General features: G+C 44.2%; 1 protein-coding gene across 1 annotated transcript; it reads right to left on the reverse strand.

The window, feature by feature from the left end:
• Window positions 1–21,007: 21,007 nt before the first annotated feature.
• On the reverse strand, window positions 21,008–84,866 carry SLC1A3 (solute carrier family 1 member 3). Its single transcript, XM_044294630.1, has 10 exons — window positions 84,765–84,866; window positions 82,784–83,059; window positions 74,274–74,411; window positions 32,903–33,107; window positions 31,941–31,983; window positions 30,600–30,892; window positions 28,315–28,548; window positions 27,020–27,214; window positions 25,719–25,853; window positions 21,008–24,715 (listed from the first exon to the last, which is right to left on the reverse strand). The coding sequence occupies exons 2-10, from the start codon at window positions 82,962–82,964 to the stop codon at window positions 24,511–24,513; spliced, it is 1,629 nt and encodes a 542-aa protein (XP_044150565.1). The 5' UTR covers window positions 82,965–83,059; window positions 84,765–84,866; the 3' UTR covers window positions 21,008–24,510.
• Window positions 84,867–144,179: the final 59,313 nt, after the last annotated feature.

A 144,179-nucleotide genomic window follows, 5' to 3' on the forward strand; every position in this document is an offset into this window, starting at 1 on the left:
CATCTACGGAAAAAGTGCACTGGATGTCACTGATATTTTGGGGATGCGCACACTTTACACAGGAGATGTGGCGCAGACAATTTAACTGTCCACAAAAGCCTATTACACAGTATTTAGCGCAGGATGCGCTAAAAATATACATTGCTGCTGTCACACACAATAGTCCTTAAAAGGACTTTTGGGTCACTGAAAAGTTTTTTGTATAAAAATCTTCCTATTACACTCCCTACACTGTCTGTCCGTTCCTATGCACAGCTCTCCCTAACACTAAGCAATTTAGCGCAGGTTGCGGTACAAACATATATTGCTGCTGTCACACACAATAGTCCTTACAAGGACTTTTGGGTCTCTGAAAAGTTTTTGTAGAAAATGTAAACTCAATTACACTCCCTACACTCTCTGTCCCTTACTATCCTCAGCTCTCCCTGACTTAGAATGAGCCGAACACGTGTCATCGATGACGCCTTCCGGCCAGCCTATCACTGTAATGCCAGTAGCCAAGATGGCTTCTGGCATTACAGTGATGGCAGTACTTTCCTGCATGTTTAGGAGCGTATAGGAGCGTTCCGTCCCATTGAAATGATTAGGGCGGTTAGGTGTAATTACACCTGCTCCCCACTGCAGATGCAACGGCAAGAAGGTAAACAGTGAAGAGGAGGCAGCGCTGGCACGGTACGCGCCTTCTCTTCAAACAGCCGCTCTGATATTCATGACCTATCCTGAGGATAGGTCATCAATAAATATAACTCGGACAACCCCTTTAAGGGCTCATGCACACAAACGTATATTCTTTCCGTGTCTGTTCAATTTTTTTTGCGGACCGTATACGGAACCATTTATTTCAATGGGTCCGCAAAAAAAACAGAAGTTACTCCATGTGCATTCCGTTTCCGTATGTTCAAATTTCCGTTCCGCAAAAAAAATAGAACATGTCCTATTATTGTCCGCATTACGGAATTAATGCAGATGTCATCCGTATTTTTTGCTGATCAGTTTTTTGCAGACAGCAAAATACATACAGTCGTGTGCATGAGGCCTAAGACAGATAGTGATACCTCAAAGTATTTATTAATTAACATTCCCCATATGTCTACTTTTATGTTTGCATCGTTTTGTGAATGTCATTTTATTTTTTTAAGATGTTAGACGGCTTAGATATTTAGAAGCAAATTTTCAAATTTTTTGTGAAATTTTCAAAATATACTTTTTTAAAGGACCAATTGAGTTTTGAAGGCTTATGTAGTAGAAGCCACCCATACACCCCACAAGTTATTCAAATCTGATTTTTACAAATGGTGTTTCACAAGAATGAAAGGAACATGGAGGCGAAATGTCAAAATGTCACTTTTTTTGCAGATTTTATATTTCAATCAATTTTTTCCTGTAAGGCATTAGGGTATTTATACCCTAATACTGCAGTTTGCAGAAACACCCATGGGGTCGTAACCTGCTGTATGGGTACACGGCAGGGCGCAGTAGAAAAGGAGCGCCATGTGGTTTTTGGAAGGCAGATTTTTCTGGAATGGACAACAGGAGAAAAAGCAGCACGAATTTTGTTAAAGGGAACCTGTCACCTCTACTATGCTACCCGCACTGAGCATTTCTAAATGTTCATTGTGTTACCCTAAACATATAAATTACACTTTTAATTTCATTTGCAGACAAATTCAATAGGTTTTATGCATTTTTGTACTTCCCGCCTTTTATGGAAATTAACATAAAAGAGTCATATCTTACATGTGTGACCAGAGAAGAGTCATATTTTCAAGCTCTGACTCATCTCAGGGTAATTTGCATATGTATCAAATCGGTTTTTTTTTACACAATAAAAGCACACAGAGCTATGGGGACTGGTTATTGCGGATGTGCTAGCGCCATCTAGCAACCCATGTCCTCAGCTCTATACACAAAATCCCGGTGACAGGTTCCCTTTAAGCATTTTCTCCTGAACACGGCAACACCTGAACACGGCAACACCTCATATATAGTCATAAATCGCTGTATGGGCACACGGCAGGGATCAGAAGAAAATGAGCACCAGGTTTTGGAGGTCATATTTTGGTTGGATGGTTTACGGGTGCCATGTTGCTATTGATCAGCTTCTGGAGACCAGTGCAGCCATTTTCTGACAACCATACATTTTATTTATCATTGGTTCTATTTTGGGATACATACAACTTTTTGATAGTTTTTTTTTTTTTTAGCTCTTTGGGAAGCAGGAAATAGAAAAGGCGGCAACTCTGCCATTGCTTTTATTGCAGTGAACATCGTGCGGGAAAAATGACATGCTACCTTTATGCTGCTGGTCAGCACAATTACAGAGATTCCAATGTTATTGTTTTTGTGTCACAATTTCTTAAGAGACATTTTTTTTTTACATTTTTCTGTCTGTTTGGGGTACATAGTACTTTTTGACCGCTTGCCATTATGTTTTTTGTAAGGCAAGGTGACAAAAAAATGGCTGTTTTGACATTGTTTAAAAAAAAAAAAAATCTCAGCCTTCACCTGAAGGGGTAGACCATTAGATATTTGTAAAGAGCAGGTCATTACGGACGCAGCAATACCTAATATGTCTTTTTTTTTTTTGGTTTGCAATCTGACAAAACAAAAGCATTTTTGAAAACAATATGGTTTTTTTGTGTTGTTATTTTCGGAGAGCGATATCTTTTTTTTTATTTTTGTGTCAATCGTCTTTCAATGGTTTTCAATTGTTTTCTGCCGGCTTTTTATTGTATATGGCTTTTTTTACTTGAAACTTTTATTTTTAAAAACACTTGTCATGGAAATTAGTAAAAGCAGGAAGTAATAATAATCCTTATATCAGGCCCCATGGTGTATACAGTATGTTCTTGGATCATAGGGTGCGAGTTTGCACTGAACAGTACAGAAGTATCACACTACTGATGATGTATCTACTACTGATGATGTATCTACTACTGATGCATCTATTACTGATGTGTCTACTACTGATGTGTCTACTACTGATGTATCTAGTACTGATGTATCTACTACTGATGATGTATCTAGTACTGATGTATCTAGTACTGATGTATCTACTACTGATTATGTATCTACTACTGATGATGTATCTACTACTAAGGTATCTAGTACTGATGTATCTACTACTGGTGTATCTACTACTGATGATGTATCTACTACTGATATATCTACTACTGATGATGTATCTACTACTGATTTATCTACTACTAAAGTATCTACTACTGAAGTATTTACTACCAAAGTACTTACTACTGATGTATCTACTACTAACAGGGGTACACCTAGCCTTTCTGCTGCCTGAGGCGAAAATGGAAACTGTTGATTCCCCCCCCTTCCAATTTCATAACCTAACCCCATTCCTCCAAGACATGGAAAATCTTACATACAGCCCTACAGAACATACAGGGTAATACAGCACCTCATACCTCTTACATCCAGTGACATCTCCAGAGTTTGAGAAACAGACATCTTAGTTTCCAATTTTTCCATCATCCTCCCCACCTTCTGAACACCCCATCCTGCCACCTCTAATACTGTGCCCGCTGTGCTCCCCAATACTGTACTGCAGAAACAGATAAACCCCTTGAAAATACTAGTACCAAACAGTGCCCCCTTTAATAATTATTGGCACACCGTGTCCTAAAAAATAATTGTGCCCAGCAAATAGTGTCCCTGAAACTTATAGTGCCGTAAACATAGTGTCCTCCAAATATAATTGTGCTAAGCTGCTACTGTGCCAGGGTGCCTCCCTATATAACAGTCCTCCAATAGTAACAATTGTCTGGCAGAATGCCCTGTGTGTTAACAGTGCACCCAATAGTAATAATGTCCCTCATTTTGTCCCCTGAAGTAATAATGCCCCCATAGTGCCCCCAGTATTAATAATTCCACCTATAATGTGTGCCAGTACAAAAATTCTCCCTTATAATGTGTGGCAGTACAAAAATACCTCCTTTTGTTTGCCAATACAAAAAAATGCTCTCTTATAAGGTGTGCCAGTACAAAAAAAAAACTTTTAGTGCCCCCTGTAGAACAAATGTCCCCATAGTGGCCACCTTAGAATGTGTGCCAGTACAAAAATACTCCTGTATAATGTGCGCTAAGTAAAAAAATGCCCCCTTATGTGCCAGTACAAGAAATGGTCCCTTATTATGTGTGTCAGTACAAAAAAGTACCCCCTTTTAGTCCCCATAGTGTCCCCACGTATATTGTGTGCCAGTAAAAAAATGCTCCTTTTTACAGCTGCAATCTCTCCATAGTGCTTTCTCCAATTATAAAACAATGCTCCCCACCCCACTGTGGCCCAACAGCATGCTGCCAAATAAAAATAATAAACTAGTACTCACCTCTAAATTCTGCTGTCAGCAATGCAGTGCAAGACACAGACCACTTTTAGTCTGTGCCCTGAGCTCTATGCAGCGCGATAATGATGACACCGGCCTCTGATAGACTACAGGAACTAGGAATACAGCTTAGTAGAGGAAATGGTGGGCCAGGAAGACATCACTCACATGTCCTGTCGCAGCATTCAACTGTATTGCTGTCCTGAGTACTGTGATGCAGTTGAATATGTAGAGATGAGCATTTCCACAATGAAAGCGCTCATTGTCCATGCTGCCCCCCTCTTGCCCCTACCCGATGCTGCCTGAAGCAATCGTTTCACCTCGCCTCATTGGTGGTGCGCCCCTGACTACTGATGTATCTACTACTGATGTATCTAGTACTGATGTGTCTACTACTGATGTGTCTACTACTGAAGTGTCTACTACTGAAGTGTCTACTACTGAAGTGTCTACTACTGATGTGTCTACTACTGATGTGTCTACTACTGATGTGTCTACCACTGATGTATCTACCGCTGATGTGTCTACTACTGATGTATCTACTACTGAAGTGTCTACTACTGAAGTGTCTGCTACTGAAGTGTCTGCTACTGATGTGTCTACTACTGATGTATCTACTACTGATGTATCTACTACTGATGTGTCTACTACTGATGTGTCTACTACTGATGTGTCTACTACTGATGTGTCTACTACTGATGTGTCTACTACTGATGTGTCTACTACTGAAGTGTAGACACTACTGATGTGTCTACTACTGATGTGTCTACTACTGATGTATCTACTACTGATGTGTCTACTACTGATGTATCTACTACTGAAGTGTCTGCTACTGAAGTGTCTGCTACTGAAGTGTCTGCTACTGATGTGTCTACTACTGATGTATCTACTACTGATGTGTCTACTACTGATGTGTCTACTACTGATGTGTCTACTACTGATGTGTCTACTACTGATGTGTCTACTACTGATGTGTCTACTACTGATGTGTCTACTACTGAAGTGTAGACACTACTGAAGTGTCTACTACTGATGTGTCTACTACTGATGTATCTACCACTGATGTATCTACCACTGATGTATCTTCTACTGATGTGTCTACTACTGATGTGTCTACTACTGAAGTATCTACTACTGATGTATCTACCACTGATGTATCTTCTACTGATGTGTCTACTACTGATGTGTCTACTACTGAAGTGTCTACTACTGATGTGTCTACTACTGATGTATCTACCACTGATGTATCTACCACTGATGTATCTTCTACTGATGTGTCTACTACTGATGTGTCTACTACTGAAGTGTAGACACTACTGAAGTGTCTACTACTGATGTGTCTACTACTGATGTATCTACCACTGATGTATCTACCACTGATGTATCTTCTACTGATGTGTCTACTACTGATGTGTCTACTACTGAAGTATCTACTACTGATGTATCTACCACTGATGTATCTTCTACTGATGTGTCTACTACTGATGTGTCTACTACTGATGTGTCTACTACTGAAGTGTCTACTACTGAAGTATCTACTACTGATGTATCTACCACTGATGTATCTTCTACTGATGTGTCTACTACTGATGTGTCTACTACTGAAGTATCTACTACTGATGTGTCTACTACTGACGTGTCTACTACTGACGTGTCTACTACTGACGTGTCTACTACTGATGTATCTACTACTGATGTATCTACTACTGAAGTGTCTACTACTGAAGTGTCTACTACTGATGTGTCTACTACTGATGTGTCTACTACTGATGTGTCTACTACTGAAGTATCTACTACTGATGTGTCTACTACTGACGTGTCTACTACTGACGTGTCTACTACTGATGTATCTACTACTGATGTATCTACTACTGAAGTGTCTACTACTGAAGTGTCTACTACTGATGTGTCTACTACTGATGTGTCTACTACTGAAGTGTCTACTACTGATGTATCTTCTACTGATGTGTCTACTACTGATGTGTCTACTACTGATGTGTCTACTACTGATGTGTCCACTACTGACGTGTCCACTACTGACGTGTCTACTACTGACGTGTCTACTACTGACGTGTCTACTACTGACGTGTCTACCACTGATATATCTACTACTGATGTATCTACTACTGATGTATCTACTACTGATGTATCTACTACTGATGTATCTACTACTGATGTATCTACTACTGAAGTATCTACTACTGATGTATACACTACTGATGTATCTACCACTGAAGTGTCTACCACTGATGTATCTACCACTGATGTATCTACCACTGATGTGTCTACTACTGATGTGTCTACTACTGATGTGTCTACTACTGATGTGTCTACTACTGATGTGTCTACTACTGATGTGTCTACTACTGATGTGTCTTCTACTGATGTGTCTACTCCTGATGTGTCTACTACTGATGTATCTACTACTGATGTGTCTACTACTGATGTGTCTACTACTGATGTATCTACTACTGATGTGTCTACTACTGATGTGTCTACTACTGATGTGTCTACCACTGAAGTGTCTACCACTGATGTATCTACCACTGATGTGTCTACCACTGATGTATCTACCACTGATGTGTCTACCACTGATGTGTCTACTACTGATGTGTCTACTACTGATGTGTCTACTACTGATGTGTCTACTACTGATGTGTCTACTACTGATGTGTCTTCTACTGATGTATCTACTACTGATGTGTCTACTACTGATGTATCTAATGTTGTATCCACTTATGACATATCTACTGATATATGTACTAATGATTCTACAACTGATGTACCCACTACGGATGTATCTAATGATGTATCTACTGATGTATGTTCTGATGTATTTAATAATGATGTATCTACTACTAATGACATATCTACTGATCTACTACTGATGTATCTACTGATGTAACTAATAATGATGTGTCTACTAATGTATCTACTACTGACGTATTGATTATTGATGTATCTACTAATAATGTTACATTATCTACTGATTACATATTTGCTGATGAATCTACATACTTTACCAACGTTTTAGCTGGTAAAATTGGTGCATTCAAGGCCGGCCCCAGGAATGCCCAATCCCGCCTGGAAACACCCACTTATGGGTGAGGTTTATATTTTTGGCCCAGAGCAGCCAGAATGTGCTGGGACTGTCTCTTTCCCACTTGGAATGACTCTGAAGCTTTTGCCCACTTTTGCTGACACTGTGAATGCTCCATAAATATGGAATTTTGCATGAACACCATATTTGTTAATGTATTTGCTCGGATAGATAAATCTTCTCCATGAATCTCCAAATCCCTGCTTCACTTCACACAGGACATAATAAAACTGTGCCTGTCTGCAGCCACCACAAGAGGGAGCTCAGGTTCTATGGATTTATATAGCAAGCCTATGCATTGAGCTCCCCCTAGTGGTATCTGCAGGAAAAGCTATGACTTGCAGCCACCATCAGGGAATGCTCAGTTCATATGGATTTATGCAGCAAGCCTATGCAGTGAGCTCCCTCTAGTGGTATCTGCAGGAAAAGCTATGACTTGCAGCCACTCTCAGGGAATGCTCAGTTCATATGGATTTATGCAGCAAATCTATGCAGTGAGCTCCCCCTAGTGGTATCTGCAGGAAAAGCTATGACTTGCAGCCACCATCAGGGAATGCTCAGTTCATATGGATTTATGCAGCAAGCCTATGCATTGAGCTCCCCCTGGTGGTATCTGCAGGAAAAGATATGACTTGCAACCACCATCAGGGAATGCTCAGTTCATATGGATTTATGCAGCAAGCCTATGCATTGAGCTCCCCCTGGTGGTATCTGCAGGAAAAGCTATGACTTGCAGCCACCATCAGGGAATGCTCAGTTCATATGGATTTATGCAGCAAGTCTATGCAGTGAGCTCCCCCTAGTGGTGTCTGGAGGAAAAGCTATGACCTAACATTAATAAGGTTAACTTTCCCAGCAAGCCAACAGTAGGAAATTCAAAGCCATAGCTGCCGGGGCTGCTATCAAATATAACTTTAGGTGTGTAAATAGCTATGCAATAATTGTGTATCTAGTGGGTTGGAGACTGCTGCTATATACTGTCAGTGGAATGTATAACACATATACATAGGCATGTATTCATTACAATTCAGGTAGGTAGGCTCAGACTGGCCCACAGTGGTACAGGGGAATCCCCCGGTGGGCCCCTGAGCAAGGTGGGCCCCTAGTCTCCCACCCCCTGCACAAGTGGCACATAACACATTAGATTTACTGCACTACATACATATAATCAATGTACAGCACCTCAACCAGCATATGTTAATATAAAAAAACTTGTTAGATTATTTTTTATATTTGAATGTATCCGTACGGTGGGCCCCCAAAATAAATTTTACTGTTGGGCCCTAAGTACCCCAGTCCGACACTGCAGGTAGGGATTGAAAAATACTTGATGAAGCATAAATGGAAGAGGAGGTAATATCCACGAATGGCCTCTAGAGGGCACTAGAGTTACATCGGAGGGTGTGGGAACACATGAGACATTCCTATTGTGGGAAAAAAGCCTCTTTTATGAAGTAGCTGGAAGCGAGGACAAAGTCCATGTAATGGTCTCAGCAGGTGGTCATTATATCACAATGTACCCGGGGACACTCATTCATGCAACACTCGGCAATGATATATAACTCCGAGATGTGCGAATCATTCCGTTTTCTATTCCTTAAAAGATTTTTCTGGGATTTTGACATTTTTTTTCTTTTTCATAGAAAAAGTCATAAAGCTGCACCTGCATGCCTCAATACAGACTGGAGACGGCTCCGTAAAACTGCTGCGGGCGAAAGTCATGTGTATCATGTGCAGTGTCGTGAGGACAGGGTGAAGTGATGACCTCATCGCATCCATCTAGACTTATGTATACATCCACATGGCTGAACTATTAGGTCCCCTGCACAAGGGTACGGGTTTACAAACAAAAATTCTGCACAAATTTCTGTGCATCAAATCTGCACCAAAGTCCCCATGTGTAGCTTGTGGTTTTGATGCCGTATTCCTGCAGATTTCATCCTCAGCATAGCAACGGGTGAAATTAGCGCAAAAAATTGGCACAAACAATGCTGCAGGTTTCGAAATCAGCACGGCATGTCAATTTCTGCAAGGAAAGAAAAAGCAAAAAGTGTACATTAGATTTGTCTAATCTCATTAACTTTTACATATCAATCAGCATGGAAATATGTGTGCAGATTTGTACCTATGACGCCGGCTGACCTGTTGCATGTGCGCTTGGCAGCTGAGGGCATCTGTGTTGGTCCCATGTTCATATGTGCCCGCATTGCTGAGAAAAATGGTGTGTTGATATATGCAAATGAGCCTCTAGGAGCAACGGGGGCGTTACCATTACACCTAGAGGCTCTGCTCTCTCTGCAACTGCTGCGCTTTCTGCACTATGATTGACAGGGCCAGGCAGTGTAAGAGTGATCATGCCTGGCCCTGTCAATTAAAGGGCACAGCAGTTGCAGAGAGAGCAGAGCCTCTAGGTGTAATGGTAACGCCCCCGTTGCTCCTAGAGGCTCATTTGCATACATTAAAACATAATTTTTCTCAGCAATGCGGACACATATGAACATGGGACCAACACAGGTGCCTTCAGCTGCCAAGAGCACATGTAACAATTCAGCCAATGTGATAGGTACAAAACTGCTGACAGATGCCCTTTTTTTTTTTTAACCTTTATTATTTTCTGAGTCAAGTATACAAAATTCCATAGCATACAATTTAAAAATAAAGAGTATTTATACACAGATTAATACACTTAACCCTATTTACCCAACCCCCCCCCTTCCTCACCCCTTATTTCACTGCTGCGGGGTCCGACTGTACCTTACTCACTACTTTGGTTTCAATTTCCAGTACTACCAATAACCGGGATTTTTGGATCGGAGAACCTATCCTGTCTAGCATCACTCCAATGTTCTTGCTATTCTTCTGTAGGCATCAATAGTATCCATCCGAGCTCTCCACTCGGAGAAGCTGGGGCTGTTTTTTGTGCCCCAGTATTTTACAATCAAGGCCTTCGCGACCATAAATCCCTCCAAGCAAACTAGTGTCTGATAGTGCGTTAAATCAGTTGGGGAAAGAAGACATAATATTGCCTACATAAAACTTTGGTTCAATTTGATCTTATATCTTCTATATAGTTCCTCGTAAATGCTGGTCCAAAAGCCACCTACTTCTGGACAATACCATAATAAGTGACCTAGATCAGCACTTTCTGCTGAGCACTTCCAACACATGTCCTTTTTTTCCTTATATATTTTGGCGATGAAGGCGGGGGAGCAATACAGTCTTGAACTGAATCAATCTGTACTTCTGGGAAATCTATACTTTTTTTTAATATTTTGATATACTATGTCCCAGTCCAAGATCCTACCATCGCCCAATTCAACCTCCCAGCCTCCCTCGCTTTTAAATGTTGTTATTTCCCCCAAACAGTCCCGAAGTCTGTGATATATTTGAGAAAGTGTAAGTTGTGTATCTTTAAATTTAAAACAATAATCCAAAAAGGAGTTCGCCCTAATAGTCAAAAGGCTGACAGATGCCATTAAATAGGCCATGTAACTGTTCTTTTAGTGGGGGCAAGAGGTTGGCTTTTTAATAAAGGAATAACTTGTTGCCGTATATTTATATTAATATTGCCTATTTTTTCCCATGGCCATTGGGCTGTGAGAACTCACCCGGGAAAGAGATGGCACCAGGTGCACTTTGGGAAGAAGGTGATCTGGTCTGATGAATGTGGATGGCCAGGTGCACGCATGAGTCGTTTACCTGGGGAAGAGATGGCACCCAGTCTATCATGGGAAGAATGTGGCCTGGTATGTTAAATCATGTTACATTCTGTAGATGGCTTGGGAAAGAGATGGCACCGGTACATAATGGGAAGAAAGCGGCCTAGTCTGTTGAATCATTTTACATCCTGTATATGGCCTGGGAAATAGATGACACCAGGAGCACTATGGGAAGAACGTGGCCTGGTCTGATGAATCAGGTTACATCCTGTAGATGGTCTGGCAAAGAGACGGCACCAGGTGCGCTATGGGAAGAAGGTGGCCTATTTTGATGAATTTAATTACATCATGTGGACTGCCAGATGCATGCATGAGTCACATACCTGGGGAAGAGATGGCACCAGGTGCACAATGCGAACGAGATGGCCTGGTCTGATGAATCATGTTACATCATTTGGACAGCCAGGTGCATGTGTGAGTCACATACCCTGGTAAGAGATGCCACCGGGTACATTATGGGAAGAAGGAGGCCTAGTCTGATGAATCATGTTACATCCTGTAGATGGCCTGGGAAAGAGATAGCACCAGGTGCACCATGGGAAGGAGGTGGCCTAGTCTGATGAATCAGGTTACATCCTGTAGATGGCTTGAGGAAGAAATAGAAGCAGGTGCCATATGTGAAGAAGGTGGCCTGGTCTGTTGAATCATGTTACATCCTGTAGATGGCCTGGGAAATAGAGGACACCAGGTGCACTATGGGAAGTACATGGCCTGGTCTGATGAATCATGTTACATCCTGTAGATGGTCTGGGGAAGAGAAAGAACCAGGTGCATCATGCAAAAAAGGTGGCCTGGTCTGATGAATAAGATTACATCATGTGGATGGCCAGATGCATGCATGTAAATTTCACTGGTATAACTGATATATGGTATACGTTCCACCTATCAAAATCAAATCACTGTCGTTTGGAACGCTACATTTCTGTTAAAACTGTTACTTTATTAATCAGAAAAACAAAAGGGAAGGGGGACTAACCTATATTAAAATTCTAGGACACCATCCATTCAGTATAGGGTCGATGTGAGGACCTATAAGCCGCATACACGGTAAATGCAGCTGCGGATGGGGTCACTAGAAATGCCGCAGGCTAGTGCTATACTGCAAGTGAAAGCAGAGGGCCATGGGGCCGTGCTAATTGATTCCACAGAAGTAAGCACTAAGGTGCGGTCAGTGTGCTCTGAATCACTACCAGCTCATGGATCCCTCGACTAAAGTTATGGATAGACTAATCCAGTGATAAACATCTGCCTGCAGAAGCCGATCTCAATTGAATCCATCCGTTCATGTGAAACGGATGTCTAAGAATCGGCCCTGCAGACACGAATCACTGGATCTAAGCTAAGCTGGGTGAAACAGGCAGATCTGGATTGCTGTTGCTCATCTAACTGCAGAGGGCTGAGAACCGCAGACCTCAACTGCAGTGTGAGCGCAAAGCAGATACAAATGAACATTGATTCATCCCCACACCACACTCAACGCGTTTCGCCATAAGGCTCGTCAGGAGCGTGTATCTGTGGTTCGCAGGATAAATATTCAAAGCTGCTGAGCCTCCATTACAGAGGCTGCAGCTGTAAGTACGAGGTGGCCGAACGCGGCCGCTCAGGTGCACAGAATATGAGGAGAGTCCTCCTCCCCTCAACTGAGCCCCGCCTGCAGAACGGCCAATGAGGACGCAGGAGGCACGGCATCGCCGCATCATCCATCCCGCCCCCATTGTGCCGCCCCCTCGATGAGACCGGCCCAGATGAATGTAATAACATTCTACATTAGAGTTAGAGTAAATATATACGGCGACTTACTACCCTGGCAACGTTTGTATAGCTCCGATCGGGACAGGGATCATGAAGTGGTATGAACTACATTGTATTTTATTTAATTTTATTTATTTTATTTAATTTAATTAATTGAGGACATCAATCGGTGGTGGTGGAGACAATACAGGAGGGTCAGGAAAGACCCAGCAGCATTTTTACTAGATGGCAATACTGTGATCAGGCTGATTTAAAGGGGCAGTGTATGATATGATGTGATACAAGTAATCCACAACCAATAATTACACTATCACACCCCTGGTATCTCCTAGCCCCCTCAATTGCCTAGGTGATCTAATGACATAGAGTCATTAGTAGTCCATGCCGCTGAGACACACGGATCGTGGGCAGTATGTCATCACCCCTAATGTTCCCCCGTTGCACCTCAGCTCCAGGGATCTAGAGAAAACACACAAAGGAATTATACTCATTTAGTCCCTGGGGCTGGAGCGCACATAGGCGGTAAATCCACTGTGTCTCTTTTTGCAATAACCGCCTATCAAAGTCGCCTCCTCTTGGCGATCTTCTGACCACCTCCACAGCCTGAAATTTGATGACATCCACATCACCGTTGTGCATGGTCGATATGTGTCTAGCAATCGGGGTATCCGCCCCTTTGCGGATGTCATTTAGATGTTCTGCTATTCTTCTACGGAATTCTCTTGTGGTTTTACCCACATATTGCTTTCCGCAAACACAAGTGGCCAAATATACCAGGCCTCTTGTTTTGCAATTGACAAATGATCTGATAGTAAATCTCTGTTCGGTGACGCTACAGATAAATGTAGCGCCAGTCTGGATTGCAGGGCAAGCCACGCAGCTGCCACAGCGGAAGGTCCCTTTGAGGCTGGTACTCAGCCATGTGGATGTAGTCGGGCCCTGAAAAAAGCTGTGCACCAGGCGATCTCTCAAACTACGTCCACGTCTGTACGTGATTAGAGGTACATCGCCTATCATATCCCCAATATCTGGGTCTGATTTAAGAATACCCCAGTAGGTCGTCAGCAAGTCACGCACTGTGTTGTGTGCTTCATCATATGTGGCTATGATGCGCAACTGGTCCATTCCAGCCGATCCCGACCTAGGGGTAAGGAGGGCATCCCGGTTTTGTGCCAGTGAATGCTGGTACGCTTTAGTTAGTACATGTTGTGGGTACCCCCTACTCCTAAATCTGGTTCGTAGATCACTGGATGCCGTTCTGAAATCCGACATACTGGAGCAGTTACGCCTTACCCGAAGGTATTGCCCTTTTGGAATTCCCCTCTTCAGGGGCAGGGGGTGGCAACTGTCCCAACTAAGGAGGCTGTTTGTTGCAGTCTCCTTGCGGAACAGCCGTGTGCCAATATTGCCCATCCTGTCCCTGAAGATGGTTAAATCCAGAAAGTTGATTTGAGATTCCTGGATCTCTGATGTAAAAAATAATCCCATAGTGTTTATGTTCAGGTCTGAAACAAACCGATTGAAGTCCTCAACACTCCCAGACCATAAAATCAATACATCATCGATGAAGCGTAACCACAAATTAATGTGGTCAGCCCATCTCTGATTATCCGCGAACACAACTTCACGTTCCCACCAGCCCAGGTAGAGATTGGCGAAGGTCGGGGCACAGGGGCTCCCCATCGCCACTCCCCTGAGCTGGTGGTACATGCGATGATCAAAGATAAAACAGTTGTGCTCAAGGATAAATTTCATTAGTTCAAGAATAAATTCGTTATAAATTAATTAAATTAAATAAAATAAATAAAATTAAATAAAATACAATGTAGTTCATACCACTTCATGATCCCTGTCCCGATCGGAGCTATACAAACGTTGCCAGGGTAGTAAGTCGCCGTATATATTTACTCTAACTTTAATGTAGAATGTTATTACATTCATCTGGGCCGGTCTCATCGAGGGGGCGGCACAATGGGGGCGGGATGGATGATGCGGCGATGCCGTGCCTCCTGCGTCCTCATTGGCCGTTCTGCAGGCGGGGCTCAGTTGAGGGGAGGAGGACTCTCCTCATATTCTGTGCACCTGAGCGGCCGCGTTCGGCCACCTCGTACTTACAGCTGCAGCCTCTGTAATGGAGGCTCAGCAGCTTTGAATATTTATCCTGCGAACCACAGATACACGCTCCTGACGAGCCTTATGGCGAAACGCGTTGAGTGTGGTGTGGGGATGAATCAATGTTCATTTGTATCTGCTTTGCGCTCACACTGCAGTTGAGGTCTGCGGTTCTCAGCCCTCTGCAGTTAGATGAGCAACAGCAATCCAGATCTGCCTGTTTCACCCAGCTTAGCTTAGATCCAGTGATTCGTGTCTGCAGGGCCGATTCTTAGACATCCGTTTCACATGAACGGATGGATTCAATTGAGATCGGCTTCTGCAGGCAGATGTTTATCACTGGATTAGTCTATCCATAACTTTAGTCGAGGGATCCATGAGCTGGTAGTGATTCAGAGCACACTGACCGCGCCTTAGTGCTTACTTCTGTGGAATCAATTAGCACGGCCCCATGGCCCTCTGCTTTCACTTGCAGTATAGCACTAGCCTGCGGCATTTCCAGATGCATGAATGAATCACATACTCGGGGAAGAAATGGCACTAGGTGCACTGTGGCAAGAAGGTGGCCTGGTCTGATGAATCATGTTACATCATGTGGATGGCCAGGTGCATGTGTGAGTCACATACCCAGGTATGAGATGGCACCAGGTACACTATGGGAAGAAGGCAGCCTAGTCTGTTGAATCATGTTACATCCTGTAGATGGCCTGGGGAAGAGATAGCACCAGGTGCACCATGGGACGAAGGCGGCCTGGTCTGATGAATCATGTTACATTCTGTAGATATCCTGAGGAAGAGATAGCACCAGGTGCACCATGGGACGAAGGCGGCCTGGTCCGATGAATCATGTTACATTCTGTAGATATCCTGAGGAAGAGATGGCACCAGGTGCACTATGGGAAGGGGAAGCATTATGCCATGTGCTGGCATTAGAGGTAGAGCTTAAGAGCTCATTTGCATCCCTTCCTTAACTAGGAAAGAGATGGCACCAGGCACACTATTAGAAGAAGATGATCTGGTCAGGTGCACTCTGGAAAGAAAGTGACTTGGTTTGATGAATCAAGTTACATCATGTGGACAGATGAGTGAATGTGCGTCTCTTACCTAGGAAAAGGGTGGTACAATCTCTCCTTGGGGAGAGAGCACCTTAATTGGTGTTAGTAGACTTATAGGCCACACATGCTCCTCTGGAATTCAGGGAAGAAAGGCATACATGTGGTGGCATTAGAGGTACAGCTTGTTAAGAGCTCATTTGCATCCCTTCCTTAACTAGGAAAGAGATGGCACCAGGCGCACTATTAGAATAAGGTGACCTGGTCTGATGAATCAGGTTACATCATGTGGCCAGCTAAGTGTGTATTGGTCAGGTCACTTAGCTGGTGAAGAGATGGCACCAGGTACACTATGGGAAGAAGGCAGCCTAGTCTGTTGAATCATGTTACATCCTGTAGATGGCCTGGGGAAGAGATAGCACCAGGTGCACCATGGGACGAAGGCGGCCTGGTCCGATGAATCATGTTACATTCTGTAGATATCCTGAGGAAGAGATGGCACCAGGTGCACTATGGGAAGGGGAAGCATTATGCCACCACATTATGCCATGTGCTGGCATTAGAGGTAGAGCTTAAGAGCTCATTTGCATCCCTTCCTTAAAGGGGTTGTCCAGGTTCAGAGCTGAACCCGGACATACCCTTATTTTCACCCCGGCAGCCCTCCTGAGCCTGGCATCGGAGCATCTCATGCTCCGATGCGCTCCCGTGCCCTGCGCTAGATCGCGCAGGGCACAGGCTCTTGTGTTTACAATAACACACTGCCGGGCGGTAACTTCCGCCCAGCAGTGTGTTCGGTGACGTCACCGGCTCTGAGGGGCGGGCTTTAGCTCTGCCCTAGCCGTTTTACTGGCTAGGGCAGAGCCAAATCCCGCCCATCAGTGCCGGTGACGTCACCGGGGTTCCTGTCAGCCCCATAGAGAGCCCCGGTACGTCACCGGAACTCAGAAAAATGCCTTTGCCCTGCGCGATTTAGCGCAGGGCAAAGGAGAGCATCGGAGCATGAACTGCTCCGATGCTCATGTCAGGGGGGCTGCCGGGGTGAAAATGGAGGGATGTCCAGGTTCAGCTCTGAACCTGGACAACCCCTTTAACTAGGAAAGAGATGGCACCAGGCACACTATTAGAAGAAGATGACCTGGTCTGATGAATCATACTATACACAAGGAATGGTTAGGCACAACCTGCATAAGAAATACATAAAGATGGTAGAGCACAGCCACACCAAATATACTGTCCATAAACAGCCAACAGAACAAGAAGTGTGCCTACAAATAGTGAGCACACCCGAAAACCTGCCCTAATTATAAATAAAAATAACTCGCAATAAGGAGATCAAACCAAAAACATATGTAACAAAAGGTAAAAAATACAAAACCCAAATATGGGCGGAAAGTGGTGTGGCATGCAAGAAGAGCCCCAACTAACTTGGCTTCCTTAGGGTGTGTGCCAATAAAGATATTGGGCCAGATTTATCATAGCCCAGTGGTGTGCGCCGGTCTATAACTAGGTGCGCAGCCAGATGCTGTGCCCAATTTATGACGAGACGTAGGCCTCATCATAAATTAGGCGCAGCATCCATCAGTCCATGCGCCTGCACTGGTATCTTTGCCAGCTCCTGGTCAGACTGATATCCACACCAGCTCCGGTGTCCTTTTACACCAGAAAACTGGAGTTAAAGATGATAAATATGGCTGGGGCGCTGGCCCTGCCCCCTTTTCCAAGCATAAATTTGACCCCTAAATCCCTTAAATATTTTGTATACTAGGGGGGATAGGTAGTAGGAGTGTGCTTATTAGGGCACCCCTTTAGGGCATTTCATGATTTATGCAATTTTAATCGTTTTAATGTTATGCTCTTCTTCGTATATGAAAATCATGTATTAAAATTCATATTTTTATAGACTTTCAGATGTGCTCGCGGGTTTATAGGTACACTTCATGTTCTGTTCGCTCTTTAGGTAAATCATGTTACATCCTGTGGATGGCCTGGGGAAGAGATTGCACCGGGTGCACTATGGGAAGAAGGTGTCCAGGTCTGATGAATCATTTCACATCATGTGAACGGAAGAATGTATGTGCGTCACTTACCTAGGAAAGAGATGGCACCAGGTGCACTCTGGAAAGAAAGTGACTTGGTTTGATGAATCAAGTTACATCATGTGGACAGATGAGTGAATGTGCGTCTCTTACCTAGGAAAAGGGTGGTACAATCTCTCCTTGGGGAGAGAGCACCTTAATTGGTGTTAGTAGACTTATAGGCCACACATGCTCCTCTGGAATTCAGGGAAGAAAGGCATACATGTGGTGGCATTAGAGGTACAGCTTGTTAAGAGCTCATTTGCATCCCTTCCTTAACTAGGAAAGAGATGGCACCAGGCGCACTATTAGAATAAGGTGACCTGGTCTGATGAATCAGGTTACATCATGTGGCCAGCTAAGTGTGTATTGGTCAGGTCACTTAGCTGGTGAAGAGATGGCACCAGGTACACTATGAAAAGACGACAAGCTGGTAGATGCTGTGTGGTGCTCAAATCAATGTTTGGCTGGAAAGCTTGGGTCCTGGCTTCATATTGACATGACATGTACCACCTACCTAAACACTATACAAATACCCCTCAGCCGTGTTCCCTTAAGGCATGTCAAGGCGGACATACACTTAGTACACAAGATAACACACCAACCAGGCTCTGGACGAGAGACAGGGGAAGGGTCACCTCCTAGCTTATCCCTGACCTCTTTCCCTGCACTGCTCAGCCCACAGCAGACCTTGAAGGTAGGTGTGCTAGTGTCCTCCAGCCTGGGCTGATAAAACCCTGAACTCCCTAAGATGGTGAAGTGGGGAGATAGGAGCAGTCTGCTCGCACAGAACCTGGATGTAATAGAAGACACAAACAACCGAACTATAAATGACACTTATCTCTGAGAGCAGGAACTGACAGCCAACCTTCCCTCCAAGCTTCCCAGACCAGAATGAACAGTATAATCTGCTCAGGGCACTGGGCAGTGTGCTATTTAAACTAAAGACCCCACCTAGTGCACCTGATGAGAGGCGGATCCAGCACGGCTCCAAAGCAACCACTAAACTCGTGCTGCTATCCTGGCTGACCTCTGCACATCGTCAGAGTGGGGCATGACATGGCAGTGGTGGATTTTAGCAGGATAATATCCCAGCCATGCTCAAAATGGAATATCAGTAATGAGGAACATGACAAAAAGATCACGGTGATGACTTGTCTCCACACTCCCCATATCTTAAATCGATCAGCATCTGTGGGATGTACCAGAAAAAACAAGTTCAATCCATGGGGGCCTCCCCAAGAAACGTATAGGATCTACTGCTAACATATTGGTGTCTGTACCACAGGATCAGAGGTCTTGTGGAGCCCAAGAGGGGCAGACCTGTTGTGGTAGTACAAGTGGAACCTACATATATTAGGCACACGGTTGATCAGAATATACAATAGGTTACCATTGTCCAAGCATGCTCTGATCATCACATGCTGATACAGTAGTTGTACTATAGAAGTCGTGTTTTCCATTACATTGACTCAGTCTGCAAGTGTACACTCAGATTTTCACTGGTAAATGCTTGCTGGGGGAGAGATACAAAAGTATGGGGCCCAACACTTTCCAGTCACCCCTATAAAGATGGTTATTGCCGTCAACAATATAGTCACGTTATTAGATGAAGAATCACCTCATCTAATTGAGTGAACTTGAAATTTAAAAGAATGTTTTTGCCATTTTCCCTTTTTTACATTTTTTATTACCTCTAGTCTCTGTTTTTACAAAAAACACATTTGTTTGGTATCACCTTTTAATACTTTCATACATGCAACAAAACTTTTCTTACTTCATTTCCCCATGCAACACATTTTATATATTTTTTCCCTCTCTCATTTAATGTTTTATCGAAGTTTTTAACATAACATTTTCTTTTCTCTGTCATTTGGTGCAAACAAGCACACATGCATTAGGAGGGAGCACGCAAAACATTTAGTGCTCGACATAACAATCCACGTAACAGCGTGGAAACTAACATTAAATCAATACAGAAACCACTGATTAAGAGAAGACACATAAAAGAGGACATAAGACAGTGGGAGGGGGAGGAGGGTAGGAAGGTGACAATGTCTAGATATGCGGAATTTAAAGTTGTATGTTCCGAAAAGTTTCAGAGGAATGGAACGCGTCCCATGGGTCTTTGAGTATCGTGAGGTATCCAAGGGCGTCACACTAATAAGGTCCTCCATTCTCTGGTATAGGGCAATCTCCTCAAACCACTCCTCCGGTGATGGGGGAGAAATGGATTTCCAAAGACGTGGTATTACTGTTTTTGCTGCCTAAACCCTATATTTTAAAAGGGAGTTTTTGTAGGCAGGGATATTCAGGTCAAGTATAAACAATAGAAGAGCTTCTGGGGAATTCTGGATGGAGATGCCCATTACTTCTCTGATAACCCTGTGTACAAGGTTCCAAAAGGACGTAGAATAGTACAATGCCACCAGATATGGATCATTGTGCTCTCCTCCTTGTGACATCTCCAGCAGCGATCTGACACTGTGGGGAACCATTTATGGAGCAATGCAGGTACTCTGTACCATCTGGATATAATTTTGTGACTCGTTTCTTGGGCTTTAGTAGACACATTTTATATTTTTATCTGTTTTCTAATTTATAAATTCATTTTCACTTCTAAGTCTCTCTCACACATTCTGGAATGCCTATTTGTATGTTGGCACTTTTTGTGTTGTTTATGTATTTTTTCAAATACAATTTCAATTCTCTATCAGGTTCTAAAATACAATTTTTTTTAGCTTTAGCATAATTTTTATTAAAATGTATGATAATGTCATCTTTCTAGATATATTAACAAATATTTTTTAGAAAATTGGAACCAAAAACAATGTGACAACAAATTATATTCTTTTATAATCTATTTTTTATTGAAAATATACCTACAAATTACAATTCTTCAATCCACACTGGGTACATGAAAACAGAACCAGTAAAGTACATGTGGAAAGAAATTTCTATCGTACCCGATTCATGAAAACCGTTAGTTATATGACAAAAAAACAAATTATTGTTTTAAACATTTTTAACAAATAAATGGCAAATTTCCACATTAGGACTTCACAAAATTCAAAAACAACATAGTTACTCTCTACAGTTAAGTTTTGTACATTTTTTTGCATCTAATATAAAAATCTCTAGTTACATTTTATAAAGATCTGTGTTTCTCTAGTCATATTAGCAAAATATAACATTTATAATGTACTGTATATCTCTGACTTGCATAATGCCTGTAGATATATATTTTTTTAAAGTACCCAGTTAAAAATTTCTAGCATACGAAGATAGTATATACTCTGCACTTTAAAAAAATGATCTCTTATTTCACACATTTTATATACACAGGTATTATATAACTTTCAAAGTACAGAGACTGAGATACATTTGGGTTCAATGTCTGGTGAGTATTTGTATCACATTCCAAAAATAAATGTTAAAAGGGATTTCTCCAAGATAATAAAAACATGGCAACTTTCTTCCAAAAACAGTGGCACCCAGTTCACAGGTTGTCTGCTGTAGTACAGCTCTGTATTATTCACTTCAAATGGAGCTGCAATATCCCACTTGTGTATATATATCATGTCTTGGATTTCAATAAGGGCTCATGCACCTGGCGATTATAGGGTCCATTTTCATTAATTCGTAAGACGGTGCCCATAAACTACCTTACACCCGAAATGTCTGATTTTACACATGGGTACACACAGAGTTTTCATGCCGAGAGGATTCATGCCGTTTTAAGAAGATATTCTTCCCTAGAAGCATTTCCATGTGCATAGACCATCTCATTAATTTTGTAACCCTGAGGCTACGTGTACTAGGGGCTCTTATAATAATACATTCATACCCACATGTGGGTATGGCAGGTCAAAATTGCACATGAAGGACACATGCTTTCTTCTAGATTCTATTTTTCCACTGTGTTGCAGTCTACGTGAAAAATAATATTGCAGTAAAACTGCAGTGGTCACTGAATAAGGACTTGTGAATTCTAAGGGTTCATAGACATAACTATACTCAAGGCAAAATTAAGGTTGGTGTAGGCCCCTTGGCAAAAATAAAAATTGTTGTGGGCCCCAATTCTACCTCCGGGACCCAGAGTATCTAAGCTCCCTATCTCAGCCACGTATAGGAAAGGGGGCTGTGCATGGCTTTTCACACTGAAGTCTATGGGAGTAATGGAGACAGGTAAGTAGGTCACTCTCTTAGACTTCAAAAATAAGTCACACTCGTGTGGGACCACTGGACCACCTATTTTTGCCTGGATAGGATCAGCAAATGACCATCAGTTAGGGAGGTGGTGGATGGACCTAGTTCTACATGGTTGTGGAGGCCCCAGGCCTTGTGCCCTCCCTAAAATATGGCCTTTGCTTTTTTATCAGATTGCTATTGACCCATACTGCATCTCTATCAGGATTCATGTATAATCCATGAGAAATGGTGGCAATTCCAATGTGTAGACAACCTTGGAGGTGTTCTCCCATATGGTGGCATATGTAGTCTAGAACCAGAGGACTCTGTGTGACCCCATATAGGGCACGTGGCATGACGTTGTTCGGTCCTCCTACTTCACCAACATCACACATCTAACCATAATAGTAAAAACTACCTTCAAAAACATTAATAGGAGGTCACATATGAATATGTTAAAAAAATATTTCTACATGGATCCAGTTGGCATATACACAATAAGAGTCAATTATCAATCAAGTCGGGGCCTAAGAGGTCGATGTGTGGATACTGTATGAAAACTCATCCTAATGGACTGGTGCAAAGTTTGAGTCTCATATATATGATTAGGATCCAACATGATCAGGTGAACACACACTACAATAATTTTGACTGAGAGCAGCATCAATATATCATCAAAATTAAAAAATATATATATATATAAAAATAGCAGTAGCCTTGGCTGTCAACAAGTGTTATTGTACTCTGTAAGGAAAAGACAGAGGAGTGTGAAGCCTTCAAGTAAATATAGTAGAAATTAATAAAATCCAGCCTCCAAGTAAATCTAGTAGAAATTAATAAAAAAATTCCAGCAATAATACAATAGTAACAAAATCTATTTTAATAATCGAGGACCCCCAAGTGTTAATCCGATACGGGGCATTTAGTTTAGCAAAAACCTACGGTATATCCCTTTTAAATGTGTACAATTCACAGTAATAGTAGCTCACATTTAAAGGGGTTGTCAACAATCCCTTTTGATTGGAAGAATCAGCTTATCACAGTGTGTTCTAATGCTCCAGGAATCCGGCAACAAGTGTTCAATTCCACAGCAGCACCACCACAGGGGAGGCGAAGCATTGCACATTACCTATTAAAATCAGTGGAGTTCTTCTGTCATGTAGGGACGTGCTGGGTCCTCCAAAGACAGAGACACTCTTTAGAGCCAGCTAATTGGTCAGGGTCCTAAATGGTAACATTTTCTCACAGTAACACTTAGAAGTTTGGTCCTCGAAATGTATTCTCATTGTTTACATTTAGAATAATTACTACAAGATACTTTTGACATCTGAGATACCCTGTCTAAGGGGCTATCAGTGTTAGCTCCCTCTTTAAAATCTAGGGGGTACTTTGTAATTAAAATTTAGGTAGCCCAAAACGTTAGGTCAATTAACCAGACTTAGGAAATAATTTTTTTGGAGAGAACAGGGGCCTATGTAAAGAAGATGTGACCCTATAGCAAAATGGGGCCACTTCCTGCCTTGACCACTACCATAAAATGGTATTAAGAGTGGGGTCAAGAGTGCTTGTCCTAGATGGTTAGGTTTGATCCAGTGTTCTACTCCTTGTTTGCTAATGTTGAAGAAAAAGAGCCCTTTTCAACTTCACTCCATCCATTTGGTAAAAGTTGGATGGGACCCACCTCCCCATTTTCTCCCATAGAAGTTGTATTGACAACGTCTATGGCATGCAATCATTAGAGAGTAAACTTGAATTTATTCCCAATAAGTCCCACCCCTGACATTCCCAAGAGAGGCAACAGTAACAGGCCCCTGCTTATCATGTGACATTTAAAATACTGGTGTCCCATTAAGAGGCAGGGCCCAGGTGTGATTGCTTCCACTGCCCCCCGTAGCTACACCTCTTGTTCCCAAATCATATAAAGACATTAAAAATACCATAATAAAATAAAACTCTTATACAAACATGGCAATATCATCACCTGGTTAGCACAAACTGGTCAAAGCCACATTGGCAAAATATTATTTAAAAAAAACGGGTATTGTGGCACCTGTGTTTGGTGGTTGTCTGGATACACCCAGAGTCACACTGGCACCAGACGATATGTTTGAAAGTTAAAACAAAATGGAATGGATGCATTTCCAGTCAGAAGACACTGGAGGTCACCTACATCTTAGTTTCACTGTCTAAGGGTTTCTCTGTTTCGTTTTCCTGGGAGACCAGCTGGTATGGTTTCTTCATTTCATTTTCCTCAATCACAGAGTTGCCCATTTCTGTATCAGCCTGCTTCAGCTCATGCCTGGACAGATGTTCCACTATTCCAGCACCAAGAGAGTCCCCAAGCACGTTTGTGGTGGTACGGAGTCGGTCCCTGTAATTATATATACAGGCTATTAGAGACAAGACTAGTATGTACTTTATATATACACAAGACAAAAGTAATTCTCTGTCTTTCAGCAACATATTTTTAGTTCCCACTTCGTCCATCCACTTGCAGACAAAGCTAATGAGTTCTGCTCCCCAACCACTTACTGAGAAAGCCCACGAGTCCTGCTTCCCCTGACCACTCATAGAGAAAGCCTGTGAGTCTTGCTTTCTCCACCCACTCAAAGAAATCCTGTGAGTCCTGCTTTCTTGACCCACTCAGAGAAAGCCTCATTGTCCTGCTTCCACCACCCACTCAGAGAAAGCCTGTGAGTCCTGCTTTCTCCACCCACTCAGAGAAAGCCTGTGAGTCCTGCTTCCACCACTCACTTATGCCCACATGTTAGTCCTACTTTCCCTGCTCTTCTGTTGCATATGTCATGTCACAAACACTACTATATAACTCTGGAAAGGGCTGGACAAGATCATCCTTGCTGGTGTTCTGAAAACTTGGGGTATTATTGCATGCTACAAATTATAGTAAGTTGTCTGGCCGCAGGTGAGGCAGAAAGTTGGTCACCAGACTGAAGCTCCTCAAGTTTCCACCATCGCATACGGCTGCCAGTCCCCAGAGTTGAAGCATGGTATGGAAGCCTATATCTACCGTTGCATAAGTTTTTTCTTAATGCATCTATAATATAAATTAAAATGAAGTAACTTTGCAAATAGTTTTGATTACTTAATATCCGACTACCATGGGGACATGTGTGTCTGTATAGGAGCTGTACAGAAAGTATACTACTTGCAAAATATTTGTCATTTTTGCTTGATATGCATGGTTGTAAAGGTGGTCTTGGGCTGTAGGATTAGTATGACTTCTTTTGGGGTGGTTTAGAGGAGGGCATGGTGGATAAGACCATAGATAAAAATATTCCATGGATATCCTTGAGGTTTGATACTAATCTCGTTGTCATCGTCCTTGATCCTGCGAATTAAACTTTGGTACTTACAGAAACCAATCAACTGCAATGATCAATGTGATGTCTTCTGTTGGCAATCCCACCGACGTCAGCACAATAACCATGGTGACAAGGCCGGCTTGTGGGATCCCAGCGGCTCCAATACTTGCAGCTGTGGCTGTGATGCTACAAATGGAGAAAAAATACATTACATACTGGGATCATTGCCACAAAATGATGGTAAATCACCTAAATCCAGAAAATACATTACTGGTCAAAATGCCATATAAGATGAGTGCTTCGATGTTGTGACAAAGTTAGGTATTTTGTAATTTATCTGTGTTTCCTCCATAATGTCCAGAACCCTACTATTTGTCTCACTTGTTACTTTGTTGATGTTTTTTTTTTTTTTTTTAATCGTTTAAATGACCCTGTCAGAGCTCCAATCTGAGGACAGCATATGTTTCGGAGGGGGGGGAGGGGTGATTTATTGATCCGAGTTAGTAATCTGATTTAGTGGTTTCATTTAAAAAGTTGTTTAGCTGCTACCAGGACTCTTAAAGAAAGCTCGAGAGTCCCGATTTTCACGTCCATCAGAGAAAGCCTATGAGTCCTGCTTCCTCCTGCCCACTTATAGACAAAGCCTACAAGTCCTGCTTCCTCTAGCCCAACTGAAGACAACATCTGTTAATCCTGTTCACCCATTTTAATCATAGAGAAGGTCTGTGAGTCCTACTTCACCCACCCAATTTAACATAAAAAAAGCATGCAAGTCATGCTTACTCCACCACTTATAGAGAAAGCCTATGAGTCCTGTTTCCCCCACTCACCCATTCAGAACGCCAGTTAGCCCTGCTTTCCCCCACTCTATTATAGATAAAGCCTGAAAAAGAATGAAAATACTGAATCAAATCCTAGATTCATCCCCTCCCCAACTATTCTATGCTGCCTACAGGTATAGACCTGACAGAGCCACTTAAAGGGGTTATCTGGGATTTACATATGGATGACCTATCCTCAGGATAGATCATCAGAATTAGATCGGTGGGGTCTAACTATCAGCACCTACCTTCAAAACAGGACTATTTTTTGCTCACACTACAATCAGCCTTTGTAGTCTAAAGAAGGAGTTGCTTGTACATTATAAACACCATCCTTGGGCCACCTCTTCTGCAATTTCCAGTGATTGTAGCCTAATGTTCAATAGGCATTACTCAAATAATGCATGACTATAGCCAAGGAGTTATTTCTTATTAGTTATTAAATTTGGCATGTTTGCAAGGAATACTGAGAGATTTCTGCTCTGAAGTGTGCAAAATCGTAAATGCCTCTCTAAAGCTGGCATGAATTACCTGATTGTAAGAATCTGTCCAAAATTAAGGTCATAATTGTTGACTTGAGCAATGAAAATAGCAGCTAGGGCCTCATAGAGGGCTGTGCCGTCCATATTGATTGTAGCTCCCACTGGTAGCACAAATCGGGTCACCCTCTTATCCACCTTATTGTTTTCTTCGAGACACCTAAATGTAACTGGTAAAGTTGCTGAGCTGGAAAAAATAAAAGGGAACATGTGAGTAGCATGGCATGAATTGTATTTATCAACTGCTGAGATTCCACAATTTGTGAACATATTGCATTTTTCGCTGTAATTTTGTGTAAATCACAAGAAAAGAATCGGATATGACTAAAATGAATGAGGAAACCAACAAAAGAAAATAGACATCTCTTTTAGATTGTTCCACTTCCGATCGGTCTTGAGTGTAGACCTTGCACAGTGGAAGGGTTCTTCTTCTACAAGCTGCTACCCAACCAGTGGCTTAGCATCCTAAAAGGTGCCCATTAGGTGGACTTAGGCTGAACCAGCCAATTTCAGAAGGACTGGCCGACCATCTTATAGGGTGTCTCAACTTTCTCTATTACTTCAGATGTTGGGGGAAAGAAGGATTGGGCATCTTCCCCATATTCCCCTCTTCCCACTGAGAACTCACATATGCTTAGCCGAGCCCATTGCACATGTGTATTGGGGCACTGGGATGAATAACTAATAGCCAAATGAGTGGATGGAATTTCATTTGGTCCACCAGAGGAAATTAATCTGGAGGCCTACCCTCTGGTAGACCTTAGCACCCCTGTTTCATAAAGGGCCCATTAATGTGTCAGAGCTTGGGCCCATCATAGGATCCTCAGGTACTTCTGGTCAGTCCAACCCTGGTCAGAAGTGTAACTTTAAGCTCTTGGGGCCCAATGAAAAATCTTCCACAGAGCCTACCACATGCCATAGTGGTGTCTTTTTTGTGGCAGAGGATCCTTTTGGTCCCTTCACCACCTGGGCCTGGATGTGCCTGCTACCTCTGCACCCCAAATAGCTACGTCCATGGAAGTAGGTCATGACACTACTATTGGGCCAAGTAGGGTGGATTTTACATAGAGTCTGAAACTGGCTTTGGGCCTTTGCCATTTGAGGTAGTATGTGACGGGTGCCAATGAGAGTGTGGGACCTTTATGGCTGACGTATGGCTTTGTGGGTAGTGTGTAACTTCTGGAGGTCTTATAGGGCCCTGCCTCCACCATATGCTTCCAGAGACACTGTACCTATTGGATATTAGGAGGACAGGAGTAGAAGTAGAAAGAAGGCTAGTACTTTTACCTCGATGAGGTGCCCAGAGCTGTGACTAAGGCTTGAATCAATCCTCCGATGAACACCCAAGGGTTTTTACGGGTGACAAGAAAGTAAAGGAGAGGAAGGACAATGATGGCGTGGATAAGCAAGCCTATAATAACAGTGATGGTGTACATGCCAAGCTGTCCTCCAACCACCCCCATATCTTCCATCTCAGCAATCTTCCCAGCAATCAAGAAGAGGATTCCCAATGGAGCATACCTAGGAACAAAGCGATCACAGATTATACACCAAGTTCACAATAAACCAACAGAACCTACAAAAAAGGCTGTAAGGCTTGACCAAGTCTAAGGGGTGAAACTTGTAGACCTTGTTGACCAATCACATTCATTGTTATGCAGCAGTGGGGTCCCAGGACATCAGCATGCAGTAAAACGACTAAATGATGTACTGTAAGAGGGCTGTACAAGGCCGGAGAGCCTTATAAATACTCATAAGCAGCCATTTTTTATTTAGTGTAAATTATATGCAGAAAATAACCCCAACATTTCTATACAGAAGAAAAAAAAACCCTCAAAAAACAGCATTCTGGGGACAAAATCTGAACTGGAATTTGGAATAATCCATATTTTAAGCCTCATACACACCAATCCTATAGAAGATCTATGTGCCTCCAATTTTACACAGAAGTAATCTATATAAAAATAGGGGGAATGCAATGTCATGTGCCAGACGAGGCCAGCAGGGGGCACATGCAAAAATGAGGCCCTTATACAATAGCCCATTATAGAGCACTCCTCACATACACTCACCTAAAGAATTACTAGGAACACCATACTAATACGATGTTGGACCCCCTTTTGCCTTCAGAACTGCCTTAATTCTACGTGGCATTGATTCAACAAGGTGCTGATAAGCATTCTTTAGAAATGTTGGCCCATATTGATAGGATAGCATCTTGCAGTTGGAGATTTGAGGGATGCACATCCAGGGCACGAAGCTCCCGTTCCACCACATCCCAAAGATGCTCTATTGGGTTGAGATCTGGTGACTGTGGGGGCCATTTTAGTACAGTGAACTCATTGTCATGTTCAAGAAACCAGTTTTAAATGATTTGAGATTTGTGACATGGTGCATTATCCTGCTGGAAGTAGCCATCAGAGAATGGGTACATGGTGGTCATGAAGGGATGGACATGGTCAGAAACAATGCTCAGGTAGCCAGTGGCATTTGAACGATGGCCAATTGGCACTAATTGGCCTAAAGTGTGCCCAGAAAACATCCCCCACACCATTACACCACCACCACCACCAGCCTGCACAGTGGTAACAAGGCATGATGGATACATGTTCTCATTCTGTGTACGCCAAATTCGGACTCTACCATTTGAATGTCTCAACAGAAATCGAGACTCATCAGACCAGGCAACATTTTTCCAGTCTTCAACAGTCCAATTTTGGTGAGCTCGTGCAAATTGTAGCCTCTTTTTCCTATTTGTAGTGGAGATGAGTGGTACCCGGTGGGGTCTTCTGCTGTTGTAGCCCATCCGCCTCAAGGTTGTGCGTGTTGTGGCTTCACAAATGCTTTGCGGCAGACCTCGGTTGTAACGAGTGGTTATTTCAGTCAACGTTGCTCTTCTATCAGCTTGAATCAGTCGGCCCATTCTCCTCTGACCTCTAGCATCAACAAGGCATTTTCGTCCACACGACTGCCGCATACTGGAGGTTTTTCCCTTTTCACACCATTCTTTGTAAACCCTAGAAATGGTTGTGTGTGAAAATCCCAGTAACTGAGCAGATTGTGAAATACTCAGACCGGCCCGTCTGGCACCAACAACCATGCCACGCTCAAAATTGCTTAAATCACCTTTCTTTCCCATTCTGACATTCAGTTTGGAGTTCAGGAGATTACCTTGACCAGGACCACAACCCTTCATCCATTGAAGCAACTGCCATGTGATTGGTTGACTAGATAATCGCATTAATGAGAACTATAACAGGTGTTCCTAATAATTCTTTAGGTGAGTGTATAATCTTAAATAATAAAAAAAATGATCTAATAGACAGCGAGAACTTGCTTTTAAGTTGCCAGTGGGTCCATTAGGGGACCTCTACCCCTGCAGTGTTACACTTTTGGTATGTCCACCCTAGTCCCATGACAAATAACAGAGGTATCTTGTAGAAGTATTGCTTCTAACAGAGGACATAGTTCCCCATGGAGGAGCCATATGGTGCCACATGAAGAAACTACACCATAGATATCCATGCTATCACCATCAGTCCTCATGTATCATCATACAAATCGATACTCACCACATAATTACGGTAACCAATCTCATAATTGCCTCATTGAGGCAGTCAAAGAAGTCCTTTAATGGTTTGCCTTGTTCTTTCATGTTTCCAATCACTAGACCAAAGCACATGGAGAACACCACAAGTCCCAGTGCATTCACTCCATTCACTGACCCCGGAACGGGCACTACCTCCTCTCGAAATGTGGCCAACGACGCCATGGCATCCGAGACGTTGTTCATGACTTCAGTCAAAACTGATTCATTTTTCGGTGCATAAATCTTGAACAGTTTCTTCTGGTAGTTTGTCTTGAACTGACCAACAAAAACATCAAAGTTTAGTAATACAAAAAAAATCTAAATCTAAAAATGTGTGTATCCTCTGAAACATAACTGCAGATTTTTTATTTTTGTTATTTTTTTATTGTTCCCTTGTCTCGAAAATGAAGCAATTGTGGATGAAGAAAAAGTATCTTTTTTTGGGTCTACAGATCCTATTCAGAACAGAATGTCTCCATGGTGACAGACTACCAAAAATCTTGGTGTAGTCTGATTGTGCAGCAACACTCCCATTCATAAACCCTACGTCCTGCTAACACATTGGGTGATACATGCAGAGGCATACAGAAGCCATGTCAGACCCATACATTAGCATGGTATATGTGCTCTTAGGCAACAACCACAGTTTCAAAAATGTTTTTCAACCATCTTCAGATATCTAAATACCAGATAAAACCCAAGCTACTTTAGGATAGAAACTATGAGATCAAGATGAGCTATCGACTATATTATGCACGATTGTTTTAATTATTTCTATGCTATATATTTTTACTATACATATACACACATATATATATATATATATATATATATATATATATCTCACACAATTGATTTTGAAGTATTCCTTTAAAGGACACACACCATATAGGATTATGTCTCGACATAAATGTGTATGGGTTATGCTATCTATTATGGGGGTATATCCCCCCTTCTTTCACTATTTGTTCATGCTTATCACTTTAACTTTTTCCTAAAGATAATTACCGTAACTACCATTTTGTATCTACAGATTTTATGGAGATCTGAATGCCTCCACGGTGACAGACTACAAAAAAATCTCTATGTAGTCTGACTGTGCAGCAACACCCCCTTCCATACCCACTGCATCTTTCTAACACATTTTTGGTAATTCAAGACGATGCATACAGAATATCAGACCCATACGTTGGCATGGTATATCTGCATCTAGGAGTCAACCAATATGGCCAACATTACAGTTCCAACAGGGCTTTTCACGCAACTTCCAACATCTAAATATCAGATAAACAGCCAAAAATACAGGTCATTAGAAATCTCCTACCTGTTTAAAGCAGGCTTCCACCATATTTGGAGGGAACATGTTTCTGTCAGAGAAGAAGACAACATAGCCAAATGTTACAAAATGCAAAAACCTACTTACCACAAGCAATGTCTAAAGCTTTCAAGTCATGTCTGAGGACCAGGAATTCTATTGAATTTTGCTTAGCAAATTATATCTTGCTTATTTTGTGTGCGTATTTTTAAAGAATTTGACTTTCTAAAAGGACTACAAAAAAAAGTATAAAAAAAGTGATAAAACCTGAAATACAGACATAAAAGTGTGTAAAAGGGAGCAAAAACTAAGATAAGGGGTGTACCAGCCACTGAGGCAGACCATATGAATGCTATGGGTGAGGGAGGCCCAACTCTGAACTGCTTCCCCTGTTCCCAACATACATTCCGGAAGCCACCAATAGGGAGACGTCAGTGCAAAGAAATTATTTACAGCTTCCATTGATATCAATGTTGACTGTATAAATTCGTATGCACTGAGCTCCCCCTTGTGGTGGCTACAGGCAGACAGTTTTATATTATATTGTGTGAAGGAAAGCAGGAGATTTATCATTAAAATATGGTGGTCAGAATGAGCATCTTATTTATAGAGCATCTGTTCCAATTTTTCTGCCATGCAAGTCAGATAAAGTTTGCCCATAATCTAGGGAGTCACGCTTGGTTTTCCACATTGCCTGAGAGTGGGGTAGGTGGGTCCATGCCGTGTTTGCCATGGGGCTGTAAGACATCTGTGGATGCTTCTGAGTAAGATATTATAATGAAATTCCTTTAATATGGTGTCCAATAATCCAGAAATCCAGCATTTCTTTTGGGGATTTTTTTTTTCCCCACACAGTTGTTTTCTATACATTTTTATGACTGTCCCATAATTCTGAATAATGTGAAGAATCCCACCAGTGCCGACTTTTGCTTTGGCAAGAAAATGGCAGATGCTTAAAAATATTAACGCACCTGATTAAATCCATAAAAGCATCGGCAGCTGTAACTTGTTCGATTTTTCCCTCTCGATGCATATTTTCTTTGGTGCCCTTTCCGGGGTGGATGATGACGACGATGATGATTCCAATGATTACAGCGATGATCGTTGTCGTCATGTAGTAGACGACGGCTCTTAATCCCATTTTCCCAGAAGCTTTACTGTCCAGGGCAGCCATACCTAAAAGTAGAAAATAAAAAAATAAAAAATGAATGACCTATTAGTAGTGTACAGGGTGCAACTGGGCCCTGAGCGGCCCCAAAGATCCTTCTGCCACATAAAATTACACCAGTGTTATAAATGCCACATTGGCAGGTGGGGACCCTGAAATAGAATCCAAGAATTTTTATTTCCTTTGATTTTTGTTATTTTTGCACATTTTTTAAAACAACAAGGGAATGAGATGCTGGTCGATATTCCAGATTTTTCTATCCAATACAGAAGAATAATTGTGTTGTTTCCTCCCCCACAAGGTTTCTATGACATTTTGGCCAAATCTCTATGCCCTTCCCTTATTTCCAACAATGTAGGTCCTCTGGGGAGGGAGTTTTGGGCAGGCCCTCCCTCCCATTAGCAACAAGCCCCTCCCTCCAAGGGCAGCGGCCTTTATAGCAAAGGCCTTCCATCCAGCTTTTCACCCAGCTGGATGAACTGCTCCACCTAGTATAATAACATTTTACCTAGCAGTTCTCATATTACATATATGAACCAGGAAGCTAAGGATGAACAGTGTTCTAGGACCTTTCCAGATTGATGCAGTGGGGAGATAAAAAAAAGATCTATATGAGCCTTCACTAGCTATCTTACTGGACTGCAAGAGCACATATCAAGGTAGGCTGCCTGTCAACCAAGATTGAAGGTTTGCAATTTTGTGTTTTACAGATTTAATGCATACAGAATTTTCGTTGCATTTTGCCACATTTTGCCTGCATTTGTCCACAGTCTCTAAAGTGCAAATGTGTGCAGGACATTTATTACTGCTGAAGGACCTCTGATCACATGACCAAATGTCCGCAGGTCCTCAAGTTGAGCTGCAACACTGCACAGAGACAGCATAAGCTGCTATGTAAGTATCTGGGATCTGGTCTGGGGGTCTATATTTTTTTAGGTAATCTAGAGGGCTTGGATTTAAAAGTGTCTGGCTACGTTTCTGTATTTAAAGGGCATCTGTCAGCAGATTTGTACCTATGACACTGGCTGACCTGTTGCCTGTTCGCTTGGCAGCTAAAGGCATTTGTGTTGGTCCTATGTTCATATGTGTCTGAATTGCTGAGAAAAATGATATTTTAATATATGCAAATGAGCCTCTAGGAGCAACGGGAGCATTGCCATTGCACCTAGAGGCTCTGCTTACTGCAAATGCAGCCCCATCTGAACTTTAAATTGACAGGACCAGGCAGTGAATTCTGTGTCGTGGCAGGCCCTGTCAATTGATGGTCTTTTTATTGTGGGGTCAGAAATGGGTTTTGTATATATGCATACTTTATATTCACGGGTTTGGCACGAGGGATGTATTTTTCCTGGGGTCTGTATTCATTCAGGGTTCTGTATTTTGGGGTCTAAACTGAGGTATGAATTTATTCTGAGATATATTTATTTAGGTCTCATCTGGGTATCATATTTTAAGGGGGTCTGGTCTGGGGCATGTAGGCAATTTTTGGGGCCCGAATGTATTCTGAGGTCTACATTTATAAAATTGAGGTCTGGTATGAGGTCTGCATTTATAATCGAGGTCTTATCTTAGGGTCTGCATTTATAATCGAGGTCTGCATTTATAAATCAAGGTCTGATCTGAGGTCTGCATTTATAATCGAGGTCTGGTCTGAGGTCTGCATTTATAATCTAGGTCTGGTCTAAAGTCTGCATTTATAATCTAGGTCTGGTCTGAGGTCTACATTTATAAATCAAGGTCTGGTCTGAGGTCTGCAATTAAAATCATGGTCTGATCTGAGGTCTGCAATTAAAATCATGGTCTGATCTGAGGTCTACATTTATGATTGAGGTCTGATCTGAGGTTGGCATTTATATTGAGGTCTGGTCTGAGGTCTGCATTTATATCAAGATCTGGTCTGAGGTTTGTATACCAGGTTTTCGTCTGAGGTCTGTAGTGATATTGAGGTCTGGTCTGTGGTGTGTATTTATATTAGTGTCTAGTCTCAGGTCTGTAGCAGACCATGCAGCTGCTATGTGGACCTAGGAGGACAACCAATTGTTGGTCCCATCCCCTTTTTTTACTAGGTGCGACAATCTGTGCAGGACTCCCTTCTCCAGGGGAACTGCAAAAAAAGTGAGAACTGATCCAGTAGAAATGGAGGGGAAACTAAACACTAGGCCATTTTGTTTCTGCCGACAAATGGGGCCCCTTCATGCAATTTACTAACTAGACTAAACTAAACATACCAACTTTTTGGGATATTTTCGTTGATACACTGAAACGCTGGGTAATATGGTTGTTTGCCTTCAATTTACCATATGGGCGGCGAACACTCAAGGGCTGAGAACTCTTAGGCGAGGTCGTCCAAATAGAAAAACATTCTGTTCAGTATCTATTCATCCGGCTTTTGTTCTGGGCTGATGTAGAGTAAAGCTGGATTTTTTCCCTACCCCGCAGCCCCCAGAAAGGGCTTGTTATGTCTTTATCTCAGCACAGTGTGACCATTTCACACTCGCTTAAGGAGAAAGGGGCCAGGAGCCGAATAGAAAGAGAAGGGATTGAGGGAGATTTTTCTTGTTTGCAAGTTCTGTTTGTCCCTTCACGTCATCCCTTTCACCATTTGAGTGTGTGTGAGGCAAAAAAAAAATAAAAAAAAAGTTGCCCGGGCTTCATTTGGAGTTGCTGTGGCAACAAGAGAGGCATCCTTGTTTGTGGTGCCCATTGGCACTGCAAGTTTCCCAGGGCCTGACACAGACGAGAGGGGGTGGGAAGGTGGGGGCCACCGTGCATGGCGATGAATACAATATTAGGGATGTGGGAGAGAGAGAGAGATTTGCAGGGGATTAAAGGAGAACATACATCTACTCACAACAATGGAGGCTTTTGCTCGCTGCCTGTGAAAGAGTGAACGACGGATACAAAGGTCCATGACACATGACGGATACAGAACTAACTTTATTGCACCTCCATCAAGTATCCGTGTCAGGTGTCCATTCAGCGCTGACCGCGATTAGTACCACATAGAACACTGGGCTTCTGTGACAGTCGCAGGCACTACACAACTGCGAGTTGTCCGCCACAATATACAGCACCACATTTATACAGTACGACGTGCAGGGACGTATTGATGGGCAGGTTTAAAGGGAGGTTCTGGTTTTACGCATATAAAACATGATTATTAAGCACTAAAAATATAAGGCAACTTTATAATGTAGTTCGTTTTTCAAACCTTTTCAGTGAATAAGAAGACCCTTGTTTCCAATCACAGGCAGTAATCCGGTGCATAGCCGGTCCTGCTCTCAGCTGAAGAGTGGATACAGTTGTGTCCAGTCTAGACAATGCTCTGTGAGCTAAACAGCCCGGACTCCAGACTGATACATTGTAACAAACTAGCAGAGTTGTATCCAGTCTAGACAATGCTCTGTGAGCTAAACAGCCCGGACTCCAGACCGATACATTGTAACAAACTAGCACAGTTGTATCCAGTCTAGACAATGCTCTGCGAGCTACACACATCAGCAGAAGCTGCACAAACCTCTCTGCTAGTTTGTTACAATGTATCAGTCTGGAGTCCAGGCTGTTTAGCTCACAGAGAATTGTCTAGACTGGATACAACTGGGCTAGTTTGTTACAATGTATCAGTCTGGAGTCCGGGCTATTTAGCTCACAGAGCATTGTCTACAATTGTGTCCACTTCTCAGCTCAGAGCAGGACCAGTTAAAGGGAACCTGTCATGTGGATATTTGATTATAATCTAACTAATTATATACAATCATTAACTACTAAAAAGTGCCTTAGATGTATTCACTTACTGGTGTGGCAGATGGTTACCTCATAATATACACACAAAGATGCCGCATGCAAATGAGCCGATTTGAGTCCAGCGTGATGTCAGCGAGTCCAGCGTATATTTAATTCAGAGCTATAGCCACTCCCCTGCCCACCTGCTGCTGATTCATATGGAAACAAACTGTCACTCAGCAGCAGGTGGGCGGGGAGAGTCAGGAGCTCATGAATATTCATGACTCATCATTATCAGCTGGAGCTTTTCTTCAATACAAGATGTTGGCAGATTGACTGGGTCAATTAAAGAAAGTGACCCAGCATTTTGCGAAAAGAATCAGTCACTTATTTATGTTGCCCTTAGTTAGGACACCATAAAACTGGTGACAGGTTCCCTTTAAGGACAGGATTACTGCCTCTGAATGGAAGCAATAGTGTGTTCTCATCCACTGGCAGCCAACAAAGATTTCCAGGACATCCTATGGCAGCACAACTTTCGTCACTGTACTGCCTATGGACATACATTTTCATTTTTGTAAATGATAGTAAGCTGAGATCTTGAAAGTTGGATGAACTGAAACAAAATGTAAATTTGCTGCTTCTACAGTAAAAGCAGTGCTGCAGTACCGTTCATGGCCACTACCCGGCGTATGGAACACAAGAGCAGCTGGCGGGTGTGCCGGACTGCCACCGATCTTATACTGAAGACCTATCCTAAAGATAGAAATAAAAACTTTAATAATAATATTAATAATAATAATAATAACTGTATATTTATTGACTTATTATTGAATTCAGGAGGAGCTGTTACAAAATTCACATCTGTTCATCAATCATATGACAGATACCAATGTCAACCAATGCCTTATAATGGGGTCTGTTGGGGTCTCCTTTAGCTTATAAAGGGGTCTGTTGAGTCCTGCAAAGGAGTATATCATTTTGACCGGAAAAAAACCCTGCTATTTATTTTCATCGAAGGTGGCGCAATGTGTGACGGAGCCTCATACGCAGATGTAAACAGAGCGTACGTCCTCGGTAAGCTCTCCTATTGGCAGCTGTTATTTATTAGCCATATTATTCTTGTGCATATTATCTCCAGTATTCGGTCTTGCTAGTATAGGTAGTGTGAATGCACAGAAGTCCCTAGAGCATTTAAAATGTCCTGATGATAGATTTTACATTCTTTACACATCTGTGCTATGGGGTTCCTTGCCATCAGGTAGTTATCGGTTCAGCGTTGGTTGAAAAATGTCTTATTTTCCACTCTTCTTATTTATTTTCCAACCCTATATTCTATAAAAACTTTGGTTTCCCATGCGTGTCCGAGTATTTAATACGGATGACCTAACCTATCGGCCCAAGGCCGATGAGCACCACAGCCTCTTCTAAGCCATGTAACATCATGTTCATCCTTCACATAGCCTAGGTCAGCGTTTCCCAACCAGTGTGCCTCCAGCTGTTGCAAAACTACAACTCCCAGCATGCCCGCACAACCAAAGACTGTCCGGGCATGCTGGGAGTTGTAGTTTTGCAACAGCTGGAGGCACACTGGTTGGGAAACACTGGCCTAGGTACAGCCCTGTCCATTCAAGAGAATGGGGCTAAGCTGCAATACAATGTACGGCGCGGTGCTTGGTATGCTGTTAGGAGGCCGCAGTACCTATCCTGAGGATATGTCATGAGTATTAGACACTAAAAAAATTTTTTTTTGAAAGAATTGTCAAAACTTTTTGTTTCTGTTCTTCCAGCTCTCCAATAGCTTATGTTTTCTCCTCTCTGCATCTCGTGGGGTCTTTCCTGCGCTCTTGGTTGCATAAATGCCAGTTTTTGATGCTTCCAGCGAGAGCTCCCGTCTGCAATGCATGCAATGTCGGTGATGATGCCCATACACTGCAGGAGAATGGAATACAGGATGCTGGGACCGGATCGGCACATCGCAGGAAGGTCCAGAATCCAGCATGAAGGAAGAGGGCACTTTGGAAAGGTAAACATTTTTTCTACAGGTCTTCCTTTCACAGGTCTAATAAAACAAACTATTAACCCATTGGGCACAGAGAACCGCTTAATCTCCTCCATGCTGCTTCCGGTTTCTTGTAGCCGATGTCAGGCTATTGCAATCCTAACACCTCTGCCTCTCCCTGCAGCGGGATAGAGAGTTTGCACCCTGCATGTGACTTGCTGCATGCTGCGCAGTCTACAGCCTCTCCTGTGCTTTACACCAGAATCTCTAGCTCTTCAGAAACCTCATCATTTGGAATCAATTGCATCTTCTAAAAGTTATTATTTGGCCCAACCCCCCCATGTGATGGAATTGTGGGAAAAATAGTGGACCAAATGGTGGAATCTCCATGTTCTATGGCTTGTATTTAGACTTCTAAAAATTTTTTGGGAGGGCTTGGGTTCCCGATTAGCAACGCGCAAAGAGGCAAACGGGTGATGCTGATTTTTATGCTCCTGTGAAGAGTCACTCCACCAGCTTCTCTGCTCTTCTGTGTACTTCATGGAAAGGTGGCCACTGATCTCCAGATAATGTGGGCATACCTACCAATAATTTGGGTAAATTTGGGCCATTTAAGCCCCAACCTGAGAATGTCAAAACCCACCAGAGATGCCTACTTATGGACAGGCTTATATAAGCCCCACCCATTTTGGCCGGGACAGCCCATGCAAATTCAGGACTGTTGGCAGCTGCGGTAGTGGAGCAGTATGACAGATACCGACTCCCCTGATACGTTCACCTTCATTCATAGACATTTTATCTTTACTTCACTTTAACAATATTTTGGCTGCTGAAAATTCCATTCACCCCCTCACCCCTTCAAGACGTCAGCAAGAACGTAAGATAAGGACTATCTCCTCCCGAGACAAAAATAAGTTTGGGATTAGTCACGTAAAATAAATCAGCCACTCCCATCATCCTCTATTTTCATGCCCTTGTGATCAACCTAAACACTTTGAGTCAATTCTACTAGGAGCACGCATATACATTATATAACTTGGTCATCATTGCGTACATCATGCCCTCGGTACTGAGGAAGAGATGTCCTGGAAAGTAAATACCATGGGCAAATCTGGCGAATTATATCTGAAGAAACCTCCATGATGGTCTAGGGAGGAGCAGAAGAGAATGGGGCTGAGCTGCAATACTGCTGAAGTTGCGGTTAGATGCTCATTTCTCCTGCAGCGGCCACTAGAGGAAAAAAGTGGTATTACATGTATGAATGTCTACATCCATCAGCCATAACGTTAACCACTGACAGTTGAGGTGATGGAAGTAGGAAAAAGACTAAAGAACTGAGTAACTGTAACAAGGGCCAAAGTGTCCACCGCCGAAAGTGCCTACAATAGGCGTGTGAGCATCAGAACTGGACCATGGAGCTATGGAGGAAGGCAGCCAGTTCTGATGAAACACGTTACATCATGTGGAAGGACGGGTGCATGTGTGTCACTATCCTGGAGAAGAGATGGCACCAGGTGCACTATGGAAAGAAGGTGGCCTGGTCTGATGAATCAGGTTACATCTTGTGGATAGTTGGGTGCATGTGTGTCACTATCCTGGATAAGAGATGGCACCAGGTGCACTATGGAAAGAAGGTGGCCTGGTCTGATGAATCAGGTTACATCTTGTGGATAGTTGGGTGCATGTGTGTCACTATCCTGGATAAGAGATGGCACCAGGTGCTCTATAAGAAGAAGGCGGCCTGGTCTGATGAATCAGGTTACATCATGTGGACAACCCGGTGGTTGGGTGTCACCTACCTAGAGAAGAGATGGCACCAGGTGCTCTATAAGAAGAAGGCAGCCTGGTCTGATGAATCACGTTACAGCATGTAGACGGATGGGTTTGTGGTATTGTCCTAATGAGAATAAAAGTGTTGATACTTTTACAGAAGCCATAGGGTAGGGCGGACGTTTTTAACGCGGGTGCCCCATTGTAAAAAGGTAAGGAATTAAATGCCTTAGATGTCACCTGCCCCCAAGTGACGTGTCCATACTCCCCCCTGCCAGCCTCCTCTTCTCCCTCCTTCTCCCATGTCTTGCACTTCTGTCTCCGCTTTGTTATGTTTCTGTAAATCCGTGCTTTCCCTGCAAACATCTCTATTTCTTTTACAAATGTTAGCTTTTAAAAAGCCAAGCAGGCATTTGTAATTTCTCTTGACATGTGGACAGTAAGCCAAACACTATGCATGAAGGCGTCGTCATCCCAGTTCTGCAGAATGTGGTTGTTTGAAATTAGGATCAGAATAAACAGCGTCGCTCATAGGCTCAGTCCGGTACTGCAGCTCAGCACTACTGGGCACCATATTGTGTGGGGGGATACATAATGGGGTGCCATATTGTGGTGGAGGTACAAAAGGGCATATAGAGGGCACAATAATGTGTTGGGGCACATAAGGGGGCATTATTCTGTATTGGGGTACATAGTAGGGCATTATTCTGTATTTTAGTACATAAGTGGGAATTATTCTGTATTGGGGTACATAAGTGGGCATTATTCTGTATTGGGGTACATAGTAGGGCATTATTCTGTATTGGGGTACACAAGTGGGCATTATTCTGTATTGGGGTACACAAGTGGGCATTATTCTGTATTGGGGTACACAAGTGGGCATTATTCTGTATTGGGGTACACAAGTGGGCATTATTCTGTATTGGGGTACACAAGTGGGCATTATTCTGTATTGGGGCACACAAGGGGGCATTATTCTGTATTGGGGCATACAAGGGGGCATTATTCTGTATTTTGGCACACAAGGGGGCATTATTATGTGTTGGGCACACAAGGGGGCACCATATTGTGTTGAGGATACATAAGGGGCACATAAGGCTGGTATTAGATCAGCAGATGTGGCAGACGATTGTTGCGAAGGAAGCGTTCGTCAGAGGAGGATACCGCTGCTATTACATGCAGCGATCTCCCCCGCAGTATGGGGAAGAGCGATCGCTAATGCCATCATTTTTCCCCATACAGAATCATTATTTGCTGGCAGCACAGCGTCATTAGACGGCACAATCTGCCGCCGGCAAACACTTATTGTTAAGCATGCTTAAAAAATATTGATTGCCCAATGAACAAGCGAGTTTTCTCGTTGACTGGGTAATCAGCGGCACGTTTAGGGCTGTATTACACAGCCAGTTCCTATGAACGCTCATTAGCGATGATTTGCTAGACATCTACAAGGTCTAATATAGGCCATATTGTATTGGAGGTACAAAAGAGGCATATAATGGGCACAATATTGTGTTGGGGCACATAAGGGGGCATTATTCTGTGTTGGGGGCACAAGAGCCATTATTAAGTGTTGGGGACATGAGGGGGACCATATTGTATTGGGGGGGTCACATAAGGCGGCATTATTCTGTATTGTTGCAGACAAGTGGCATTATTATGTGTTGGCGACACATAAGGGGGCACTATATTATATTGGAGGTACATGATAGGTCATTAATCTGTATTGTGGCACACAAGGGGCATTATTATGTGTTGGAGACATGAGGGGGCACCATACTGTGTTGGGGGGGGGGGGGACACATAAGGAGGCATTATTCTGTATTGGGGGCAGACATTATACTGTGTTGAGAGTATATAAGGGGGGGAGTCATACTATATTATACTTTGTGAAGGGCACATAAACAGGGGCACCCAGACATCTGCTTAGGGCCCTAGAAATGCCAAATCTGACTTTGCATGCACATTAGATAGTCAGTCAATCTTCCCACAGTCTCTATGTTCAGATGGTTTCCATGAGACATGAATGATATTGGTCTGACCAAAGAGAAGATAATGGTCCATAGAAATGGTCCTTGTTACTTATTTTACCAATCACTGTCCATTCACCGCACACATATTTTCATGCAAATGACCGCCGACGGACAATTTGTCACAATTTCTTCTGTTTTTTTTTGGGCCGGTGGTCAACCGGTCAGATGTTCCTGAAGTCAGAAGATAACCAAAGGCAAGAGAGACACCGATTGTCTCCTGTGCCTCTGGAGGTTCAAACATGTATTTCAATGAAAAAAAAATGTAACACTGTAGAAATTAATTACAAATACATTTTATACAAGTTTCTTTTATCCACATCATTATTTTTCCACATAACCAAGCTCTAGACGTGAATGCAGGTACGCCAAGAGTGCGGCACCCGAAATAGCCATGGCCAGAAATAACTAATTGTGCTTTGTCAACTGTTTGTGTTCAGTGATCCAAAACTAACACGTGGCAGAGGACCCGAATGGCAATGTTCCGAAAATTCACGTAATGTCAGGTCGCAAGTGGAGGGGGGTGGGGTGGGGGGTGTTTATATCTCATGCGCTTGCTGGAACTATATTTACATAATTGTAATTTTATCTACGTTACTAGGGGCAGGGGGTAAGAGCCGACCAGGGCTGCAGCCACAGAAGGGGCAGAGGCAGCGCTCGCCCCCAGCATCCTCCACCAAATAAGACTCCAGCATAAGAAAAGAAGCATCATTCAGTCTTATATTTTTCCATTTTTGTTTTTTTACTCCCCTTCTTGCAAGTGCCACAACTTTTTTTTTTATTATTTTACTTTTGCGGGGCAAGTTGCACTTTTTAATGACACCATATAATATTCCCCAAAAAAAATTAAAAATCTAAATGGGGTCGAATTAATAAAAAAATTTAAATGAAACACAATTGCTCCATAGTTTTCAGAGTTGCGTTTTTACAGCATTCACCGTTCAGTAAATGACATGTTAATTTCCTTCCCTGGCTCAGTACGATTACAGTGATAGCAAATTTTTATGGTTTTTATTGTATTTTAAATCTTAAAATAAAAAAAATAAAAATGTCCTCTTTGTATCAACATGTTCAGATCACCAAAACTTTTTATATTTACGTCTACGGAGCTGATCTGTAATTTTGGGGCACAAATGACTATTTGATTACGGTTTATTCAATATCTTTGGGAAGGCAAAATAACCCAAAAAACTGCAATTTGGACCTTTTTTTCTGTTATACCGTTCACTGTATGGGATAAATTATTTTATACTTTTTTTTTAATAATTTGGACCTTTTCCTTCTGGAGATAATAATGATCTTTATTTTTTATTGCTTTTTTTAATTGTAAAATGGGGTGAATTTTTTATTTATTTATTTTTTCAAATTGAAATTTACCTTATATATACACAGTACAGACCAAAAGTTTGGACACACCTCATTCAAAGAGTTTTCTTTATTTTCATGACTATGAAAATTGTAGATTCACACTGAAGGCATCAAAACTATGAATTAGCACATGTGGAATTATATACATAACAAAAAAGTGTGAAACAACTGAAAATATGTCATATTCTAGGTTCTTCAAAGTAGCCACCTTTTGCTTTGATTACTGCTTTGCACACTCTTGGCATTCTCTTGATGAGCTTCAAGAGGTAGTCACCTGAAATGGTTTTCACTTCACAGGTGTGCCCTGTCAGGTTTAATAAGTGGGATTTCTTGCCTTATAAATGGGGTTGGGACCATCAGTTGCTTTGAGGAGAAGTCAGGTGGATACACAGCTGATAGTCCTACTGAATAGACTGTTAGAATTTGTATTATATGACATGTATTATAGAACCTAGAATATGACATATTTTCAGTTGTTTCACACTTTTTTGTTATGTATATAATTCCACATGTTTTAATTCATAGTTTTGATGCCTTCAGTGTGAATCTACAATTTTCATAGTCATGAAAATAAAGAAAAAACTCTTTGAATGAGAAGGTGTGTCCAAACTTTTGGTCTGTACTGTACATATATACATTTTTAAGCCCCCCTAGGGTGTTTAAATATGAGATTAATAGATCGCTTAGGCCCCTTTCACACAAGCGAGTATTCTGCGCGGGCGCAAATGTGTGATGCGAACGCATTGCGCCCGCACGGAATCCGGACCCATTTATTTTCAAAGGGGCTGTGTACATGTGTCTTTACGCATCACTTCTGCGTTGCGTGAAAAATCGCAGCATGTTCTATATTCTGAGATTTTTACGCAACGCTGGCAAGCAAGTGCGGAGGAGATGCGTTTTTCATGGATGGTTGCTAAGAGATGTTGTTGGTATACATTAAGTTTTTTTATCACGCGCATGAAAAATGCATCAAAACGCATTGCACCCGCGCAATAAAAACTGAACGCGATCGCAGGTAAAACTGAATGACTGTCTGCGAAATCGCGTATTTTTCACTGAACGCATTCGGACCTAATCTGGACACGCTCGTCTGCAAGGGGCCTTATACCAGTGACGTCAGTGGCCTAGGCCAGGGTAATCAGCAAGAAGGCTGCAGTGCTCAAAGGAGTGCAGTGGCCTTCTCAAACAGCTGATCAGTATAAAAAAAAAGTTACAAAATCCCTTTAATAGTAACTTAAAGGGATTTTTCCCATGACAAGAATCTTACACACTAGATAGGCAATAAATATCTGATCAGTTGGGGGTTCAATCTGATCAGTTAGGAGATAGTACAACTTCTCTATGACAGAGACGGCTAACCTCTGGCACTCCAGCTGTGGAGTTCTGAGAACAGCCAAGCAAATGTACTGCAAAAGTGCCAGAGGTTAGCCATCATAGTCCTATGACATCAACTTCCATTGCCATAGCAGTCAAATGTTTCCGAGATCTCATCGCCGGGGGCCCATTTGGTTACCGGGAACAGCCCACTCCCGGTAAATGACTGCTCAGATGCTGTTGTCACAGCTGACCAAAGCTTCTGAGTGGTCAAAAGTCCATGATTGGAGTTGTCTCCTATCATGGACTTTACCAGTAGGTGTCTGTCGGCTATGGTGCCCACTCAGCTCCTGAGCAGGCTCCATCTTTAAAGACCTGACATCCCCCATATAAGTCTGACAGATGCCAGGACGAGGTTGTCATTGTGTTGTCATTGCTAGCTCTTGGGGTAGTAAATTAAGCGCCAGGAGACACTTCAGACGTGTTCATATGTTTCAGTAACCCAACAGAGGCCTAAAGAGTGTCCTTTTGGCCTGTGTTGGGCTAGTATATGTATACTATCGGGCTGGTACTTTGCTTTCATTATTGAAATATGAACGGGTGGGTGGTGTTTAAAGGTTTATTCCAGTTGTTTGAAGGTATTCTGTGGATAAGAGATAACCATTAGATCGGTGCAGGTCCTACCGATGGGACCCCCAGTGATCACGAGACTTTAGATTGTGTGGAGTCACCCGAAATGAACAGAGCGGCTGGTTGGGCATGCATACAGTTGTCCACTCATTTCTATGGGAGTTCTGGAGAGAGCAGTGCTTGGCTATCATTCATTTCAGGTACGAGGTCCCCGATCTCGCGATCGGTGGAGGTCCCACCGATCTAATAGTTATTGCCTATACTGTGGCTAGGGGATAATTTAAGAAAAACTTAATCAGCATTGGATTTAAGTCCCATGGGCCTACCCCTTTAGGACCTTCCAAAGACATACTGATAGGGAATTTAGATTGTGAGCCCCATTGGGGACAGAGTGATGATAATGTCTGTAAAGCGCTGCAGAATAGGTCAGCTCTATATAAAAGTGAGCAAAATAAATAAATATATAAATTAAGGGACCATTTTTTACATTACTGTCAGAGCTTGTATCACCAGAGGATCCTCTGGTACTCTGGCGGGCCTGTCCAACCCCTTAAGCAATAGTCAAAAACAAGAAAATTAACTTATTCAGCAGACGATGACCACAAATGGAGCTGAGGTACGGGGTATAACTATGAGGGTTTTACAGGTAATAATCACCTCTAGGGCCCAACACTTTGGGGCCCGTAGTCAACCAAACCACATGAAAAAGCACACAATAGAGGAAATTTACTGCATCAGTAAAGGTTTTGAGAATTATGTCAAACATTTTTTGGGGGGGGTTTAAAAAAGGTTCTAACAGTGGAGAAAAGTGTGAGCCAAGAGAGGACGTAAGGAAAAGTGTCTGACATGTTTTGCAAGTTACACAAAATGTATAATTCCGTGGATACAATTTTGATACATTTTGGGCAACGGATACCATTGCATTTTACAACATTGATAAATTTAACCTAATGAGAAGTAAATATCTAACTATTCAAATATATTTTATCATTTCTTTCTAAAACATGCCCTTACTAGATTCCAGGAAACAACCTGTTTTTCACACTCAAGAACGAAGAGCCTGGAGTCATGTTTGTCTTCACTTAGAAAATAAAGCAAAACATTGAGATGTGCTTCTCACAATATCTAGAATCCCCTGGAACCTCCCTCTGTGTCTTTCTCCTCCGCAAGCCTCCGCTTGTCACAGTATTCACCTAGTCCCCTGGTCACTCCCTGGGCGCTCTCCTCTTCTGCGGCCTTCTAATGGTCACTCCTTGGGTGTCTTCTCCTGGAGGCTTCCCCTTGTCCCTCTAGAGGCATCCTTTCCTACAGCATTCCTCTGGTCACTCCCCAGCTTTCCTCCTCTGAAGCCTTACCCTTATCCCTCTCTAGATGTTCTTCTCCTCTGCAACCTTTCCCTCATTCCTATGTTCCTTGTCCTCCTTCTTTATGACCTTCCCCTGTCTCTCCTTGAATGTAATCTCCTAGAGACTACCCATATTCCTTCCTTGGATGTCTTCCCTTTGTTCCTCTTTGGGCGTCTTCCTCTTTGGCAGCCTTGCCCTTTTTGCTCCTTAAACATGTTCCCTAGAGCAGAGTTTAGCAACCTCTGGCATTCCAGCTGTTGCGAAACTACCATTAGTAGAATGCACGCTTTCTTGATTTTTCCCAAAACTACCACAGAATTGAATGCAACATGCTGGGAGTTGTAGTTTAACAACAGCTGGAGTGTCAGAGGTTGCTGACCCCTCCCCTAGAGTTTTCTACTTTTCTCTTCCTAGATGTCCTTCTTCTGTGCAGCTTTTCCATTATTCCTCCCTGGGTGTCCTCCTGCTTCATGAACTTCCACTTGTAGCTCTTTGGAGGTGTTACCCTAGAGGCTTCCTCTTGTCCCTCCTTGGATGTCTTCTTTCTCTGCAGCATTCCCCTTGCTGCTCCCCTAAAGTATTCCACTTTTCCTGCCCTTGACGTCCTTCTCCTCTATAACATTCCCCTTGTCCCTCCCTAGGTGTCCTCCTCTTCTACAACCTTCCTCTTATGGCTCCTTAAGGACCAATTACTCGGGCTTACATGGGTTCATTGGAACACTCATTAGAAATTATCTGGCGGTGTAAATGTACCGCTGATTAACTGATGAACGGGTAATCCAATGGTTTGTGTGTACACAAAAATTATAATTTGCCGGCAGTAGACTATACGGTGTAAACACGATCTGTTGTCGGCAAACAATGAGTCAGTATGGCGAAGAGCGATGGCAATAGCGATCACTCCTCCCCATACTCTGGAGGAGATCGCTGCATGTAAATGCAGCCGTCTCCTCCACCAGCAAGCAGCAGATTGTCGGGAAGGAACACTTCCTTTCCGATAATCTGCTGCGCTGTCATCCCATGTAAAGGGACCTTTAGAAGTCTTCCTTAAGCCTTCCCCTTGTCTCTCCCTGGGTGTCCGTCTCTGCAGCTTTCCCCTTGTCCCTCCCTGGGTGTCCTTCTCCGCAGCCTTCCCCTTGTCCCTCCCTGGGTGTCCTTCACTGCGGCCTTTCCCTTGTCCCTCCCTGGGTGTCCTTCACTGCGGCCTTTCCCTAGTCCCTCCCTGGGTGTCCTTCTCCGTGGCCTTTCCCTAGTACCTCCCTGGGTGTCCTTCTCTGCGGCCTTTCCCTAGTACCTCCCTGGGTGTCCTTCTCTGCAGGCATCCCCTTGTCAATCCCAGGGTGTCCTTCTCTGCAGGCATCCCCTTGTCAATCCCAGGGTGTCCTTCTCTGCAGGCATCCCCTTGTCAATCCCAGGGTGTCCTTCTCTGCAGGCATCCCCTTGTCAATCCCAGGGTGTCCTTCTCTGCAGGCATCCCCTTGTCAATCCCAGGGTGTCCTTCTCTGCAGGCATCCCCTTGTCAATCCCAGGGTGTCCTTCTCTGCAGGCATCCCCTTGTCAATCCCAGGGTGTCCTTCTCTGCAGGCATCCCCTTGTCAATCCCAGGGTGTCCTTCTCTGCAGGCATCCCCTTGTCAATCCCAGGGTGTCCTTCTCTGCAGGCATCCCCTTGTCAATCCCAGGGTGTCCTTCTCTGCAGGCATCCCCTTGTCAATCCCAGGGTGTCCTTCTCTGCAGGCATCCCTTGTCAATCCCAGGGTGTCCTTCTCTGCAGGCATCCCCTTGTCAATCCCAGGGTGTCCTTCTCTGCAGGCATCCCCTTGTCAATCCCAGGGTGTCCTTCTCTGCAGGCATCCCCTTGTCAATCCCAGGGTGTCCTTCTCTGCAGGCATCCCCTTGTCAATCCCAGGGTGTCCTTCTCTGCAGGCATCCCCTTGTCAATCCCAGGGTGTCCTTCTCTGCAGGCATCCCCTTGTCAATCCCAGGGTGTCCTTCTCTGCAGGCATCCCCTTGTCAATCCCAGGGTGTCCTTCTCTGCAGGCATCCCCTTGTCAATCCCAGGGTGTCCTTCTCTGCAGGCATCCCCTTGTCAATCCCAGGGTGTCCTTCTCTGCAGGCATCCCCTTGTCAATCCCAGGGTGTCCTTCTCTGCAGGCATCCCCTTGTCAATCCCAGGGTGTCCTTCTCTGCAGGCATCCCCTTGTCAATCCCAGGGTGTCCTTCTCTGCAGGCATCCCCTTGTCAATCCCAGGGTGTCCTTCTCTGCAGGCATCCCCTTGTCAATCCCAGGGTGTCCTTCTCTGCAGGCATCCCCTTGTCAATCCCAGGGTGTCCTTCTCTGCAGGCATCCCCTTGTCAATCCCAGGGTGTCCTTCTCTGCAGGCATCCCCTTGTCAATCCCAGGGTGTCCTTCTCTGCAGGCATCCCCTTGTCAATCCCAGGGTGTCCTTCTCTGCAGGCATCCCCTTGTCAATCCCAGGGTGTCCTTCTCTGCAGGCATCCCCTTGTCAATCCCAGGGTGTCCTTCTCTGCAGGCATCCCCTTGTCAATCCCAGGGTGTCCTTCTCTGCAGGCATCCCCTTGTCAATCCCAGGGTGTCCTTCTCTGCAGGCATCCCCTTGTCAATCCCAGGGTGTCCTTCTCTGCAGGCATCCCCTTGTCAATCCCAGGGTGTCCTTCTCTGCAGGCATCCCCTTGTCAATCCCAGGGTGTCCTTCTCTGCAGGCATCCCCTTGTCAATCCCAGGGTGTCCTTCTCTGCAGGCATCCCCTTGTCAATCCCTGGGTGTCCTTCTCTGCAGGCATCCCCTTGTCAATCCCTGGGTGTCCTTCTCTGCAGGCATCCCCTTGTCAATCCCTGGGTGTCCTTCTCTGCAGGCATTCCCTTGTCAATCCCAGGGTGTCCTTCTCTGCAGGCATCCCCTTGTCAATCCCAGGGTGTCCTATGCGGCATCCCCTTGTCAATCCCAGGGTGTCCTTCTCTGCGGCATCCCCTTGTCAATCCCAGGGTGTCCTATGCGGCATCCCCTTGTCAATCCCAGGGTGTCCTTCTCTGCAGGCATCCCCTTGTCAATCCCAGGGTGTCCTTCTCTGCGTCATCCCCTTGTCAATCTCGGGGTGTCCTATGCGGCATCCCCTTGTCAATCCCAGGGTGTCCTATGCGGCATCCCCTTGTCAATCCCAGGGTGTCCTATGCGGCATCCCCTTGTCAATCCCAGGGTGTCCTTCTCTGTAGGCAATCAAAAAGATGGAGAGACTGGAAGTGGAGGCAGGAGGAGCAAGGATGCACAGTGGCTTTGGCCCACCCTCGGTGCATCTAACTCAGTGCTTCTCAAATAGTGGGGCGTGCCCCCCAGGGGGGGCGCCAGGCTCCGTAAAGGGGGGCTCATTCAGGGCCGGCCTTTGGGGTGTGCGGCAGTGTAATATGCGGCAGGGAGATGAGTGCTTCCATTGTGGAGGCCGGCGCAGTACGGAGCGGGGGCCGGGGGAGGGACTGGGAGGAGGAGCTGGGGGCCGGCAATAGCGGTGGGGCGGTGCGGTCACTGTACTATAGCCCCGCCCCACCGCTCCCTCCGGTATACTAGTAATAGTACCGTATATCCAAATTTCTTCTGTATAATGCGCATCCCTCAGTGATGTCACGTGCCTGCGACGCCTGCTTTATGAATGAAGCAGGCGGCGCAGACAAGTGACGTCACTGAGGGACGCGCCGGCCGGCCGCCCGCCCGGCCCGCCTGCCGGCATTATACAGAAGAAATTCGGATATACGGTACTATTAGGAGTGAGGGGGGCATGTTTAATAACTTTAAACAGCGGCGGCGGGCACACGGAATCTGGATGGCACAGTTATGGGCTGGGGGGGGCACTGTGGATGGCACTGTTATGGGGTGGGGGGGTCTGTGGATGGCACATATATAACAGGTCCAGCCACAGATCCCCCCCCCATAAGTGTCCGTCATCCACAGATCCCCCCATAAGTGTCCGTCATCCACAGATCCCCCCATAAGTGTCCGTCATCCACAGATCCCCCCATAAGTGTCCGTCATCCACAGATCCCCCCATAAGTGTCCGTCATCCACAGATCCCCCCCATAAGTGTCCGTCATCCACAGATCCCCCCATAACAGTGTCCGTCATCCACAGATCCCCCCATAACAGTGTCCGTCATCCACAGCTCCCCCCATAACAGTGTCCGTCATCCACAGCTCCCCCCATAACAGTGTCCGTCATCCACAGCTCCCCCCATAACAGTGTCCGTCATCCACAGCTCCCCCCATAACAGTGTCAGTCATCCACAGCTCCCCCCATAACAGTGTCCGTCATCCACAGCTCCCCCCATAACAGTGTCCGTCATCCACAGCTCCCCCCATAACAGTGTCCGTCATCCACAGCTCCCCCATAACAGTGTCCGTCATCCACAGCTCCCCCCATAACAGTGTCCGTCATCCACAGCTCCCCCCATAACAGTGTCAGTCATCCACAGCTCCCCCCATAACAGTGTCCGTCATCCACAGCTCCCCCCATAACAGTGTCCGTCATCCACAGCTCCCCCCATAACAGTGTCCGTCATCCACAGCTCCCCCCATAACAGTGTCCGTCATCCACAGCTCCCCCCATAACAGTGTCCGTCATCCACAGCTCCCCCCATAACAGTGTCCGTCATCCACAGCTCCCCCCATAACAGTGTCCGTCATCCACAGCTCCCCCCATAACAGTGTCCGTCATCCACAGCTCCCCCCATAACAGTGTCTGTCATCCACAGATCCCCCCATAACAGTGTCCGTCATCCACAGATCCCCCCATAACATTACTGGCAAAGGGGGGGGGCTGTTATTACTGGCGGGGGCTGTTATTACTGGGGGCTGTACTTATAACAATTTTATAGACAAATGATACTATTTACAGTCGTGCGGGGGGGGGGCGCGAAATGTTTTCTTCTTCCTAGGGGGGCATGACAGAAAATAATTGAGAAGCACTAATCTAACTGCTCAATTGTTTATGGATTTTAAGTACTTTTTCTCCAGAATGAAAAGAATCTTTACATTTATCTGTGCTACCCCTACAAGGCAATTTTCTGATGACAGACAAACATTAAGGTCCAAACAGGCCCAGCCCTGAAAGAGTCAAAATCATTATATTATAATAATTCAAAACAAAAAAAATGAATACGTAAAAAAAAAAACAAATAATAAAAAAAAAAAAAAAAAAACACATTGTAACCAAATGAATACAAACTACTCCAAAAAAATAAAAAAAAAATAAAGTTTAAATGGGTCTCGGTGGCTGTGGCGTCTCTTAGGTCTCACGATCCTAAAGTATTCCATTAAAACCATGACTGCCACATTACATCAATGGAAAGAGATCCAACCAAGCGTGCAGAATTTATTTATTTTTTTTAAATATAATTGTCACCCCTCGGATGTTAAGATTTACTCAAATAAAAGCTCAGTAGGAGAAACTGTAAAAAATCTGGCTCTGTCCACGGGCGATTAATCATTTCAAAGAGCCGTGTTGTCATCGACAAAAACGCCGGTTATTTCCTGAATCCCAAATTTTACCAGTGGGGGAAGGGGGGATATTCATATTCAAAACTTAACTTATTGAAATATCCTAATATTAAAATGGGGACATTTTTTGGGGGAAAAAATAAAAAAATTAAATAAATTGTGCGTGGAAGGCGGTGTGTGTGTGTGTGGGGGGGGGGGGGGCGGTGGTTACTCCTTTCCTTATTGGAATAAAAGAGAGCGAGCGGGGCATTCTCAGCAAGCCGTGATTAGTAACAGCTGACAGTCTCAGGCAAAGACTTTTTTTTTCTCTTTGGTTACCTCATTGGAATCACGGAATACAATGGAATGACTGTCCCCAAGCCAGGAATTAAAATCCCAAGAATACAAAAAAAAAAAAAAGTAGCAACGCAGATTTCTGTAACGAGATAGTGCCGCTACTTGAACAATGGCGTCCCCAAATGATACCTTTTTATGTATTCACGCTACCCGAGATACACAGGCTTTCCTGAGGCTACGGAAGCCATTGGTGAATAGACATACTATCCTGCGGTATATTAGACCCGACTTCTTAATTATTTGCAGAGAAGATGAGCGGAAGTGCAAGTGTCTTTTGTGGCGGGCCGTGGACGCATTGGCGCAATGGAGCCTGTAATATCGGATATTATATTTCAGGTTTGCTCTCATTTTCGGGGGCATTCATATATTAGGCTCCAAGCAAAGGGAGTGCAGAAGAAAAAGGGTTAATAGTAACGCCAACAAAAGTAAATTGGAGGAGTGAAATTTAACGTTTTCTGTAAATAAAATCGTAATCTCTGTATAAATGTTCTACAATTTTCCTATGCATTTTGCTTCGAGTTTCCCACTTCCAATAGGTGGTGCTGGTCGCATGTTCATATTGAGAAAAATAAAGTTTTAACATATACAAATGAGCCTCTAAGTGTAATGGTAACGCCCCCGTTGCTCCTAGAGGCTCATTTGCATATAATAAAACATAATTTTCTCAGTAATGCGGACACATATGAACATGGGACCAACACAGATGCCTTCAGCTGCCGAGCGCACATGTAACGGGTCAGCCAGTGTCATAGGGACAAAACTACTGACAGATGCCCTTTAAAGGAAATAAAGTTTAAAGGAGTATTTGATACATTTCTGATAGAGGTTTGTCCCACATTATCTCAATAAGGGTATGGTTACATGGCAACATTGCTTATAATATGATGCAACAGTTGTCAAAAATAATCTGAAAAAAATAAAATAAAATCACAGTCGTGGCATGTCATATGTCACTTTTCGACACCATTGAATGACATTACATGAAATGTTATATGACTTGATCACCATGTAGACATACCCTGACAAAGGTCTTCAAAAAAAGTGACCAAGCTGTGAAAGCAGAGGCGGCCAGGATTGAGGAAGCGCTTTCGCTCTGCTGGTTACATCACATTTACTTCTATGGCACAATGTGCTTGGCCGTCTCTGTAATCCCAGCCACCTCCGCTTTCACTTACAGCCGCTACCTGGACAGGGATGGGGGACCTCTGTTCTAAAGCATTGAGGGTCCCGGAGGCGGGATACCAATCTATAATTTATGGCAAGTGTGATGAAAACTTTGGTGAGGTCCCACAAAAATGGGTGGAGTTTATTAGTAGGGATGGACGCCCTGCAAAATGACTGGCGGAAATTAAGAATGGGTCACTGAGAGCTCTGCTAAATGGGTCATTACCACCACTAGGAAGAGCTCAATGCACATGGATTTATACAGCCACCACTAGGGGGAGCTCCCTGCATATGGATTTATACAGCCACTATTAGTGCAAGCTCACTACACCTAGATTAATACAGCCACCACTAGGGGAAGCCCACTGGATATGGGTATATACAGCCACCGCTAAAGGAACATCCCTGCATATGGGTTTATACAGACACCACTAGGGGGAGCTCCCTGCATATCGGCTTATACACTCACCATTTAGAGGCGCTCATTGCATATGGGTTTACACAGCCACCACTAGGGGGAGCACACCACACATAGATTTATACACAGTCACCACTAGGGGGAGCTCACTATAAAATTTATACAGCCACCACTAGGGGGAGCTCACTACACATAGATTTATACAGCCACCACTAGGTGGAGCTCACTACACATAGATTTATACACAGTCACCACTAGGTGGAGCTCCCTATAAATAGATTTATACAGCCACCACTAGGTGGAGCTCCCTATAAATAGATTTATACAGTCACCACTAGGTGGAGCTCCCTATAAATAGATTTATACAGCCACCACTAGGTGGAGCTCACTACACATAGATTTATACACAGTCACCACTAGGGGGAGCTCACTACACATAGATTTATACAGCCACCACTAGGTGGAGCTCACTACACATAGATTTATACACAGTCACCACTAGGGGGAGCTCACTACACATGGGTTTATACAGTCACCACTAGAGGAGCTCACTACATATAGATTTATACAGCCACCACCAGGGAGAGCTCACTGCATATGGATTAATACAGCCACCACTAGGGGGAGCTCACAATACATGGGTTCATACAGCCACCACTAGGGGGAGCTCACTATACATGGATTCGTACAGCCACCACTAGGGGGAGCTCATTACACATGGATTTGTACAGTCACCACTAGGGGGAGCTCACTATAAATGGATTTAGACAGCCACCACTAGGGGGAGCTCACTATACATGGATTTATACAGCCAGCACTAGGGGGAGCTCACTACACATGGGTTTATACAGTCACCACTAGAGGAGCTCACTACATAAAGATTTATACAGCCACCACTAGGGGGAGCTCACTACACATGGATTTGTACAGCCACCACTAGGAGGAGCTCACTACACATGGATTTCTACAGCCACCACTAGGGGGAGCTCACTACATATGGGTTTATACAGTACTGAACTCAATTGCAGCTGTTTAAATTCTGTATGCGCCCCCTAGTAAATACTGAAAGGGCTAGAGGACGAGGCAGTGCAGTGTTTGGTCTTCTTACCACTATGGCCCCATATCAATCTGATGCCCCACCTCCACTGGCGCTGTGCCAGAAAAATACCATGTGTAACCAAAGACTATTGAACATGAGAAGTGAGCGCGACTCAGCACAGGGACTCTGAGTGTTCTGGCAGGGGCAGCTCTCTAGTGGCTGCAGCATGGAGGATACATTAGTCACGGCTCTCTGTACCTCATCCATATGTTCTAGACTTATAGAAAAGCGCTTTAACCCTATTACGGACTGTCATGGATCTTATTAGTGTGTCCCGTGCCCCTCAATGCTGCTGTTGTTAATGTATGTTTTTTTCCGTGACCCTTGTATGAAGCATGAAGGCCTCGCTGATGTCGAAACAACTATACCACATGCAACGCAGCGCCATACTACTCAGCCATAGAAACTGCATGTGCCACCATATAATGCACCATATGGCGGTATATTGGAAGCCATCTTCCATTAGAGATGACACTTCCCCCTGCCTTTCTAGTACGGCATGAGAGAGCATGCCACAGCACCTCTACATGCATCCATAGGAAATTTAAGGTATACAGAGGTACAGGCGAGCTTTATACTCCAAGTATATGAGCGCGGCACAATACTGAAGTTACACAGAGCCATAATACACCCATGTGTATGAGCCCTTACTCAAATCCCTTGTATATCAAGCTTTTGAAAAAATGTAGGCACTCTCTAGGAGCACCATTACTAGTGTGGGCACTCTCTAGGAGCACCATTACTAGTGTGGGCACTCTCTAGGAGCACCATTACTAATGTGGGCACTCTCTAGGAGCACCATTACTAATGTGGGCACTCTCTAGGAGCACCATTACTAATGTGGGCACTCTCTAGGAGCACCATTACTAATGTGGGCACTCTCTAGGAGCACCATTACTAATGTGGGCACTCTCTAGGAGCACCATTACTAATGTGGGCACTCTCTAGGAGCACCATTACTAATGTGGGCACTCTCTAGGAGCACCATTACCAATGTGGGCACTCTCTAGGAGCACCATTACCATTGTGGGCACTCTCTAGGAGCACCATTACCAATGCGGGCACTCTCTAGGAGCACCATTACTAATGTGGGCACTCTCTCGGAGCACCATTACTAATGAGGGCACTCTCTAGGAGCACCATTACTAATGAGGGCACTCTCTCGGAGCACCATTACTAATGTGGGCACTCTCTCGGAGCACCATTACTAATGTGGGCACTCTCTCGGAGCACCATTACTAATGTGGGCACTCTCTAGGAGCACCATTACTAATGTGGGCACTCTCTAGGAGCACCATTACTAATGTGGGCACTCTCTAGGAGCACCATTACTAATGTGGGCACTCTCTAGGAGCACCATTACTAATGTGGGCACTCTCTAGGAGCACCATTACTACTACTGGTGGGTCTTTGGGGAAGCACCACTATTATCTGGAGGACTATCCGTATGGTACTGTTTGTGTAGTATAATATTTAGGGGCATTGGGGAGCAAAGTGGGCACAGTAATGGCGTCAGCGGCAGGATAACAATGTTTGGTCACCAGGAGGAATGGAAGAGTGAGGAACCCAAGATGTCAGTGTGATAAACTCTGCAGAGACGAGGCGATGCTGAAAGATCATGGTTGTCTGCTCCCAATGGAAATGTCCACATTAGAGGAGAAATCACTTGTTCTCCTGTATGTTTGGTAGTGCTGAATGTAATGTCCATCCAAATGTGCCATTAGCACTAGGGCGGGTGGGGGAACACAAACATATTTCACATTCACCGCACAGTAAGTGGGCCTGGGTTGAATTTCAGTCCCAGTCTGGCCCTAATTAGAAGCCGTGCATTTAAAAAAGCAGATACCCCCGGGAGGTTTTCCAAACTTTTGCTCCAGCCCTTTCACTTGGCTAGTAAGGCTGTCAGATCCGTACTAACGCTTGCACACATGTGAATGGAGCTGGGCTGGACTTCCGGCATCACACGTGTGCAAGCGTTAGTACGGATCCGGCAGGCTGTGTGAAAGAAGCCTAAAAAACTGCTAAAGACCTTGATACTGTTTCCATATTCTGTGAGCTGCACTTGTCCTGATGTGTGCTACAATGTATCCGTCTGGACTCCTGCTTGGAGGATCGTCTGCTATAGATATGATTCAACTGTAACAAAGCTGTGAAAAGTATTAGGTCTATACGGGTTGTCGGCCTCAGGATGTATACATGAATGCTTGCATTCACTAACAGCAAGCAGAGATCTTAGCGAAGATTCGAAACATAAAGCACAGCTTTGCAATTGGAGTAGGAAACTATTCATCCTACAACCCATCCTATTACATTACACTCCGATCCCAATGAAAGTTGACAAGGAGAGGTGGGGGCAGAGGATCAGCTTACATACGTGACTGTAATATATAACTGTATGGGAGAGATTTTACTTCCCTAAGCGGTTGGCAATCTGCTATTGTACGGGAGCGATGTGATACCTGGACACCACGACAGCTGCTGAGCGGCCTCACTGTAACATTGGCATTTATATGACACAATGCACTGCTCTCCAGGAATTAGAGACAGGTTTGTACACTACTTCTGGGCTGTGAGAGCTCTTACATCTAGTCACAGCGAGTGTCCTGATTAGAATTAAACATTTCTTCTTCTAAATATGTCAATCATTCTGTGCTTATAAAATGTATATAGTGGTTAGATCTCCATTTTCAGATATAGAGCTCCAAATCCCCTGCATAAAGTTACATGACCCATTTTTGTCTACCTACAACCACCACTAGAGGGAGCTCAGGAGATTACACTGAGAGGGCGTTCACTGCATACAGATATATACAGCCACCACTAGAGGGAGCTCAGGAGCTTACTGCATACAGATATATACAGCCACCACTAGGGGGAGCTCAGGAGCTTACTACATACAGATATATACAGCCACCACTAGAGGGAGCTCAGCAGATTACTGCATACAGATATATACAGCCACCACTAGAGGGAGCTCAGGAGATCACTGCATACAGATGTATATTGTCACTACTAGAGGGAGCTCAGGAGATTACTGCATACAGATATATACAGCTACCACTAGAGGGAGCTCAGGAGCTTACTGCATACAGATATATACAGCCTCCACTAGAGGGAGCTCAGGAGATTACTGCATACAGATATATACAGCCATTACTAGAGGGAGCCTCAGGAGATTACTACATACAGATATATACAGCCACCACTAGAGGGATATATACAGACACTACTAGAGGGAGCTCAGGAGATCACTGCATACAGATGTATATTGTCACTACTAGAGGGAGCTCAGGAGATTACTGCATACAGATATATACAGCTACCACTAGAGGGAGCTCAGGAGCTTACTGCATACAGATATATACAGCCATTACTAGAGGGAGCCTCAGGAGATTACTACATACAGATATATACAGCCACCACTAGAGGGATATATACAGACACTACTAGAGGGAGCTCAGGAGATTACTACATACAGATATACACAGCCACCACTAGAGGGAGCTCAGGAGATTACTGCATACAGATATATACAGTCACCACTAGAGGGAGCTCAGGAGATTACTACATACAGATATATACAGCCACCACTAGAGAGAGCTCAGGGGATTACTGCATACAGATATATACAGCCATTACTAGAGGGAGCCTCAGGAGATTACTACATACAGATATATACAGCCACCACTAGAGGGATATATACAGACACTACTAGAGGGAGCTCAGGAGATTACTACATACAGATATACACAGCCACCACTAGAGGGAGCTCAGGAGATTACTGCATACAGATATATACAGTCACCACTAGAGGGAGCTCAGGAGATTACTACATACAGATATATACAGCCACCACTAGAGAGAGCTCAGGGGATTACTGCATACAGATATATACAGCCATTACTAGAGGGAGCCTCAGGAGATTACTACATACAGATATATACAGCCACCACTAGAGGGAACTCAGGAGATTACTACATACAGATATATACAGCCACCACTAGAGGGCACTCAGGAGAATACTGCATGCAGATATATACAGCCACCACTAGAGGGAGCTCAGGAGATTACTACATACAGATATATATACAGCCACCACTAGAGGGAGCTGAGGAGATTATTGAATACAGATACCGTATATAGAACACTCCTGCTGTTGTGATACTACAATAACTCCCAGCTGGAAGTTGCTGGCTCCTGGTCTATACATTGAACTCAATAACAACACAGTATACAGACAGTCATACACAACCTCCTAAACCACAATACATTGCAAAGGTAATATGCTGTATAGTGGCCAACTAGCAGTGCTCCACAAAACAACCTCTCCCTACACTGGCAAAACACATAATGTAAAATGGCTGCCAGATCGGGTTCTGTGATAGGGTGGGGTGTGTCCATGTGCTGAAATGTCTCAATTGGCTGTCCGGTCCCACCTGATGGATGTGTCATGGATCAAAGTTTGGCGCAATGCAAAAAGAATATGGCGCCGGCGGACATCGCCATATGTTCGCATGTTCGGCGAACGCGAAACAACTGCCCGGCAAACCGCAAGGCAATCTCTATTGATCGCGAATGTTCTAATTGCGAATTTTTATCGCGAATATCGGCACTTCGAGAAGATGTAGAATATAGTGCCATTTATTCATAATCGCGAATATTCTCTTTTTTTTTTTTATCGGTAACCTCCCTTCTTGCTTGTGGGCCAATGAGAAGGCTGCAATATCTTTGTCAGAGCTTAGCAACATCCCTAGCAACCAATAGGAACGTTGCCTACCCCTTAGTATATAAGGACCTCCCCAGCAGCCATTTTCTGCAGTTCTGGGGGAGAGAGAGCAGTGACAATACAGACAGTTAGTTACCTCATATATATAATACAGATAGTGGGAGATAGTCAGTGTAGGTTAGATAGTGATATAGTGTAGCTGATAGGTAGTGTGATAGGGATTAGTGTTTCTCTGCTGTCCATACATACATGCTACAGACATGGTGCTGTGATGTCACAACAATACCTGCACCAATACTACAGCACCAAATCAGACCTGATAAAATGTTATGGTTGCATGTAAAAAATATGCACATCAATAGTGCCGATTTGCGCAATTGCGAAAATAAGGAATATTATGCGGGAAAATTCGCGAAAACGAATATTGCCCATGCCGCTCATCACTAATGCCAACGTCCATCCATTCCATGAAGAAGAAAATGGGACTTATAGGAGAAGACAACCCATTACCAATCAGCGGAGGTCCAATTCCGATACTGCCGTGAAAATTGAAGCCTTTGTTATCAGAGGAGCAGTGACCGTCCATCTGCTCTGGAGCCACGTACACAGCCACTGAACTGTTGTGTTAGAGCCAGGCATGTCCAAAGTGCGGCCCTCCAGCTGTTGCAAAACTACAACTCCCAGCATGCCTGGATAGCTTACAGCTGTTAGGGCATGCTGGGAGTTGTAGTTTTGCAACAGCTGGAGGGCCGTAGTTTGGACATGCCTGTGTTAGACATGTCGGGTAGCCCCTGGTTCTTTTCAGTGGTGAGATGTTCCGCTGTAGTGTGTTGGTCCACCCTGGCGTGGAGCTTCACCTCTCACATCAATGGCACTTGGTGCTCCACAGTTTCCAGGTCTCATTCACAATGCTGCCTTTTGTCCACCCAGAAATACTGCCACCCGGGGCCTGGAAACCAATTATCATCCCTTCCTGCAACTCTGATTAATCGCTCCTTTTACCCATCACAGCAGCGAGGGATATGTGTGCAGACAGCCTATTACACACCTTATATACCCACCGAGCCAGCTCAGCACACCTCATATACCCAGTGAGCCAGCTCACCACACCCTATATACCCACTGGGCCAGCTCAGCACACCCTATATACCCACTGGGCCAGCTCAGCACACCCTATATACCCACTGGGCCAGCTTAGCACACCCTATATACCCACTGGGCCAGCTTAGCACACCCTATATACCTAGTGAGCCAGTTCAGCACACCCTATATACCCACTGGGCCAGCTCAGCACACCCTATATACCCAGTGGGCCAGCTTAGCACACCCTATATACCCAGTGGGCCAGCTTAGCACACCCTATCTACCCACTGGGCCAGCTTAGCACACCCTATATACCCACTGGGCCAGCTTAGCACACCCTATATACCCACTGGGCCAGCTTAGCACACCCTATATACCCAGTGGGCCAGCTTAGCACACCCTATATACCCACTGGGCCAGCTTAGCACACCCTATCTACCCACTGGGCCAGCTCAGCACATGGGATGTCCTTCATGAGCTACATGCTGCCAATCTCAAAAGTAGAAAGTGGTCAGAATAATGGAAATCACACCCAGTTATCTGAGGGGCCCAAAGGTCCTTCTGCCACATAAGGCACCAATATTAGGGCATGTGCCGGCCGGGCCAGTGCTGTGTACTACAAATTACAGTCCGCAATTCATGGGTGCCCACCATCTGCGGACGCGATCTGCATCCGACGTTCCGCACCGCAAAAAAATAAAATAAAAAATAGTGCATGGGGTTCCGTGCCTCCGTTCTGCTCCGCACCTTCCAGATTGTGAACCCATTTAAGTGAATGGGATTGCATCCGTGATGTGGTGCACAAACGACCAGTGCCCGTATTTGCAGACCCGCTGTTTGCTGACCGCAAAAGGGGCATGGCCGGCCAACAGATGTGTGCATGACCCCTTATAAATGGCACATGGCAGGTGGGGGGACCTGATACAGATTCTGCATTGGGGTCCAGAAGCTTCATGTTACGGCTCTGGTGTGTGTATACCAGGGGTGATCAAAGTATAGACCCGCACATACCGCTAGGAATCCACAGGATTGTACCACTGCAGCATCATCCCCATCATATACATTTCACATATTTGGCAACGGGTATGAACAGCTGATGCTGAAACTGATCCAAGGGTCTTCACTATAGCTACATATGGATCACAGCTGGTGTCTAGGGTCTCCATATAATGTTACATACATCAATTCTAAGCAACTCAGGCCCGAATATATAATATGTGATCGTATAGGGATTTCTGCATAGGAAAACATTTCAAAATCTATTACAAAATTCGGAAGAGTACCCTAACTTAGGACCCTAATCTATTTGCCCCAGCAGAGAGTGACCTCAACAGGCTCTGGAGGACCCATCACATTTATGCATTACCCAGAAAGCCCATTCATTTCACTGGACCTGATGTAATACTTCATTTACCCTGTGGTGGTGCTATAGGGACACTTGCTACTGGATTCCACCACAGATTACAGCTGATGGCCAAGGATCTCAGAAAAAGGACATCCTTCAGGTCCTACTAACAGAAGGGGATTGTCTGTAGTAAGAGGCAATGTGTGCTCAGTACAAACAATTTTTTGGCTAATGTGGCTGAAGCAAGGGGGATGGGGCTTTACCCCAAAATGTGAGGTCGGGAGATGTGATTGAAGTGGTCAGTGACTATGGGTATACAAGTCAGTGGCATATAGAGAGGAGAGCGGGTTCAAACCATAGAGGCCCATCTAGGTCCACGACCAGTAGAGATGGCCTTGCGGTTCGCCCGGCGATCGTTTTGCGGCGAACTTTACACATTCTCGATTCGCCGAACATATGGTGATATTCTGACGCGCCATATTTTTTTGCATAGCGCCGAACTTTGACCTATGACACATCCATCAGGTGGGACAGACGTTTCAGCACATGGACACCCCGCCGACCCTATAACAGAACCCGATCTGGCAGCCATTTTACATTATGTGTTTTGCCAGTGTAGGGAGAGGTTACTGTGTGGAGCAGGGACAGACTGTTAGGGACACCAAACGCTAGTTAATAGGGCCACAAAAGTCCTTTTAAGGACTGGTATAGGTGTGCTATCGATAGGCGTGATATACTTATAATATACTTTCTAACATAGAATTTATATTATAGTGTATTTGTATTGTGCAGCAGTTATGTGCGGTTCTGCTGCGATACCGCATGTATATAGAGGGACAAACGCTATTGGAGTAACTAATTGCAATGGGTGCGATATACCTGTTGCCACAAAAAAAAAAACTGCTTGAGGGCTGCAATATACCTTCTTCCACAAAATCCTGATTGAGGGATGCCATATACCAGTTTCCGCCAAATACTGATTGAGCACTGGAATACACCTGCTTCCACAAAATACTGATTGAGGGCTGCGATATACCTTCTTCCACAAATACTGCTCTTCTCTACGGACTTAGGCAGAGGGTCATTTAGAAAATGACAGGCAGAGGAAGAGGCTGGGATGGTAAGGGTCAGGCAGGTACACCAGGCCGGAGCCTAAGTGGGAAGTTGGAGAAGGTGCGTGCCATAACTTCCGCACCCTCCTCATCTGCACCCTCCTCTTCAAGCCTTCCGCTTCTGCACCCTCCTCATCCTCTGTATCTGCACCCTCCTCACTCTCTGCTGTGTGCACCCCCAAATACACCACCACAACCATAGCCCCTCCACTCAAAGGAATTATTTTCCCATCCATTCCCAGACCTTACCGATGCGCAGCCATTCTTGGCATCAGATGAGGAAGAGGAAGTAGCAACGGCCGCCACCCAGCGATCTGACGACAGTACCCAGATCAGCCCAAGGAGGGAGGTCCCCGCTGTTGCTGCCTACTCCGAGATCTCAAATGTCAGTGGTGGTGAAGGTGACGATGATGACGTGTTGATGGACGTCACGAGGGTGCCCACAACAGAGGAAGAGGAGGGGAGTTCAGAGGGAGAGACGGAGCAGCAGATATGGAGGAGAAGCAGGCAGAACTCGCAGTGCACAGGAGGCAAAAAGCAGACTGAAAATGTATCTGGAGCGAGCCATTCACCATGCATGGTCACATCTTGCGCTCCCAGGACGCCAGCACATGGCAACACTATTATCAGCATCTGACATGTTAAAAAAAAAAGCCCACACTGCAGAGCCATCTGCAGCCTGTGCTGTCAACGCATAAGTCGCGGTAAGCCCAACACTCACCTAGGGACGACCGCCTTAAGAAGGCACCTGGCCTCCCATCACTGAGCCCAGTGGGAGCAACGCCGTCAGAACCCACAAAGCCACACTCCCGGCGCTCCACGTCCTGCCTCTTCTCCTTCTCTGCTCCCATTTCTCCTCCACTCCACCTTCCACCGTGTCATCGTCGCGTTCATCTGGCACAAGGCAGGCTTCCGTGGCCCAAATGTTCGAATCCGATTGAGCATGCATTTCACTTGCTGAAGACAAAACTGAAGGGAAAATGCCCCATGAACAAGAGAGGCCTGGCAGAGCATCACCAGGGATGAAACCCAGCGTCTGGTGAGGTCTATGCGTTCCAGACTTCAGGCTGTAATTGACTGCAAAGGATTTGCAACCAAGTATTAAAAAGTGAAAGTTTGATTTATGATTATTATTCTGTCCCATTACTTTTGGTCAATTAACAAGTGGGAGGCACAGATGCAAACTGTTGTAATTCCTGCACCGTTCACCTGATTTGGATGTAAATACCCTCAAATTAAAGCTGACAGTCTGCAGGTAAAGCACATCGTGTTTGTTTCATTTCATTTCAAATCCATTGTGGTGGTGTATAGGGCCAAAAATTTTAGAATTGTGTCGATGTCCCAATATTTATGGACCTGACTGTATTTATCCTGTGCCCGCCTAATGTACCTCCAGCCACAGAATCCAAAGTTCTTTGCTGTCAGGTGAATGCCTATTGGGTAATTTTTGGGGCCTGTACTGGCCGACAGTTAAATTTTTTATCTCTAGAAAACATAATCACACCCCTGTCTCACTCCTCTGCCTCTCATTATGGTGGCGTATGAAACACATTCACCATAAGGACCTTTTAGTGTCACAGGGTCATGTGACTGAGCCCTCTACCCCATACTGTGCCCTCACCCCATACTGTGCCCCACACACCCTGCATTGTGCCCTCTTGCCAGACCCTGTGCAGTGCCCCTAGTCATTCCCTGTACTGTGCCCTCTTATACCCTTTTATCCGGTCACGGTATGGCAGTGTTATCCGGTCACTGTACAGAGGTGTTATCCGGTCAATGTATGGCGGTGGTATCCAATAACTGGATGGCCATAACTGTATCCCTTTCCCTGCCCACACCATCCTTTTTTAGACCTGGTTTAAAAAAAGAGTGTGAGGACGAGCACTCTCACAATTGGCATACATTTATTGAGAAATTGATACAATTGGTTAGCTATAAAATAGATAAAACAATAATACGATAAAATAATACACGTGTATTCAAATGGCCACAATGGGATGCTTATTGATGTTAAACAATTTGGCAATCTCTATCAGTCCTATGAGAAAATGATGAATAGGCCTGGTATGGCCTGATATCCACAGGAGTCCAAGAAAAGCCCCAAGAGATAACACTATTAGGTCCCTTTCACACGAGCGTGATTTCCGCGCGGGTGCAATGCATGACGTGAACGCATTGCACCCGCACTGAATCCTGACCTATTCATTTCAATGGGTCTGTGTACATGAGCGTTGTTTTTCACGGATCAGTTCTGCGTTGCGTGAAAATCGCAGCATGTTCTATATTCTGCGTTTTTCACGCAGCCCTGGCCCCACAGAAGTGAATGGGGCTGCGTGAAAAACGCATTGCATCCGCAAGCAAGTGCGGGTGCGATGCGTTTTTCACTGATGGTTGCTAAGAGACGTTGTTTGTAAACATTCAGTTTTTTATCACGCGCGTGAAAAACGCATCAAAACGCATTGCACCCGCGCGGAAAAAACAGAACAACTGATTGCAATCGCAGACAAAACTGACTGAACTTGCTTGCAAAATAGTGCGAGTTTCACTGAACGCACCCTGAACGCATCCGGACCTAATCCATCACGCTCGTGTGAAAGGGGCCTTAAAGGTGTAGCTCCACAGGTTCTGGTGATGTACCAATATTGAATATAGCAGATGATAGTCCCGTCATATATATTGGTATTGTTGACAGATGAGAGTAAACTTATCAGCTTTACAATCGTCGGCTTTACAGCCGCTTACCTCCCCTTCGTATACCACCTCAGTCCTGCGGTTTGCTTCAGACTGGATAAATGGGGCTCGTCGAATACGGCTTGTCCCGTTGTTGTATTTGATGGCCGGGCTTATCGACTGCTGATCGCTTACCTCCAAAATCTGTTCTCTTGTGGTATGGAGCGGGCGTGAGGAACCCCGGGTTGGTAAAGGGCTGGCGTCTCACGTGGTTCTGTTTGGTATCCGCGTTAGATACTTGCGGGGTACGATTTACGTCACTTCCTGTGACGTATTCTATCTAGTACATCCGATACCTCCAAGTTATAATTTTCGGATATCAGAAGATACAGTACCAAAGTTCGATTTGCATGGCCATGCAATTGAAGAAATGCCGACAGGTATATGGCGCAATCCCAGACGCGTTTCGGGAGTTGTCACACTCCCTTCCTCAGTGGTAACCCTTTTTTAGACCTGGCATGAGCGGGAAAAATATGCAGACTGCGGTGCTAAGGATCTTTGCGCCACAATCTGTGTCAGAAATACGCCTAACATAGACATATTTCTATATAATAAATGACCACCTAATTGTATTATTATTCGGGGGTAGGGCTAATATCTTTATATTATATAGATTCTAGTGTATTACACTGTGCCCTGCATTTCCCAGTACAAAATGATCCTTGGGTGACACAGTCCTCACCCCTGACCACCAGGACCAAGTAGCGCTCTGTCAGTACATGGCGGCCTCCCCTCTCCGCCACGCTGCTCCGCTGTGTACTGGTGCTTATTCTGACACTAGGGCTGGGTTCACATCACATTTTTTGCCGTCCATTTAATGCATACCAAAAACGTATGTGTTAACAGATGCCGTACAGTGGCGTCCATTCACCATACAGTTCCATGGTAGAAAAAAAAATTACGTTTACGTATGCATTTTTTTATGGACTCTGCAGGATACAAAAACGTGGAGTGCTGCGCATTTATATACATCAAACCGATAGGAAATACAATTTTTCTAGGCTCCAGCACGGCACATTTTTTGAGAGTTTTCATTTAAAGGTGCATAAAAATGGCCCCTGATTAAAATACAGATTTTTTGTGGGAATTTTTGCCAATGATCCCCCTCTGGTATATCACTGTCCATGTTGTGGGACTATTTGTGCACTTCTAGTTAGTGTTTGCTGGCTGCAAATGTGACCTGAATGTTTCTCAGGTTCGCCTGCCATTATAGTGAATGGGGCCCGCCGCGAACGCGCAGTTCACCAACATTTGATCGCCCGGCCGATGTTCATCCATCACTAATGACCAGACGCCCCTTTGCTGAGGCAGGAAGGCCCAAAGGTTTTTTACTGCCCATCCCTTCCTTTCTAGATGAGAAGGCCTCTGTGGATAACGTCTCCCTTGTTTTCCCAAGGTTGTCACATAGGCGAAGGGTCAAACCTGAGCCTCAGCCCCATCCTTTCTGTAGGTGCCCAGTGCCCGCCTCTGTGGGCAGTGCCCCCTGGTACTATACAAAAGTACAAACAGAATTATCATAGTCTACAACACGTTCATTTATAGCCAGGATCAAGATAAAGCGTGTGTGGGCACCCCGCCTCAGTCCCTACTATTGTAAATCTAGTCATTTTTTTTTTTTTAAACGGTAGTTTGATACTTTTGGAAATACAAAGGCAGACCGAAACATTCTGGGTCCCAACGGCAGCCAGCTAATGAGAGTAGACCACCAAGAGGGTGGTAAGGGGTTAAACCTAGACTGTAACTTATCATAATATAGTGTTTAATTTAGTTACTGTGCAATCTTAGTCCTGATTTAGGCCGTTTCCTTCCAAAAATGGCGCCACCCCTATCCACTGGTTGAATGTGGTACTGCAACGCATCCCAATACACTTCAATTGAGGTGAGCTGCAGTAACGGACGCATAGGCCGAACAGGGGTGGCGCTGTGCTCGGGAAAAAAGCAGCCATGTTCTTCTAACCATGTACAATTCTTTTACATGGTAGTCACCCAGACAGGAAGTGAAGTGGTTGCTAAGCAACTTCAATGTACCACATTGTAGAATGGGAAAAAAAAAAAAAAAAAAAGCATCGACAAGTAGTAATTCTAATAAAAGGGGGTATTTTCACACAAGCGAGTTTTCAGCGCGGGTGGAATGCATGACGTGAACGCATAGCACCCGCAGTGAATCCTGACCCATTAAATTTAATGGGTCTGTGTACATGAGCGTTTTTTTACGCATCAGTTCTGCATTGTGTAAAAAAAAAAAAACACAGCATGTTCTATATTCTGCGTTTTTCACGCAGCCCTGGCCCCTATAGAAGTGAATGGGGCTTCAGTGAAAAACGCATTGCATCCGGAAGCAAGTGCGGATGCGATGCGTTTTTCACTGATGGTTGCTAGGAGAGGTTGTTTGTAAACCATCAGTTTTTTATCACGCGCGTTTAAAACACATCAAACGCTATACTCCTTTTGAGAGACTAATGTCCTTCTCTCTATATAAGCAGGGTTTACTGTCCCGGATTTACTCGGCTCTCACTGCACCTCCAGAGGATTCTAAGCTTCGTTATATGCTGGAATGGGAGGCTGATCTGTCAGAGGAATTCAGTGTAGCTCGGTGGCACCAGCGTTCCCAGACGCTCTCTAAAGGGTCGTGGCAAACTACCCTGGCGGAAACCTCTATTAAGGTTCTCCACCGGACATATTTGGTTCCTGCCAAATTGCACCACTTCTATCCAGAGGTCCCCTCTACTTGTTTCCGGGGTTGTGGTGAGGAGGGTACGATGTTCCACACGTGGTGGACGTGTCCCATGGTTTCCAGACTTTGGGGTCGCATTCGTGACCTGCTCTCATCCTTGTTGGAGCACACCCTCCCCCTTACACCCCCGGTGTTTCTGCTTGGAGACAAGCCATCTAAACTAACGAATGCTAGGTTCAAGTTAACCCAATTCATCTTGCTTGCTACTAGGATACATATTGCCTCCCAATGGCGTACCTCAAATTTGAGCTACCATGCGGTGATTGATAGAGTTAACAGGATCTACCAATATGAACGGATGTCAGCTATCCGCTCTGATACATTGCCCTTGTTTGAGACTGTCTGGGAGCCTTGGTCATCCTCTCCTCACTCTGCCAACCTTTCGCTCTATTCTGAACTTTGATAGGTTACTGTATATTTCATATGCAATTGGGATGGAACTAAATGTGGGCCTTCTTTTTGCTGATCGCCATCCAAGACTTGACTTACGCAATTTTGAATTGCATGACTGCTGCCCCTGACTTCTTGACATTTTCTTTATTTTTGATTATATATATATATTTTTTTTTCTTCTTTGTCTTTCTGTTTGTTGTATTATTTGTTTATGCCTACTTGACTGGACGCTACGTCCTTTATTTTATGCACAATGTACTGTGTACCCTATTATTGTGAAAAACTTTAATAAACATCATTGAAACATAAAACACATCAAACGCATTGCACCCGCGCGGAAAAAACTGAACTGAACGCAATCACAGACAAAACTGACTGAACTTGCTTGCAAAATAGTGCGAGTTTCACTGAACGCACCCTGAACGCATCCGGACCTAATCCGTCACGCTCATGTGAAAGAGGCCTTAGACAAGTGGTCCAACCACTGAGACCCCCACTGACCACGTGAATGCTAATTAAGGAGGTACTTTTATTAAAATGAACAGATATGGTAACAGCCAAGCGCGATGACATTTCTTGTTTTCTGCAGCTCATTTGTTCACTTTGCTGCAAAGACTGGGAGAGAATGAGCAGAGTCATCTCAGTAACATTAGAAGGAAGGGGGGGGCAGATTAAAGGGGTTTTCCGAGACTTTTAGGCCGCATGCACATGACCGTTGCTTTGGTCTGCACCCGAGCCGCAGTTTTTGCGGCTTGGATGCGGACCCATTCACTTAAATTCCTTCACGCAATGGATGCGGACAGCACATGGAGCGCTGTCCACATACGTTGCGTGGCCCCACAAAAAATAAAAATATAAATATATAACCTGTCCTATTCTTGTCCGTTTTGCGGACAAGAATAGGCAGTTATATTAATGGCTGCCCACGCCGTTCCGCAAATTGCGCATGAGGCCTTATACTGATGACTTCACCTCTGGATGGGTCATCAGTATCTGATCGGTGGGGGTCAGTCACCTGGGACCCCCGCTGATGAGCTGTTTAAGAAGGCACCGGCGCTTGCAGTAGAGCTGTGGCCTTCTCTCTGCTCACCAAGCTACATTGTATAGTGGCTGTGGTATCGCAGCTCAGCCCAATTCACTTCAAATGTCTAAGCACACTTACATTTCCAGTTTTCTGCAGCTCACGTATCAGCTTTGCTGCAAAGACTGGGACAGAAAGAGCAAAGTAATTTCAATATCGTTGGATGAAGGAGGAGTTAATTACTGCTCTATTGTATTGCTTGAGATATTGCAGAATACGGACAATTTACACACAGATAAGACTTTGTATGTCACTCCCTGGTCTCTGGGGGGGGGGGGGGGGGGGGGTGGAAGCTATACTCCATCACTTTCAGGAGACTGTAAGAGTATTGCTCCCCCTATAGAGACAATACAGGATGACGTGTGTGCCTTAAATATGTCCGCATCCCACTGAAGTTTTTGAAACTAAAAAAATAAACGTTGCATTGTAGATCAGCCCCATTCACTTCAATGATGCTGGGCTGCAATACCAGACACAACCCACGGACAGGTGTGGCGCTGTTTCTGAAAACCGGCAACCATCTTTCTCTAACCTTGTGCAACCCATTTAAGTCTATGTTTCAATGTCTTCTAGCTAGGTCTGTCTTGCAAGAGAACATCTGAAGCAGAAGTATAGAACTTGATCGATTGTCTGCAAGTTTTTGAAGTCAGTCTGTCCCTTTTTCATCCCTTTATCCTTAAACAACTCCAATTATAATGTGATCAGTAGTGCTTGCAATTGATAGCGGGTGGCAAATGTGGGGGGCGATCCTTGCTTTTCTGCTCTGTCCTTGTATTCAGGATGGTACAAAAAAAAAATAAAAAAAAATTCACACGGTCTAAATCACTGTGAAGAAAGATCCGGACAATGGGCATTCCTGAGTGAGTCACCACCACCTCCAGTAATGGGGCCCCAATTCAGCTTTGTTTTCCTGGAGCACCAATTGCAACCGCTGCTCATTGGTGAGGACCATTCAATGTGGAGGTCATGACTTTACAGCTGGTTAAGCTCCTGATGAGGAGGTTACGTAAGATCAGAGGTCAGGTAAAGTTTTTCTTATGAATCCCGGTAAGATGACGGATGATGCAATGCTATCGGAAAGCTTTTCTCCTTTGTTGCAACATATTATTTTATTTTTTCATTATGGCCACCATGACCTGTCCTGGGCTCTGGAGTGTGTGTTAGCTTAGCTGGTCTGGGCTCCGTATTTGTTTACTGGGTCTGGTCTGGGGTCTATATTTGTTTTTGGTGGGTCTGGTCTTGGTTCCTTATTCGTTTTCTGTAGTCTACATTAAGGACCCTTTAAGTGGCCAGATCCAGCAAGGGCTTGTCTGGAAGGAAGCGCCTGCTCGTCAGTGGAGGAGAAAGCTGCATTTACATGCACAATATGGGTAGGAGTGATCACTAATGCCATCTCTCGTCGCCATACGGTAGTAGAGCGCTGTTTAGGCGGCACAATCTGCTGCCGGCAAACGATGATTTATGTAGTTGTCCGCACCAACCATCCTATTACCTGATGAACAAGCATTTCAGTAGCACCTTTACAACGGCAGATTATCCCTAATAAGAGCCTGTATGAAAGATGGTTAGCGATTATGTGCCTGAACATCAGGTTTAGTAAGTCTAATCTGGGGTCTTTATTAGTTTTGTAGGGTCTGTATTAATTAGTTTAATAGGTCTAGTCTAGGGACGGTATTAGGGTTCTGGATTCTATATTTGGTTAGGGGGTCTAGAGATTGTTTTTATTTAGGGGGGCCTGTGTCACTATTAGCTTAGAGTTCCATGTCTGGTGTCTATATTCGTGTAGGCGGTCTAGTTTGGGGACATTTAGGCCTTTTGCACACGACCGTATGCCCTCCGAGACATACGGTCCGTGAGTGGGCCGGCCATATGTCCCGGCGCGGCATTGATCGTGCACACGGGAGCGCACAGCATCATAGAGTACAATGATGCTGTCAACGTCGGGCCGCCTGCGGGGCTATTGTCCCGCACTTATAAGATCATATGAGTACAGGACAATAGCCCCGCGGGCGGCCAGAGGTGCACAGCATCATTGTATATCTCGGAGGGCATACGGTAGTGTGCAAGAGGCCTTAGTTGTTTTTCGTTGAGTCTGATCTGAGTTCCTTATTTGTTTAGTCTAGTCTGTAGTCTATAATAGTTTAGGGGATTGATTGTGGAGTCTGCATTGGTGGTGGTGGGGAGTCAGGTCTGTATCCGTTTAGGGGGTTTGGTCTGGAGTCTGTATCCGTTTAGGGGGTTTGGTCTGGAGTCTGTATCCGTTTAGGGGGTTTGGTCTGGAGTCTGTATCCGTTTAGGGGGTTTGGTCTGGAGTCTGTATCCGTTTAGGGGGTTTGGTCTGGAGTCTGTATCCGTTTAGGGGGTTTGGTCTGGAGTCTGTATCCGTTTAGGGGGTTTGGTCTGGAGTCTGTATCCGTTTAGGAGGACAGGTCTGTAGCCTCTGTTTGTTTAGGGGGTCTGGCCTGGAGTCTCTATTTGTTTGGGGGGTCTGGCCTGGTGTCTGGATTTGATTGGGGGTCTGGTCAGGTGTTTGGATTTGTTAAGGGGGTCTCGTCTGGAGTCTGTACTTATTTTGAGGGGTGATGAAGGGGGTCATAGGAACCACTTGCGATTTAAATGGCACATTTTGAGGATGTGCCCTATAAACATAAGGTAAATAATGTTATGCTTTGCCTCACTTAGCGCCTTCTTGATGTTCCTTCTCAAAGGTTGGCAAGTACTGTGTGTGTACTGGGATTGTTACCCAGTTTTCCCAAACTTATAGACTATGGGGGAGATTTATCATCATCTCCCTGCACCACTTACCTGGCATTAAAAAAAAGTTGCAAACCTCATGCTTGTGACTTATTAAGTGCCTCTTGCAACCAATTTAGCTGCAAGTGGCGTTTCTGCATTGCCCTTGAAACTTTCTGAAAAAGGGGCCGTGGTGAGGGTTGGCCAGGGAGTCCGCCACATTTATCTTCATTGGTGCCTCTTTTCAGGTGCAAATGAAAACAGAAATGTAAGGCAGCTCCGACCTGGATGTGCCTAACGTATGACGAGGCTGAGCAGGAATAATGCTATATTATGACCTGCTTTACAACGGGCAGGTTGTTAGATCACGACTATTTGCCACATCTGTCCACAGGTTATATGTGGTATTGCAGCTCTGCCCCATTCACTTCCAGGGAGCCTAGATGCAATATCAGAGACAACCTGTGGACAGGGGTGGCGCTGTTTCTGGAAGATAGTGGGAATAAGAAGATGAAGGAGAATTTTGTTCCTACCTGTAACCAAACTGGATACAATGAGAGGAAGGACGAGCATCTGGAGCATTCTCATCAGCAGCTCTCCAGGAAAGGAGAAGTACTTGATCTCCCGGAAGGACATTTTATACGATCGGACAGAAAATCCCAGGATGATACCTGCAGGAAACAACAAAATGAGTCACGCTGAAGAACTGCTACTTTTAATACCCTAAAAAATATCAGATCTGTGACTGAAAATAAAACTTCTGCATAAATATCCTCAAGATATCATCATATAAAAAATATAAAATTCATAATAGGGGATAGTCATAGTCGCTTACAAGAAATGGTAAGAAAAGCACCTTTAAATAGAAGCTTGTGTTACAGGACGCCTTTTAAAGGCGTTCCAACCCCCATGCTGCATTCAATGGGTGTTCCAATCTTACCTGTGAACGGCAGAGATTAGAATACCCTTTAAGCTCACTTACAAAAGATCTGCAGTTAGCCAAGTTACCTTATAGTATTTTTGGTGCAGCAGTCAGGGAACTACAGAGGGGCCCTGGAAGCTGAGATATGAGGAGTGGTTTGAAAGTCCCAGATAGATCTGGTTATTTGAGACATATGTCCCCTGTTCCATCCCACATGGTACTGAAAAGCCATTTTCATATGATGCAGATTTTTTTGCAGAAATTCCTATAACTGTTCAATTTATTTGAATGGGGTAAGCAGGAACCCGCTGCAGAGACAACCGCATTCACAGGTATGGGGCTGGTGTGCAGTTTGAGAAATCACAGCAACAACCCCATAGTTGTCAACAATAGTCAAGTCTGTGTTTATTATCCCTGTACTGTGACATCACTGTGTTTATTATCCCTGTACTGTGACATCACTGTGTTTATTATCCCTGTACTGTGACATCACTGTGTTTATTATCCCTGTACTGTGACATCACTGTGTTTATTATCCCTGTACTGTGACATCACTGTGTTTATTATCCCTGTACTGTGACATCACTGTGTTTATTATCCCTGTACTGTGACATCACTGTTTATTATCCCTGTGCTGTGACATCACTGTGTTTATTATCCCTGTGCTGTGACATCACTGTGTTTATTATCCCTGTGCTGTGACATCACTGTGTTTATTATCCCTGTGCTGTGACATCACTGTGTGTATTATCCCTGTGCTGTGACATCACTGTGTGTATTATCCCTGTGCTGTGACATCACTGTGTGTATTATCTCTGTGCTGTGACATCACTGTGTGTATTATCTCTGTGCTGTGACATCACTGTGTGTATTATCTCTGTGCTGTGACATCACTGTGTGTATTATCTCTGTGCTGTGACATCACTGTGTGTATTATCTCTGTGCTGTGACATCACTGTGTGTATTATCCCTGTGCTGTGACATCACTGTGTGTATTATCCCTATACCGTGACATCACTGTGTTTATTATCCCTGTACCGTGACATAACTGTGTTTATTATCCCTGTACCGTGACATCACTGTGTTTATTATCCCTGTACCGTGACATCAGTGTGTATTATCCCTGTACCGTGACATCACTGTGTGTATTATCCCTGTACTGTGACATCACTGTGTTTATTATCCCTGTACTGTGACATCACTGTGTGTATTATCCCTGTACCGTGACATCACTGTGTGTATTATCCCTGTACTGTGACATCACTGTGTTTATTATCCCTGTACTGTGACATCACTGTGTTTATTATCCCTGTACCGTGACATCACTGTGTGTATTATCCCTGTACCGTGACATCACTGTGTGTATTATCCCTGTACCGTGACATCACTGTGTGTATTATCCCTGTACTGTGACATCACTGTGTTTATTATCCCTGTACTGTGACATCACTGTGTTTATTATTGCTGTTATCATGAAAGTTACATATTATCATAAATGAACCATTAAAAAGTGTCACTGGCTTAGAAATTAGAGCAGGGAGGTGACACAGAAAACAAGTACACAGCCACATATCAAAGCAGGTGTTAGCAGCAAAATACAAATGTCATATATGGCAGTCAGTATTGCGTCAATGCTGTCCCTACAGAGACTGGCTCTAGGAACCAGAAGTTTCTAATTACTTCTTTGGATAATGGGGGGCGGGGGGGGGGGGGGGCCGGCAGTGAAGAAGCTGTCCATCATAAGCAATTAGTTTGTAGCTTTCAATTCCCAAACGGCTTCTGAGAAATGACAGCCGAGATCTGATTGGTTGCTTTGAGGTCCACTTTTTTCTTGACTTGGTCAAAGCTGATTTCAGCAGAATATGGTGCTGTTTATTGTATTCTGTATTCCTGTATTCTGTGAATGGCTTATTTATAGGGATGAGCGGACCCGTGGATGTTCCGGTTTGCCGTTTTTCGGCAAACCCCATTGAAGTCAATGAGGACCTGAACTTTGGTGCACTAAAATGGCTGTAAAATAGTCGTAGTAAGGACTAGAGGGCTGCAAAAGGAAGCAAAATGGGGGTAAGAGCAGGACAATTGCCCTGCAAACAAATGTGGATGGGGAAATGACATAAAATAACATAGAAATAAAATAATCTTGAACTAGGAGGCGAGGGTCAAAGTGGAGTAGGAGGTTGAGGTGGAAGCGGAGGAGGAGGTTGAGGTGGTAGTGTAGGTGGAAGCAGAGGAGGAGGTAGCCAACACTGTTTTTGTTGTTTTTTTTTAACCTTATAAATTTGGGAAGACCCCAAAACATTGGAAAATAGAAAAGAGAATGCAAAGAGAAAGTGCGCTGCAGTATAACAATGGCTGGGTGAGGCCGGTATACATGTCTATTCTGCACAAGGTACGGACAGGTCCTGTGGGATCCAAGCCTGGTTCATTTTAATGAACGTGAGCTTGTCCACATTGGCTGTGGACAGGCGGCTGCGCTTGTCTGTGATGACGCCCCCTGCCGTGCTAAACACACGTTCGGACAATAAACTGGCCGCAGGGCAGGCCAGCACCTCCAAGGGGTAAAGGGCAAGCTCAGGCCATGTGCCCAATTTGGAGACCCAGAAGTGGAATGTGGCAGACCCATCATTCGGTACGTGTAGGCGTGTGCACACATACTGCTCCACCAGGTTGGTGAAATGCTGCCTCCTGCTAAGACGCTCCATATCAGCTGGTGGTGCTGGTTGTTGTGGCGTGCTGACAAAGCTTTTCCACATTTCGGCCATGCTAACCCTGCCTTCTGAGGTGCTGGCGGTGCCCCAGCAGCTTGTCTACCAGCGTGCGCTTGTACTCGCGCATCTTCCGATCACACTCCAGTTACGGAATTAAGGACGGCACGTTGTCCTTGTAGCAGGAATCCATCAGGGTTACCACCTAGTAATCAGCACTGGTCAGAATGTGGGTAACTCGTCAGTCGTTGCGCAGGCACTGCAGCATGTAGTCGCTCATGTGTGCCAGGCTGCCCAGAGGCAACGACAAGCTGTCCCCTGTAGGAGGTGTATCGTCTGTGTCCTCTGTATCCCCCCAGCCACGCTCCATTGATGCCCATAAGCTGCTTTGGGTGCCACCCCGCTGTGAACACTGTTCCTCCTCCTCATCCTTCAGAACTGTGTCCTGGCTGGACAGTTGTGTACCTGGCCTCTGTTGGTGCAGGAACCCAACCTCCGAGCCACTTGTGAATGACTGGCCTGATAACCGCGGAAATGATCCCTCTTCCTCCTATGCCACATCCTCTTCCATCATCGTCCAAAGTGTGAGGACTGCGACATCAGCACTGGCCATGTTGGTGGAGTACTCGAAACAGCGCAACACGGCACACACGTCCCGCATGGAGGCCTACTCGATGGTGAAGTGGTGCTGTTCCGCAGAGCGACTCACCCGTACGTGCTGCAGCTGAAACTCCACTATCGCCTGATCGCACAGTCTCTCCAGCATGTGCAAGGTGGAGTTCCACGTCGCGTATGAGGCGGTGAGCGGGAAGGACAAAGTTGCGCTGCAGCGCAGACAGGCGAGCAGCAGCAGGGTGATGACGCTGAAAGCGCGCACAGATGGACCGCACTTTCTGCAGCAGCTCTGACATATTGGGGTAATTTTGAAGGAACCTCTGCACCACCAAATTCAGCACATGCGCCAGACAAGGGATGTGCGTCAAACTGACTTGCCCCAGAACTGCTACAAGATGTCACCTATTATCGCACACCACCAGGCCGGGCTTGAGGCTCAGTAGAACCAACCACTCATCGGTCTGTTGTTCAAGGCCCGTCCACAGCTCCTGCGCGGTGTGGGTTTTTTCCCCCAAACAGGTGAGTTTCAAAACTGCCTGCTGACATTTACCCCTGGCTGTGCTGAAGTTGGTGGTTAAGGTGTTACGCTGACCGGCTGAGGAGGCAACGATAAGTGTTTTGCAATCCTCGGTGGTGGAAGGCCATGCGCCAAAACTGCCATCTGCCTCAGGCCCAGCCACCACTGCATTTACCCAGTGTGCAGATAGAGAGATATAACGTCCCTGCCCGTGCTTACTGGTCCACGTACTGGTAGTTATGTGAACCTTGCCACAGATGGCGTTGCGCAGTGCACACCTGATTTTGTCCGCCACTGGGTTGTGCAAGGCAGGGATGGCTCGCCTGGAAAAGTAGTGGCGAGAGTAGTCATTCTGTCTCCACCAGACGGAATGACAGCATTTCAAAGGCCAGTAATTTTGAAGTGCTGGCATTCAGGCCCAGTGGGTAGGGGGGTACTTCCTCTTCCGTGTTTGGGGAATAACAGCTGAACGCTTCCATGGGACAATGTGGAGATGCTTGGTGACAGTGGTGGAGGTGGTGGTGTTGCTGGCAGATCCTCTGTTTGCGGGGTGGCAGGTGCCATTGTCACTCTAGAGGTGGATGAAGAGCCGAGACTGCAGCAGAAGAGGGACCAGGAGGAGCCAGAGACTTTCTTGGTTTTTGAGGTGTCTACTCCACTGCAGCTCGTGCTTTGCATGTAGATGCCTGGTCAGGCTCCGATTGCACAGCGTGCAAACCACTCGCGTCTTGTCATCAGCACATTGTCTGAAGAACTGCCACGCCAGGGAACTCCTTTGAGTTGGCTTTGGTGTGCTCGGTCCCTTGGTGCGGTGGGCAGTAGCAGGCATACTGTCTAGGGGACGGCCACTCCGCTTTTGCACCCTGCTCCCTCTTTTGCTGTGCGGCTGGTGCTGTGTGACCACCACCTCTTCCTCTGAACTACATCGGTCACTCGCATGACCTTGATTCCATGTGGGGTCTAGGACCTCATTGTCCTCCACATCATCTTCCACCCAGTCTTCACCTCTGCCCTCCTTGCCGGTCTGCACACTGCAGAAAGCCGCAGCAGTTGGCACCTGTGTTTCGTCATCATCCGAGACATGCTGCGGTGGTCCTTCCATGTCCTAAAACATAAGTGGTTGGGCATCGGTGCACTCAATCTCTTCAACTTCTGGGACAGGGCTATGTGGACGGCCCTCGGAAACCCTTCCAGCAGAGTCATCAAAAAGCATAAGAGACTGCTGCATGACTTGGGGCTCAGACTGCTTGGCTGATTTGCAAAGAGGTGAGGTGAAAGACAGATGCCCATGGGCTGCAGGTGCCAACTCTGCGGTTTCAGCAGGAGACAATGTGAAGGAACTGGAGGCACTGTCAGCCATCCAATCTACTATCTCCTGTACTTGTTCTGGCCTCACCATTCGTTCACCGGTATTTGGGCCTACAAAATAACGCTGAACGTCCTGTCGCCTACGTGCCCCTGAGGAAGGTGTTTAATTTGTGCGTGTAGCTGGCACAGATCGACCAAGTCTTCTCCCTGCAACAGAAGCTCCACCAGGTGCACCACGACCTGGGCCATGTCCCTTATTTGATGCTCTCCTCATTCTTTGAGGTCACCCACCGAACTAACAGACGGATGAACTATATAAATTTCCCTGTCACAGATGCAGTGCAGGTGTACCTCACACAGAAAATGGGTATATGATGGGCACCGAACTAACAGACAGATTAACTATTATATTTCTGTGTCAGGGGTACAAGGATGGCGCACTGCACCCACAAAAAAAAATTAAAAAAAATCACTATAGGTCACCCACAGAATTAACAGACAGATTTATTATTATATTTCTGTGTTAGGGGTGCAAGCTTGTGTATTGCACCCACAAAAAATCACTATAGGTCACCCACAAAACAAATAGCCAGATTCCTAGCACTGTCCCTCACTTCAGCTGCTTCCTGTCCCTGCACTACTCAGAGCTGATGGGCGGTGCTACACGTGATCCAGCTTGTATAGAGGCTGGGTCACATGATGCACCGGCCAATCACAGCCATGCCATTACTAGGCATGGCTGTGATGGCTTCTAAGTGCCCACAGCTTAAAAGCTTGTTGATTGGCTGCCCTGCAGCCTTTCAACAAGCTTTATTAAATGCCCAAAATCAAACTTTTCCAGCAAAGTTCGGGTTCGCTCAACACTGCTTATTTAGAAGGAAATCTGAGATGCACTAACAGTCATCAGAATATGGCACTGCTAATGGCAGCCTGCATTCTGTCAATGGAGAATTTTGAAGGGGATCAGAGATGCAATAATAGTCATCAGAAAATGGTGCAGCCTGTATTCTGTAAATGGAGAATTTAGAAGGGGATCTGACGCACTGACAGTCATCAGGATATGGTGCTATTTATGGCAGCCTGTATTAAGGCTCCACTTTCATCCGGCAGTAGTGCAGCAGTCAGGCGACCGAGGAACTACTGTGCCCAAGCCTTGCAGGCAGACATTCATCACTGGCCTCAACATAAAATAGCATTTCCAGACTAGTAAATACCACATTTCACAAAAAAACAAAACAAAAAAAAGGGCAAAGTAAATCCCACAATAAACATGCAGTCCCAACATTCCCATTTTGTTATTCTGCAGGGAGAGATAATCGGTTGCTAGAGATTTTTTTTGCAGCAGCAGCTTGAGGCCCTCTCCATAAGCATGGTCAGATGTCAGGCCAGGCAGTTTTAAAGCCAATAAGAAATGCAGCTTTGGATGGGACTAGTGTATAAGACACAATGTGAGATGACTGCATTTTCTAGTGAATGAGGCTCTTCTCTCTTTCAGTGAATTAACTTTGGCCGCACACGACATTAAAACATTTGCCAATGAAAACAGCATAAAACATAACAAAAAAGGAAACATAATAAGCTGGCATTGTGACGGCCGCCTGCAGCGAGAGCCACATGACTTACATAGTAAAGAGAATCTACTATGGAATGTCATTTTACTTGCTGGCTACTTTTGTACATAGTCTGTATGTTTGCATAATATTCAGGGGCACTCGGAGTCATTATGGGTCTGTATTTGGACCTGTAAGTGCTCCATGTGCTACCTACCTGTATTGAGGCCTTCACAAGGGACTATATCATCCCCCAGAACTAACATTTTAGAGGAGAAAGGCTTTATAATGCACCACCCCATGGCACATGTCTGCATACAGTAGATATGTAGCTGTATCACAGCAGTGTGCATGAGGCCCAATAATACTAATAAAAGCCCCTACACAAGCATCCATGTCATATTATGACCTGCTGACCTATGAAAGGGGCGAGGGGTCCACTATGGCTCTTGAATATGGAGGAACCCCGAGTGTCACTGAATGCAATGGTTAGTAGATAGAGATATAGAGACAGACAGCTATTCTAGACAATGCTCTGTGAGCTCAACAGTCCAGACTCCTCCAGACTGATACATTGTAACAAACCTGCAGAGAGATCTGCGCAGCTGTTGCTGATGTGTCTAGCGCACAGAGCATTGTCTACACTGGATACAATTGTACTAGTTTGTTACAATGTATCAGTCTGGAGTCCGGGCTGTTTAGCTCACAGAGCATTGTAACAAACTAGCAAAGTTGTATCCAGTCTAGACAATGCTCTGTGAGCTCAAGAGCCTGGACTCCAGACTGATACATTGTCTAGACTGGATACAACTATACTGGTTTGTTACAATGTATCAGTCTGGAGTATGGGCTGTTTAGCTCACAGAGCATTGTCTAGACTGGATACAACTCTGCTAGTTTGTAACAATGCATGAGTCTGGAGTCCAGGCTGTTTAGCTCACAGAGCATTGTAACAAACTAGCACAGTTGTATCCTGTCTAGACAATGCTCTGTGAGCTAAACAGCCCAGACTCCAGACTGATACATTGTAACAAACTAGCACAGTTGTATCCAGTCTAGACAATGCTCTGTGAGCTAAACAGCCTGGACTACAGACTGATACATTGTCTAGACTGGATACAACTATACTGGTTTGTTACAATGTATCAGTCTGGAGTCCGGGCTGTTTAGCTCACAGAGCATTGTCCAGACTGGTTACAATTGTCTCCACTTTTGAGCTGACATCAGGACCAGCTATGGACAGCTTTACTGCCTCTGTAAACAAGGGTATTCCAATTCATTGACAGAGAGCAGAGATCCTGGAAATTGTGAAGAATTAAAATGCAAAGTGTACTAGAAAGCCGTGGAGTTTGCCATTTATACAGAGATTAACCTTTAGTTATGTAAACATCCTTTAATAAAGCCAAAGGCAGAAGATCCTACTCACCAACAATGACGGCGATGACTGTGAACAGGACAAAGCCATTCTTCACGAAGAAACTTCTCACGTCGTCCTTCGTGATGTTCTGCATCTTCTTCTTGGCCAACATGGAGCGTTGGCGCACACCTTGCTGGAAGCGCTCCATCCTGTTCCCAGATCTTGGGTCTTCTCCGTTGCTTTTCGTCATCTGTGCCAGTTATAGACCACTCTCCTCCCAGTCTAATGGCCACTGGAAATTCCAGTGGATGATCAAAGGCAGCAGGTCGAGCCGGTAAAGTAGAGCTGTAACACAAGACGTGAATGAGCTTTTATAGGGATCCAGACACAAATCTGAGCCCTGCCATCTACCGCCACCAGGCTCCACCGCAGGGACAAGACCACTGGGCAGTGAAATGTGAAGGAAGATAGATAGATATGAGAGACTTAAGTAACCGTCACCTCTCCGAATGCGTCTGAGTTTCCCCATGAAATAATAATTCTGCAGCATCTTTTCTTATAAATGTTCTTTGTGTCGTTTCTCTGTTATTTTTACTAGAAATGTATTAATATGTTGGTAACTGGGTGTGAACCGTTCCTCTTATCACAGGGGTGGGCATTGTGAGCACTGATGGGCAATGTCAGACCGTGTAGCGACACACCTTGTTTTCAATGTAGTCATACATTTCCAGGAGGAATAACAGAGGAACGGCACAACATAGCATTATCAAAATAGATGATCTGGAATTGTTATTTTATGAGGAATACAATGATTTCCTGAAACAGACATGTCAGGAGAGGGACTGTCAATGCACCGGTTACAATTAGAGCGTCAGCACCGAGGATATCTTAGAACGTTCCATCCTTCCATGGATAGAATCGTTTCTAGTCTTGTACTGTAGCAAAACTACAACTCCCAGAATGCCCTGACAGCCACATACACCCCTTGGGCTCTAGTCAGGAGTTTGTCAATTGGCTTTACATAGGACTGCAGGAAATCCTACTAGATAGCGGAAAGTTATCAGGCTCCAACAGTCCAACCTGAAAGGTTAAAACATTTGCTGAGATGCGGCAGAGCTGAACGTGCATTTGCATAGCGCTCTACGTTAGAACCATGCAGTGCGCGTCACGTCCAGCATTATTAGGATGACGCCGCTTGCAATGTTGTGACCGTCTGAACTCTGCTACATCTCTACACATGTGCAATTCATAGGAGATGTTTGGCTTCAAACCAAAGCTTCGTTTTCATTCAGAAAAAAAAATATTATGTAGCAACACGAGTGACGTGATCATCGCCTGGAGCTCTCCAACCGAGCACACGCTGTCTTTTTCATGGAGCTCATGTAGCAGAGCCGAGTTTGTCACCTAATGATCACAGCCGGTAAGTTCACAGCCTCCTGCCTTATCTTATCATGACTGCCTTGAGGTGACAAACTCAAGCCTGCTACACCAGCAGAGGCGGTGGCCCCGTCTGTGTCCCTCATCAGCAACACAGGGCGGATTGTTTGAGCTTGAGCAGCAGATTTCAAGCAAACTGTGAAGGAATGTGCGCTGCGCTTTGATCTGCTAAACAACTGATGAATGAACATGGGGGGGACCTATTTATTTTCATTCAGAGTGAAAATAGATGCAGATGTAGCAGAGCCAGTTTTGTCATTGCACATTGTAAAGTGACTTGCAGTTTCTGCAAACTCATCTCTACTACATCTGAAAAAACAAACAAAAAAACCGCAGCCATTCCTGTCACCTTGTGAACGGGGGCTGGGCTCTGTATTGCGAAGGCACCATCCCAAAAATATCATGAAGAATAAAAAAAAAAAAAAGTGAAACAGTAAAAATAAGCAAGTAATGTATAATATGGTGCAATGATACAAGTACTGGATACTTTGGGGTCAGGCTGTGACCACAGGAGCTTGCAATCTAACCCATTCTTACATCACATTCTTCTGCTGAGAAGGAATTTGCCTCCTTTGTCCATGCATGAAGTTCTTTTTGAAGGATTTGGACTCACCTTTGTGTGCAGGAGGCTGGAGATGGGGCGAAGGACCCTCCAAGGAGCAGAAGTCTCACAGAGTGGAGTTAGGGAAGGAGCATGTGTTCTCCAGCAGCTCAGTCTGTCTGACTTAAGACAAGGGGTGGAGACCGCTCAGCCAACGAGAGGGGGAGAGGCTGCAGCTGAGGAGGAGGCCCTGCCTCCACAAGCAGCCATCCTGCTCCTCTCTTCTAGCTTTACCCCCTCCAGGGTTTCAGATCCTGGGGTGTCAGGTTCTGGGGTGTCAGATCCTGGGGTGTCAGGTCCTGGGGTGTCAGATCCTGGGGTGTCAGGTCCTGGGGTGTCAGATCCTGGGGTGTCAGGTCCTGGGGTGTCAGATCCTGGGGTGTCAGGTCCTGGGGTGTCAGATCCTGGGGTGTCAGGTCCTGGGGTGTCAGGTCCTGGGGTGTCAGATCCTGGGGTGTCAGGTCCTGGGGTGTCAGATCCTGGGGTGTCAGGTCCTGGGGTGTCAGGTCCTGGGGTGTCAGGTCCTGGGGTGTCAGGCAGTGGTGGCCCCTGCAGGAGGCACACACTACAGGCTGCTCAGCTATACCCCCGATTTCACCCAAATATGCAGATTTATCAGGGACTGGAAGGGCCAGTTATTGAGGAGGGGTCACAAATACATTGCAACTAATGTATCTAAAATATGCGGGGGGGGGGTCTATAGACTGCAGCCATGCTTATATCGGTCTTTCTTTCTATTAATTTCTAAAATATCTATCTCATATCTATCTAATTATCTATCAAATATCTGTCTATTTATCTAATTATCTATCTCTACACATATCTATCTGATATCTTTCCATGTCATATCTATCTATCTTATATCTCCTATCTATCTATCTATCTATCTATCTATCTATCTTATATCTCCTATCTATCTATCTATCTATCTATCTCATATCTATCTATCTATCTATCTATCTATCTCATATTTATCTATCTATCTATCTATCTATCTCTCTCATATCTATATCTCATATCTATCTATCTATCTATCTCTCTCTCTCATATCTATATCTCATATCTATCTATCTATCTATCTATCTATCTATCTATCTATCAAATCAAATCAAATCAAATCAGCTTTATTGGCAGGACTAAATACATTTTAGCATTGCCAAAGCATGTGGTAAATAATTGGGTAGGGTTGGGGGGTGGGGACAGGTCCAGGGTGGGGGTATAGGAGTCCATGGTATATCAGGCTCCTCTCAGTCTATGGCAGGCAGTAATATATTGTGCTGCTATGGCCGTTGTGTTCTCCTCTTCCCCCAGCAGTATGGAGAGTCTCTCTTCCTCCTCCATGGAGGTGAAGTCTGGGCAGAGATCAGACAGTCTCCTGAAGTGAGTCTCTCTCACTGCTGAGTATTTGGGGCACCGCAGCAGGAAATGAGCCTCATCCTCCACGGCCTCCTGGTCGCACTGCTGGCACAGTCTGCTCTACCTGGGCATGTACCTCTGTCGGTGACGCCCGGATTCAATGAGCAGGCTGTGGGCGCTCAGTCTGTACCGGCTCAGGATCTGTCTGTCTTTTGGATTGGGGAGTTTCTCCAGATATGGGACCAGTTTGTACTCCCTCTGCAGGCTCTGGTATACTGTCAGCTTCTGGGATGTTCTTATGTCGTTTTTCCAGACGCTAATATACTCCTCTTTGTACTTGTGTATCGTCCTCTGGATTCCGCCCTTTGTCAGGCTATATTGGTTGGTGCATTGGGCAGGCTGGGTTTGGGTGACTTGTTGCGGGGTGCTTTGTTTTTCTGGGGCTTCTTGGTGTAGCAAGGCTTTGTGATGGTAGGAGCCGGGACTGCTGCTATGTAGATGGGCTCTGAATGATAGCGCCCTCTTCTGTACAGCAAAGTAGAGTGGGAATCTGCCCAGTTCTGCTCGACAGGCGCTGTTTGAGGTGCCCCTGTGGACCTGGAGAAAGTGTTTGCAGAGTTCTAGGTGGAATAGTTCTGTTGGCCCAGAGTCCCAATTTGCCCGGTCTGGGTTTGTGTCTGGGCCCCAGACTTCGCTGCCATACAGGAGGATTGGGGTGATGATGGTGTCAAGGATTTTAAGCCAGACGGTCACTGGTGCTTTAAGGTGATACAGACGCCTTCTGATGGCATAGAAGGTTTTGCTCGCCTTGTCTTTCAGTATTTCCATGGCTTTCTTAAAACTCCCTGATTGGCTGATTTCTAGGCCCAGGTAGGTGTAGCTGTCTGTTTCTGGAATTGGACAGTTGTTTAGCAGGAAGGGAGGACGCCCGGCTGCTTTTCGATTTCTTTTCTGGAACACCATGATGTTGGTTTTCTTTGGATTGATGGGCAGTGCCCATGTGTTACTGAACTTCTCCAGGATTTTCAGGTTATCTTGGAGACCTTTCTCAGTTGGCGATAGTAGCAGAAGATCATCTGCATAAAGGAGAAATTTCACCTCAGTGTCATGGAGGGTGAGACCAGGTGCTGTGGAGGACTCCAGAGCCGCCGCCAGCTCATTGATGTAGATGTTAAACAGGGTTGGACTGAGGCTGCAGCCCTGTCTGACTCCTCGGCTCTGCCGGAAATAAGCCGTTCTCCTCCCATTTACCTTCACGCTGCATCTGTTCTCAGTGTAGGAGCTTCTGATGACATCATATGTTTTTCCTCCTATTCCGCTTTCAAGAAGTTTCAGGAATAGGCCCGGATGCCACACTGAGTCAAAGGCCTTCTTAAAGTCCACAAAGCAGGCATAGATCTTTCCCTGCTTTGTATTGTGGACATGGCTCTTGATGAGGCTCTGCAGGGTGTAGATGTGGTCCGTGGTGCGGTGGTTTGGTATGAAGCCTGCTTGGCTTCTGCTGAGGATGTTGTGCTGGGTGAGGAAGCTGAGGATCCTCTTATTCAGGATGCTGCTGAGGAGTTTTCCCAGGTTGCTGCTGACACATATCCCTCTATAGTTGGCTGGGTCATACCTGTCTCCGCCCTTGTGTATGGGGGTGATGATGCCCTGGTTCCAGCTCTGGGGGAAGTAGCCAGCACTCAGCACAACATTGTAGAGTTTTACTAATGCGACCTGGATACCTGGCGGGCTGTATTTGATCATTTCTGGAAGAATCCCATCTGGGCCGCTGGCTTTTTTACTCTTTATCATTGAGATCCTCTCTGTTATCTCCTGCAGCGTGATCGGTGTGTCTAGAGGGTTTTGTAAATCTTTGATTTTTTCCTCCATATCCTTCAGCTTTTTCGTGATTTCTTTTTGCTCTGGGCTTTGATCCTCCCTCGAAATGGCTTTGTACAGGTCCTTGAAGTACTGGAGCCAGATGTTGCCGTTTTGGATGTGGAGGTTGGTGTTCTTGCTGGTTTTGTCCATCTGCTTCCATAGTTCCCAGAAGCAGTTGTCCTGGAGAGCGTCTTGGAGTTGGAGGAGCTTGGTTGAGATGTTGCCTTGCTTTTTCTTTCTGAGGGTATTTTTGTATTGCCTTTGTATGTTGTTGTAGGCTTCCCTCAGGCTGGGGTTGTTCGGATATTGGTGTTTCCTATTTGAGGCCATTCTTAGCGCCTTCCTTATATCTTTACACTCCCGGTCAAACCAGCTGTTGGTTTGTTGCTTTTTTGGCCTTCTGTTGCATCTTTTGAGGTCAGACATTTCCGCCATGGTGCAAAGTATATTATTAAAGTCCCTTACCGCGAGATTTACTACTTCTGGATTCAGCTCATACACTTTCCTATGGAAGTTATGGAGCATCTCCTGGATCTCTGTGCTGTTTATGGTCTCCATATACTTTGGGGCTGACATCTTGGACCATTTAAAAGATGGAGGTAGGCTGAAGAGGCCGGTCTGCTGAGATGTTTGTGCTGGTAGTTTACTTGTGGATTTTATGTATAGGAGCAGTTGGTTGTGGTCTGACAGGTGTGTCTGTGGGGTGACTATGAAGCAACTAACATTTTTGGGGTCCATATCTGTGATGGCATAGTCTACCACACTGTTGCCTACATAGGAGTTTAGGGTATATCTACCAAGAGAGTCTCCCTTGGTGCGGCCATTGAGAATATGAAGTCCGAGGCTTCGACATAAGTTCAGCAATGTTCTGCCACTTTTGTTTACTGTGCTGTCATAGCTGTTCCTCTCGGTGTGTACTGAGCTGTCACAGTCAGTGTCTGCTCCGAATATATAGACATTTCCGTCAGTTGTCAGGTAGTCTCTCTCCCTCCCTGTTCTTGCATTGAGGTCTCCAAAGATCAGAACATTGCCCAGGGCCTGGAAATGGGCGGCTTCCCTCTGTAGGATCTCAAAGCTGTCGGGATTGAAGTATGGAGACTCTGGTGGAGCTATGTATGCTGCACAGAGGTAGATGTCAGCCGGAGAGGTGAGGATGGAGCGGGCTATCCTTACCCAGATGTGGCTGTCTCCTCTCTTTACTGGTCTGATCTGCTCATGGAGCTCCTCTTTATACCAGATTAATATTCCTCCTGAGCTCCGGCCCAGCTTGACATTTTTGTTTTTTAGAGCAGGGACAGAGATCTCCCTGTATCCGGTGGGCACCATGGAATTAGTCTCTGTTTTAGTCCACGTTTCTAGGAGGATCTGTATGTCAATGTTTTTTAGTCTTTGGGTAAAGTCTGGATCGTGTGTCTTACATCCGAAGGCTGAAGCGTTCAGGCCCTGAATGTTCCAGCTGCTGATAATAAGAGATGTCATAGTTTGTCCGTATACCTTGTAATGAGCTGCCCTGTGTAGGACAAGCTGGATTATAGACTGGTGGCCATATTCTAGCAGTTTGGTCCAGTCAGTGTTCTGCACAGAGTGCTGAGCAGGGTCTTTATCTCCTCAATGTCTTTGCTCTGCATTACTTTATGTGAGGCAGGTGGATTCCTCCATGGTTTGTGCCTCTGATGGCCATATTTTGGGTAAAGGTCACCATTTCCAGTTTGTTGAGGAGGGTATGAGGTTTCAGGTCTATTTGTTGTTGGTGACTTTTCCATAGGCTTTTGTCTTGTGTGGGGTCTGGGCCGGGGGTCTCTGTTGAGCACTAGGTCTTTGAATTCTTTGGCTAGAAGGCTGACTCCTTGGTTATTGAGGTGTTTATTGTCATATAGGTGATGATGGTTTATGGAGGGGTGTTGTGCCAGGGTGATGTCTGGCATGGCGCTGATTTTAGCTGCCAGCTCTGTGTTGATGCTCTGGATGATGTGTTCAGGGATGTCCTTTCTTGGGAGCAGAGATGACAAGATGATTTATCTATCTATCTATCTATCTATCTATCTATCATCTATCTATCTATCATCTATCTCATATCTATATATCTATCTAGGCTCTGTAGACATATACTGGGAGAAATGGTTTAATAATAAAAATAAAACGCTAAAATAGATCAATAATATACAATAATTGTCACATAGACTCTGTGGCAGCAAACAACCCGATCCTGGGGTGCAATGAGCAGCTACTAATATTTCACCGTATATATAAGCCAATTAGGGCTCATGCAAACGACCGTATGTATTCTGTGGTCCGCAAAACATGGATCCACAAAAAAAAAAACGGATGACGTCAGTGTTGCATCCGTTTTTTGGGTGGATCCATTGTAACAGTGCCTGTCCTTGTCCACAAAACGGACATGTTCTTTTTTCCTTTGCGGAACATTTTTTTTTGAAGACCCATTGAAATGAATGGTTCCGCATACAGACCCGTCAAACAAACAGAACGGAAACTGAAGAAAATTACGTTTGTGTGCATGAGCCCTAAAAATGAAACCTGCATCGGTGTCACTTGACTACTCCTCAGTCCTCTGTGTTCCAGAGCGGCTGCAGCTGAGAGAAATCATGGTAATAAGTTAAGCTTGTAGCCAAGTCTATAAATGTTTCTCCTTAAGATGTTATAAATTAAAGTTTCGCCACGTTGGGGATGTTATTTGACTCACCGCTCCTCATGCAGGATACAATAGACATTCAGCGTCTCCCGTCAGCGAACGATCCAGCACTTGCGCAGTGAGGCCTTGGAGCTGTCTGCGCACTCTAGTTGTACGAGTGCCTGACACACGATTGTGCTCGTAGAACTGCAGAGCGTAGCCAGCTCCACAGCCTCACTGCGCAAGCGCAGGCTTCCTTTGGGAATGCCGGCAGGAGACGCTGAATTGTGCTCCACGTCAGGAGCGGTGAGTCAAATAAGATACCCGAAGTGGCAATACTTTAATACATCACACCTTAAGGTCTCATGCACACAACCATATTTTTGATCCGTGTCTGATCTGCATTTTTTGCAGTTTGGACGTGGACCCACTCATTTCTATGGGTCTGCAAAAAACGGACAGCGCACGGATGTGATCCACATGCGCGTGGCCATGCCACAAATTATAGAACCTGCCTTATTCTTGTATTTTTTTGCACGCAGCATTTCTAGTAATGCTTGTCAATGGTGTCACAATACAACACACGTCGCTTTTTATGTTGCGTTACTTTTTTGCGTCTTGCTGTCACGCGTATGTGGCCAAACCCTAATTCTCTCTGTCCAATCTCGATATGTGGCCCAAGTCTGAAGAAATAAGCTTAAGCTTTAATTTTTTGCAAATTAGCCCCTTGGTGCTATGAGGGCGCTACCGTTGCACCTGAGTCTTCGCTCATTTTACTCTCCTCTTTGACTGACAAGGTAGTGTAGAGGTAAGTGCGCCTGGCCATGACGCCTCGTGGCTGCACATGCGCCTCTGTGATCGGCACACGCACAGTACAAGTTCCATCCGCCCAGTGACCTTCAGTACCGCCCAGAGATAGATGGACGCGCAGGATTTCAGTGCAAGGATTAATTTTGACTACCCCGCCGGTCCTGTCAGTCAAAGCGGTGGGGTGCGCGTCCAGCAAAGAAAATGACTGGAGCCTCGGGTGCAACTGTCACACTCTCATTGCACCAATGTGTTAATTTGCATAAAATTGAAAGGCTTTTTTTCTCCGGATCTGGGCCACGTATCAAGATGGGACAAAGAGCAGAATCTGCTGACAAGGACAAGTCTGCTGGATTTATTTCAAGGTACGTGGTGACAGATTCCCTTTAAGGAGAAACATTTATAGAGTTGGCAACTTATTACCATCGGTTTTCTCAACTGCAACCACTCTGGAATACGAGCGTGTCCAGTGCGGAAAACACACGTGGTGACATGGTGTGGGAGCCTGACTTCCCGTTACGGACACTGCTCCTTGTAATGATTTATAATGCTGTGTGTCTCTGCCCGACCTTGCATCTACTGAACTGTTCCAGTATATGTCTACAGAGCCTACTTGATTGATTTTTGTAGCTTACTAGCAAGATGACCCGGCTTCGAATGGATATATTTCATCAATTTCATTTAAGGTTTATGTGTGGGATTAAAAGATATCCACAGTGTTCCCCATAACAGTGACATCCAGAGTGCCCCACCCTCTTAACAGTGACTTCTATCATGACCCACCCCCTTAACAGTGACCTCCACAGAACCACATACCCTTAACATTGATCTCGACAGCGGCTTGTCTCCTTAACAGTGACCCTCTCTCCCCCTACAGAACCCAACCCTCTTAATGGTGACCTCCACAGCACCCCATGGCCTTAACAGTGACCCTCCACAGCACCCTGCCCCCTTAACAGTGACCTTCACAGCACCCTGTCCCCTTAACATTGATCTCGACAGCGGCTTGTCTCCTTAACACTGACCCAAACAGCACCCCACCTCTTAACATTGACCTTCACAGCAGCCCGTCCCTTCAACTGTGACCTCCACAATACCACCTCCTTAGCAGTGACCTTCACAGCACCCCACCATTTAACAGTGACCTCCATAGCACCCCACCCCCTTAACAGTGACCTCCACAGAGCCCTGCCCCTTGACAGTCACCTCCACAGCGCATGGCTCCCTTAACAGTGACCTAAAGCATTGAAGAAAAATGTCTAAGTTGTTATGGAAACCTGGTGAAAAACTGTGTGTGGCCTAGACCTGCGAGTTTCTATGGTGCCATATTTGCATTTTTGGGGAATATCTTAAGAACAGTGTGTCCTAGAGAGCTGAGACCCGGTCTAAAACCTTCCTGGACAGCTGAGGTACCTGTGTGCCAAATGTGGTGCAGCTTAATCCAGTCGTTTGGCCGTGCAAAAAGAACAGACAGACAGAAATTAATTTTTATATATTTTTTATATATATATATATATATATATATATACAGTACAGACCAAAAGTTTGGACACACCTTCTCATTCAAAGAGTTTTCTTTATTTTCATGACTATACAAATTGTAGATTCACACTGAAGGCATCAAAACTATGAATTAACACATGTGGAATTATATACATAACAAAAAAGTGTGAAAGAACTGAAAATATGTCATATTCTAGGTTCTTCAAAGTAGCCACCTTTTGCTTTGATTACTGCTTTGCACACTCTTGGCATTCTCATGATGAGCTTCAAGAGGTAGTCACCTGAAATGGTCTTCCAACAGTCTTGAAGGAGTTCCCAGAGATGCTTAGCACTTGTTGGCCCTTTTGCCTTCACTCTGCGGTCCAGCTCACCCCAAACCATCTCGATTGGGTTCAGGTCCGGTGACTGTGGAGGCCAGGTCATCTGGCGCAGCACCCCATCACTCTCCTTCATGGTCAAATAGCCCTTACACAGCCTGGAGGTGTGTTTGGGGTCATTGTCCTGTTGAAAAATAAATGATGGTCCAACTAAACGCAAACCGGATGGAATAGCATGCCGCTGCAAGATGCTGTGGTAGCCATGCTGGTTCAGTATGCCTTCAATTTTGAATAAATCCCAAACAGTGTCACCAGCAAAGCACCACCGCACCATCACACCTCCTCCTCCATGCTTCACGGTGGGAACCAGGCATGTAGAGTCCGTCCGTTCACCTTTTCTGCGTCGCACAAAGACACGGTGGTTGGAACCAAAGATCTCAAATTTGGACTCATCAGACCAAAGCACATATTTCCACTGGTCTAATGTCCATTCCTTGTGTTCTTTAGCCCAAACAAGTCTCTTCTGCTTGTTGCCTGTCCTTAGCAGTGGTTTCCTAGCAGATATTCTACCATGAAGGCCTGATTCACACAGTCTCCTCTTAACAGTTGTTCTAGAGACGTGTCTACTGCTAGAACTCTGTGTGGCATTGACCTGGTCTCTAATCTGAGCTGCTGTTAACCTGCGATTTCTGAGGCTGGTGACTCGGATGAACTTATCCTCCGCAGCAGAGGTGACTCTTGGTCTTCCTTTCCTGGGGTGGTCCGCATGTGAGCCAGCTTCTTTGTAGCGCTTGATGGTTTTTGTGACTGCACTTGGGGACACTTTCAAAGTTTTCCCAATTTTTCGGACTGACTGACCTTCATTTCTTAAAGTAATGATGGCCACTCGTTTTTCTTTACTTTGCTGCTTTTTTCTTGCCATAACACAAATTCTAACAGTCTATTCAGTAGGACTATCAGCTGTGTATCCACCTGACTTCTCCACAACACAACTGATGGTGACAACCCCATTTATAAGGCAAGAAATCCCACTTATTAAACCTGACAGGGCACACCTGTGAAGTGAAAACCATTTCAGGTGACTACCTCTTGAAGCTCATTAAGAGAATACCAAGAGTGTGCAAAGCAGTAATCAAAGCAAAAGCTGGCTACTTTGAAGAACCTAGAATATGACATATTCTCAGTTGTTTCACACTTTTTTGTTATGTATATAATTCCACATGTGTTAATTCATAGTTTTGATGCCTTCAGTGTGAATCTACAATTTTCATAGTCATGAAAATAAAGAAAAAACTCTTTGAATGAGAAGGTGTGTCCAAACTTTTGGTCTGTACTGTATATATATATGTATATATACCATATATATCTATATATATATACACTCACTGACAAAAATCCCAGCTCTCAGAGGCTACTTTTGGGTGGTGTACCTTTTGGTGATTGATCATTGAATGCTACACATTCCTCTATGATTCGCTCAAAGACATTTTGCAGGATGGTCAAGGTTGACACACGTGCCATCCTTCTACATTTAACTGCCAACAAGACACACCCCCTGAGAAAGGACATGCAGATACTGTGCCTTTAAAAAGTATTCTTACCCCGTGAACATTTTTTCACATTACACCCAAAAACTTGAATTATTTGATTGGGAAAGTAGCAAGTATGTATGAAGTGAAAAGAAAATGACACATGCTTTTCAAAAATTTTTAATAAATATAAATGGATTTGTGTGGCGTGCATTTGCATTCACCCCCGTGTACTCGGATGCCCCTAAATAAAATCCAGTGTGACCAAATTCCCTCAGAAGTCACCTAATTAGTAAATAGAGTCCACCTGTGTGTAATGTATTTTCAGTATAACTACAGCTGTTCTGTGAAGGCCTCAGAGGTTTGTTAGAGAACATTAGTGATCAAACAGCATAAAAAAAACAAGGAACACACCAGACAGGTCAGGGATAAAGTTGTGGAGAAGTGTAAAACAGGGTTAGGTTATAAAAAAAAAATATCCTAAGCTCTGAACATTTCACAGGGCACTATTCAAATCATCATCCAAAAATGAAAGGAGTATGGCACAACAGCAAACCTACCAAGCCATAGCTGTCCACTTAAACGGACAGTCCAGGGAAGGAGAGCGCTAATTAGAGAAGCAGCCAAGAGGCCTATGGTCACTCTGGAGTTGCTGCTGAGATCCACAGCTCAGGTGGGAGAATCTGTCCACAGGACAACTATTAGTTCTGTACTCCACAAATCTGGCCTTTATGGAACAGTGGCAAGAAGAAAGTCATTTTTGAAAGTAAACCATAAGAAATCCCTTTGCAGTTTGCCACAAGCTATGTAGGAGACACAGCAATAGTGGAAGAAGGTGCTCTAGTCATATAAGACCAAAGTTAAACGCAAAACGTTACGTGTGGATAAAATCTAACCCTGCACATACCCCTGAACATACCATCCCCACCATGAAACATGGTGGTGGCAACATCATGCTGTGGGGATGCTTTTCTTCAGCAGGGACAGGGAAGCTGGTCAGAGTTGATGGAAAGATGGATGAAGCAAAATACAGGGCAATCATGGAGGAAAACCTGCAAAAGACTTGATACTGAGGCGGAGGTTCACCTTCCAGCAGGACAACAACCCTAATCATCCAGCCAGAGCTACAATGGAAGGGTTTAAATCAAAGCATATTCATGTGTTACACTTGAAAATTGCTGTTCACAGACGCTCTCCATCCAATCTGACGGAGCGCAAGATTTTTGCAAGGAAGAATGAGCAAAAATGTCAGCCTCTAAGATGTTCAAAGCTGGTAGAGACATACCCCAAAAGACCTGTAGCTGTAAGGTGGTCCTACAAAGTGTTGACATGTGACACTTTCCAGAGTTTTCTTTATAAAAAATGTTGAAAACCATGTATTATTTTCTTTTCACTTCACACATACTTGTTACTTTGTGTTGGTCTATCACATTGGATGTAAAGTGAAAAAATGTGGAAAAGTTCAAGGGGTATGGACACTTTTTCAAGGCACTGTAAATCTAGCAGAACAACTGGGGCAATTAATGTGGAGCTCTCTAGACCCATGTGAGGTACTGGGCTGGTTCTAGCTTTGTTAGAAAGAGGTTGTCTTCTCCTATATGATGTCTGATTGTATTACATTAATCATTGGAAAACCCTTTAATACAGCTCCTGTTCAGGTTCCTCATCTGATGATCAGTGGTTACAAAGAAAGTGTCTCAGTCTGGAGGACGTGTCCTCCTATTGACTTGAATAGACACTGAGTAATGCTTCATTCCTCCTGTAGAGGAGCTGGGGGGAAATGGAACCCTTACTGCCAGCTCTCCCCACAGATTACAGCAGATCGGTGGGGATTCCAGCAGGAGGACGCTTTGTGATCAACTTACTGTCAAAGAACCCTTTAATTACTATTGCATAATTTTACAGCAGACATATAGATATGTAGCAATTACTGACCCCAGAAATCTCCAAATATACCGGAAAAGCATCTGAAGACCTGCAGCCCCCTCACCTTCAGCTCATGACCAGGGTTGTATCTATAGGCGGTACAGAGGGTAACTCTGAAACCTGAGGAGACACTTTATATTTTGGGGACCATTATGGATCTTTCTGAGGCCCAGGAACTTCTAGTTTCACTTCTTCTGATGACACAACATCAGAAGAAAACGGGTGATGTGGGAATTATAGGAGAATAACAAGGAGGAAGAAGAACATGGCACATGGGTCATCTAACAATTGAAATAAAAACCTGGATAATCCCCAGAGAGCGTTGTATAATGGTCCATGGAGAGAAGGAATTCAGGACAACACTGCTCCCATTATGTCCGGGGTAAAGCAAAGACAACATTCCACATCAAGAAACTCAGTCAGTCACATACATAGTGGCGGTGGAGCCGCAGGACTACGGAACAGGACCATGTGCACATGAAGAACAATCCAGAACAAAAAGCAAAAATTAAGGACAATTTCTGTCTATGTTCTATCTATCTATCCATCTATCTATCTATCTATCTCCTATCTATCTATCTATCTATCTATCTATCTATCTATCTCCTATCTATCTATCTATCTCATATCTATCTATCTATCCATCTATCTATCTATCTCCTATCTATCTATCTATCTATCTATCTCATATCTATCTATCTATCTCATATCTATCTATCTATCTATCTATCTCATATCTATCTATCTATCCATCTATCTATCTATCTCCTATCTATCTATCCATCTATCTCATATCTATCTATCTATCTAAATCAAATCAAATCAAATCAGCTTTATTGGCAGGACTAAATAAATTTTAGCATTGCCAAAGTAAGTGGTAAATAATTGGGTAGGGTTGGGGGATGGGGACACGTCCAGGGTGGGGATATGGGAGTCCATGGTATATCAGGCTCCTCCTAGTCTATGGCAGGCAGTTGTGCTGCTATGGCCGCTGTGTTCTCCTCTTCCCCCAGCAGTATGGAGAGTCTCTCCTCCTCCTCCATGGAGGTGAAGTCTGGGCAGAGATCAGACAGTCTCCTGAAGTGAGTCTCTCTATCTATCTATCTATCTATCTATCTATCTATCTATCTATCTATTATCTATCTATCTATCTATTATCTATCTATCTATCTATCTATCTATCTATCTCTCTCATATCTATCTATTTCCTATCTATTTATCTCATATTTATCTATCTATCTATATCATATATATCTAATATCCATCTAATATCTATCTCACATCTATCTATCTATAGAGTATTATCTATCTAGCTCATATCTATTTATCTCGTATTTATCTATCTATATCATATATATCTATTATCTATCTATCTAATATCTATCTAATATTTATCTATCTCATATCTATATCTATCTATCTAGAGAAGATAACAAGGCCGCACTCCGGTCTTCTGTGAAAAAAAGTGGATCTTTATTACACCCAATGCAAATGCAACGTTCCAGCTCATCTCAATGGAGCCTTTGTCAAGCAGTGACCACAGGGCTCTGAACACATATATATATAGGACTGTGTATCAAAAATTGCATAATTGGCATCAATTCATAAATAAACATGATTTAACAAAGTATAAAAAGTGATTCATATTTAAAAATTATTTTATATCCAGATATAGTGATCCAGTGAATGGCTCATGTGAATATATATATATATATATATATATATATATATATATATATATTAACGTAACCACATGGGGGCTTCATGTACAACAATGTTCAACATTAAGCCCCCATGGGGTTACGTTATTATCTGTTATATTCTCAATGATGTACACATTTTTTAATTTTGGCTGCATTGACATAGCGGACCGCAATTGATGATAATTATATAATTTTTTCCCCTTCTACTTTTATACATTCTCTTGTCTGTCCCAGATAGCCGACTCCTAGTTGAAGGACGGGTGGCTCTTTATTGCACCACTCGCCCTTCTCTGGGCTTCTTTTCGAGAGCATTCCTTGCAATGACGGGTCTCCTCCCCATTAGGGTCGATTGGAGGGACAGTAATACAATGGTCTCCATCCTTGTAGTATTTCTGGGATGTGAGGGGTGGGGATTGGTGACACTGACAATGTCCCTATTCCTCATTCCACAAAAGGGCTGACACAGTTCCCAGTTTATACTGGTGGCTGGGTGTCTCCCCATATAGACATCCCAATTTACAATATATTAGGATGGTTATATTTTAGCATTTGCTGCTGATGCCACTTTAAATGAATTTTTTACTCGATCACCTTGGTTACAGATAGATAAATATTTTGGTCATGCGCACTTCACAAACCGTACCCAGCGAACCATCTATAGTATGGGCAAAGACGTGTGTGGGGATGACGCCGTGTTCTCACGTTAGCTGGTTGTACGATTATGTTAGCACAGGCGCATTGTACATCATGGGACGCCTGTTTAATCGCACATGGCTGGAATCATGGTGGGTGTATGACTTAGGGCACTTTCACACTAGCGTTGTTGGATTCCGGCAGGCAGTTCCATTGCTGGAAATGCCTGCCGGATCCGTCTAACCGCATGAAAACTGATATTTTTTCACCCCACGGATCCGTTAGTCCGTTGCCAGAAATATCTACCGGATCCGGCAAACCGTATGTAAACGGAGATCATTTTTACCGGATCGGTCAGACGGATCTGGTGAAATAACGGATCCGTCTCATCGTTTTCAGATGGAATAACGTATCCAGTATTAAAATTTTAAAACATCAAAAGAAACAATTTCACATGCAAATTCTAGAGTGGCTATAAAAATTATACCCCTCAGATAGCAAAGATGATGCCGGCCTACATTCGCTTTGGATTTCAGGCTCTAATCCTTGTTTCCCGCTGGAGAAGACGTCTTCGAGCCAGACGGCGCCGTCGCTATTGGGTCCATCCGATTACTTCTGCCAGAACGAGAAGGGGAGCATTTGAAGTTCTGTTTCCCGAACTGCGGAACTATCCGGACAAGTTTCATAACTACTTACGGATGAGCGTCAAAAGTCTTGACGATCTGTTACAAAGGGTGTCACAGCACATCAAAAGACAGGACACCACTTTCCGTCGAAGTGTTACACCTGCTCGTAATGCTGACCATAAGGTAATTCATTTTTAGAATTTTAATATTTTGCTATTTTAGTTTTGTATAATTTTTTAACGTAGCTTTTCCAGGTTCAAAGCTGAAACCTGACATATTTCCCTACCCCATTGATACTGTACTCTACCTACCGCTGCTCTTGATTGCGCAGGCCAAGGGCTATGGCGGCTCTGCATTAGTATTGTTCACTGTGACTTCACCGACTCCTATGGTCAGGATTTACCCCCTATCTCGACCATTAGAGACGTTGACTTCACTGTGAGCAATGTTAGCCAGAAGCATACGCCTATCGTTCTCCACGGAGAGCCCGTTCCATCACTGGATTTCCCAAAAATGTCCCTTGCTGGATTTCCCAAAAATGTCCCTTGCCCTGTGAGAATGACCACATAACGAAGGAAAGTATTTGAGCATTTAACGGTGGTATGTCCAGTGTAAGGTCCCAAACAAGCCAAATAATATAGCTTGTATTGTTTTTTTGGGGGAATTTATTTTACATATTTGCTCATTTTTATTTACACTTATAGATTTCTGGCAACAGGAGAAAGTTTGACGTCCCTCCATTATCAATTTCATTTTGGAATATCCACCGTTTCCTTGATTGTTAAGGATACGTGCCGTGCTTTGTGGGAGCAGTTTCATGCAGAATTTATCCCACATCCAAATAGGCAACAGTGGATGGAAATTTCAGAAAAATTTTGGGAGGTGTGCCAGTTTCCAAACAGTCTCAGGGCAGTAGATGGGAAACACATACGTATTATCAAGCGCCAAGGCACTGGTTCTGAGTTTTTTAAATGCAAAAAATATTTCTCAATCATATTAATGGCCATCGCTGATGCCCAATACCGTTTTGTGGCAATCGATGTCGGGGCTTACGGCCGAATCAATGATTCCATGGTCTTAAAAAATTCTGACATGGGGCGAAGGGTATACAATAGACAATTTAATTTTCCACCACCTCAACATCTACCAGGTAGTGATGCTCCCCCCATGTCCTATGTGTTGGTTGCTGATGAGGCCTTTCGGATGTGTGGCAATCTCATTAAACCGTATTCCAGCCACGGATTAAATCGGAACAAACGAGTATTTAACTACTGCCTGACTAGGGCTCGCAGAATGGTTGAATGAACATTCTGCATTTTGGTGGCCAAATGGCGAATTCAACTGAAAATAGAAACTGTTGATGAGGTAGTAAAGTCAGCTGTCGTGTTACACAACTACCTCCTCATAAAAGAACCGCTACATGTCGAGCAGATACTTGAAGACAGCGAGTTGGCCAGTATAGAAAATCTTGGACCGCGGACCAGTGTAGCAGTTTCAAGGATGAGAGACTCATTGGCTGAATATTTCTGCTCCGATGCAGGGACAGTGGACTGGCAGTGTAGCGTACCAAACCACAGGGGAAACACGTGAGGCTCACGGTGGACCGATGGGTGTAATAGTTCATGTACTCACGGTTAGCAGATGCCTCCCTGGGCTGGCGTACAGTGGATGGGAAGACAGCACAAAATCCTCCGGGGCACTCTCTGTTGCAGGGAACACCATCCAGATGTTGGTTGAGGTGCCCTTGATGGTAACAGGTGTAAGGTGCTTTGGTGGCTGGGCCCCTGGTTCGTGACGCCAGCACCGCTAGGTGCAAATGTTGAGTGTAGTAGTAGTAAGAATGAGGAGTCGGTTGTTGTAAACCAGTTGAACATTTACTGAAAATCAATAGTCTCTGGACAGTTGGTACAGTTCATCAATGGACAGCTTTTTGTATAGCACAAGTAATAATAAGTTAAATTGCAATCCTATTATTAGGTAGTGGCAGTTGTCAATGGAGGGATTCTTCTAATGCTGATACTCTACAGGCAAACTGAAGATTAACTTTATGTTCCAACTCTAGTACTCTGGTACTGGATATATTTGCTTACTTTATATTTAGAGTTATCCAATAAGGGCGTTCCCCTCGCGGCAGGCAAACACTTCTGCTTCATTATTTGCAGGATGCTCAATCATAGAATTTAGGGTCCACTCTATCCCGGAAGGCTTTGTAGTGGTAAAGACAATTCTGCACATTAATTATCTATTTGTGTCCCGGCACTCGGAAAGTTGCTCTCAGGCACTTGTGCTAATGAGGTCCATAAGCGAGATTCAACTGTAACCCTCACTAGGCTTGCTTCATATTTAGACATAGACTTACTGTCTGGTGCTTTGCTGCTGTAGATAAATATTAGCTGTACTCCCTTAGCCTGGCCATGACCAAGGGGTAGAAATAGCAGACTACATGGTGGAAGATGCCTGTTTCTCTCCTCCATGAACTTGCTTCTCCTCCTCTCGCTAACTACTTCACTTCAACCTATATATAGTGTGGTGCCAGCACCACCTAGGGGAGACTGGGTGTAATGACATTGCCAGCCAGATAATAGTAAATACCACACAATGCAAATACATAGGCAGATGTTTAAAGTGTCCCATTTACACACTGATGTGGGACGCTGCAGCAGGACCAAATGATTTACCGGAAAATGATTTGTGTTGTTTTTTTTCTGGAAAAATTAATCTAATTAGAATTTATTCTTGATGCGGTTTTGTTGCGTGGTTATGTGGGTTGGTACAGTAGGGTGTATTGATTTTGAAAACCTGTTTTATAAAATTAGTTTTTTTAAAAAACCATACTTTGAGTCTTGTTGCATATATTGATCTGCCCACACTGGAGTAGTGACAAATACTTGTGTCGCTCCGCCAGCGCTCGGAGATTATGTCAGGCCTCTCTTCTACACACTACTCGTCAACATAATCTCCCCACGCTGGAGGAGCGACAAATACTTGTGTCGCTCCGCCAGTGCCGGGAAATTTTAAGTGTTCCAAAAGAAGACATTTTGGATCCACTTTTAAAAAAACAAAAACAAATAACATTTATTAAGAATAAATCCAATAAAAAAATTATATAAAATTTTTGAAAATGTAAGTTATAATTGCCTATAAAAAGGCCTAGGTGAAGTGGAAGGGTGGGGGATGGAGGGCAGTGAACGGTTTGGGGTCCCTCTGTCCGGTTGTTCTTCTGCCACTGTGGACAAATAAGTGCGTGTTGGGGAAGGTGCCACAGAGGGAGTATTTAACGTGGTTGGGCAGGAGATGGAGTTTCCCGAGCTAGAGTAGAGGGAGTGGTGAAAGAGGTTGGAGGATAGTAATGAGGAGGAGATGGAGAAAAGTGGTGAGAAAATAGCTTGGGGGTTTGGGACTGGGATGGGGTATGGGAAGGGGGATGGGGAGGCTGGGAAGGGGGATGGGGAGGCTGGGAAGGGGGATGGGGAGGCTGAGAAAGGGGATGGGAGGCTGAGAAGGGGGATCGGGAGGCTGGGAAGGGGGATAGGTGTGGGATGGGGGATAGGGCAGGAGCAGGGGATAGGGCAGGAGCAGGGGATAGAGCAGGAGCAGGGGTTAGGGCAGGAGCAGGGAATAGGGCAGGAGCAGGAGATGGGGCGGGGGATAGGGCTGGGGGGGGGAAGGGATGTGGGGCGGTGTTGCACTTGCCACAAGAAGCAGTCCACTTGTCTTCTGGCCTCAAACAGCTGGTCGGGCGTGAATGGGGAGCAATGATAGCAAATAGTAATGCACCAGAATCATTTGCAACGCCAACACCGCCCCCTCCTGAAGACGCTGCAAATTATCCTCCAAAGCGGCAACTCTATTTGTGAATCCCATCAAGGACTCATAAACGAGCCTTATGAGATCCTCGTAGTCCGCCTGATGGCTCTTACCTGTCCTCTGGCGACGCATGAGGGCCTCAAATAGTGAGGCTAATGTGGCCATCGTTGCGTCGCCAGAGGGCACAGGTAGGGGAACATTGAGGTCCTGACCAGCTGTTTGAGCTGGACGAGAGGGACCCGCGGTGGCCGGCTCATCAGGGACCGCCTCCTGGGGAACTTAGGGCGGCCGGGTACTGCTTGCTGTTCTGTAAAGCAAAGAAGAAAAAAAAACACAATTAGCAATTGTATTTCGGTGGAGAACCTCTGGATAGAGGTAGGCAAAGCGACTTCTGATGCTACATAGGAAGTTGCATTGCAAAAAAAATTCAAACAAATACTGTACATAGAGCCCATACATTCTATTAGTGTACAGAGAAGTGTCTATGTACAGTATGAAATTTTTTGTGAAAGCAACTTCAGATGTATAATCTGAAGCACACTTCGCAAATCTCTACTACACAAAATACTATGTGGATGTCCAAGACAGAGTGCCAAATGACAGTCTGCCTGGGCCATACACATAGATTGGAGAACATACTTAATAATCTGTATAAACATAATATCTTACCTTCTAGGGTTCTTTGTAGAAACCCCAAGGCGGCAGTATGGTGATATGCCCGCCTTGAGGCTCCTCCCGAACCACTCGGGCGCGGAAGTTCCTCGTTATAATCTTTCTTGTAGCGGTCCCTGCAGGGGCGTACCTAGAGCATTTGGCACCCGGGGCGAACCCTTTGTTTGGCACCCCCCCCCCCCCAAGAAAGTTAAGAAAACATGCACAAACTTTTTTCAATGTTTTCAATAATATTTATTACAAATTTTCGGATCCGCAAAACACATGCGGACGTCTGAATGGAGCCTTACAGGGGGGTGATCAATGACAGAGGGGTGATCACCCCATATAGACTCCCTGATCACCTCCGTCATTGATCACCCCCCTGTAAGGCTCCATTCAGACATCCGCATGTGTTTTGCGGATCCGATCCATGTATCAGTGGATCCGTAAAAATCATACGGACGTCTGAATGGAGCCTTACAGGGGGGTGATCAATGACGGAGGTGATCAGGGAGTCTATATGGGTGATCACCCCTCTGTCATTGATCACCCCCCTGTCATTGATCACCCCCCTGTAAGGCTCCATTCAGACGTACGTATGTGTTTTGCGGAACAGATCCATGTATCAGTGGATCCGTAAAAATCATACGGACCTCTGAATGGAGCCTTACAGGGGGGTGATCAATGACAAGGGGGTGATCACGCATATAGACTTCCTGATCACTTCCCTGTCATTGATCACCCCCCTGTCATTGATCACCCCCCTGTAAGGCTCCATTCAGACGTCCGTATGATTTTTACGGATCCACTGATACATGGATCAGATCCGCAAAACACATACGGACGTCTGAATGGAGCCTTACAGGGGGGTGATCAATGACAGGGAGGTGATCACCCATATAGATTCCCTGATCACCCCCCTGTCATTGATCACCCCCCTGTAAGGCTCCATTCAGACGTCCGTATGATTTTTACAGATCCACTGATACATGGATCGGATCCGCAAAACGCATACGGATGTCTGAATGGAGCCTTACAGGGGGGTGATCAATGACAAGGGGGTAATCACGCATATAGACTTCCTGATCACTTCCCTGTCATTGATCACCCCCCTGTCATTGATCACCCCCCTGTAAGGCTCCATTCAGACGTCCGTATGATTTTTACGGATCCACTGATACATGGATCGGATCCGCAAAACACATACGGAAGTCTGAATGGAGCCTTACAGGGGGGTGATCAATGACAGGGAGGTGATCACCCATATAGATTCCCTGATCACCCCCCTGTCATTGATCACCCCCCTGTCATTGATCACCCCCCTGTAAGGCTCCATTCAGACGTCCGTATGATTTTTACAGATCCACTGATACATGGATCGGATCCGCAAAACGCATACGGACGTCTGAATGGAGCCTTACAGGGGGATGATCAATGACAGGGGGGTGATCAATGACAGGGGGGTGATCCGGGAGTCTATATGGGGTGATCAGTGGTTCACACCGGGTTAATAAGTGACCGGGGGGGGGTGTAGTGTAGTGTAGTGGTGTTTGGTGCTACTTTACTGAGCTGCCTGTGTCCTCTGGTGGTCGATCCTAACAAAAGGGACCACCAGAGGACCAGGTAGCAGGTATATTAGACGCTGTTATCAAAACAGCGTCTACTATACCTGTTAGGGGTTAAAAAAAATCACATCTCCAGCCTGCCAGCGAACGATCGCCGCTGGCAGGCTGGAGATCCACTCGCTAACGCTTACCTTCCGTTCCTGTAAGCGCGCGCGCCTGTGTGCGCGCGTTCACAGGAAATCTTGCGTCTCGCGAGATGACGCGTATATGCGTCGCTGTGCGCAGCGCTGCCACCTCCGGACCGCACATCTGCGTTAGGCGGTCCGGAGGTGGTTAATAAAATAAAAACCTGCACCCCCTTAAAAAAAAATCACTTTCCATCTGCACCAAAAAGAAAAAAAATCCAAATCCCCATCAATAAAATGAACAAATCCTGCACCCCCCCCCCCCCCCCTTAATTACACCCTCTCTTCTCCCCTTAATTACACCCCCTCCCTTAATAACACCCCCCTTAATTACACAGTGTAATTAAGGGGGGGGGGGTGTTATTAAGGGAGGAGGTGTAATTAAGGGGAGAAGAGAGGGTGTAATTAAGGGGGGGGGGGGTGCAGGATTTGTTCATTTTATTGATGATGGGGATTTGGATTTTTTTTCTTTTTGGTGCAGATGGAAAGTGCACCTTAAAAAAAATCACTTTCCATCATCTGCACCAAAAAGAAAAAAAATCCAAATCCCCATCATCAATAAAATGAACAAATCCTGCACCCCCCCCCCTTAATTACACCCTCTCTAAGTTCTCCCCTAATAACACCCCCACCTTAATTACAATTTACACGGTACACCCCGACCCCCCCCCCTTAATTACACAATTATTTACTTTACTTTTACTGTGTGTCTCACATTTATTTTGAATGATGCCCGTTGCCCGCCGTCCGGCCGTCCGACCGCTGGTATAAGATGGATGGGATCTGATCCTTCTTCTGATCCGTGAAGGCGGCGGCGCGGCGTCAGCGTCGTGACGTCGTCACGTCATGTTGCGCGCCGCCCGCCGCCGCAATAATCCGAGTCGCGTTGCATGGTCGCAGCAGTGGATGGAGCCGGCCCGGGGACGGGTGACTCCGGCGTCAGCACCCCCCTTGTGAGTGGCACCCGGGGCGGCCCGCCCCCCCGCCCCCCCCCTGGTACGCCACTGGGTCCCTGATTGAACGGCACCGAACTAAGATTGTCGACCCTGGAACCAAGAAAAAAAAAAAAAGATTAGTCTTTAAAATACATGATTTGTTGAACCAGCCACAACAACTATAAAAATAAATTTGTTGTTAAACTATCGGTGGCAGTGACCCACATCAACTAGACGGTAAACCACTTCTGAGCAATAAAACACACGTGTATGCTATCTACAAATGAAGTACTGTATACTTACGGCACTGATCCCGCTGCCTGTCTCTGAGGTCGTCCCAATTTGGCACAATGGCCTCACATATCTCGTGCCAGAGGAGCCGGGTTGCTTGTTGGTCTGCGTGGCGGCGGTCGGTGTGGTCCCACAACAGTGCTCGCTCCTCCACCATCTGGATGAGGAGGTCATTGTCGATAAAAACTGTTGACATTCTCCTCATCCATTCTGGTGGAGACTCGGGAACCCTAAAAAAAAAATATATAAACTTTTTAATTTACAAAAACTTTGATTAAAAATACTCACACGACCCCGACTGCCGCGTGCTCCCCGACTTCCTCTGGCAGAGGCTCGATGACCTCTCTGAGATGGCTGTAAAGTACAAAAAAAATGATTAGAATTTAAGAACATACACTAAGGGTCCATTCACACGTCCGTTTTTTTCTTTCCTGATCTGTTCCGTTTTTTGCGGAACAGATCAGGACCAGATCAGGACCAGATCAGGACCCATTCATTTTCAATGGGTCCTGGAAAAAATCGGACAGCACAATGTGTGCTGTCCGTTTCCGTTGTTCCGTTCCGCATGTCCGTTTAAATATAAAACATGTCCTATTATGTTCCTGAAAAATCGGATCCTGGTACAATGCAAAGTCAATGGTTTCCGCAAAAAACGGAAGACATTCGGATGTCATTCCGTATGTCTTCCGTTTTTTGCGGAATCCGTTCCTGGAAACACATAGCAAATATTATTTTTTATTTTTTTATTTTTTTATTTACATTTTTTTTCAAAGAAATCCAAACAACTTTATTTGATTATTGAAATGTATACATGTTTCCGTTTTTTGCGGATCTGCAAAAAACGGATGACATACGGAAACATTTTCAGGAACAACGGATCCGCAAAAAACGGACCGAAATTCGGATTATAGAAAAATACTGACGTGTGAATGTAGCCTAACATGTGTCTTTGAGAAAATAAAAATTTTCACCTACCGTTTGCTGTCCCCCGATATTTGCACTTTACAGAAAAAAAAACAGACCCAAAAAAATATTACTTACTTGTCATTTTTTGAAAAAAAATAAATAAATAAGGTGGACGGCCTAAATAAGCTGTCTGTCTGGCAGGCGGGCGGGTTTGTGTGCGGGCTGGCAGGGGGTGTGACCGTCTGGCTGGTTTTTAGTTATTTTATTTATTTCTAAAAAATGTATAAAAGGAGTAGTAAGTCATAATCTTGTACGTAAGACTACTACTCCTGGCATCCACTATGTACTTATATCAGCTGCAGTCCCTAAGTACTTTTGCATAGGGACTGCAGGTAGTATAAGTTCATAGTGGATGCTAGGCGTAGCAGTACCAAGGACTACTCCTCCTAGCATCCACTATGTACTTATACTACCTGCAGTCTCTATGCAAAAGTACATAGGGACTGCAGGTAGTATAAGTACATAGTGTATGCTAGGAGTAGCAGTACCAAGGACTACTACTCCTAGCATCCACTATGTACTTATAACATGCTTTTATTTAATTTTTTTCTTGTTGCAACAAGAAAAACAACAACTTTATACTCCCCTTCAATGGCGTGCTTCCTTCTCCCTCACAGGCTGGAGAAAAAAGAAAATCCGGATCCGGCGACGCAGCATTTTCCGGAACACTTGCAACCGGATCCAGCATTAGTGCATTTCAATGTGTTCCGGAATTTTGGACGGAGATAATACTGCAGCATGCTGTGGTATTTTCTCCGTCCAAAAACCGTACAGTGACTGAACTGAAGACATCCTGATGCATCCTGAACGGATTACTCTCCATTCAGAACGCATGGGGATAAAACTGATCAGTTCTTTTCCGGTATAGAGCCCCTGTGACGGAACTCAGCGCCGGAAAAGAAAAACGCTAATGTGAAAGTACCCTAAATAATTGATCTATTTGTATTTTTAACTTACACAAGTGCACTTCATTAAATTCACTTTTTTATATCGACACTATTATGTATTTACTACATTTAATATCACTTGGTAAATATGTATTTTCATACAACTCACATGAGCCATTCACTGGATCACTATATCTGGATATTAATTTTTTTTAAAATATGAATCAATTTTTATACTTTGTTAAATCATGTTTATTTATGAATTGATGCCAATTATGCAATTTTTGATACACAGTCCTATATATATATGTGTTCAGAGCCCTGTGGTCACTGCTTGACAAAGGCTCCATTGAGATGAGCTGGAACGTTGCATTTGCATTGGGTGTAATAAAGATCCACTTTTTTTCACGGAAGACCGGAGTGCGGCCTTGTTATCTTCTATACATTCATCGTTTTTGTTGTCCAATAACTGGCAAGGATTTGCACCTGGCATCCAAGGAGGAGTGCTGCTATTACCATTTGTCTTTGTTTTATCTATCATCTATCTCATATCTATCTATCTATCTATCTATCTATCTATCATTTATTTATCTAATATCTATCTATCTATCTCCTATCTATCTATCTATCTCATATCTCTCTATCTATCTATCTATCTATCTCCTATCTATCTATCTATCTATCTATCTATCTATCTATCTATCTATCTATCTATCTATCTATTATCTATCTATCTATGGGGCTGTAGGTAACATTCACTACAGTATCTGTACACAGAGAAGGATCACTTTATTATCCGTGGCCTTACAAAGAACTGCAGGACACATCTACTACATTATCTGCCCTCTGGTCATAAAGCTACATGACAAATATACTACAGCTAATGTAATATGAAGTATCTGCAGTCCTATGTAACACCAGAGATAATACAGTGATCATTCTCTGTACAAATAATGCAATATATCACCTGTGTAGCACTACACAAAACACACTGATTGAGTACACAGAGTGATCACTGTGTTATCTGTTACATAGGACTGCAGGTAGCATCCACGTTACCTATACTCAGAAAGTTATCACTGTGTTATCTGTGGTGTTACATAAGACTGCAGATACATTATAATACAGTATCTGCACTCTGTTTATGAAGCAACATGACATGTAATTTGTCATGTAGCTTTATTACCAGATAATGTAGTACATGTCACCTGCAGTCCTATGTAACACTACAGATAACACAATGATAACTCTCTGAGTACATATAATGTAGTAGATGTCACCTGCAGTCCTATGTAACAACACAGATAACAGTGATAACTCTCTGAGTATATATAATGTAGTAGATGTCACCTGCAGTCCTATGTAACACTACAGATAACACAGTGACAACTCTCTGAGTACATATAATGTAGTAGATGTTACCTGCAGTCCTATGTAACAACACATATAATACAGTGATAACTTTCTTGGTACAGGTAACATTATAGATGTTACCGGCAGTCCTATGTAACACCACAGTTAACACAGTGATAACTCTCTGAGTCCAGATAATGTAGTAGATGTCACCTGCAGTCCTATGTAACACCACAGATAACACAGTGATAACTCTCTGAGTCCAGATAATGTAGTAGATGTCACCTGCAGTCCTATGTAACACCACAGATAACACAGTGATAACTCTCTGAGTACAGTTAATTAAGTAGATGTTACCTGCAGTCCTATGTAACACCACAGATAACACAGTGATAACTCTCTGAATACAGATAATGTAGTAGATTTCACCTGCAGTCCTATGTAACACCACAGATAACAGTGATAGCTCTCTGAGAATAGATAATGAGGTAGATGTCACCTGCAGTCCTATGTAACACCACAGATAACACAGTGATAACTCTCTGAGTACAGTTAATTAAGTAGATGTTCTCTGCAGTCCTATGTAACACCACAGATAACAGTGATAGCTCTCTGAGAATAGATAATGAGGTAGAACAGTGAAGACTTTCTGAGTACAGGTAACATTATAGATGTTGTTGTAGACCAGAAGCACAGTGCAGAAGATAAGCCCAGCTGAATGATGCAATAGCCGTCCACGTGACTGCGGACTGTCCGTCATCTACGAGGCTAGCTGAGCCTATTCATATCACACGCCTCTGTACAAGGTGAGCAAATATTGTATTTTTCTATACATAAAGGTCTTTGATAAGGGCCCTCTCACACAATTTTGCTTGGGGCCTTAGAAATACCAAGCCAGTCCCCTTCTATCTATCTAGACCAGGGGTGCACAACCTTTTTTGGTCTGGGGGCCGCATTGTCACATCGCTCTATTTCAAGGGGCCGCAAATAAAAAAATGTTGATCGGCACTCATCTGCCTATCACACAAGCCAGTGCAAAGTGACTGGGGAGGAGTGATCGCTGTCACAGTCGTGCTGCAGATAATCGGACATCTTTCATCCTGATAAATAATGCAAATCGGCCGACAAATGAGCAATTCCTTGTTTATCGACTGATCAGCTGCACGATTATACCGGCCAGATATAAGATATGAGCTCTCCTATGAACACTTGTTCCCAGTAATTGTCCCAAATATCATGTTGCAGCATAATCCCTGAAACCAAAGAGTTATACTTACTTGCTCCCCGCCTCTCTGGTTCTTCGAATTGCCTCCGCTGTTTACACCTGGCAGTGCATGGACATGGTCATACACCACTCCAGACAATGACTGGATTAGGCCTCATGCACACGACCGTTTTTTTTTTTTTTAAGGTCCGCAAAAACTGGGTCCGTAGGTCCGTGATCCGTGACCGTTTTTTCGTCCGTGGGTCTTCCTTGTTTTTTGGAGGATCCACGGACATGAAAAATGAAAAAAAAATCTAAGTCAAGTTTGCCATTGAAATGATAGGAAAAAACGGACACGGATCACGGACACGGATCACGGACACGGATGACAATCTTGTGTGCATCCGTGATTTTTCACGGACCCATTGACTTGAATGGGCCCGTGAACCGTTGGCCGTGAAAAAAATAGGACAGGTCATATTTTTTTCACGGCCAGAAAACACGGATCACGGATGCGGCTGCCAAACGGTGCATTTTCCGATTTTTCCACGGACCCATTGAAAGTCAATGGGTCCGTGAAAAAAAACTGAAAACGGCACAACGGCCACGGATGCACACAACGGTCGTGTGCATGAGGCCTTAGGCGGTGATGTGGCCACAAGCAGCGTGTCACTGCTGAAGCCAGTCATTGACTGGAGCCGTGCAAGTGACCATGGCCATGCACTGTCAGGTGTAAACAAAGCAGGAACCAGAAGATGGAGGCAGCGGGGGCCGTGCAGAGGACCAGAGCGGAGTGGAGCAGGTAATTATGAATTTTCGATTTCAGAGGCCATGCTGCAGAAACTTGTTAAAAATAATTTTTTTACCAGAAAAGTGCCGACATTTCCTTCCATCCTGCTTCCTATTTATAAATCAGCGTTTTCCTTCACTGCAGAGGACGGAGCACACTGGTTACTACCATCTCCTGCCAATCCAGTTATAGGCGCCCTGCAGTAACCAGTAAGCACATTACCTTGCTAGTGGGGAAGGCGCCTATTGGTTAACGCTTGAATGACCAGGCCCGAAAAGGCCCTAAGGACCAAACACTTTTTTGTGATTTAGCGCGTGTAAGTTCAAATGGTTGTAACTATCTTATTTGTTGGACTACCAAAATAATTTTTGCAACAATTTTTATTTGGGGGAAACTGTACAAAATATTTTTAAAAAGTATATTTTTTTCAAACTATAGCTCCTTATTCTTTAAATATGCAAACTGACACCAAAATAAATTATTATAATTAGTTCTCTATTTTGTGTAGGCCAATTTGCTATATAATATGAAAAGTTTCACGTGAATGGGGCGGTAATGGTGACGGTTTTGATTGGTGTGGGTGTTTTTTCTTTTATGTATCTTTTTTTTTAACTTAATATATTTCTGCTACATAATATGTCCCCCAAGAGGTCATAAAAAGACTTTGGGGCACACTGTCACTTTTTTAAATTTTGCGCTTTTTCATAAAAAGACTGTGGTGGGACAGTGAACACTCTGTTATTAAGCACTTTTTCCTTTTTATTTAATTTATTTATTTATTTAGTTTTCACTTTTTTTTTAATCATTTTTTAACTTTTTTTTTATATATTTTTACCACATAATTTGTCCCCAAGAGGTCACTGAAAGACCTTTGGGAGACAATAAGTGACTTTTTTTTGTACAAAGGAGCCCCAGTTAGGAAATCAGCCTGCTGCGGAGGCTTTGTACCAGGGCAGCGCTCCTCTGTTCCCGAGACACCCAGCAATCACATAATCGCTGGGTCCACACTGCAGAGTGCTCATAGAGGAGAAGGCAGAAGCGCTAATAAAGCGCTTCTGTCTTCTCCTCGGCTTCCCCGCTCTCACTAATAGCCGCGGACCCTTTCTGCTCCTGCTACAGTGCAGGAGCAAAACCTGTAATCCATCTGCTGTGCGGCGCTCTGTGCAGAAACACAGCTGATTGCAGGATCAGCTGTGTTTCTGCCCAGCAGGGCGGGGGCCGCAAACCATGGCTCTGGGGGCCGCATGCGGCCCGCGGGCCGCAGGTTGTGCACCCCTGATCTAGACTGAAGATCTGACACCTTCATACAATGTAACGCAGTCAGTGCACGGCTTGTAGAACAGTGTGAGTTTGGTGTGCCCTCAAAATAACTCAACACACAGTCCTTAATGTCTAAACTAGTGATGATCGAGCATGCTCGGCCGAGCACCTGTTCGGCTTGGCACATGGCGGTACTCGGCCGAGTACCACATGTGCTCGAGCGCCATGCTTGAGTCTCCTCCCCGCAATAAACGTGCAGGCAGGTACTGGCACGCACTGTAAGGCCGAAGACATGTTGGCTACTGGCATTACAGTGATTGGCTGGCCGGAACGCGTTATAGGGTGCTATAAAGCACCCGATGACACGTGTTCGGCTCACTCTTTGTCAGGGAGAGCTGAGCATAGGAAGGGACAGAGTGTAGGGAGTGTAATTGGAAGATTTTTATTACAAAAACTTTTCAGAGACCCAAAAGTCCTTTTAAGGACTATTGTTTGTGACAGCAGCAATATATATTTGTAGCGCAACCTGCGCTAAATTGCTCAGTCTAAGGCTACATGCACTCGACCGTTGTGTGTTTTGCGGTCTGCAAATTGCAGATCAACAAAACACGGATGGTGTCCGCAAAACGGACAAGAATAGGACAGGTTATATTTTTTGGGGGGGCCCATTGAAGTAAATGGGTCCGCACCCGAGTCGCAAAATATGCGGCTCGGATGCGGACCAAAACAACGGCCGTGCGCATGAGGCCTTAGGAAGAGCTGTGCAAGGGACAGAGTGTAAGGAGTGTTATTGGAAGTTTTTTATTACAAAAACTTTTCAGAGACACAAAAGTCAATTTAAGGACTATTGTGTGTGACAGCAGCAATATATATTTTTAGTGCATCATGTGCTAAATAGCATTTAATAGGCCAATGCGGACAGTTAAATTATCCGCGCCACATCTCGTGTGTAAAGTGTGCGCATCCCTAAAATATCTGTGACATCCAGTGTACTTTTTACGTACACGCTTTGAACAGTGACATTACCGGTGGTACCTCTCCTGTATAACGTTTCCTCATCCTAAATACCTGTGATATTCCCTGTAATTTTTTTATTAGCCGCTGGTGACAGCATTGACATTATCTGCAGGCTATCTCCTGTGTGACGTTTCCACATCCCAAATACCTTTTTTAATTTTTTTGCGCATACACTTCCATATCCTACGCTACTGTACGTGTGACATACTTTCAAGCATATATCATATTTAAAATGAAGAGGGTGAGCAGTAAGGGACGGGGAAGTGGCCGTGCTGCTGATGGTGCATGCAGAGGCCGTGGCCCTGGGCGCATTGAAACTGTGCCTGCTGTCAGAGCACAAGAAAAACAGTCATCCACGATACCTAGCTTTATGTCCCAGTTTGCAGGCCTGCGCAGGACATCACTCTTGAAGTCAGACCAGTGCGACCAGGTGGTCGGTTGGATTGCAGCAGATAATGCTTCCAGTCGGTTAAGCAACACCCTGTCTTCCACCAAGTCCAGTCTTGATCCTCCTTCCTTCCACCATGGAGAGTCTGGCCAAACAAGTGATCCCACACTCGGATATTCCGAGGACCTCTTTTCCTCGCCATTCCTTGATTTGGCCCTCTCGCCAAGCACACCTGAAGAGGGACAGATCTTGTGCCCTGATTCCCAAACTCTTGAGCATCCACAGTCACAAGAAGATGACGCTGGGGAACGGCAATTACTGTTTAATGAGGTGGATGATGATGAGACACAGTTGCCAATAACTCAACAGCAATTACTGTCTCAAGAGGCTGAGGAAGAGGATGAGACACAGTTGTCAATCACTGAGGTTGTGGTTAGGTCAGGAGGATGAGCAGAATGAGGAAGTGGAAGAGGAGGTGGTGAACGATGAAGTCACTGACCCATCCTGGGAAGGTGGAAAGCCGAGCGAGGACAGCAGTACAGAGGGGAAGGGATCTGCAGCACCGCAACAGGCTGGAAGAGGCAGTGGGGTGGCAAAAGGGAGGGCCACACCAAAAGGCGGGCCACACCAAACAGGGCCGCAACTGTTCCACGGAAACCTCCCTTGCCAAGGGGTAGGTGTTCCGCTTTTTTGAGTGTGGACGACAATAGAACTGTTATTTGCAACCTGTGCCATACAAAAATGAGCCGGGGCGTGAACACTAGCAACCTTACGACCACCAGCATGATCCGCCACATGGTATCAAAGCACCGTAATAGGTGCGCTGAACCCCTTGGTCCACAATCTGGGTCTGCAGGTCACACCACTGCCTCCTCTTCCCCTGTGTTATGTGCTGGCCAATCCCCTGTCGAAGGCACAGGCCCAGATGCCTCCCGCCCTGCACCTGGACATTCGCAAGCACCATCAGCGACCACATCCACTTCCTTGTCCCAGCGCAGCGTACAAGTGTCCTTACCCCAGGCATTTGAACACAAGTGCAAATACCCAGCCACCCACCCATAGGCCATAGCACTAAATGTGCAGCTGTCCAAATTACTGGCCCTGGAAATGTTGCCATTTAGGCTTATGGACACTAAGGCCTTCTGCAGCCTAATGTCGGCGGCCGTCCCGCGTTACGCAGTCCCCAGCCGCCACTATTTTTCAAGGTGTGCCATGCCCGCCGTACACCAACATGTGTCCCATAATACCACACGTGCCCTGACCAACGCAGTTACTGGGAAGGTCCACCTAATCATGGACACATGGACAAGTGCATTCGGCCAGGGATGCTACATTTCCCTGACGGCACACTGGGTGAATGTTGTGGAGGCCGGGAGCGAATCGTACCCTGGGATGGCACATGTGCTACTGATGCCAAGGATTGCAGGCGCTACGTTGATCAGGATTTCCGCCAGCACCAACATTAGTGACTCCAACCCTCACATTTCCTCCTCCTCCGCCTCATCCTCCACTTCCACCTCCGAATTATCCGCGTGCAGCACCAGTCAGTCATCAGCCGGTAGCTGGAAGCAGTGGCGCACTGCAATGGTGGAAGCGGCAACAGGCCCTGCTGAAGCTGATCTGCTTAGGTGACAAACAGCACACTGCATGGTTGTGTCTGATAATGGCCGTAACTTGGTGGCGGCTTTGGAGCTCGGCAAGCTCAGACACATCCCATGCCAAGCCAACGTGTTCAACCTTGTGGTTCAGCGGTTTCTCAAAACCTACCCCAATTTGCCTGAGCTACTGGTGTATTTAGTGCTGCTAGTGGCATTATAACAGATAAGCGTATCCGCCTGTCAACTGAAAATGCTGACAGGTTGACTCAAATAAAAATGAACAAGGCCTGGATTGACCATGACTTCTCGACTCCACCAGAGGAATGCTGATGAACATAAGGGCACTTTACATGTGTTATATCTGTAAAGAATAAATCAAGGCAACTGGACGTACTGTAGATTTCTTGAACACGCTTCACTCGTTCTTCCAACGAGCTTTCTCAATTCTGAGTGACTGTACAAGAATTCTCTGGGAATAAATATGTAACTGAATCAACATCTGTGAATTATACCCAGCATGCGGTCAGAGGTCATTATACCCAACATTATGGGTATGTTGGGTATAATGTTGGGTATAATAACCTCTGACCCCAGCTGGGTATAATTACCAGATGTTGATTCAGTTACATATTTATTCCTAGAGAATTCTTGTACAGTCACTCAGAATTGAGAAAGCTCATTGGAAGAACGAGTGAAACGCATTCAAGAAATCTGCAGTACGTCCAGTTGCCTTGATTTATTTTTTACAGATATACCATGACCTGGATAAATGAGAACCTTCACAGACATTTTACATGTGTTGTTTTTAATATAGTTAATAGACTGTATTCTCATGCACCCCTTCCACCACAAACAAGGGTTTATGGTTAAATCTTCCTTTTCTCATCCTCCTCCCCCTCTTCCATCATATCGACATGCTTATTTATCGCATATAATGCCCTCGCATATATGCCCTTCACATATAATGTTTTACAGGGTCAGCTCACCAGCAGGCCCTCGCATATCATGTTTTATAGGGTCAGCTCACCAGCAGGCCCTCACCTACAATGTTTTACAGGGTCAGCTCACCTGAAGGCCCTCGCACATAATTTTTTTAGAGGTCAGCTCACGAGCAGGCCCTCACCTACAATGTTTACAGGGTCAGCTCACCAGCAGGCCCACACATATAATCTTTTACAGGGTAAGCTCACCTGCAGGCCCGCACCTAAAATCTTTTACAGGGTCAGCTCACCTGCAGGCCCACACCTAATTATACATAATAGGCAATTTGCGCGCATTATGCCTTCCTTGGATGTGGTAGCCGTAGCCATTTCTCAGGCTCCCTCTACAGAATCAAACCCTGATTCCCTGTTACCTGTAGTTTGCGCTAACAATAACATCGAAAGTTGATAGGCCAGACATCCGAAAGGGCAGCAGGCCCTCACCCATAATGTTATAGAGGGTCAGATCAGCAGCAGGCCCTCGCCCCTAATGTTTTTGAGGGTCACCAGCAGGCCATCAATCATAATTTTTCAAGGGTGCGTATGATGCCCTCCTTTATGTTTAACAAAGGGTGTATTGGAGTGCTGGTTCCTTGTAATTTTTGGCCGCCCTTTCACTTAGTGCATAGGCTTTATGAGTGCAGGAGTCCCACTACCTGAACAATTGTACCACAATGTGAAGGATGCCATCCTTTATGTGATATACAGGTTGTATCGGAGTGCCTCTTCCTTGTAATGTTTGGCAGCACTGGCACTTTATATACAAGTAAATATACAGAAAAGAATGTTTCCTATCAATGTTTTCCTCTAAAATAGATTTTTTCTTCGGTTTTGTGTGTATTATTTTCAGTCTGTAAAAGTGGCGTACTACTCAGACAACATTGTTCGCATCAGCGACCTGGGAGTCCAAGATGCATCCAGACATCCTCCCCATGCTGTTCCCGAATAGTGTTGAGCGCGAATATTCGAATTGCGAATTTTTTTCTCGAATATCGCAATTTCGAGATTTCGCGAATATTTAGAATATTGTTCTATATATTTGCGAAATCGAATATTCGTTTTTTTTTTTTTTTTTTATTATTATATTTTTTTCTTTCCCACTTCCCTAAAGTTGTTCTTACCTGTCCTTTGGATTTCTGGCTTTCTGGCTGCTCCAGTCAGTGGCGTTTTCAACTTACTGCTATATTCCATATTAGCTAAATTACAATCTAATCTATATGTGTATTTTACGAAATTTCGCAATAGTCGAAATTGCGATGCAAGTAATATAACACGAAATAATCGCATGAAGATTTCAACTTAGCACTGCTATATTCCATATTCTAGCCTAGTATGGATTATAGCAGTGCTAACTTAGCACATCTATATTCCATATTAGGCTAGTATATGGAATATAGCAGTGCTAAGTTGAAATCTTCATGCGATTATTTCGTGTTATATTACTCGCATCGCAATTTCGGCTTTTGCAAATGTTCTTAATATTGCTCTAACTTCGTCTTTTAGAATATTACGAATATTCTAAAAGACGAAGTTAGAGCAATATTACGAAATTTCGTAAAATACACATAGATTGTATTTAAGCTAATATACTGCTATAGTAATATTTTTTTATAGTGTACATATTTTACAAAACTTAAGTTCAGAAGAGGCAAAAAAAATTTGGCCCCACAAATGATCAGTAGGGTTTAGGTCTGGAGACATGCTTTGCCTGTCCAGCACCTTTACCCTCAGTTTCTTTAGCAAGGCAGTGGTCGTCTTGGAGGTGTGTTTGGGGTCATTATCATGTTGGAATACTGCCCTGCGGACCATGTTATGAAGGGAGGGGATCATTCTCTGCTACAGTATGTCACAGTACATGTTGGCATTCATGGTTCCCTCAATGAACTGTAGCTCCCCACAGCCGGCAGCGCTCATGCAGCCCTGAACCATGACACTCCACCACCATGATTGACTGTAGGCAGGACACACTTGTCTTTGTGCTCCTCACCTGGTTGCACCACACACGCTTGTCACCAACTGAACCAAATAGGTTTCTCTTGGTCTCATCACAGGACGGTTCCAGTAGTCCATGTCCTTTGTCTGCTTGTCTTCAGGAAACTGTTTGAGGGATTTCTTCTGCATCATCTTTAGAAGAGGCTTCCTTCTGGGACGGCATCCATGCAGACCAATGTGATGCAGTGTGCGGCGTATGGTCTGAGCACTGACAGGCGGACCCCCCACCCCTGTAACCTCTGCAGCAATGCCGGCAGCACTCGTACAACCTCTGGATATGACGCTGAGCTCGTGCACTCAGCTTCTTTGGTCGACCACGGTAAGGGCCTGTTCTAATGGAACCTGTCTTGTTAAACCGCTGTATGGTCTTGGTCACCGTGCTGCAGCTCAATGTCAGGGTGCTGACAATCTTCTTATAGCCTCGGCCATCTTTATGTAGAGCAACTATTCTTTTTTTTCAGATCCTCAGAGAGTTCTTTGCCATGAGGAGCCCTTCCAGTGACCAGTAGGAGAGAGTGTGAGAGCGATAACACCAAATGTAACACACCTGCCCCCATTTACACCTGAGACCTTTTAAACAGTAACCAGTCACATGACACCGGGAGGGAAAATGGCTAATTGGGCACAATTTGGCCATTTTCACTGAGGGGTGTACTCACTTTTGTTGCCAGGGGTGGACTCATCTTAGTGAGATACTGTATCTATCTATCTATCTATCTATCTATCTCGCCCTATTAACATGAGTAGCAGCTGATAATATTCCCGTCACACATGTATCAGCTATTCGGGATATGAATGAAGGAGTCATGAATGATGGTGCGGAGCTGTGTGATGGGGTTGGCTCACTGTCTTTGGTAAATGACCCCTAATGACATCAGACAGTGGAGACCTCTGGGGTCCTCTGCCTATAAATATCCCCATACATTCAGTACAGGCCTATTCTTCTCTCCAGGTCTCATGGCTCTTATAACCGTCCACACGGGATTTTCTCACCCTGAGCTCTGGAGTCTGATTTCTTATTGTCCGCACATGTCAGCTCCTAGTATCATGTCCACAATGGACGGCCATAGGTCACTGAGGAATGTCATGGCAGGTTAATGAAACAAGGGCCATTTCATCACCGAAGGACAGACTGGCAGCCCAACCACTAGGAGGGTCTATAGACCACATCTCTCACCAGCAGATTGTGAAGCCAATTGTGGCATTAAAGGGAAGGTGATTGTTTGCAACCATTTTTATTTTATTGCCCATTACATCTAAAATAAAATAATAAAAATAAAGAAAAAAAAATTGTTAATATTTATCTATAAAAATGTCTACTGCCTTACGACTATGGTACCTATGCAGGTCTCTGTGGTAACAGACAACAATTAGTGTCTCTGTGGTAACAGACAGTACCTCCTACTCAAATAATTGAGTGTTCCCGAGTCTAATTATGCACAAAGTACAGTGTGAATACCCTCTAGAGACCTGGTGTGTATCCTCAGGGTTACCTATACCACAAGATGAGAACCTATTCAGTAACCCTGGAATGAGAAGCAGATAAATAAAATAAAAAATTAAAAAGTGGATCAGACTACACAGCATTTGCTTGTAGTCTGTTACCATGGAGACAAAAAAGATCTGCATAGGAGCTGCATATAGAAATAAAAAAAAAAAGGAAATTATGTTTGAATGCTATGAACAAAATTTTACATGCAATTGAGCAATATAATTAAATTGGTTGCAAAGGTGGAATGGTAAGAATATATTTTTTTACATTCTTGTCACACATTTCGCATTCTGACAGCTTTTGTTTTGTATTTTGTTGAAAAAATGATTGGTTAGATTTTTAGTTTTATACATAGTGGTGATGTGTACAGTATAAGTGCTGCCTCAGCTGGGAGAGAGAACTGAAATCCAGAAAGCTGCAGTGGTTTCAGCAAAGTGTAGTTTGCTGAGACAGTTTTGTCTAAATGTTGTTCTGGGCTGGATTTCATGTGGACTGGGGGATAGGTTTGGTAGTGGGATCTGCCAGTCAACACCCTTCCACTACATGTCTTTTGCCAGAGCTGATTGCAGGTGAGGCCTGCTGCTGTAATCATGGAGGGATTAAACAACCCTCTGTGTATGACTTGGGGGGAGAAAGGCTGAGGAAGAGGGGAGCCTGAGAGGCTCTGTGTGGCCTCAGCCAGGAGGGCTGAGGGGCCACGAGGCTTTGTAAAGCCTGAAGTTTGGGAGGGTCCAGCGATGCCTACAGAAAGAGGGTAACACGGTCAGAGTTGGGAGGACTTCTGGACCAACCTCCCCCCAAGGCAGGGTGCTGGTGTGGTCACAGCCTGGACGCTGCTGGTCCTGGAGGCTGCCGGATCTAATCCCATGTGTGAATTGCGCTGTTTAGGTACGGGCAGGTGTTTATTTTCGATGTTTATGTGTGTGATGCTGCTGAAGTGCTGAAATAAAGCACTTTTTGGACTTGAACCCCGTTGCTAGAGGAGACGTCTGTGATTGCGATTTGCGACCCTCTGAGAGAGAGTGATCCCTTATAATAGATATATAGTGGATAGAAAAAGTCTACACACCCCTGTTAAAATGTCAGGTTTCTGTGATGTAAAAAAAAAACAATGAGGCCAAAGAGAAATAATTTCAAAACTTTTTCCACCTTTAATGTGACCTATAAACTGTAGAACTCAATTGAAAAACAAACTGAAATCTTTTAGGTAGAGGGAAGAAAAAATATAAAAATAAAATAATATGGTTGCATAAGTGTGCACACCCTTAAACTAATACTTTGTTGAAGCACCTTTTAATTTCAGTCTCTTTGGGTAGGAGTCTATCAGCATGGCACATTTTGACTTGGCAAGATTTGCCCACTCTTCTTTGCAAAAACACTCCAAATCTGTCAGATTGCGAGGGCATCTCCTGGGCACAGCCCTCTTCAGATCACCCCACAGATTTTCAATCGGATTCAGGTCTGGGCTCTGGCTGGGCCATTCCAAAACCTTAATCTTCTGGTGAAGCCATTCCTTTGTTGATTTGGATGTTTGCTTTGGGTCGTTGTCATGCTGAAAGATGAAGTTCCTCATGTTCAGCTTTCTAGCAGAAGCCTGAAGGTTTTGTGCCAATATTGACTGGTATTTGGAACTGTTCATAATTCCCTCTAGCTTAACTAAGGCCCCAGCTCCAGGTGAAGAAAAACCGCCCCTTGGCATGATGCTGCCACCACCATGCTTCACTGTGGGTATGGCGTTCTTTTAGTGATGTGCAGTGTTGTTTTTGGGCCATATCTTTTGGAATTATGGCCAAAAAGTTTAACCTTGGTTTCATCAGACCATAACACCTTTTCCCACCTGCTTTTGGGAGACTTCAGATGTGTTTTTGTAAAATGTAGCCTGGCTTGGATGTTTTTCTTCGTAAGAAAAGGCTTTCGTCTTGCCACTCTACCCCATAGCCCAGACATATGAAGAATACGGGAGATTGCTGTCACATGTACCACACAGCCAGTACTTGCCAGATATCCCTGCAGCTCCTTTAATGTTGCTGTAGGCCTCTTGGTCGCCTCCCAGACCAGTTTTCTTCTCGTCTTTTCATCAATTTTGGAGGGACGTCCAGTTCTTGGTAATGTCACTGTTGTGCCATATTTTCTCCACTTGATGATGACGTCTTCACTGTGTTCCATGGTATATCTAATGCCTTGGAAATTCTTTTGTACCCTTCTCCTGACTGATACCTTCTAACAATGAGATCCCTCTGATGCTTTGGAAGATCTCTGTGGACCGTGGCTTCTGCTGTGGGATGCGACTAAGAAAATTTCAGGAAAAACCAACTAGAGCAGCTGAACTTTATTTGGGGTTAATCAGAGGCACTTTAAATGATGGCCGGTGTATGCCGACTCCTATTTAACAGGATTGTGAATGTGATTGCTTAATTCTGAACACAGCTACATCCCCAGTTATAAGAGGGTGTGCACACTTATGCAACCACATTATTTTAGTTTTTTTTGTTTTCTTCCCTCCACCTAAAAGATTTCAGTTTGTTTTTCAATTGAGTTGTACAGTTTATAGGTCACATTAAAGGTGGAAAAAGTTCTGAAATGATTTATCTTTTTAAATTACATTTTAACAGGGGGGTGTAGTACCGTATACTGTCTATTACCATGTAATGTTTTATGTGTTTATTCCCTTTTCATTTTTGTAATTTAATAGTTCTAAAAGCTTTTGTAATTTTATGGTGCTCCCCAAGCCTCTTCCTTGGCTGGAAGAAACATATTGGGCTAGGAAGCCTTCAAGATATATAGTATTTTTATTATACACAGGTGCCATCCTTCTTGGAGATCAGGGAGAAGTTTACTCTCGCTTCTAACACATTGGGGGACATTTACTAAGCATGTTGCGCCAGAATTATGGCTTAAAATGCACCAAAAAGAATAATGTTTTTATTTGCACCAAATATATCAACTCCAAAATTCTCCAAAATTTTCACCATAAAGAATGCATCAAGCCAGAAATGAGTTATAAATGTGGGCGGGGCTATCAAATTGGGGCAGATTACGCCTCTTATTGGCAGAAATGGCTTAAATTGTTGCGGACAATTAAGCCAGCTTATGTGGTGGTGTTTTGTGTAAAAAGTCACATTTATGAAAATAAAACACAACTCGTCGTGGGAAGAAGTGATTGGTAAGTATTAAGGCAGGACGCAGTTATTTTTATCTAATATACTGTAAATGAGCTAAAAACATGGTTTTGTCATTAATTGACATTCAACAAAAACGTCCTGAGTCTGAGACAAAATTGGTCATTTACCACTGTAAATGTCGCAAATACGTTCTAAAAGTCTCAAGTGTGGTCTGGCAGGGGTGGCCTTTGGCGTTAAAATATTGTAAATTGAGAGAAATAGGCAAATAATCAAGTTTATATTTTAAAAAGTCACACTTTAAAAGTGTTGATATATGAGGTGAAAGAAAGCACCACTTTTGATTTGTAATGTTAGTATTTTTTGTGACGCCTATTATGCCTTTATTGATAAATTGTTAAATTTTTTGCAAGCCTCTACTAGTTATGCCCACAGGGTTCTACGACAGGTCAACCCCCAGGAAAGAAAGGACCTCGTGCTGAATCTTATGGTTAGAATGAAAGATAAGACAACTGGTCTGATTTCTTAATGTTATAATTTTATTAGAACCCTGCTAGAGAACGCTAAACGAAAACATGGTATTTGGCTGCATTATTTTCCTGACCTTTTCACTAAAGATATAGCTGAATCCTTATATAACGCACACCCCTACGTCTCAGCTGCCTCCTACTGGGATATGGCAATCAAGGTCGCCCATAAAACTTATATTTTCCCACATTGCAATTCTCTCATGGGATAGACTCCTACATTTGCATGTCTGAAATAATGACTGTCTCCCAACCCTCCATCCAGGGGTGCGCCTCCAATGAGGCCAGGTGAGGCAGCTGCCTTAGGCGGCGAGACCTAGAGACAAGATGGGGCAGTGGCAGGGAAGTGCTAGTCTCTCTATTTTCATGTGTATCACAGTATGCCTTTAACAGTAGGGCTGGAGGGGGTGAGGGGCCGTTTCAATTTTCACCTCAGGCAGCAGAAAAGCTAGGTGCACCCCGGCCTTCATCCCTTAGACTTTTTCCTCCAGAAATTGATGTTTGCATTCCGCATGGATTGGATTGATGCTACACTGCAAAAAGAACTTAAGGTTCAAGCTCTCTTCACAATATGGAAACGCTCCCGCCCAGAATTAAGCAGAAAGTTTACCCTACGTACCTGTTTTCAGGTTACTACCTGGTACTTACAGCAATCTCTTCCTGTGGATCCATTGTGACCATTACATTATATGTCTTTACCATAATGGTTGGGTTTTACTCTTTCTAATAAGAAACGCCATTGGGAGATGGTTTCCTGTACCCCTTACCGCCCTTCCTTGTCCCTTCCCCTCTTTTCCTGTCTCAAATTATTTGATATAACTTCAGGATTAATAGTCTAGACAATGCTCTGTGAGCTAAACAGCCCGGACTCCAGACTGAAACATTGTGACAAACTAGCAGAGTTGTATCCAGTCTAGACAATGCTCTGTGAGCTAAACAGCCCGGACTCCAGACTGATACATTGTAACAAACTAGCACAGTTGTATCCAGTCTAGACAATGCTCTGTGAGCTAAACAGCCCGGACTCCAGACTGAAACATTGTGACAAACTAGCAGAGTTGTATCCAGTCTAGACAATGCTCTGTGAGCTAAACAGCCCGGACTCCAGACTGATACATTGTAACAAACTAGTGCAGTTGTATCCAGTCTAGACAATGCTCTGTAAGCTAAACAGCCCGGACTCCAGACTGATACATTGTGACAAACTAGCAGAGTTGTATCCAGTCTAGACAATGCTCTGTGAGCTAAACAGCCCGGACTCCAGACTGATACATTGTAACAAACTAGTACAGTTGTATCCAGTCTAGACAATGCTCTGTGAGCTAAACAGCCCGGACTCCAGACTGAAACATTGTAACAAACTAGTACAGTTGTATCCAGTCTAGACAATGCTCTGTGAGCTAAACAGCCTGGACTCCAGACTGAAACATTGTAACAAACTAGCACATTGGTATCCAGTCTAGACAATGCTCTGTGAGCTAAACAGCCCGGACTCCAGACTGAAACATTGTAACAAACTATTACAGTTGTGTCCAGTCTAGACAATGCCCTGTGAGCTAAACAGCCCGAACTCCAGACTGAAACATTGTAACAAACTAGTACAGTTGTATCCAGTCTAGACAATGCTCTGTGAGCTAAACAACCTGGACCCCATACTGATACATTGTAACAAACTATCTGTCACGGCTGTTTAAGGGTAACCAGAGCATACACAGTAAGAAGAGCTACTGACCGGACCCAAACTAGGGAAGAGAAAGGGTGACCCCTGTCAGACCCTCAACACTCTCCCTATGCTGCTAAAGCACATGCCCGGATCCAAATGGTGGAACGAGGCATGCCCGCGTACCTTAGACTGATGAGCCCTGTAACCCCTACAATAGTGGAAGGGGCACGGCCACCGATGCCCTGCTCAGAATATGGAGGGAACCGTGGCCACCTCAGATCCAGTCAGGAAATCACCAGGTACACAACAAAGTCTGCACACTTAGCTGATGGAGCTGTAGCCGCAGAGAAGACGGATCCAAGGGCCGCTGGCAATATCCGGAGTGCTTGCAGCAGCAGAACACAGGTCCAGAGAACTAGTAGCTTAAGAAGTGAAGAAACTCAAGGCAGAGCTACAACTGAAAAGAGAAGTATAATCCACGCCCTGCAATAGGAGGAGGGGTGATTTAAAGGCAGGGAAATCAAACGCAGGAGAGACAGCTGGGAGTAAAGACCTCATCACAGGGGCGGAGAAACAGAACAGTGAGAACACCTCCAAACGCTAAGTGACATCATCACAGGGGTGGAGACACAGAGCTGTGAGAACGTCTCAAAGCTCTGGTAGTGACAGTGGGACAGCAAGCGACATGAGTTGTTTGAAGCTGTCTGTGTCCACCAGCCTAAATGACAGCATTTCATAGGCCAGTAGTTTAGAAATGCTGGCATTCAGGTGGGAATTTACGCTTTCTCTCAAATGTTTGTGAGATGGAGAGCCCAGACTTCAAACTGATACATTGTAACAAACTAGCCCAGTTGTATCCAGTCTAGACAATGCTCTGTGAGCTAAACAGCCCGGACTCCAGACTGATACATTGTAACAAACTAGCCCAGTTGTATCCAGTCTAGACAATGCTCTGTGAGCTAAACAGCCTGGACTCCAGACTAGTGGCATAGCGTGGGGGGGTTGGGGGGGCAGGGGGGCCGTTGCCCTGGGCACCAAATTGCAGGGGGCGCCAGGCAGCAGGCAGTAAAATGAGGGCGATGGAAGCCTATGGCTCCCGTTCCCACTGTTATGTAACATAGGCTTCAGGCCACTAGGCCTGAAGGCTATGAGGCAGTTGAACGACGCAGGAGATCACGAGTCGGATCTCGGGAGATGACGGTATGACGCGGCACAGGAGGGCACGGTGATGTGTTCGTGACCGCCTGCTCCGGGACGCCCGAACACAGGCCACAAGTGGTGACGGAGTGAAGAAGAGAGGTGAGTATTTATTTATTCATTTAATGCAGGGATGCCCAACCTGTGGCCCTCCAGATGCTGCAAAACTACAACTCCCAACATGCCTTGACAGCCTACAGCTGTCAGTCTTCAGCAGGGCATTGTGGGAGTTGTAATTTTACAACAGCTTGAGGGCCGCAGGTTAAGCATCCCTGATTTTAATGCATGCATCCTAAGGCAGGCAGCACTGGGGGCACCATGGGGGTGGGGAGGACGGAGGAGGATTACTATATATAGAGAGAGCGAGAGAGTGGGCCATAAAGATAAAGAGGGGGCCAATACTTTATATACAGAGGGGGCCAATACTTCTAATAAAGAGGGGGCCAATACTTCTAATACAGAGGGGGTCATTATACTATTAATACAGAGGGGGGCCAATATACTAATAATACAGAGGGGGCACTGCAACGGGTCTTTATAAATACTGGGGCTACTACCGGAGGTCTTTATAAATACTGGAGCACTGTAGGAGGTATTATAACTACTGCAGACACTGTAGGGGACTTTATTACTATTGGGGGCTCTTATACGGGTACCTTATAGAGGGGCCTTGTTACTGCTGGGGGCACTATAGGAGGCCTCATTTCTACTAGGAGCCCTATCGGGGCATTATTAATACTGGGGTTCTGAGGGGGTTTTATTATTGAGCACAATATGGAGGACATTACTATTAATAGGGTTGCTATTGAGGGTGATGCAGGGAACACTATTACCATGGAGGGCAGTTTGGGAGTGTATTATGGGGGACTATCTATATGGTACTAGCACAGTATTGGGGGTAGCAGCAGGATGACAGTGTTGAGGCAACAGGAGAGGGAGGATGAGAGTAAAGTGAGGAATCTAAAAGAAAATGTTCTGCAGAGACGAGACACAGCTGAAAGAAGGTATCATGGCGGTCTTATCTTCGAATGAAGACGTTGAGGAAAGAGTGTACCTCAGAGGAGACGTGGCTGGATGTAAGAGGTATGGGGTGCTGTATTCTACTGTATTTTTTTTGTACCAATATATGCAATGTCCATCCACATATTTCTTTCATGGTAGGGTTGGGGGGGGGGGGGGGGAACTTCAGGCCACACTGTTACGTGTGGTGTTACATAAGCCTACATTATTTGCAAAAAAGGGGTGTGTTGACAGGTTGGGGGGGAGCAATAATTGGCTTGCCCTGGGTGCTGGCACCCCACCCTACGCCTGCTCCAGACTGATACATTGTAACAAACTAGCACAGTTGTATCCAGTCTAGACAATGCTCTGTGAGCTAAACAGCCCGGACTCCAGACTGATACATTGTAACAAACTAGCACAGTTGTATCCAGTCTAGACAATGCTCTGTGAGCTAAACAGCCTGGACTCCAGACTGATACATTGTAACAAACTAGCACAGTTGTATCCAGTCTAGACAATGCTCTGTGAGCTAAACAGCACGGACTCCAGACTGATACATTGTAACAAACTAGCACAGTTGTATCCAGTCTAGACAATGCTCTGTGAGCTAAACAGCCCGGACTCCAGACTGATACATTGTAAGAAACTAGTACAGTTGCATCCAGTCTAGACAATGCTCTGAGAGCTAAACAGCCCGGACTCCAGACTGATACATTGTAACAAACTAGCACAGTTGTATCCAGTCTAGACAATGCTCTGTGAGCTAAACAGCCCGGACTCCAGACTGATACATTGTAAGAAACTAGTACAGTTGTATCCAGTCTAGACAATGCTCTGAGAGCTAAACAGCCCGGACTCCAGACTGATACATTGTAACAAACTAGCACAGTTGTATCCAGTCGAGACAATGCTCTGTGAGCTAAACAGCACGGACTCCAGACTGATACATTGTAACAAACTAGCACAGTTGTATCCAGCCTAGACAATGCTCTGTGAGCTAAACAGCCCGGACTCCAGACTGATACATTGTAAGAAACTAGTACAGTTGCATCCAGTCTAGACAATGCTCTGAGAGCTAAACAGCCCGGACTCCAGACTGATACATTGTAACAAACTAGCACAGTTGTATCCAGTCTAGACAATGCTCTGTGAGCTAAACAGCCCGGACTCCAGACTGATACATTGTAAGAAACTAGTACAGTTGCATCCAGTCTAGACAATGCTCTGAGAGCTAACCCCAGCAGCAGCAGCTGGACAAACCTCACATTGTAGCAAACGATGAATCAGTCTGAAGTCCAGGCTCTTTAGCATTGCACCACTATAATTTTAATCATGTGATGTGTCTATAATAATTAGTAATTTTTGCATTTAAAGACTAAGATTATGGCTGCCAAACGTCATGTCTCATATATTTCATTTTTTATTACTTTGTTTAATTTTACTTTTTTATAGTCTATATTTTAAGAGTTTGATAAACTCATTATTTGTATTTTTTCTTTTACAACGTTTTAGCACTTAAAAACTCTAGGACCATTACTGCGGATTTATTAATTTGGCTGTAGCTGTATTCGGCCAGGGGTTATGTCACAGATCTGAACAGGGCGTTTGTTCAGTGTCAGCAGGTAGCGCATAGCACAGGAACTGAACTATAGAATGAAGTACTTGTAAAGTGCCAATGAAAATATTCGGTTTTTGTTTTCTTTTAGTTATGCTTACATGGCACGTGACCTTCCTATAGACAGTAAGTAGTATGTGATTTCATCGGGTTTTCCCAGTGGCCTCCATCGGGCTGAATGGAAAGTTCACATCCAGCTGTTGTTAGACTACCTGACATTTATTCTGCTTCCTGCGGTATCATAGATGCTCAGCACAGATTGCCCAGAATAAGATCTTTATGAAAAAAGAAAAAAAACTAATTTTGGAAAAAAGTTTGTCTCACGGATAGACTTGCAGTTTATGGAGGAATATTGCTCCACATCGGAGATGGTTCTTGAAGCTTCTGGGCCCCAATGAAAATTTTGTAATGGGCTCCCATCTACCTTGTGGTATATATAATATTAAGGCCTCATGCACACGACAGTATTTTTTCACGGTCCGCAAAAACGGGGTCCGTAGGTCCGTGATCCGTGACCGTTTTTTCATCCGTGGGTCTTCATGAAAAATGAAAAAAAAATCTAAGTCAAGTTTGCCATTGAAATGATAGGAAAAAACGGACACGGATCACGGACACGGATCACGGACACGGATGCCAATCTTGTGTGCATCTGTGATTTTTCACGGACCTATTGACTTGAATGGGTCCGTGAACCGTTGGCCAGGAAAAACGGATCACGGATGCGGCTGCCAAACGGTGCATTTTCCGATTTTTCCACGGACCCATTGAAAGTCAATGGGTCCGCGAAAAAAAACGGAAAACGGCACAACGGCCACGGATGCACACAACGGTCGTGTGCATGAGGCCTAAGATCTTCTTGTGACAGGGGGGATTTTGGATCCCTTGAGGCCTTGTAAGTGTCTCATGGATGAGTGTCCTTGGATTAAGATTTTCGGGCTCCACTATTTTATTATATTGTGGCACATATACTAATAAAATTGGGATGAACGGGGTCACCCCGTGGTATGGAAATCTCTGCAGAATAAGATTCTATAATTTGTGAAAGGATTAGTTATTCTGCCCTAAAAGCATTACAAGTTTTTATCACATGTCCTAGAGGGAGGTGCCCAGCTCTGGTTCGTCCTGTGCCCATCGCTGCTGGGTGATAACAACCTGTGAAACACTTCCCTCCCTTGAGGACCTGCATATATAGGGGAAAAGGGCACAGTCAACCAGCCAACTTAATTGGAGTCCATTGCTAGTACAGTCCATCCCCCAGAAACCAGAGAGTGATAGGGAGCTGCATACATAGTCCTATCGATGTGTATAATGTTACTATCCTGCATTATCTAGGCCTCCAGAAGTACCATAGAACTGTGATTTCCATCCTGTCCTTTAATGATAATGAGATGACTCTGCTCATTCTGTCCCAGTCTATACAGCAAAGTATTATCACTGTGTATAACATTATTATACTTCATTATCTAGACCTCCAGATGTACCATAGAACTGTGATTTCCCGCCTGTCCTTTAATGATAATGAGATGACTCTGCTCATTCTGTCCCAGTCTATACAGCAAAGTATTATCAATGTGTATAACATTATTATACTTCATTATCTAGACCTCCAAAAGTACCATAGAACTGTGATTTCCCCCTGTCCTTCAATGATATTGAGATGACTGCTCATTCTGTCCCAGTCTATACAGCAAAGTATTATCAATGTGTATAACATTATTATACTTTATTATCTAGACCTCCAGAAGTACCATAGAACTGTGAGTTCCCTCCTTTCCTTTAATGATAATGAGATGACTCTGCTCATTCTGTCTCAGTCTATATAGCAAAGTATTATTAATGTGTATAACATTATTATACGTCATTATCTAGACAACTAGAAGTACCATAGAACTGTGATTTCCCGCCTGTCCTTTAATGATAATGAGATGACCCTGCTCATTCTATCCCAGTCTATACAGCAAAGTATTATGGATGTGTATAATGTTACTATCCTTCAGCAGTGAAATACAACTGTCACTACTCCCCTGCCTTGAGAGGACTCTGTTCACCTGGCCCAGTCTATACAGCAAAGCTAACAAGTGAACTGCAGGAAACAGGAAGTGCCAGAATACTGTGACCGTATTGAAAGCTGAAATATTTAGATTTTATTTATTTTTTGCATAGTTGTTGTCTAATGATACATTCCCTTTATCTGCACTCGAAAAATTAAACAGTGCTACAGATAATGGTGAATTGTTCTCTGAGATCCAGATTCATGAGATGTGAAATGTATTACTGATATGTGAATTTGCGCACTGATGATAGGACACAAACACAGGGGCGGAAAATGCAGATATATTTTTTTTACGTATCCTAAATCAGGTCTTAAAAGCTAAAGGCTTTGGCAATTTTTTAATTGTTGCATTCTACTCATTTTGTGCTAAGATAATTTTTTTCAGTGGCTCAGTCTATAACCCTTATCTCGGAACTCCTCACAGCTGCTAAATAAACACTCATTATAGCGAGGAGAAAATTAGGCAGCAGGGAAATCGCAGCTGCTTCTAACAAAACTGGGTCTGCTTCTGTGTCTGTATTAGGGCTCATGTACACGACCGGATCCGCAAAAAATACGGATGACATCCGTGTGCATTCCGTATTTTGCGGAACGGAACAGCTGGCCCTTCATAGAGCTGTACTATCCTTGTCTGTAATGCGGACAATAATAGGACATGTTCTATTTTTTTGCGGAACAGAAATACGGTCATGCGGAAACGGAATGCACATGGAATGTAAGTTAAATTTTTTTTGCTGACCCATTAAAAGTAAATGGTTCCGCATATGGTCCACAAAAAAACCTGAACGGACACGGAAAGAAAGTACATTTGTGTGCATGAGCCCTTAACGTAAGGGGATGGCGTGGAGTCTGTATTCATTTTGGGTCATATGCTCTCATGGCTTCCAGGTGGGAGCATGTCCTTTATTTCCGTCTTGGACTTAAAAAAAAAAAAAAACACATCACTATTTGCAAAATTTGGATAGATTTGACATGTTATGTACACATGACTGTTGTGTTGTATTCCTGATGCAACAATGTATCGGTGTGTCGCCTCAGCTTTGCACATAACCTGATAAGAACTAACAGCTACACATAAATCACACGCTGGCGACTGTCACTAGCTATAGATAAAACCACAATGAAGTTCCCATCCAGTTATCCGGTCATGAGAAAGGAGGAAAAGCTTCTTATGTTGGACGACTTACACTAACCTACACATGGGAGACAAGAGGGGGCTTGTCTCACGTGGGCCCCATTGTACAGGAAAGGCTCTCACCCCCCCCCCCCCCCTTATGTGTGTGTAAACAATCGGGGTCTTTGTATCTGCAGGGAAGTTTTACTGCAGGCAGCGAGTGAAGGAAGTGTGCGCTGAGGAAGACGCTTGTCCTCAATCAGAGGCCTCCAGCATCTCCGAGGCATTGTCATATTATCTCTCAGCTTTCCTCGATATGTCAGTCATACTTGCTTCAACATCAGGACTTCTATATCTTTTTTGGTTTTGTCTCTTGCATTCCATCAGCCATAACTTTTTATGTCTATGTAGTTGTTTAGATCTGGTTGATATTTTTATTATCATTTTCTAATACGTATATGGCAGCATTTAATTTCTAGGAATATATATTTTATTAAATGACGTCATAGGTTATTATTTTTTTTACCGTTTGGAGAGGAGTCGTCCAGTTTATAAAGCCCATTGTCATATACCCTATTAGACCCTATTAGTACCCTATTAGAGGGATTCCCTATTAGGGAATGTGGTGCCTTACCGCATTCCCACGTACATGTACGTGATGTGATCGAGCGGGTGCAAGAGCTGCTGATAGCCGGGCCTCTGCTGCATCCGCCGGCATCGCTGTATGTATCCTTTCACGTGGCGCGGTCAGCGCTGAACGCGGCACATGCATTATTTAGAGGGAGTGGGCTCCCTCTGACTCCATCAGCCCCCCGCGCAGCACTGACTGGGGGCCGATGGTTGCCATGGCAGCCCTGATGCCTTACACAGGCATCGGGGCCTGCCAGCTATGGAAGCCCAGGAGATCCAGCCTGAGGGCTGGGTCTCCTGGGCAACTGTCAGTGTCTTACTGTGTAAGATGCTGACAGTTCAATTCAGTACAATACAGAATGTATTGCACTGAATTAAAAAAAGGGATCAAACCCTGAAAAGGTGAAGTCCCACCTTTTGGTACAAATGAATAAATAAAAAACAGACATATTAGGTATTGCCGTGTCCGTAACTACGTGCTCTATAAAAATGTCACATGATGTACCACCTCAGGTGAACGCTGTAAAAAAAATAGATAAATAAAAACTGAGCAAAAATTTTTTTGCACACTGCTTTGCACACTCTTGGCATTCTCTTGATGAGCTTCAAGAGGTAGTCACCTGAAATGGTCTTCCAACCGTCTTGAAGGAGTTCCCAGAGATGCTTAGCACTTGTTGGCCCTTTTGCCTTCACTCTGCGGTCCAGCTCACCCCAAACCATCTCGATTGGGCTCAGGTCCGGTGACTGTGGAGGCCAGGTCATCTGGTGCAGCACCCCATCACTCTCCTTCATGGTCAAATAGCCCTTACTTTCAAAGTTTTCCCAATTTTTCGGCTGACTGACTGACCTTAATTTCTTAAAGTAATGATGGCCACTCGTTTTTCTTTACTCAGCTGCTTTTTTCTTGCCATAATACAAATTCTAACAGTCTATTCAGTAGGACTATCAGCTGTGTATCCACCTGACTTCTCCTCAACACAACTGATGGTCCCAACCCCATTTATAAGGCAAGAAATCCCACTTATTAAACCTGACAGGGCACACCTGTGAAGTGAAGACCATTTCAGGTGACTACCTCTTGAAGCTCATCAAGAGAATGCCAAGAGTGTGCAAAGCAGTAATCAAAGCAAAAGGTGGCTACTTTGAAGAACCTAGAATATGACATATTTTCAGTTGTTTCTCACTTGTTTGTTATGTATATAATTCCACAGGTGTTAATTCATAATTTTGATGCCTTCAGTGTGAATCTACAATTTTCATAGTCATGAAAATAAAGAAAACTCTTTGAATGAGAAGGTGTGTCCAAACTTTTGGTCTGTACTGTATGTACCCCAAAATAGTAACAAAATCAAACCGTCATCTCTTCCCGCAAAAAATGAGACCCTACCTAAGACAATCACCTAAAAGATAAAAAAAATATGGCTTTTAGAATATGGAGACACTAAAACATGATTTATTTTTCTTAAAAATGCTGTTATTGTGCAAAACAGCAACCGAAAAAAAGCCAACCATCAATATCCCTAAAAAAACTGTAAAAAATGATTTTTTTCAGCCACAAAAACATGGAAGCAAAAAAGAGGATGTAGGGGAGGGAAACTCACCAAAAAGAAGAAAAAAATAAAAGTAAATAATCATGAGGCAGAGGAGGATTCAGCCCAAAAAATCTATAACATCAGTAAACACATAGGAGAGACCAGTATCTTGAAAAAGGGTCTCAAGTTTGCCCCCACTACATTTTTCAATAAATTTGAAGCCTTCGTGAGCATTAGAAAATTCATGCGGAAGCTGGCCTTAAAAAAGTACTTTATAAAAAAGCTAAATAAATAAAAATAGACAAAATCAGCTAAGGGAAATAGGAGAGACTAATGTCAATATAGACGCTTAAGAAACAGCTTAAAGAACTTGTTCAGAAAGGGAGGGCACTAGGTATTTTACAAAAGAATGAACCAACTTTTTTTAAATATACAACAACCGAAAATTGCGGCGTTTTACTATAATCCAAAAATTCATAAAGATCCCATAAATCCACCGGGTAGACCCATCGTGTCTGGGATAGATTGCCTTACGAGTGCACTATCCAGATACGTGGATCGAATTTCTACAGCCATACGCACAAGCACTCCCCGCATACATCAAGGATACGAAAAATATCCTCGAAATATTGAATAATGTAACATGTAAGGACACCTACATAATGGGCACATTAGACGTCAAATCTCTGTATACCATCATTGAAAACCGAAAAGGATGTAAAGCAACAGAATTCTTCCTAACCGCAAAAGGCGAAATGACAAAGGAACAAATTAAATATTTGGGGGAATGTATTATGTTTATTTTGGAAAAAAACAATTTTATATATGATGGGAATTTTTAACTCCAGACATGGGGGACCGCGATGGGGACGAGGTTCACTAATCTGTACGTGGGACAGTGGGAACATCAATCAGTCCACTGCAGCGGCGGGCTCCGGTCGAACCTCGTCCTGTGGCATCGCTTTATCGATGACATCATTTTTATTTGGAAAAGGGGGGAAGATACATTACAGGAATTTTTTAATGATCTTAATAAAAATGAATTTTATCTAGAATTCACCCCGACATACAGTAAGACACAAATTAACTTTTTAGACTCGACAATATTTATTGAAGATGGCAAAATTTGCACAAAAAGATATAATAAACCCACTGATGTGAACAGCTTCATCTCCATTCAGAGCTGCCACCTGCCTCGGTGGCTAGAAAACGTACCGAGGAGTCAGTTTATGCGAATAAGGAGGAACTGCACAAAAAAAGAACACTATGAAGAAGAAGCAAAATGTATGCAGAATAGGTTTGAACTGAAGGGATATGACCAGGGAAAACTAATAAGATGTAGAACAGAGATAGGACATTTAGACAGACATAGACTTCTGGAGGACGGGAAAAGAAAAAAGAAGTATCCAGAGAAAGAAGAAATGTGGATTATCCCACCAATAATTATGCCTTATAACAGCCAGGTCTCAAAATTCAAGAAAATAATCAATAGGTATTGGGAAGTCCTAAAAGGAGATAAAATAATAGGAGACCTTATCCCAAAGGCCCCAAGATTCATTTACCGCAGAGCTAGAAACTTTGGGAACACCATAGCACCAACTAGTAAATGCATTGGCATGAACAAAATAAATAGGAATTATATAAATAATAAAAAAGACGGTAGAATAGATGGTAGATTAAAAGGCTTTTTTCCTTGTAAAAAATGTCCGGGATGCAAAAAATACCAAAAAACTAAAAAAACAAACACAGGTGAAAAACATCGAAGGGGCGTATGTACATGACATAAGAGATTTCATTTTGTGTAACAGTTCAGGCGTAATCTATGCGATTACCTGTCCCTGCAGAAATGTTTTTATTGGTCGAACAAAAACACTCCTCAAAAAGAGGATAGGAGAACATATATATAATATCGAGAGAAAATATGAGGGGCACCCTTTATCGCGACATTATAGGGATAAACACCTTGGGAAATTCGCAGGATCAACTTTTTGTGGGATAGAGATTGTCAGAAAAAACAGTAGAGGTGGGGATTATCTTAAGGAGATGTCCAGATCAGAAATGAGATGGATTTTTAACATGGATACACTGGCCCCATCAGGTTTAAACATGGAAATAGAACTTTTCGCATTTGAATGAAAATAAAGAACACAAGCTTAACATATGTTAATGGAGGAAACATAATAAGCGGAATGCGTAGGGTTAAATCAGCGGGGATACAGCAGGCACATATAAGGAAGGGGGAATATGCAGGATTAGTCATCCATCTTTCCTGAGGAAGGATAGCGAATCTATCCGAAATGCATAGAGAGGTCTTGGGGTACCTGTGACTCTCCGTAGTCATAGTAGTGACGTCACTCTCGCTCCGTGCGAGCGCGAACCACTGTAGGGTTTCAAGAGCCGCGCCACCGGCCGGGGCACGACTCTGCGTTCTATTAGCACCCGACCTGTGCCTGCAAGATCCAAGGATCACCCACCTCACCACGTGTTATATGAAGCCCATCCACCAGGTAGTGCACAGTTTACTGAGTTTGTGGAATGCCTTTGTACTAGGAGGTGGGGATATTAGGTCTTGCGCAGTATCATTGATTTTATCAAAAAAAAAAAAAAAAAGTATACATATTAGGTATCGTCACGTCCGTAAGAACCTGCTGTATAAAAATATCACATGGCCTAACCCCTCAGGTGAACACTGTAACAAAAATTACGTGTGTCAAAAAAGCAATCTTACATCACAAAAAAGTGTAATGCCAAGCTATCAAAAAGTCATATGCACCCTAAAATAGTACCAATAAAACCGTCATCTAATAGCGAAAAATATGACCCCCTACATAAGAAAGTTGCCCAAAAAATAAATAAAAACTATATCAGAATATGGAGACACTGAAAAATATTGTTTTTCAAAAATGCTTTATTATGTACTGAAACAAACAACCAAAAATAGTAGTCATATTTGGTATTGTCGCATCCGTAACAACCTGCCCTATAAACATACCAGATGATCTAACCTGTCAGATTAACATTGTAAATAAAAAAATAAAAAAACGTGCCAAAAAGTGTTAATATAGAGCAGTCAAAAATCATATGTACCCTAAAATAGTACCAACAAAACTGCCACCTTATCCCCTAGTTTCCAAAATGGGGTCATTTTGTTGGAGTTTCTTCTCTAGGGGTGCATCTTCAAATGTGACATGGCAACTTAAAATTATCCCAGTGAAATCTGCCTTCCAAAAACCATATGGCATGCCTTTCCTTCTGTGCCCTGCCATGTGACCATACAGCAGTTTACGACCACATATAGCGTGTTCCTGTAAACTACAGAATCAGGGCAATAAATATTAAGTTTTGTTTGGCTGCTAACCCTTGCTTTAATACTGGAAAAGAATGAATTAAAATGGAAAATCTGCCAAAAGTGAAATTCTGAAATTACGTCTACATTTTACTTTCATTCTTGTGGAACACATAAAGGGTTAAGAAAGTTAGCAAAATCGGTTTTGAATACCTTGAGGGGTGTAGTTTCTAAAATGGGGCCATTTATGGGTGGTTTCTATTATGTAATTCTTAAAGTGGGTTTTGGAAATTTTCTGAAATTTCAAGATTTGCTTCAAAATTTCTAAGCCTTCTAACATCTAAAAAAAAAAAATGTAATTTACAAAATGATCCAAACATGAAGTAGACATATGGGAAATGTAAAGTAATAGCTATTTTAGGAGGTATCACTATCTGTTTTAAAATCAGAGAAATAGAAATTTAGAAAATGTAAAATTTGGTATTTTTTTAATAAATAAAAAAATATATTTTGACTCAAATTTACCACTGTCATGAAGTACAATATGTGACGAGAAAACAATCTCAGAATGGCTTAGATAAGTAAAAGCATGTGGGGATTCGCTCTGGTAGTTAGGATTAGCGGGTGCAGCACAGAGGCAAAGTACAAGTTCTTGGTTCAAAACGTAAGTGTTTATTCACACGTGAAAGCAAAACAAAACCGCAAGTTGCTTGGTGATCGTTCACACACATGAAAAGTTCATATACGAAGCAATCACCTTTGCTCCTGGGTGTTACTTCACACCTTGTTGGAAGTTCTGCCTTGTCAAGTCCACAGGTAGGCATTAGGCGGCCTGTTCGCCCTCACAGTGGTCTGAGCCCTCATGCCCGGCTCAAGCCGCAGATCCCAACACAGCCCTCAGATCACAGCACACAGACCTCCTGAGCTCCACTGTCAGATGGAGGTAATCCTCCTCACCTGGCAGTGCTGGCTGGTTTTTATGCCTGGCAAAACCCGGCCTGGAACATGGGGAGTAGTCATCCACCCAGCACTTTGACTACTCCCAGTAAGAGCCGTCCCGGATCAGCTATTACAGCCATACTAAGTATCAAAGTGTCAAACAGCAACTGCTGCTGACACATACAAAAACGTCTCTTACTCCACCGAGGCCAGGAACCTTGGTGACACGTACCTATCATCCACAATAATTCCTTGTACCTTCTTACATACCTCCCCCCTTTGTTCAACCCTGAGGGGGTGAACACATGCCATACAGTATTCTCGGGACAAGGCATCCACGTTTCCCTGCAACCAGCCTGCCCTGTGTTCTACGGAGAACTTAAAGTTTTGTAAGGACAGGAACCACCTGGTGAATCATCCACTTGAGAGGGGAGTGTTCAGTCACTAAGCGGAATGTTCTCCCCAACAAATAATAGCGGAGAGACTCGAGTGCCCACTCTCTCTCCACTATACTGTACCTGGTCTCGGCTGGGGTGAGCTTGTGGCTTATGAAGTCAAAGGGATGCTCTCCCCATTGACTTCCTGAGACAGTACAGCACTGAGGCCTACTTCGGAGGCGTCCGTCTGTACTATGAATTTCCGCTTGAAGTCTGGCGTCACCAAAACTGGGGACCCACACAGGGCCGACTTCAAAGCGGAGAAAGCCTCTTCCGCTCGGTCATTCCAGTGAACCATCACTGACTTGCGTCCCTTCAATAACCCTGTCAATAGTGGGGAATAAATCTCGTAATAGCCTATTATATCTAGGAATGACTTTACTTGTTTAGTGGTGACAGGTCGGGGCAATTTCTTTTTGCCTTTATTTTGTTTACTTGGGGTTTGATCACTCCGTGCCCAATGACATACCCCAGGTATTTTGTCTCCTCTAACCCTATCGCGCAGGAAGTCTAGTACAACCTGCTCTTTGGGCAGGTGACTTTCCCAGTCGGTACTGTGGATGACAATATCGTCCAGGTAAGCCAAAGTGTAACGACAATGTGGTCGCAGCACAATGTCCATTAGCCTTTGGAAAGTGGCGGGGGCGCCATGCAGACCAAAGGGTAACACCTTATACTGGTACAGCCCCTCCGGTGTGATGAAGGCCATTTTCTCTTTGGCAGCCTCCATTAAGGGTACCTGTCAGTACCCTTTGGTGAGGTCCAAAACAGAAAAATACCGGGCTTGTCCTAACCTCTCAATCAGCTTGTCTACCCGGGGCATGGGATACGCATCGAAATTGGAGATTTCATTTCGTTTTCAGAAATCGTTACAAAATAGTAACGACCTATCCGGCTTTGATGTTAAGACTATAGGACTGGCCCACTCACTTTTGGACTCCTCAATGACGTCTAGTTGCAGCATTAGCTGCACTTCCTCCGAGATGGCTTGTCGCCGAGCCTCAGGTACCTGGTATGTTTTCAACCGGATTTTAGCCTGAGGCTCAGTGACAATGTCATGCTGGATTATGGAAGTGCGTCCAGGGAGGTCTGAGAACACGTACGTGTTCCTGCTGACGAACTCCCTGGCCTCCTAAATCTGTTTACAGGAGAGGCTGTCAGCAATCTTCACTGTGGCAACTGCTTCCCTTACATCAGACTGAGGGGCCGGAACCTCTCCTCCTAGAAAACTCGGCCACGGACTATCGAGAATACTGGTCTCCCTATCCAAGGTTTGAGCAAATTCACATGGTACACCTGCTCCAGCTTCCGCCGCCCTGGCTGGTGTACCATGTAGTTTACTTCCTCTACGTTTTCGAATACCTCGTAGGGTTCCTGCCACCTAGCCAGTAACTTACTGTCCACTGTCGGTACCAGGACCAAAACCCGATCTCCGGTTAAAGATCCAGACCCGACCCTACCGATTATACACCCGACTTTGAGCTCGGTAAGCTTCCTCCATATGTTCCTTTACCAGCGGCAACACGGTTTCCATACGTTCCTGCATCTGGGTAACATATTCTTTTTTTTTTTTTTTTGCTTTCAAAAATTTATTGGGAAAACGACAAAACATTTACAATAAAAATTTTTACAATCTCTCAATTCTTAGTGACCCAACTAATTATATATAGATATAAATATATTCAACTCATCTTTTCATAACATTTAGAAAACCCTCCCCTCCCTCCCCCCTAGTTTGTGGTGCGCCAAAGTAGGACCCCTATAAATGAAACAACTTGACCTCAGCTAGTCAATCCTCCAACCACCCCATATCCTACTCCACTGGTACTCAATTTCCCTCCGTTTATATATAATTTTCTCATAGTTCTTTACCTTATCAGTTAAATTTATCCATGTATTTATGTCTGGAGTGGATCGGGCAAACCAGGTCCGACTGATCAAAACTCTAGCCAACATCAGTATTCTGCTCAGGAAGATCTTTTGATACTTGTGATTTTTTAGTTTGGAAAGATCATTAAGAACAAATACTTGTGGTTCAAAAGGAATTCGAATTTTTAGTTTATACATAATACAATTATTGATACTATTCCAGTAATTTATAAGTTCTGGACAGGTCCATATCATATGGAGAAAGTCCGCTCCTACAGTGTCACATTTGGGACAGTTGGACGTGTCTCTTAACCCGCATTTATTCATCCATAGGGGAGTAATATATAATCTGTGGCAAATATAGAATTGTATTAGAACATGGTTGAGGTTCTGGGATAGTGAAGGTAAATTCCCAAAAATATTCTCCCACCCTTCTATTTGTAAATTCGGACAATCCACCTCCCACGCTTTTTGTCCTGGTGAGTGTATATCACTAAACCGTACCTTAAGTAATAACTTATATATATATGAAATTTTTATTCTAGACAGTGTACCCCCTACCCAATCATTCAAAAAAGATAGATTATCTATATCCAACAGCCGCTTATCATCCAAACTAGATAATACAGATCGCAATTGAAAATACCTAAACCATGAAAGGTTTCTTATATTATGTGTCATTTCTATAAAGGGTTTAATTTCTCTATCCTTAACTACCTGTGAAATATATAAAATTTTATTCTTCTGCCAAAATGTGTCAGCTGCAATTTCATCTAGCCTTTGTAAGTACAAATTGTGCCAAAGAGGCGTAAATGTAAGTGAACCCTTAACCTTCAACCATGTCCTAGTTGTAGCCCACACTTTGAGGAGTAGTTTTATAGTCTCTCTATAGCCTTGCTCATACCTCTTCAATAGCCCAGATTCCAACAAGGTAAAAATATTATTGTGAGCGTGACTAGTTACCAACTTCCCCAGCAGTGCACTGTTCTCTGATTCATAGCACATCAATAACTGGGCTGCAATAAAATACCCTTTAAAGTAGGGGAGATTTAAACCCCCGCACTCCACTGATTTATACAAATATTCCAGCTTAATTCGAACTCGCTTTCTTCCCCATATTAAATCATTAATTATTCTTTCCATAAGTTTAAAATCTTTGTCTTGTATCCAAATAGGTGTATTCCTGAGCACATAAAGAAATTGTGGTAATATCACCATTTTAACCAGTGAAACTCGGTCAGCTCTGGATAGGGGAAGTTTCAGCCAGATTCCTATTTTAGCTCTAATCTTTACCATTATGGGGATCAAATTAAGTTGTACAAAATTTTCGACCCGAGGCGATATAGTCAAACCCAAGTATTGAAAAGTATCAACAATATCCAACTGTGTAACAGGAACCTCTTTCTGTGGCAGGGGGTCTATTGGGAGCAGACTGGTCTTGGCCCAGTTTATAAGAAGACCAGACACCTCACCAAATACTTTAACCATTTGAATAATCCTAGGGAGAGTAGTTTCCGTATGATCTATAAAGAACAGAACATCATCTGCATATAATGAGATACGGTCTTGTGTTCCTAGCGTACCAAATCCTTTAACCTGATCATCCTGCCTGATGGCCATCGCAAGGGGTTCGATATACATATCGAATAATAAGGGAGATAATGGGCAACCCTGACGGGTGCCTCTGTTTAAATCAATACTACTACTCAGAATTCCATTAAGACTCAATTTGGCCCTTGGAGATCTATACAATAGCTTAAGAGTGCGTATAAACCTTTCTCCAAAGCCCATCCTAACAAGAACCTTCCAGAGGAAACGCCACTCCACCCTGTCAAAGGTCTTAGAGGCATCCAATGACAGGATGGAGCGGGCGGTCCCCCCAGGGGCCTGGATATTAGAAAAGAGCCGATGTAAATTATGATGTGTAGCCTTATTTTGGATAAAACCGCTCTGATCCGGATGGACAATGGAGGAGATGACCCTAGAAAGCCTTGTAGCCAGGACCCTCGCAAGAAGCTTTACATCTGCATTAAGCAGTGAGATTGGTCTATAAGATTCTAAATCTAAAGGGTCCTTGCCTTTTTTTGGAATTAGTATTATTGTAGCCTCCATCATTGAATCTGGCAGCATCCCATCCTCCATTGATTCAGCAAAGACCTCCAACAGTCTGGGAAAGATACAGTCCCCA

The sequence above is a fragment of the Bufo gargarizans genome, chromosome 5 (genome assembly GCF_014858855.1).
Source record: "Bufo gargarizans isolate SCDJY-AF-19 chromosome 5, ASM1485885v1, whole genome shotgun sequence".
In the NCBI taxonomy this organism is placed as follows: Eukaryota; Metazoa; Chordata; class Amphibia; order Anura; family Bufonidae; genus Bufo; species Bufo gargarizans.

What these genes read in the sequence shown, in the direction of transcription:
- SLC1A3 (XM_044294630.1), bottom strand. Translation starts at nt 82,964, where the DNA reads ATGACGAAAAGCAACGGAGAAGACCCAAGATCTGGGAACAGGATGGAG. An exon ending in TTGGTTACCGTAATTATGTG is followed by an intron (nt 28,549 to 30,599) that starts GTGAGTATCGAT and finishes CTTTGTTCCTAG; the next exon opens with GTATGCTCCATTGGGAATCC. An exon ending in ATTGCAGTTGATTGGTTTCT is followed by an intron (nt 24,716 to 25,718) that starts GTAAGTACCAAA and finishes ATATAATTACAG; the next exon opens with GGACCGACTCCGTACCACCA.